Genomic DNA, 144,179 nt, shown 5'->3' with positions numbered 1-144,179 from the left:
AACATATGTTTTTTTCTTTAATTTTTGTTTACGATTTGTTAAATGCTCTTTTCCTTTCATATAATTGTAGATTTTGCACCTTGGTCAAATTGCCCAATTCCTGGAAAAGGCAATGCAGCCTCCATCAAAGGAAGCAGTTTTTCTGGCTGTGAACCACCTTAAAGAGTTGGTAAGTAATTAAATGGACAGGATGACTTTGAATGGCACCCGGCAGCCCCTCCCATGTCTAACTGCACAAGTATAGATCTGTCACAAATAATTTTTACCCCCTTTTTGAAGTTTCTTGCTACAGCACAGAAGTAGTGCAGTAGGACCATAGTGGCGCAGCGGTAGAGTTGCTGCTTTACAGTGTCAGAGACCCAGATTCGATCTTATTATGGGTGTTGTCTATACAGAGTTTGCACGTTTTCCCCGTGACCATGGGTTCTCACTGGGTGTTCCAGTTTCCTCCCACATTCCAAAGACATGCAGGTTTGTAGGTTAATTGGTTTCTGTACATTGTTCCTCGTGTATATGGTAGAACTAGTGTACGGGTGATGGCTGGCCGGCAAGGAATCCATGGACCGAAAGGCCTGTTTCCATGCTGTATCTCTAAAACTGAAACTAAGCAGTGTAATGGGGGCACAAGGAACTGCAGATGTTATGTTTGTGAGTAAAACACAAAGTGCTGGAGTAACTCAGCGGGACAGGTAGCATCTCTGGAGGACATGGAGCAGGGTCGATAGTCACACCCTTGCCTTTCAGTAGTAGTCATCCACCTGGAACTTTAACATGGAAGAGTATAGGACAAGAACAGGCCCATCGATCCACAATGTCTTTGCCCAACATGAAGCCAAGACCAACTCTTATCTGGCTGCACACATGATCCACATCCCTCTATTCCCTGCATATCTATATGCCCATCCTAAGGTCTATTATACGCCACTATCGTATCTGCATTCCAGGCCCTCTGTGTTAAGAAAATCTTACCTTGCACATCATCTTTCAACTTTGTCCCCCTCACCTTATAGCTATGCCCTCTCTCATGTGCCGATTTGCAGGTGATTATAACCCCAATGGGCAAGTCTACAGATATGTAGAGCAAAGAAGATTGCTTCTATTAACGTTCTCCCTCCCCCTCCCCCTTTTGTACAGGATCATGTGGGGCTTATTGAAAGTTATAAAATGTTAATTTTATTTTCCTTTCTTTTTCAGAACGCCTTGGACAGGGACGAAGAGCTGACGGCACTCGGTGTCCATTTAGCCCGTCTGCCAGTTGAGCCGCACATTGGGAAAATGATCCTGTTTGGGGCGTTGTTGTGCTGCTTGGATCCTGTCCTCACCATCGCCACCAGTCTCAGCTTCAAGGATCCATTTGTCATCCCATTGGTAAAGTATCATAGTTATTTCTGGAATGATAGTCAGACTGAAACAGGGCATGGACTGGCTTGCTCTCAGGTGTAGAAGACCAAGGAGTGATCACACTGTGTGGTTAAAGCTTAATTAAATGATTAGATAGAAAGATAGAAAGAAAAGTAGTTTTAGAGGGGAAGGAGGAGAAGTCCAGAACAAAGGTTGTCCTATCAAGAACGAAAGAACTGCTTGAATTCATTCTCAGATTAAAAGGACGTACCTTTAGAAGGGAGATGAGGGATTTCTTTAACCTGGGGGTGGTGAATCTGTGGAATTTATTGCCACTGACATCCGTGGAGACCCCATCTTTGGGTATTTTTAAAGCGGAGATTGACGTGTTCTTGATTAAGAAGGGGTCAAAGATTATGGGGAGAAGGCAGGAGAATGGGGCTGAGAGGGAAAGATAGATCAGCCATGATTGAACGGCGGAGTAGATTTAATGGGTTCAATGGCCTAATTCTGCTCCTATGACTGATGAACATGTGTGTAAAAACAAATATATATATATAGACGCGCATGTGCGCACACACACACATTTGACAGGCAACTCTACCGCTGCGCCACTGTGACTGCGATGACCATATTGAATGGTGGGGCAGGCTTGAGGGGCTGAATGGCCAACTCCTGCTCTTATTTCCTAATCGTCTTGTCTTTCGAGATATAACCTTGGTAAATGGGCTCTTTATGGGTGAAATGGTCCTTCACACAAAAGATAATAGAAGTGGGCGTCGAATTGTCTCAAAAAACATTCGATTATAGGGCTTCTTTGAAAATTCCAAAGCTGCTTAAATTTCATACTTAGCCAAATCATTTAGAGTAAATAAGCCAGATATAGGCACATTGAATATTGGTGCTGCCAACCATGTCGTAGATGAGTTATACAACAGGCTCAAGGAGGCGAATGGCTTTCTGTTCTTGGATGGACGTTGAATTTCTATGAAGCTACTTGAAGCAGACTTGGGGCTACCATGTAGAAACAAGGAACTGCAGATGCTGGTTTACAGAGGAATGACGAAAAGTGCTGGAGGAATTCAGTGGGTCAGGCAGCATTCCTGGAGAACGTTGATAGGTGATGTTTTGGGTGGGATCCCTGCTTCAGTCTGATTGCTGGGATGGGGGAAAGAAAGCTAGGAAGGCTCACATGTTACTGAAACACGTAACCATAGTAAGGCATTCGTACCTCTGAATATACCTACTCTCAGGAAATTGAACAGAAAGAACTGTTGTCCAAATATCTTTTCACTTGAGACACTAAGTTACTTCTGCAGTGTGGTGTAGTTCATGTAATTGGACTGGAGAGGGGAATGTCATGTAAGCTATTTTCATAGGATCTTGTAGTTTGCGTTTTATTGAGGATGATCCTTCTTTCCTAAAATGATAGTTGGGACAGGAGGCTTGAAGTTGTTTGTGTGGCAAGACAGCATTCCACTGGTGATTTAGTTTGTGTTTTTAAAGTTTGTGTTAATGCTCTCTGGTTTGTTTTATGTGGGGGGTCGGGGGGAACTTTTTTCCAATCACTTACCTTGCCAGTGATGCGATTGTTTTCCGGATCGTATCTCCGGTCGCTCTGCGGCCTAACATCATGGAACTGGTGGCCTTGCTCGGGACTGACTTTGAGCCCCACCGCGGGCCGTAGACTTGCCATCGGAGCCTGCGATCCCTTGCCTGGGATCGAGGATCCAACCACGACCTGCAGACTTCACCATCGAGGAGCTCGCCGTCTGGGGTTGAGACAGATGTCGGGAAGCTCCAAAGACGCAGAAGGTTCGACTAGCCCCGACCCCGGGTCAGATAGCTCGGCGCGGTGGAGCTGAGATTCCTCCCCCGATGCAGGAGCTTGATCGGCCTGACACGGAGGGCCCGAATGCCAGCTACGGGAGCCAAGATTGTCCCGTCAACAGAAGGCCCGACCGAGGCTCCCGATCACGGGAGAACAATGAAGGGAAGAAGATTGAACCTTTTTTCGTCTTCCATCACAGTGAGGAATGTGGAGGAGTCGCTGTGATGGATGTTCAAGTTAAAAAAAAAATTGTGTGCTCTGTTGCTTTTTATTGGCATGTATGGCAAATGAAATTCCTCATGGTGCAAAACATACTTGGCTAATAAAGTATGATTATAAAGATGATTATGATTAAATGGCTTTTGTCTAACCTTCCTGTTTCGGTGTCGGTGGCAGGGTAAAGAGAAAGTGGCGGATGCAAAACGTCGAGAGTTGTCCAAGCAAACCCGCAGCGACCATCTTACTGTTGTCAACGCGTTTAAGGTATGTATGACTGCAGGGAAGCTGTAACAGGAATACTAAGTGCTCTAGGAGTAGCAGGTCATTCAGCATCTTTAGACTTAAGAGACAGTACGGAAACAGGCCCTTTGGTCCACCGAGTCCGCGCCAACCGGCGATCGTGAATCTTCAGTTCCCATCCATGACACGCCAGTGTCACGTCTCCATAATCCTAACTATATCATGAGGAGTTTACATCTATTTGTACGCTTAATTTGTTCACTTTTTATTGTGAATGTTTAGTTTAGAGATATAGCGTGGAAATGAGCCCTTCAGCCTACCGAGCCCATCACTGACCAGTGATCCCCCCGCACACTAACACTATCCGACACACACTAGGGACAATTTACATTTATACCAAGCCGATGAACCTACAAACTTGCACGTCCTTGGAGTGTGTAAGGAAACCGAAGGTCTCGGAGAAAACCCTTGCGAGTCACAGGGAGAAGATGCAAACTCCATGAAGACAAGCTTTAAGACGCACAGCATTTAGGACTGGAGACACAAGAAGCTGGAAACCTTGAAAAAAACTGCTGGAGGAACTCAGCAGGCCAGGCAGCATCTGTGGAGGGAATCTGAAGAAGGTCCTTCCCCCTCCCTGTCCATTCCCTCCACAAATGTTGCTTGAGCAGTTTTAGGATTTTTACAATTCTTAATCCCCTTAGCATTATTTTGCCGTGGGTATTTTTTCTTTTTTTTCTATTTCTATGTATGTGGCTCCCCTTGTTTCCTAGTTTTCTCTTCCTCTATCCCCCTGCATAGGGTTGATTCCCTGTTTTAGTTTAACTTTTTGAATGTTTATTTAAATTTGGTGAGCCGAGTTTCTCTTGAAGCATTCCTCCTCTTGAAGGAGTTTTCCGAAGGTGATCCAGTCGATATTTAGTTTATTACAGCAATCAGCGTGTGCTGCCTTGTTTGATGTGTGCCTTTATTTCCAGGGCTGGGAAGAAGCTAAAAGGCGAGGATTCAGATCAGAGCGGGATTACTGCTGGGAGTATTTCCTTTCTCCAAACAATCTTCAGGTAAATGGATTCCTGAAGTAATGTAGAAATAAGGAACTGCAGATGCTGGTTAATGGAGTTGAGGTACAAATAAATTGAATACCTAGATTAAATGCAGGACAATACAAGTGCTGGAGTAACTCAGCAGGTCAAGCAGCATGTCTGGATAACATGGGTAGCTGACGTGGGTCAACACCCTTCTTCAATACAAGTGCTGGAGTAACTCAGCAAGTCAAGCAGCATGTCTGGATAACATGGGTAGCTGACGTGGGTCAACACCCTTCTTCAATACAAGTGCTGGAGTAACTCAGCAGGTCAAGCAGCATGTCTGGATAACATGGGTAGCTGACGTGGGTCAACACCCTTCTTCAGACTGATTGAGGTGGGGGGGGGGGGGGGAGAGAGAGAAACATATTATACTACCGCTACTCAGGGGCTGAAAGGTAGCTACTCTGCCACCGCGCCACTCTAGTTTTTGACTCATCTCCCCTGGGAAAAAGACTGATCATCTACTTTGCACAGAGCACCTCATGATTTGATGAACCTCTTTAAGGTCACCCTTCAGCCCCGTTTGATCCAAAGAAAATAGCCCCAGCCTGCTCAGTCACTCCGTATAATGCAACCCATCAGTTCTAGCAACATCCTTGTTAATCTTTTCTGCAGCCTCATCAATGACAATTGCAGTAAAGATGTCCAACTTTGCCATCTTTACACACAGCACCCGCAGTCAGGATGGGACCCCGGTCTCTGGTGCTGTAAGGCAGCAGCTCTACTGCTGCACCACAATGTCTCCCCAGAGACAAAATGAAGATTATAGGGTGTCAGTATTGTGGGCGAGTTCGCCACCAGAAAATGGTGATTAAAAAGTATTCTGAAATGAATTGAAGTGGTGGATGACCCCAACCTGTGGTTTATTACATCCCCACAGATGCTTCACAACATGAAAGGGCAGTTTGCTGAACACCTGCTGGTAGCTGGCTTTGTCAGCAGCAAGAATCCCAGAGATCCCAAGGCCAACATAAACTCAGGTAATGAATGGCAGGAGCCTCGGTTAAAATGTCAGCGGGGATCAAAGGATGTTGAAACAGGTCGGTGCGGGCAAGTTGGACCGATGGGCCTGTTTCCACATTGTATGACTGTGACAAGGAAATGACAAGGATGCAAGGAACCGCAGATGCTGGCTTACATAAAAAGACACCATGTGCTAGAGTAACTCAGCGAGTCAGGCAGCATCTCCGGAGGACATGAATAGGTGGAGTTTCGGGTCAGGACCCTTCTTCAGACTGATTTTACAGGGGGTTTGGGGGAGAAAGCTGGAAGAGAAGAGAGGCAGGACAAAGCCAGGCGAGTGATAGGTTAAGTGTGTAGGAAGGAACTGCAGATGCTGGTTTACACCAAAGATAGACACAAAATGCTGAAGTAACTCTGGGTCAGGCAGCATCTCTGGAGAAAATGCCACCTATTCCTTTTTGTCAGAGATGCTACCTGACCTGGAGTGACTCCAGCATTTTGTCTGCCTTGAGTGATAGGTGAACACTGGCGATGGGGAGGGTGGTTGATAGGCAGATGGGTGGACAGAGGCCAGAGATGAAAAGACAAGTTGTGAGACAAAAGGATTGAGGAGTTGTGAGACCAGTTGAGGAAATGTAGGTGGAGGGGAGACACGGGTGTGAGTCCAGGTGGTGCACAGGGGAGGGGTGGTGCGAAAGGGCGAGGGGGGTTGTTGCCTATTGCCTGTGAATCTCCTCCCCTGTCTCTCTGCCCTTTCCTCCTGTCATATAAATATCTGTTCTTTTTTGACAGACAACGAGAAGCTGATTAAAGCTGTGGTCTGTGCGGGCTTGTATCCCAAGGTGGCAAAAATCCGGCCGAGTTTCAGCAAGAAACGGAAAATGTGAGAGAATTTTATTTTATTTGGCTTAGTTCAGTTTTAGAGATACAGTGTAGAAACAGGCCCTTTGGTCCACTGTGTCAGCGCCGATCAGTGATCCCCGTATGCTACATCTATCCTACACACGACGGACAATTTACCTACTAGGCCATTTAACCTACAAACCCGTACGCACGTCTTTGGGATGTGGGAGGAAACCGGAGCACCCGGGAAAAGCCCATTATCACAGGGCGAACGTACCAACTCCGTACAGACAGCACCTGTAGTCAGGATCGAACCCGGTCTCCGGCGTTGTAAGGCAACAACTCTACCGCTGCGCCACCGTGCTGCCCACTGTGGCCTTTCTGATTTGTGCATGTTTGTCTACTGTCCTTGAGATTATTTTCATGGGCTTGTGTGCATTCTTGTGAACACACTTATTTCCACTAAACAAACAGACAAATGCATGTACACGCTCTGACTTCTCTCCCAGGCCAGGTTATTAGTAAGCAAAAAAACAAACCGTTGGAGGAACTCAGTGGGACAAACAACATCCATGGAGGCAAATTACAGGATTAGTGTGAGCGGTAAATTAATGGTCAAATTGATCATCATGTATCTCTAAATTAAATTGCAGGAAAGGAAAAATACAAAGAGATTTGGTGCTGATTTTCAATGGATAGCCTCTTCTTCTCTATGTCACCTCGGGCTGGGGTTTAAATAGAGTAATTGCAATGAGAACAACGGTTCACTATATTTCAGTGGACATTTCCTCAATGGCAGAGGTCGATGTGTCTTTGGAGGGACTTGCTGTCTCCATGGCTGCATTCTCATGGTCTTGTGGTTCGCTTACAGGGCAAAGGTCTTCACCAAGTCTGATGGCCGGGTGAACATTCATCCAAAGTCAGTGAATGCAGAGGAAGGGGATTTCCAGCACAGCTGGCTCATCTACCACCTGAAGATGCGTACAAGCAGTGTGAGTATTGGTGTGAGGCATTGTTGTGTAAGGTGCATACAAGCCGTGTGAGAATCATTGGTGTATACGATGCGTACAAGCAGTGTGTGTATGGGTGTGAGAGTCACTGGTGTGTAAGATGCGTATAAGTATCGTTACCTGCCCAGCCTGCTACCTGTAGCCTTCGATGTTTCTGCTCCCCTTGGTCACATTGAACAGTACAGCACAGGACCAGGTCAAGGAGATTAGTTTATCTTGGCATCATGTTCAGCACGGACTTTCTTGTGCTGTACTATTCCATGTTCTAGAGCACTGCATTTCATGACCAGGCCCTTCAGCCCACAATGTCTTTGCCAACCATGATGCCAAATTAAACTAACCTCTCTCTGCCTGTATGTGATCCGTATCGCTCCATTCCCAGAACATCCAGGACCTATCTAAAATTGCTCTTGAACGCCACTTTCGTATCTGCCTCCACCACCGCACATGGCCGTACATTCCAGGCACCCATAACTTTCTGTGTGTAACAAAAACACACAGATACCCTGCACATCTATATACTAAAACTCTCGTTTGTTTATTTCTTTGTTCCTGAACTACAGCCAAAACGGTACACGATAGTGACAATTTTAGGCGTCCCTTTGGTGCTAATGGAAGACGTTTCATTGAAATCGGTGTTATATTTTTTAAGTTATTCACATTTTAAAATTTAAATCTATCTCCTAGGGAGGGAGGGAGGGGGGGGAGGGAGGGAGGATAAGGGGGGTTAAGGGGGATGGAGTGGGGGGAGGGGAGGGGAGGGGGGGGAGGAGAGCGTGCTGCACCAATGCAGGAGAGGTTTGGGCCCAATGGGTCCACTTGGTCTATTTCCTTTAAACTTTGCCCCTCTCTTTTGTTGTACTATGCCAATATTTAAACGTCATTTGGACAGGTGCATGGATAGGAAAAGTTAAGAGGGATATGGGTCAAACGCGGCAAATGTGACGAGCTTAGATGAGGCAGCATGGGCAGATTGAGCCGATGAGCCTGCTCCCAGGCTTTACAACGTTTGAGAGTCCAGTATTGATGGAGTTCCACGAGTTATTGCTGACTTGCTTGGTGTTTTGATTGCCTTACAGATCTACCTGTATGATTGCACTGAGGTGTCCCCGTACTCTCTCCTCTTCTTTGGAGGCGATATCTCGATACAGAAAGAGAAGGACCAAGAAACCATCGCTGTCGATGAGTGGATTGTATTCCAGTCACCATCCCGAATAGCCCATTTAGTAAAGGTAAACAAAAATGTATTGCCAAAGGATTGAAGTTCAAACCAAGGTAGATTGTTCATTAATGTTGTAGGTCTTGAAGTGTAAAGTATTGTGCTAATGTGGCGGGGGTGGGGTGGGGTCAACAACGTGGAAGCGTATGCGTGCAGCTAACGGCAAAGAGAGTGTAGGAAAGGTCATGTTTAAACTAACAGGGCAGGGGGATGGGAACCAATGCAAGGAGACAGAGGGCCGTAAAAGGAGGACAGAAGCAAAAGGTAGAAGGGAGAAAAGAAAAACAAACCTGAAAGCTTTGTGCCTTAATGAGAGGAGCATTCGTAATAAGGTGGATGGATTGAATGCGCAGCTAGTAGATGACGAATATGATATAATTGGGATTACAGAGACATGGCTCCAGGGTGACCAAGTCTGGGAGCTCAATATGCAGGGGTACTCAATATTCAGGAAGGATAGGCAGAAGGGAAGATGAGGTGGCAGAAGGGAAGATGGCATTGAAGGTTAAAGAGTAAATTAATGCAATAGGAAAGAGCGACATCCGCTTGGATGCTGTAGAATCTGTATGGGTAGAACTGTGCAATAGCCAAGGGCAGAAAACGCTTGTTGGAGTTGTATACAGACCACCAAACAGTAGTAGGGAGGTTAGGAATAGCATTAAACGGGAAATTAGGGATGCGTGTACCAAAGGTACAGCAGTTATCATGGGTGACTTTAATCTACATATAGATTGGGCCAACCAATTTGGCCCAATCTATATTGAATTTATAATGGGTAACAAAGAAATGGCAGACCAGTTAAATGAGTACTTTAGTTCTGTCTTCACTAAGGAAGACACAAACAATCTCCCAGAAATACTAGGGGACTGAGGATCTAGTGGGAGGGAGGAACCGAAGGGAATCCACATTAGTCAGGAAATGGTGTTAGGTAAACTGTTGGGACTGAAGGCAGATAAATCCCCAGGCCCTGATGGTCCGCATCCCAGAGTACTCAAGGAGGTGGCCCTAGAAATCGTGGATGCATTAGTGATCATTTTCCAATGTTCTATGTGCTATCTGTACGTAGTTTGTACAGTGACTCCTTGTGACCTCTTGGGTTTACTCCGGGTGCTCCGGTTTCCTCCCACATCTCAAAGACGTGCAGGTTTGTAGGTTAATTAGCTTCTGTAAATTGACCCTTGTTTGTAGGATAGAACTAGTGTACGGGTGCTCAATGGTGGGCGTAGGGTGAAGGGCCGGTGTCCACACTGTATCTTTAAAATAAAACTAAATTAATTGAAGGATTAACCAAGATGTTCATTTGTTATAGTGTACAAAGGTACAGCGAAAAGCTTTTTTTGTTGCGTGCTATCCAGTCAGCAGAAAGACCACACATGATTACAATCAAGCCGTCTACAGTGTACAGATACACGATGAAGGGAATAACGTTTAGTGCAAGACAATGTCCAGTAAAGTCCAATTAAAGATAGTCCGAGGGTTTCCAATGAGGTAGATTGTAGGGTCAGGACTGTACTCTAGATGGTGAAAGGATGGTGATAACAGCTGGGAATAAATTGTCCCTGAATCTGAAGGTTTGCATTTTCACACTTCTGTACCTCTTGCTTGATGGGTGAGGGGGGGGGGGGGGGGGAAGAGGGGGTGACTGGTCCTTGATTAAGTGACTGGGGTGTTGTAGCCTTGGGTTGTAAGATCGGCGCTCAGTATTCGCACTGAAGTCTGTCTCTCGTTATAGGACTTGAAAAGGGAACTTGATGCCCTTCTACAAGAGAAGATAAAGAAGCCCCGTCCTGTGGATTGGAACAACCGCTCGAAAGACTGTGCTGTCCTGTCAGCAATCATAGACTTGATAACCACGCAAGATAACACAAGCGCAAAGAACTACACACCTCGATTCCAGAGCTGCTGAAGCTGTGATCCCTGCGAATGGATTCTGAAGAGGCTGATCCTGAAACAGTGTTTCATATCTCACAAGTGCTGAGTTGTTTTGTGTCGTTAATCCCTTTTTTTTGGCTATCTTGAAAAGATGTTTGGAAAGATATCCCCTGGAGGTCTCATTGGAAAGACCGCGACGGCCATAATGCATAGAATAAAATGCCTGGTGTGTTAAGAAGCGTAATTGCCTTCTAGTAGAGATTAGGGGATTTAGAGCTGCGGGAGGTTAGGTGAGAAGGTAGAGCGGTAGATCTCTTCACTAATTGTGTCTGGATATGTAGAGATGGTGCAGAGCTTTTCCATTCCAATCAGAGTCTGAAAGCATTCCCTATCCCATCGAAGAAAACCTGAGGTTAGTTTTCACCTTTAGAATAAAACTAGCAGCTCGAACAACACCGAAACCAAGGCAAGGCTTAGTAATGTGTGAAAATGCTCATGTAGGGGCCCCAACCAAAAATCATAAAACCCAGGACATTAACCCATTTGTGCAGATGAGGGCAGGTTAGTTAATGTTGGACCATCTGTATCTCCATTGTTGTTTCATTTCCACATGCATTTTTGTGATATTAGATCATTCAGAAATGGTTCAGCAGACTTGATTCCTCTGGTTTATTTATCGCAGCAAGTTATTGCATGAAAAACGTGGAGGCCGGTACTTTTTTCCTCCCCACCCTTAATAGATACGGTAATCCATTGGGCATGATACTTCCAGTGCAGTTTCTCACATACAAGGAATGCCTCCATTGTCTCCAGCAACCACTCGTGCACTATTGGAAAAAGTCCTCTATGGGATCTCTCTCTTCTATAATATCTGTACTCCACCATTATAGAAGAGAGTGGTGATGGGGTATTTTTTAACCTATTTTGCTGGTTAACCTGAAGGGAGTGGATAGATGGTTTTACACTCCCTCATGTTTGACTTTAGTGGATGATTGGTGTGCGGCAAGGGTTAATTTAGGCCAACATTTGTTCGGTCTCATCAGCTTCCTGGTGAACAAAACAGGTTAAAGTTGCCGCCTAAATCTGGGGGGAGTTGATGGAGATGTGGTGCAAGTAAATAAAGAAATACGGGATCGGTGTCGGATATCTATTAACAAGTACATATTTGATGGTCATCGAAGGCCCAAAAGACCTTCCTCCATGCTTTATCTCACTGACCTACCTAGTATGATTGGGCTCCATTTCAGACTGTGACCCTCAATTGTAGGAATTAGACGTAGCCTTTTTAACCCCTCAAATTTGTTTTACCATTCACTGTATAATGGCTGATCTGTGATCCACATCTACCCACCCTTGTCCCTCACACTTTAGGTTATTCATAATCCACTAGATGCCAATTCTAGGATCAATGTAAGTCTGTAGAGAAGGGTTCCAAACACTGCATGCTTCCCTCTTGAAAGACCAGCCTCTGATTCTGAGACTGCCATTGCCCCACATTCTCTTCTGATATAAAACACAGTGCTGGAGGAATTCAGTGGGTCAGGCAGCATCTGTAGAGGGAATGGAAAGACGCCGTTTCACGTCAGGACCCATCTTCAAATTGGAACACTGAGTTCCTCCAACGCTGTTTTTGTTTATGATTCTAGCATCTGCAGTTCCTTGTGTTTCCCCGCTCCTCAATGATAGTTTACATCTCTCGTCCCTGTCTGTTTCCTTGATATCGTAGAGTATGATTAAATTCTAATCGTAGTGGGCATGACACAGTCTTGTGTAATTTTGCAATGCAGTTTAACTCTTGAATTTTAAGAGTCAATTTTTTGTTGTTGCTTGGATTGGGATGTGGCGAGGTTAGATTTGTGTCTTAAAATTGCCTTCTGTTGCCATTGACTGCAGACATACTGTCCAGTCAAGATTGTGACTATGCCTAATGTTCAATTTGCCAATGTTGCAGGATTATGCCTCTACTACCCATTAGGACTTTGTCTTGTGGCATTTGAGAGCAGACCAGTAGCTGCGGACGATCTACCCTATTGGAGCCCAACGCACAGACATTGTCACGATAGTGAGGCTTGCAGTCTTCCTTCTGTGCAATGTGAGGGTTAGGGATTGGGGATGCCAGTAGATGTGGCCGAGAAGACATGTTCCCTCGCTTGCGGCCATTTTGGAAACTAAAGGAGAGCAGAGTCCTGGTGCTCTGGCACAACAACAGCCCCAGCAGCAGTGAACCAAGAACCTAAGTCATTTTACAAAGTGCTGGAGTATGTCAGCGGGTCAGGCAGCACCTCTGGAGAACGTGGATTAGCAATGATTTGGGTCGCACACTGCTTCAGACCTGAAGCATCGCCTATCCATGTCCTCCAGAGATGCTACCCAACCTGCCAAGTTACTGCAGCACTTTATTTTGTGTAAACCAGCATCTGCAGTTCCTTGCATCCACAAAATTTCCGATCAACTCAGTGCCTTTGGCAGAACTTCTATGTACAAATTGGCTGTTGAACAATCCCAAGTGCTGATAACTTTTGCAAGATAAAGCGATTCAAGCATTTGGGATTGTTTCTGGAAAAGGAGGTGCTTCCTATAAATGAACTGTCATTTAAGAACTTCCTCTACGTGGATATGTTGAGCTTGATCGATTGGTTGCTCTGTAGTGGTTTTTCAAGCCTGATTAAGGGCTAATTAGAATCCTGATTAGGATGCAATTGCATCTCTGTATTACCTGTTTTCACCCACCATCACCAAACCATGTAGGCAGTCTACGAAGTGTGGCACGTCTGGGCATAACTTGGGCAGGGCATTGGTAGACCTGCTCCCTCACAGTGACCTGGGCTCGATACCGACTGCGGGTGCTGTCTGTACGGAGTTTGCACATTTTCCCCGTGACCGTGTGGGTTTTCTCCGGGTGCTCCGGTTTGCTCCCACATTTCAAAGACGTACAGGTTTGTAAGTTAATTGGCTTTGGTAAAATTGTAAATGATCTGTAATGTGTGGGATAGTGCTAGTGTTTGGGGTGATCACTGGTTGACTCGGTGGCCCGATTCCCCACTGTACCTCTAAACTAAATGAAAATAACAAGTGTTTACACAAATGTGTAGCTCAAAAGCCGGCTGCTGTAAATGAAAAATGACCAAAACGGTCACACTATCAATCTCTGAGCAAATGGTTAGTCAAAGTATAAGGAATGTCAGTTAACTTTCTACTCCAAGCCGGGGCTCGAGTCCATACGCCGAGCTTTGGAATCATCTCCTCGTCCCAATCATTTGGTGTTGTAGGAAGCCCATTTTCAAAGCACTGAGATCTGGATTGATAACCAAAGGTTTTCCTTTGGGATGTTATCCAGATATTTGGATCACTTCCGTCACCAGCTTGCCATGGCCCATCGATGAATGGTGGAACACCGTGGTTGTTCTGCCAGAGAGCCGGTGGTTGAACTTGAAGAGAAATGCTGGACATTGAGCAGAAAGGTTCAAGACCACCCTTGTCACCTTGTATCAGGACGGGCAAGGAAAGGAAGCAGCATTGGTGAAGCACAGGGTGACTAAGTGGGAGATTTAAGCTTACTGCTTGTAATGGTTAATCAGGCTGTCTACCTGAGATATCAGGATAAATGAAATGGAAACGACTGCTAGTGCTGTCAAAATGTCCAATGCCTTCTCTCATACTGTCACCATTACCATTCCTGGTAAGTGGATAAATATTTTTTTGTAATTTCGTAGAAGTTCTAGCTTGAATGTTCCTCCGTTTTCCAAATAGTATTTATTTCTGTGACAGTTTATAAGATACAAGAGCTGGGGTTTTTTTAACGTAATGCGAGCATATGTGCTTTTCCCATTCATTAAAATCCTTGCTGTACTCAAATTTCCTTTTGATTTTTGCCTGCCAACAATTTACTGTTGTATCTCAAATGATTAAGATTGTTGGGTCTTGAGGAGTGGAATGGCAGTCCTGACTTATGTTTTCATGCATTCATATAACCAAATACCCAAAGAATTCTTTAGACCGTAAGACATAAGAGCAGAGTTAGGCCATTTGGCCCATCGATCTATTCCACCATACGATCATGACTGATCTATTTTTCCCTCAATCTCATTCTCCTGCCTCCTCCTCGTAACAGTTGACATCCCTTACCAATCGAGAAATTATTACCCCTTTTTCTTCTTCCTTAGCTGGTAAACAGACAGCCAGACGTGTAAGGGAAGCATTTTGTTGCCTGATTCTGATTGTGGTACAACAAAAGCAAAAGTTCACCAGTTAGAGCACCAAAGATAAATCTGCAGCCAGTTGCAAATCAACATCAGTAATCGATAGATGCAGCACGGAAACAGGACCTTTGGACTACCAGGCCGGTTTTGTGTAACCCATTTTATAACACTCCCCACATTCTCATCAATTCGGTGGCACAGCAGTAGAGTGGCTGTCTTGCAGTGCCAGAGACCTGGGTTCGATCCTGACTAAAGGGGCTGGCTGTACGGCCAGTTTGTACGTTCTCCCCGTGACCATGTGGGTGCTTTGGTTTTCTCCCACCTCCAAAGGTGTGCAGGTTTGTTGGCTAATTGGCTTGGTAAATTGTCCCTAGTTTGTGTAGGGTAGTGTTAGTGAGCAGGGATCGCTGGTCGGCGTGGATTCAGTGGGCTGAAGGGCCGGTTTTCGCGCTGTATCTCTAAACTGAAAACTGAACTCAACTCCCACGAAATTCTACCCCACTCCCACATGCTGGGGGAAATTTGTGTTGTTAACCCACCGACCCACGTGTGTTTGGAATGTGGGAGGGACACTCTCAGTCACAGGGTGAACGTGCAAACTCCTCACAGACACCACCCATTGTCAGGGTGGGACCCGGGTCTCTGGTGCTGTGAAGCAGAGGCTCCACTAGCTGCATTGACATACCACCCATCAGGTTGCATGTATGGAGCAGAAAATCAAATCAGCTTGTGTTTCAAACTCTGGAACCTTAGTCAGAAGCCAAACAATCTGAGACATCGACTGACTTCTGTTCTCCAAAAGTGGCTCCGCTCCCTGACCTGCTGCTTGCTCAGTCGATAAGTGTGTAACTTATCCATGCTAACATTTACTTACCATGTAGACACAAAAAACTGCAGATGTTGGTTTATAAAAAGACACAAAGTGCTTGAGTAAGTTAGCGGGTCAGGCAGCATGTCTGGATAGGTGATGTTTTGTGTCATGAGCCTTCTTTAGACCGATTGTGGTGGGGGAAGAGGGGAAGAAAGCTGGAAGAGAGGTGGTGCCAGGCCAATGCCTGGTGAGTGATCGGAAGATACAGGTGAGGGAAGGGTTTTGCTGGGCAGATGGGTGGACAAAGGCCAGAGATGAAAAGACAAAATGTGTGAGATAAGGATAGAAGAGGAGCGATTTGTGAAGCCAGAGGAAGAGAGGAGGTAGAGAGGAGAGGGAAGTGGAGAACTGGTACGAGTCCAGGTGGGGCACAGGAATGAAAGGTGAGGGGGGGGGGGGGGGGAGAGAGGAAGGGGTGTTTGTAGGTTAATTACCTAAAATTGGAGAATTTAATGTTGATGCCATTGGGTTGTAAGCTACCCAAGCAGAATATGAGGTGCTGTTCCTCCAGTTCATATGTGACCGAGCGCAAGTGTTTGGTGAAACTCGCCAAATCTACTTTTGGCCTTGCCAATGCATCCTTGTTTGGCAATAGCCTATCCACCTCAAACAAACTCTTGAGTGATTCAGGCAGAGATTATGGCCCACCATTTGGTTTTTTTTTAAGCAGTGTAAAGACAGGATGAAGAAATGGGATTCCACGTCACTGGATTTGGCCACAATCCCACAGCAGAATTAGGCCATTTGGCCCATTGAGTCTGCTCCGCCAATCGATCCTGGGTGATCTATTTTTTCCTCTCAACCCCATTCTCCTGCCTTTTACCCATAATAATAGACAATAGTTTCAGGAGTAGGCCATTCGGCCCTTCGAGCCAGTCAATGTGATCATGGCTGATCATTCACAATCAGTACCCCATTCCTTCCTTCTCCCCATACCCCCTGCCTCCTCCACTATCATTAAGAGCTCTATCAAGCTCTCTCTTGAAAGCATCCTTTGGTGCCCTTATTAATCAAGGACCTATCAATCTCCACTTTAAAAATACCCAATAACATAGCCTCTATGGCAAAGCATTCCCACAGATTCACCACCATCTGGTTAAAGAAATTCCTCCTCATCTCCATTCTAAAATTACTTCATTTAATTCTGAGGCTGTGCCCTCTGGTTCTAGACTCTCCCACGACTGGAAACATCCTCTCCGCCTTTGCTGAGACTGTTTTGCTGTCCCAAAGAGAACCAGAATTTTTAATCTCAGATGGAATTTGAACTTGAACATTTTCTGAAATATTGGAAAAAGAGCAGAGGAATTTGGTGTACATTCATCCCTCAACTAAGGCCACATAAGTCAACTTTCTAGGCCATTAATTCATTGGTATGTGTAGCAGCTTGTTCTATGTCAATTGGTTCTCATGTTTAAATAAAACTTTACAACACTGACAACACTTCTAGCTGTAAATCACTTCAGGGCATTTTGTGGTTGTGAATGCTGTTCTAGAAATGCATGCCTTCATTTTACTGCTTCACAGTTCAGGTCAAATAAGCAAAGGAATTGGCCTGTGTTCATTTAAAATACTCCATGTTAATGAAAGCCAATTATACATCTTTTCCTTGGAAAGATGTTCAAGGAATCTTGAAATGTAACAAACTTGCATTAACTTTATTAAAGGTCTTAGCCACACATTATTGTATTGTTTCTTATTCCTGATATACTGGACACCAGGATTTCCTTGCTTAAAGCATCAAGGTGGTTGGTGGAACAATAGAGATAATTGTTTTTTTTATCAGGTAAGCGTGGAACAGGCCATTTGGCCCACAATGACTGTGCCGACCATGCCAGATTAAACTAATATCCTCTGCCTGCACGTGATCCATATCCCTCCATTCCCTGCACATCATGTGCGTTGGGGTTATGCTTAAGGTCTGAAGAAGGGTCTCGACCCGAAACGTCACCTATCCATGTTCACCAGCGATGCTGCTGATCCGCTGAGTTACTCCAGCACTTTGTGTCCTTTTTTAAATCCATGTGCTAAAAGCATCTTGTATGTATTTAATTATAAAATTAAAGCACAATAGTGGAGAATAAATAATCAGCCATAATCTGATTCATGTCGCCAGCTCTCAGAATTGTTGGGACGGGGAAAGTCAAACCTTTCAAAACTGTTTTATCGTTCAAATAGATTAGGGCTACCCTGCATCTTAAATCCAACTTTAGTGTAGAGAGACGGCGCAGAAACAGGCCCTTCAGCCCACTGAGTCCGTGCTAACCAGCGATCACCCCGTTCAACCAGCGATCACTAGTTCTATCCACACTAGGGACAATTTACAATTTTTACTGAAGCCAATTAACCTACAATCCTACATGTCTTTGGAATGTGGGAGGGAACCGGAGCACCTGGAAAAAAACCATGTTGTCACAGGGAGAACGTACAGACTCCATATAGACAGCACCTGTAGTCAGGATCGAATCTGGGTCTCTGGCGCAGTAACGGAGCATCTCTATTGCTGCGCCACCTCGTGGTCTCACTCTGGCAAATTATTAAGTCTCTATCTGAATATAGAATAAATTGGAACAGAATAAGACCAACTTGTTTCCTGAACCATAACTTTAGAAAACCTTTTTATGAAATAGTGAAGATGGTAAATTTATTAAGAATAAAACTTGCCACTAGGTGGCAGGAGCACAGCACCTATGAGGACAATCTCCCTGTTCACTCAAGTGGCCCATTTTATATAATCAAGATAGCCATACAAAAACAAATATTATTCATGTACTGTGTAATCTGAGGATAACACCCTGGTTTAAAAAGTAGAAATAACTGACGGTATTTGATATCAAATATATTTGAGACACAAGGATGTGGCCTGGGCTGGTGGGCTGGTGGGCTTGAGTTCATGAGTAACTGGATACACTGGGACTGTTTACCCTGGAGCAAAAAAAGATGAGGCGTGATCTTGTAAAGGTGTATAAAATCATGAGAGGAATAGATCGGGTAGATGCACAGTCTCTTGCCCCGAGTTGGGGAATCGAGAACCAGACGACAGAAGTTTAAGGTGAAGGGGGAAAGATTGAATAGGAATCTGAGGAGTAACCTTTTCACATAAAGGGTGGTGAGGTAGTTGCTGGACGAGGTAGTTGAGGCAGGGACTATTGCAATGTGTAAGAAACAATTACATGGGTACATGGATAGGCCAAGTATAGGGGGGCATAGGCCAAATGCAACCAGGTGGGACGTGTAGATGGGACATGTTGGTCGGTGTGGGCAAGTTGTGCAGGAGGATCTGTTTCTACACTGTATGACTCTGACTATATAAAGTGGATGAGGGCAGAAGTTTAAGGTGAGTGGAGAAAATTTAAAGGGGACCTGAAAGGCAAGTTTTTCATGCAAGGAATGTGGGTGTATGAATGAGCTGCCAGAGGGAGTGACTGAGACAGATACAATTACAATGTTTAAAAGACATTTATTCAGGTACGTAGATAGGGAATGTTTAAAGGAATGTGGGCCACATTCTGGCTAATGGGACTAGCTCAGGTGGGTACCTTTGTTTGGGCTGAAGGGCCTGTTTCCGTGCTGCGTAGCTCTATAGCTCTATTACGAAGTCACTCCATAGACTGCGGGGGGAACTAACAACTAGTCTAATGGGAGAATCTTGGACCAGAGACCACAGCCTCAGAATAAAGGGATGTACCTTCAGAAAAGAGGTAGGGAGGAATTTCATTAGTCAGACTGTGATGTATCTGTGGAATTCATTGCCACTATAACTTATGAACATGAAATAACAAATTGGAAGGCAAAATTCCTAAATTAATATGGGGTGTAAAATATTTTGCAGGCACATCATCTGGGAGATTGAGATAGGGATAGGACATTAAGGAGAGTTTAGAGTAATCTATGGGTAACAATAGAAAAACACCATTATTTGGCTTTAGTAGAAGCAGGTGGACATGACATTGGATAATGTGTACTGAAATATGTGTATTTAAAGTAGGAAACGGATAAATGGTCTTAAGGTTTGATGGATTAAGTCCATATTTAAAAGGAATTTGTGGAAGAGATAGCAGATGTGTGACTGTACATTCAATACTTTGTTAAAGATGTAGCGTGTGTCATAGTCGTAGAGCTATTCAGCTTGAAGCAGGCCTTGTCCATGCTGACCAAGTTGGCATACTGGGCTGGTCCCATTTACCTGCCTTTGGCCCATGTTCCTAGCCATATATCTTTCCAAAAGTATTTTAACCGTTGTAATATTGCATCCGTTTTGTAGCTTCCTCTGGCAGCTCATTCCAGATACAGACTACTCTGAGTGAAAAAATTGCCTTTAAAAACCATTTTAAATCTCTCCCCTCGCCTCTAGTCTTAGAATCCTCTACCCTGGCAAACATACTGTGTGCTCAACTTTAGGTTAAGATTTATTATTGCCACATTTACTGAGGTACAGTGAAAAGCTTTGTTCTGCATACTATCTATCCTAATGGATCAGATATGCCAGAACGGCAGAGTAGAGTTGTTGCCTTACAGCGCCAGAGACCTGGGTTCGATCCTGACCTTGGGTGCTGTATGTATGGAGTTTGTACATTCTCCCTGTGACCGTGTAGGTTTTCTCCGGGTGCTCTGGATTCCTCCCACACTCCAAATAGGTACAGGAATGTAGGTTCATTGGCTTTGGTAAAAAAAATTAAATAGTCCCTAGTGTGTAGGATCGTGCTGGTGTACGGGGTGATTGCTGGTCGGCACAGACTCAGTGGGCTGAAGGGCCGGTTTCTGTGCTGTATTCGACAGTCTACAATAGACTTTTTCACACTTCTGTACCTCTAGAATATGGATAGGTATCGCTTCAGGTCAGGACCCTTCTGACCAGGGCGTCTTCTGTCCATGTCCTCCAGAGATGCTGCCTGACCCGCTGAGTTACTCCAGCACTTTGTGCTTTTTTCTTTTAAGCCACCGTTAATTAATTGCCTGTCCAGTTAATGACTAACACAGCGCTAGTTGGTGATTTTGGAAAACAGTAATACAGGAGATGAAAGAATCTTTCCTGAAGGACACAAAATAGACTCAACAATCCAACTAAATCAAACACTCTTACAATAATCTTTAGGGTGGCATGGCTGGTGGAGCTACTGCCTCACAACGCCAGAGACATAGGTTCGATCCTGACCTCAAGTGCTGTCTGTGCGGAGTTTTCACGTTCTTCCCGTGACCGCGTGGGTTTCCACCGGGAGCCACGGTTACATCCCAAAGATGCTTGGGTTTGTAGGCTAATTGGCCTCTGTAAATTACCCTCTAGTGTGTAGGGAGTGGATACAAAAGTGGGGTGACATAGAACGAATATAAATGGGTGATCAATGGTCAGCATGGACTCGGTGGGCTGATGGGTTCATAGAGTCATACAGCACAGAAACAGGCCCTTCAGACCAACCCATCTATGCCGACCAAGATGCAGTTCCATTTATTCACAAAATGCTGGAGTAACTCAGCAGGTCAGGCAGCATCTCGGGAGAGAAGGAATGGGTGACGTTTCGGGTCGAGACCCTTCTTCAGACTGCAGTTCCATTTGCCTATTTCCGTGATGTATCTCTGAATTATAGTAAACTTTACTATCCCTGTACAATAATATTATCGATCTTATTAATTAGAGCCAGTATCTATATCCTTTCCTCTGGCTTCACATTTCACTTCTCCTGTTATCTCAACCTTTTGTCTGCTTCCCATCTCTACCCATCTACTAATCAACTCCCCTCACCCATCTCGCCTATCACTTGCCTATGCTTTGTCCCACCCCACCTCTCTTCCAGCAATTTCCCCCTCTCCCCCCACAATTAGTCTGAAGAAGGGTCCCAACCCGAAATGTCACCTATCCATGTTCCCCAGCGATGCCACCTGATCAGCTGAGTTACTCCAGCACTTCTTAGCTGCTGCATGAATTATGAGTTTGGAGCAGCTTAGAATGTTAGTAATTCAGTACTAAGTGCAAGGAATCTGTGAGGACAAAATAATTCAGGGGCATGTGGCTGGAAATGCCAGAACTCTCGTGAGAAAACCAGAATATTATCCTTGTTTGTGTCAGTTGAATGAATATTCTATTCTCAGTGAACTCCCTGGTGTCTTTCCACTTTGAAGAATATCCTTCCAAATGAATATTTAACTAAATTCACTTTAACCAATGCGTTTGTCCATCAACAAGTACAATCCTCAACTCCATCCAGGTGCGGTGCTGAAAAAATCTAGCGAATCAACCAATATAACATTGCTAACGGGTTTTTCTTTGTAATTTACTGGTTGGCTATTCTTTAGAGAAGCCATAAATCTTTACTTGCATATGAGATCACTGGCTCAGATTAATCCTTGACGGTAAAATAAACTACTATTACAAGAGCAAAATGCCTTTAGCTATTTCTGCAAAAGGTGTGAGGTATAGTCTTGGACTCCACTTCTGAGGAGCAGAATTCACTTGAGATAGAGCAAACATTGTGGGCCGAAGGGCCCGTTCTATGCTGTACTGTTCGATGGAGTACCTGACTCATCTACCCCTCTCTGGTAGCTCGTTCTGTATACCCACCACCCTATGATTGGAAATGTTGCCCCCCAGGTTCGTATTAAATCTTGCCCCTTTCACCTTAAACATGTTTTTGATTCCTCTACTTTGGGCAAAATACACTCACTGTGCCTTCATCCTATCGATTTCTCTCATGATTTTATACATCTCTAAAAGATCACCCCATATCCTCCAAGGAATAAAGTCCTAGCCTGCAGCAACATCCTTGTAAATCTTCTCTGCATTAAGAACCCTAATTATTTACTCAACAACTAGACAAATAATTTTGCTTGAAATTGTTGAAAGTCATTGTGCAGGGAACTACATTGGCTGAGAATGGGTACAGGAGTCTGAAGACTAATGTCCAGGTTCAGGAGCAACTTCTTCCCAACAACCATCAGGCCATTAAACACTACAAACCTCAACTAAACTCCTTGGGTGCTGTCTATATGGAGTTTGTTCATTCTCCCTGTGGCTGTGTGGGTTTCCTCCCACATTCCAAAGACGTGCAAGTTTGTAGCTAAATTGTCCCTATTGTATACAGGTGATTAACGGTCGGTATGGACTTGGTGGGCCGAAGGGCCTGTTTCCACCCTGTATCTCTAAACTAAACTAAACACTACTGATGCACACCTGTGGAAGGTGAAATGGTTATACGACATAGAACAGTTGTGATAAAAATTAACTACATTTGCTGGTTTATGCCAAAGATAAACACACAGTACTGGAGTAACTCAGTGGGTCCGGCAGTATCTCTGGAGAAGATGGAGAGCCTGTAGAAGGGTCCAGACCTGCAACATTACCTATCCCTTTTCTCCAGAGATGCTGTCTGGCCCGCTGAGTTACTCCAGCATTTTGTGTCTATCTTTAGAAAAGTACAACACAGGAACAGGTCCATCGGGCCATAATGTCCATGCCCAATATGATGCTAAGACCAGTTATCTGCCTGCACATAATCCATGTCCCTCCATGTCCAAGTGCCAATCCAAAAGCCACTCTTGTATCTGCCTCCACCACCACCCCTGGCACCAGTCACCACCCTGTTAAAAAAAACTTTCCTCGCACATCTTTAAACTTGGATGAGAATGTAGAAGACATGATTAGTGAATTTGCAGATGATACCAAAGTGGGTGGTATAAATATGGCGTGGAAACAGGTCCTTCGACCCAACATGTTGACCAAAATGCCCCATTGAAGCTAATCCAATTTGCCTGCGTTTTCCAACCTTTTCCTATCCATGTACCTGTCCGTGTCTTTTAAATGCTGTGAGAGTACTTGCCTCAACTACCTCTGAATAAAAATGTTGCCTCTTAAATCTTGTCCTTCTCACCATAACCCTATGTCCTCTGGTTCTTGATTGCCTGTGGTGAAAGACTGTGCCTTCAGACTGTGCCTTCAGACCCTATCCATTCCCCTCATGATTTTATGCGCCTCGATAAATTGGTGTGCAGAGGAAATCATAGTATTTTTGTGACACCCCTTTGCCATCTGTGGTACTTTTCTATAATAAACTGGGTCTTGATTCAGTGCAATACCATCTCATTAACAGTCCCACAGAGCGACTCATAGAGGTCACCCCTCTCAGTGGTTCCAAGAATCTATATGTTTAATAAAGGATCCAGCAGAAGAACCTTAACTTAAAGGACACGCGTTATTTGCATGAAGCAAGTTCCAAAATGTGTCCAATTATCTGTTGTTGCACTTAAATAAAAGTTGCTCAGTTCTGGATTTGCAACTTCACCTACTGTCTGAGGGGTTTGCCAAGCTTTTAACAGTGTTCTCCATCATGGAACAAAGTCGTTCCCCAACCCCCCCCCCCCCCTGCTCCTTGTGGACACAGAAACAGTAGATGCCGGTTTACAAAAAAAAGACACACAAGGTGCTGGAGTAACTCAGCGGGTCAGGCAGCATCTCTGGAGAACATGTATCGGTGAGGTTTCAGGTCAGGACCCTTGATAGATGGGGATGTGTCCACCACTCCCTGCAGTCTCTTTCCACTACCTCTCTTCCTTCACTTTTCTTTAGTCTATAGTTTAGAGATACAGCATGGAAACAGGCCTTTTGGCCCATCGAGTCCATGCCGACCATCGATCACCCATGCACAGTAATTCTACGTTCTCCCACTTTCGCATTCACTCCCCACACACTAAGGCAAGGGTTCCCAACCTGGGGTAAACTTACCCCGCAGGGGGCAAATTTTTTTGATCTGGATTTGTACATATTGACTGACTGTGTTTGGTTCTGGTACACATTAGTTCTGTTCATCATTAGTTGGTCATAAATAAGTCAAATAACATTGTTATGTGCTATTATTATTGTTATTTGAACTTAAAATAATAATGTCAAAAACAGTATTTTTTTAATTTCCCCTTTGTCGGTTGCTTTATTATGTTGTACACTTTTATTGAGTGTAAACTCAAATTACTGAACAAAACAGGATGGGGGTAAATTTACTTTCGAAAAGTTGCAAAGGGGTAAACGGGATGAAAAAGTTTGGGAACCCCTGCACTAAGGGCAATTTACAGAGACTCAAGCCGGGCTTTTGAGCGGGGCTCTGGTAGTGAGTCATCACCTCCCAGTGATGACCCTTTCTCCACCATTCCTCCTCCTCATGGACACCCACCCACCCCCGGCCGTCCTTCTACCCACTCTGGACCATTTTATTTCCAACTGGCAGCGTGACATTAACCAACTTGACCTCTCTGCTCCCCTCACCCTCTACAACCTCACCCCCTCTGATCGCACAGCCGACCATCGCCAATCCCACTTAGTGTCTGACGAAGGGTGCTGACCTGAAATGTCACCGCTCTCTATGTTCTCCAGAGATGCTGCCTGACCCACTGAACTACTCCAGCACTTTGCGTCCCAACTCCTTGCGGTTCCTCACAAGGAAGTAACGGAGATGTTTCACAAGGGTCTCGAGGGCAACATTGGGCGGGGAACGCAAGCGGGGGCTTCCTCCGCCGTGGTTTATGTACACTGTCCCTGGCCCGGTCTCGTCCCTTTCGTGTTGTGTCCTCTGAGGGTTCCTTCAGGTGAGCTAGTCCCCAATGCACGACTGAACGATCCGCGAGACCAAGGGCGCGTCGCTCCTCGCTGACACCCTCTCCTCATCCAGGCCCGTTCTGTCCGGCTCTCTCCCGCCCGCTCTAGACGTGCGTCTCCAGTCCCAGTAGCCGGCCCATCCGTTGCATGTTCTGGCTGATCGTAGCTGGACAGGTGATGACCTTGGCGCACTCCATCGGAAACCATCCTATCTCACTGTCTCGCAGCCGCTCGCCTTCGTACCAACCTGCAAGGGGAAGACGTGCTTTAGTGCCCATTATACGTTGCACAGACAGTCAGAAGCTTTCTCCCAGGGTGGAAATGTCAAAGACTTGAAGGCAGAGTTGTAAGGTTCATAGCTCCTTGAAAGCTTAGTTTAGTTTGGAGTTTCAGCGTGGAAACAGGCTTTTCAGCCCAGAGTCTGCGCCAACCAATGATCCCCCTACACTAACACTATCCTACAGAGCAGGGACAATTTACTATTTTTATTGAAGCCAAAGTAACCTACAAACCTGCACGTCTTTGGAGTGTGGAAGGAAACCGGAACACCCGGAGAAAACCCACGTGGTTACAGGGAGAATGTACAAACTCTGTACAGACAGCACCCGTAGTCAGGATGGATGCCTGGGTCTGGCGCTGTCAGACAGCAACTCTACCACTGCGACACCGGGCCGCCCAACACAAAGCGAAACCGCAAGTAGATAGTTCAGCTGCAGATATGTAGCACTTAATGCCGAAGATAGACACAAAGTGCTGGAGTAACTCAGTCGGTCAGGCAGCATCTCTGGACAAAAAGGATGGGTGACGTTTCTGGTTAGGAGCCTGATGGAATGGCAACGGTGGCACAGCGGTAGAGCTGATGCCCCACAGCGCCAGAGACCCCGATTCGATCCTGACGACTACGTGTGCCGTCTATATGGAGTTTGTACGTTCTCCCTGGGAACGTGTTGGTTTTCTACAGGTTTACAGGTTAATTGGCAAATAAAAGTGTACGTTGTCGCTAGTATGTCGGAAAGTGCTAGCGTAGGGCGTGATTGCTGGCCGGCACGGACGCAGTGTACCGAAAGGCCTGTTTCTGCATTGTATCTTTAATGTCTAAAGATATGGGCAGAGAAATAGCAGAGGGAGTTTAGTCTGAGGAAGTGTGAAGTGTTGTATTTTGTGGCGTTGAATGGAAGGGAGAGTAAGGGAGAGTTAATGGCAAAACTCTGAACAGCATTGATGTTCCAAGTCGGTAACTCCCCGTAAGTGGCAACACATGCAGATAACTTGTGGTAACCATGGTGATCAGCCATGATCATGGTAAATGGCGGTGCTGGCTCGAAGGGGCGAATGGCCTACTCCTGCACCCTATTGTCTATTGTCACACTGGGAACAATTAATTGTCACACAGAGGGACGATTAATTTACAAAAGCGCACGTCTCTGGGATATGGGATGAAACCGGAACACCCGGAGGAAACACACGTGGTTACAGGGTGAACATGCAAACTCCACACGTGCAGCACCCGAGGTCAGGATCGAACCCGGGTCTCTGGCGCTGTGAGGTAGCGGCTCTACCAGCGGCACCACTATTAGTAGGAGTAACGTCCAATTGTCCAGATAATCTGCAGTACAGAACCATCAAGCAGCTGAGAGCACTGGATTATCATAGTGTTTTTTAAAAAAAACTGCATTTGCAGGAACAGACAACTGCAGAAAATTAATTGATGGCTGTTGGTAACGAAACAAACTTTGAGCGGAGGTAGTTGAAGCAGGGTACAATAACAACATTTAAAAGACACTGGAACAGGTACATGGATAGGAAAGGTGTGGATGGATATGGGCTAAACACGGGCAGGTGGGACCAGTGTGGATGGGGCATCGTGGTCGGCATGGACGAGTTGGGCCGAAGGACCAGTGCTGTATGACTCGGGTTCATATTAAATCTTTCCCTTCTCACCTCAACCCTATGCCCCCTGGCTCTTGATTCCCCTACTGTGGGTAAAAGTCTGTGCATTTATCCTATCTAATCCCCTCGTGATCTTATACACCTCCATAAGATCGTCCCCCATCCATGGGGGAGTAACATTCTCACACAGAGGGAAGTGGCTTTATGGAACAAACTGCTTGAGGAAGTAGTTGAGGTAGGTACTATAACGTCATTTAAAAGGCATTTGGACAGGTAAATGGATAGGAAAGGTTGAGAGGGATATCGGCCAAATGCAGGTCGGTGGGACTAGCGTAGATGGAGCGTCTTGGTTGACATGGGCAAGTTGGGCCGAAGGGTCTATTTCTACACTGTATGACTGAGTCTGCAACAGTATTTAAAAGACATTTAGACAGGTACATGGATAGGAAAGGTTTAGAAGGATATGGGCCAAATGCAGGCCGAGGGGATTAGCATAGATGGAGCACCTTGGTTGGCATAGACGGTTGGGCCGAAGGGCCTGTTTCCGTGCTGTATGACACTCTGAGTCTAAAGTAACCACTCACCATCCTCCACACTCTGATAAAGGAGAACCACATCGGCCATCTGGAGGGAGAGCTCGTCTGGCTGCTTGGCTGGGTACGTTCTGGTGATCTCCACCTGGGTCAGGGCTGCCAGGAACAGGGGGTGGGGGGAGAGAGAGAGAGAGAGAGAGAGAGAGAGAGAGAGAGAGAGAGAGAGAGAGAGAGAGAGAGAGTTGACTCCTTAGCACACTGAACCACAAAGCCCACGCGCCCAGCCTCAATAAATGCCAGTCGGGACCAGTGCCAGCACTCGACCTATCCTGACCATTGAATAAGCACCGCCTGGGGAATGGCGCACGGTCTTGGTTTAATTACTGAAGCTCCGAAGAAACTCATAACGCGGTGTATCAGAACGATCAGCGTCAGTCACCCGAGCCTCTGTCAGCTCTAGTGTATATGTATGTGCACATGTGTGTATGTGCACATGTGTGTATGTGTGTACATGTATATGTGCACATGTGTGTACGTGTGCATGCATATGTGTATGTATATGTGCACATGTGTGTATGTGTGTGTGCATGTGTATGTGCATGTGTGTGCATGCCGGTTTGTATGTCTATGGATTTATTAGTTTGTATGTCTATGCATTTATATGTGTGTGCATGTGTGAGTGTGCGTGTGTGTATGTCTATGTATTTGTGTGGCGTGTGTATATGTCTATGTAATTGTGTGTGTGTGTGTGTATGTATGTATTTATATGTGTGCATGTCTATGTATTTACATGTGCATGTGTGTGTGTCTATGTATTTATATATGTGTGTGTCGATGTATTTATGTGTATGTGTGCGCGTGTGTACAAATCTCTGGAACCCACTTGGTGGCAGTGTGTGAGCATCAATGGACTCCCCCTCCCTCCCCTCCCTCCCTCCCCTCCCCTCCCCTCCCCTCCCCTTCCCTCCCCCCCTCCCTCCCCTCCCTCCCCCCCTCCCTCCCCTCCCTCCCCTCCCTCCCCTCCCACCCCTCCCTCCCTCCCTCCCCCCCTCCCCCCCTCCCCCCTCCCCCAGCCCCAGCCGGTCGGTCACTCACTCGTCCTGTCTGGGTGTTGTCTCTCAGCACCGTTCTGCCCCAGGGCCGTCAACCAGCGTGCTCGGTCACTCCTACAGAGAAGCAGCCAAAGGGAATTAAGTTGCATTCCTTTCCCAGTGACTCTCGTTAGCCGCTGCCCACACTCTGTTCCCGGGAGCTCGCACGCAGTTCCCAGAGTTAAATGAATCTACGTTGGCTTGCGAGAGTGGTGAAGAATCAAGAATCTTAAACACAAAAGTGTTTAATTGTCATTTGTACCAGGCACGAACTGGAACAATGACATTCTCACTAACTGCAGCTTTACTGGGACATTAAACACGACAGCAACTATGAATGTAAATTACTATTAAAACACAGAGTACGTGCTATAACACCAGCATAAGCGCTCAACCAAGAAAACCAAGCCCAAAGCCAGAGTAGTATCTAAACTGCTTATACTCACTTCTGCAATAACTAACTCCATATTCAATAATAAGCTACCAACATGTTAATAAGCACATAAAAACTAGACGAGTCGATGCCAGTGTATCACTGGAGTTATCAAATGGGCACCTGCCTGCACTGGTGTTTCGTTGAGTTAGGCCCACGACACCGCAGGAAGGCTCAACAGTTAGTTATTATTTATTTGTAGTTATCAGCCTTAGTTATTAGTTAGTTCTTATCATTTAATCTAGCAAACTAGACCATGATGGTGCAAAAGCCAAAATGCATGGAGCATCCCCAACCTATGCCTATTCTACTTCTCCTGTTATATGAAAGATGTTAAGCAGGAAAGGGTAAATATTTACAAGGATATAGCCAGGGGTTGAGGGCCTGAGCTGACGGGTGAGTGCTGGAGGACATGGGGTGATTTTATGAAGTTGCATACGATCCTGAGGGGAAGAAACAGGGTAAATGCACAGAGTCTTTTACGCAGAGTAGGGGAATCAAGAACCAGAGGACAGAGGCTTAAGTTGAGGGGGAATGATTTAATAATAACCTGAGGGGCAACATTTTTACACAAAGGTGTTAGGCATATGGAGCAAGCTGCCCAAGGAGATAGTTGAAGCTGGTATTATCATAACGTTTAAAAAATATTTAGACAGGTACATGGTTAGGATAGATTTGCAGGAATATTAGCCAAACGCAGGTAGGTGGGACCAGTATAGATGGGGCATGTTGGTCGGTGTGGGCAAGTTGGGCCACAGGGCCTGTTTCCATGTTGTATGACTCTATAATTCGATACCTCAGCGGGTCAGGCAGCATCTCTGGGGAACATGGACAGGTGACGTTTCAGGTGGGGAGCCGTCAGCACACTGATTGTGGTGGGGGTTGGTAGGGGGAGGTGAGAGAGCTGTCAGGAATTAAGGAGGGGGAGCAGTGGGAGGAGGACTGTCACAGAACTCTGCTGGAGAGAGGAGGAGAACTTCAATATTGGCAAACCTTGAGGGGATTTCACAGTGTGGCAGAAAAATGGTGACAAGGAACTGCAGATGCTGGTTTACAACAACAAAAAAAGACCCAAGGTGCTGGAGTAACTCAGCAGGTGATACAAAGTTCTGGATATTCGGTGATACCGATTTTCCGGCATCCGGTTCCAGAGCCTTGTCATATTATCTGTTTTGCCAGACCAGCAGAGGTCATGGTCTTGGGGGGACTGAGATATCGGCTCGCAAAGTGGCTGCAGCAGTCGGCTATGGGAACGGATCTGCTGGCTCCGGCCTGGTCAGAGTTCCAGAGCCCCGGCTGCAGGGCACGAATTCGACCGGCGGGTCAGCTACGGAAGATCCAATGAGGTCGAGATCGGCCGCCTCACCCGGCTTAGCAGCCACATTTTGGGGGGGGACTTCCCGTGGGGAGGGGGGGGGGGGGTGTCAGGGGGGTGTCAAGAGCACTCTCGTAATTTTGTCTAGATTAAAGTTGCCGGAAAATCAGCCGTGGACCGATAAACCAAATCGCCTCGAACTTCTAAAAAGAATACCAGGCACAGCGGTAGAGTTGCTGCCCTACAGTGCCAGGGACCAAGGCGTGATCCTGACCATGGGTGCTGTCTATACAGAGTTTGTACGTTCTCCCTGTGACCTGCATGGGTTTTCTCCTTGTGCTCCGGTTTCCACTCGCACTCCAAAGATGTACAGGTTTGTAGGTTAATTGGCTTGGTAAAATTGTAAATTGTCGCTAGTGTGTGTAGGATAGTGTTAGTGTGCGGGGATCGCTGGTCGGCGCGGACTCAGTGGGCCGAAGGGCCTGTTTCCACGCTGTATCTCTAAATTAAACACTGTTGCACTGTTAACTTTGCCAGTGCTGAAGTATGTAACACTCTTAGTGCAAATAGCGAGCGACTTTTTTCCCTGTAAATCCTTGCTGTCCCCTCCCTGCTCCATGCTGGGCCAGTCCCTTGAACAGGTCTCATTACCCTGGATGGGCTGTTATTTATGGTCCAACATCGACAATGGGTGCATGGCGGCAAACAGCATGAGGTGTCAGGAAATGCAGTGCAGGGCCTAAGTGGCAATTACAAGGAAACTGGACAAATGCTTGGGTAAACAGTAAAACATATTTGCTGGGCTGTTGGGGAAGAGCAGAGAGTGGGCGTCCATCTCTCCAGAGATGCTGCATGACCCACTGAGATACTCCAGCGTTTTGTATCTACCTTCATTGTAAACTAGCATCTGCTACTGCTTCCTATACATTTTGTCTGCTCGACTGCAAATTCTCCTCAAGGTATGCCGACTGTGAAGTTCTCCTCCTCTCTCTGATGGGAGTTCTGCACCACCTCTCTAGCAGCTCCCCGTTTTCATATCTCTAGTTTTCCTCTCCCCTGCCTCGGTCTGGAGAAGGGTCTCGATTCGCAACGTCACCTACTCCTCTTCTCCATAGATGCTGCCTGACCAGCTGAGTTACTCCTGCATTTTGTATCTATCTCCGGCTAACTATAGTTTGCTGAGTGTGTATCTGCTACTGTGTTGACACAAGGAACTGCAGACGCTATTTTACAGAAGAAGACTCAAAGTGCTGGAGGAACTCAACAGGTCAGGCAGCATCCTGGGAGAACATAGGCAGGCGACGTGTCGTGTCTGGTCGGGTCTGCGTAACAAACCTCCAGCACACATCTTTAAATGTTGCCCCTCTCGCCTTAAACCCATGTCCTCTGGTGATGGGCATTTTCATCAATGGGAAAATGATTCTGACTGTCTATCCTATTTATGCTTTCCAGGATTTTACTAACCTGCACCTTCCCCAAAGCCTCCACAGCCTCCCTGTAATGGGGTGACCAGAACCGCACGCATTACTCCAAAAATCGAACCAACTTACGTTTTATAAAGCTGCAACATGACCTCCTGACTCTTTATATTCAATGACCTGACCAATGTGGGCAGCACAGAAGTAGAGTTGCTGCCTTACAGCGCCAGAGACCTGGGTTCAATCCTGACTACAGGTGTTGTCTGTACGGCCTTTGTACGTTATCCCCGTGACCGCGTGGGCTTTCTCTGGGTGCTCCGGTTTCATCCCACACTCCAAAGACGTGCAGGTTTGTAGGTTAATTGGCTCCCGAGTGTGTGGGATAGTGACCGCTGGTTGGCGCGGACTTGGTGGGCCGAAGGGCCAGTTCGTGCGCTGTATCTCTAAAGTCTAATGAAAGCAAGTCCACCATCCACCTGAGCCGATCATTGCTTATGAACTGCTGTGTAACATCATGGGTCACAAAAGTGGCTTAAAGCACACAAGGCTGACTCTTGTGGCCTTATTAAAGAGTTGTGCAGATTCATCATAATGTCTACACGCTAGGGGAAAAGGCCTGGATACTTCACCTCAGTGTCCTGTCTCTCTGCACCACATACAAACACAGTGATCAAAATTCCACTGTCAGCAGGAATGGAATGTCAAACCTCGACAGTCTACAGTCAGTTGATGGGAGACTGGGTCTACGGTAAACAGGCAGGGCAGAGCAGTTCATTCACTGGCCGACACAACACGCACATGCACACACGCAAAGTATTCAGCTACAAATCACCCACACACACGGATGGATGTGGCTGAACACCACAAGTGCCCAGACGTTTTTATATAGGCACACCCTTTGAGACTGGATCCTATATCTCTCTCTTGCCTGTGCACACTCATACACACGCACGGGCACACACATGCATGTGCGCACGCAAACAAACGCGTGCACTCACACACACAGCAGCACAATGGCGCAGTGGTAGAGTTGCTGCCTAACGGAGCCAGAGACCAATGTTCAATCCTCACTATGGGTGCCGTCCGAGCGGAGATTGTACGTTCTCCTTGTCACCATGTGGGCTTTCTCCAGGTTTTCTATAACACTCCAAAACCATACAGGTTTGCAGGTTAATTGGTTTCTGTAAAAATTGTCCCTGGGATAGTGCTAGTGTACAGGGTGATGGATCGCTGGTCAGCACGGACTCAGTGGGCCAAAGAGCCCGTTTCCACATTGTATCTCTAAACGAAACGAAACTAAACTAAACCTGTTTATATAGATGTATCCACTAAGACACATTGAAACATATCACACGCCATATTTATATAGACACATCCATTGAAACGCTATCACTCGCTTCATTTATGTAGACAAATCCATCTAGGGGTCCATCAGACTCCACACCGATATAGACATAACATTAAACTGGAATGCGTGCAGAGAAGATTTACATGGATGTTGCCAGGACTCGAAGGCCTGAGCTATAGGGAGAGGTTGGAGAGGCTGGGATTCTATTCCTTTTGAGCGCAGGGGTGATCTTATAGAGGTGTGTAAAATCATGAGAGCAATTGATAACGTGAATGCACAGTCTTTTACCGAGAGTTCAAGAATCACGAACCAGTGGACAGAGGTTTAAGGTGAGACGGGAAAGATTTGAAAGGAACTAAGGGGGAACCTTTTCACTCAGAGGGTGGTGGGAATATGGAACAAGCTGCCAAACAGCATTTAAAAGTCACTAGGCCAGGCACATGGATGGGAAAGGTTTAAAGGTCTACAAGCCAAACGTGGGCAAATGGGACTAACTTAGAAGGGGCGTCTGTCGGAATGGACGTTGGGCTGAAGGGCCTGTTCCCGCACTGTATCTCTAAACTGAACTTGACTCCTTAGAGTGAATCACACAGCACACCAACAGGCCCTTCGGCCCACTGAGTCTGCGCTGACCAATGATCACCCCTGTACACTGGCACAATCTTACAAACGAGGGACAATTTACAATGTTCCCAAAGCCAGTCAATCTTCCAACCTGCACGTCTTTCGAGTGTGGGCGGAAACCGGAGCACCCGGAGAAAACCCACGCAGGTCACGGGGCGAACGTACAAACTCGGTGCAGACAACACCCGTAGTCAGGATCAAACCCAGGTGTCTGGCGCTGTAAGGCAGCAACTCTACCACTTCCCCACTGTTCTGAGGCAGCTGATGCCTCGCGTGACCTCATTTAGAAGCAGCGGTCATTCCCGTGCGAGTCACATCTGTGTCTGTGCAGTGGAAGCAGTTTTAACTGCCTGCTGGGAATATTCACCCTTAACCATTGAAGCCAAGCCAGACCACAAGAGCACATGAAATTGCTGAACGGTAAGGTAGCAGGGAGAGAGGAGAGAGGGGTATAGCTCGTACAATCGAACGAGCGAGTGTTTGTGGGATCAGAGCAGGGTTTTGCTGGCTGCTATGGGGCTACAGGTATCTTCTGCCAGGGGGGGAATTCAGTTTAGTTAAGTTTATTATTGTCATGTTTACCGAGGTACAGTGAAAAGCTTTTAATTATGTGCTATCCAGTCAAATAAAAGACTCTACATCACAGTGTGGTTTGGGAACAACTCCATCCAAGACCAAAAGTAATTGCGGAGAATTGTGGACGCAGCCCCAGATCGTCACACAACCCATCCTCCCCTTCCATTGACTCCATCTACACTTCACGCTGCCTCAGCAAGGCCACCAGCATAATCAAGGATGAGTCTCACCCTGGTCACTCCCTCTTCCCCCCCTCCCCATCAGGCAAGAGGTACAGAAGTGTGAAAACGCACACAGATTCAGGGACAATTTCTTCCCAGCTGTTATCAGGCAACTGAACCATCCTATCACCAACTAGAGAGCGGTCCTGACCTCCCATCTAACTCATTGGACTATCTTTAATTGGACTTTATTGGACCAAAGGTTTTGTTTAGTTCCTTGTCACGTGTACTGTAGTACAGTGAAAAGCTTGTGTTGTGTGCTAACCACAACGGAAAAACATTCCATGGTTACAATTGAGCCATCCAGTTAGAGATGCAAGATAAAGGAAATAACCTGAATAGCGTTCAGTGCAAGATAAAGGCCACTAAGTCCGATCAAAAATGATTCCCTTTATCCTGCATCTGTACATTGTGGATCGTAATCATGTATTGTCTTTCCGCTGACTGGAAAGCCCGCGACAAAAAGCTTTCCACTGCACCTTGGTGCAGGTGACAATAAACGGAACAATAAACTGGTATAATGGAGGGATTCACAAAGGTGAAGTACTCACGGAGATTCGGCCCCAAAGACCATGTCCACCTTGTCGCCGGCGTGGTTGCTGACCATGGTGAGGCGGAAGAAGTAGCTGACGGAGCACTGGCGGGAGTACAACATGCCTGACGCCGTCTTCATGGGCGACAGGTTCAGCTCCTCAGCCTCGCAGGGCTCCACCTGGAGGTGGGCTCTCATGGCGTAGTCCGTCACGCTGTAACTCTCCTCGCTGTGGGGACAGACATAACAACATCAGTCCGAGTACTGAAGCTGGGAAGTCAGGTCACAGTTGTACCAGACGTTGGGTGTGGCCACATTTACAGGATGATGTTCAGCCACGGTCACCGTGTTCATAGGAAGGATGTCGTCAAGGTGGAAAGGGTTCAGAGAAGATTTGCGAGGATGTTGCCAGGACTCGAGGGCCTGAGGTGCCTGCAGGGAGAGTTTGGGCAGGCTGGAACTCTTATTCAAGGGAGAGCATTCAAGAGAGAGCTAGATAGAGCTCTTAAGGATAGTGGAGTCAGGGGGTATGGGGAGAAGGCAGGAACGGGGTACTGATTGAGAATGATCAGCCATGATCACATTGAATGGTGGTGCTGGCTCGAATGGGCCGAATGGCCTACTCCTGCACCTATTGCCTATTCCTTGGAGCTCAGGAAGATGAGGGGTGATCTTGTAGAGGTGTACAAAAACATGAGGGGAGTAGATCGGGTAAATGCTTAATTGGCACCTGAAAATTGTATAGGACACAATGTGTGTACGGGTGATTACTAGTCCGCATGGACTCAGTGGGCCAAAGGGCTTGTTTCAATGCTGTATCTTGAGAACTTTCTTGACAATCATTACATCTGCTCTCCACCCCTGGTGCCCTGAGTCACTGCAGCAACATCCCTGAGAAACGCAGAACATGTCAGTGCCCAAGTTCCTCTCCCACCCCCTCACCATCGCAAGCTGCTTTCAATCAAAGCCCATATGTTTATGCTTCCGAACTCTTAAATCAGTCTTAATGGGCTGAAGAGCCATCTAGGCAGTTGGCAAGAGATCAGGCCTAAAGCCAGAGGCCATTCACACTGAAATCACATTTTGTTTTTGTTTAGAGATACAGCACGAAACTGGCCTTTCAGCTGACCGAGTACGTGCCGACCATCGATCCCTCGTTCACACTGGTTCCATGTTATCCCACTTTCTCACCCACTCTCTACACACTATGGGGGCAATTTACAAGGTCCAATTAATCAACAAACCCGCAAGTCTTTGTTGGGACATGGGAGGAAACCGGAGCACCCAGAGAAAACCCACATGGTCACAAGGTGAACATGTAAACTCCACGCAGACAGCACCCGAAGTCAGGATCAAACCTGAGTTTTTGGCGCTGTGAGCACTGGTGATAGAGACCCAGAGACCCGGGTTCAACCCTGACCTCAGGTGCTGTCTAATCGGACTAATCGGTGTGTAGGATAGAACCAGTGTACGGGCGATCACAGGTCAGTATGAACCCGGTGAGCTGAAGGGTCTGTTTCCACTGCAGATGGACATTGCCTCTGCAACTACCCATCAGTGCATCTAATAATTTCACAGATGGACATGGGGAGGGGTAATACAATCTGGAGAAACAAGCAACTGCAGATGCTTGTTTACACAAAAGGACACAAAGTGCTGGAGTAACTCAGCGGGTCAGCGATTATCCTGCATCTGTACACTGAGGACAGCTCAATTGTAATCATGTGTAGGCTTTTCACTGACTGGATATCACGCACCAAAATAGCTCTTCACTGTACCTCAGCGACATTAACAAAACTAAACTAAACATCTTGGTTAATCCGTAGGAAAAAATAACTGCAGATGCTGGTTTAAATCGAAGGTAGACACAAAATGCTGGAGTAACTCAGCAGATCAGGCAGCATCTCGGGAGAGAAGGAATGGGTGACGTTTCGGGTCGAGACCCTTCTTCTGAAGAAATGGGGGCAATTTACAAAGTACAATTAATCTACAAACCCGCACGCCTTCGGGACGTGGGAGGAAACCGGAGCACCCGGAGAAAACCCACAAGGTCACAGAGTGAACATGCAAACTCCACACAGACAGCACCCGAAGTCAGGATCGAACCAATCCAGCATTTTGTGTCTATCTTGGTTAATCTTTCAATTAATTTCGTTTTAGTTTTGGAGATACAATAATAAAATTTGTCAAAAAAAAATACAGAGACACAAGAGACTGCAAAAGCTGGAAAACTGAGCAAAAACAGTTCTTCAGTCTGAAACATTGTCTGTCCATTGCCTCCACAGATGCTGCCTGGCCCACTGATTTCCCCCAGTGCTTTGTTTATTGCTCAAGTAAAGAAACATGCTGCTTTCCCCATTGATAAACAGTATTGCCCTTTGTAGTAATTCCTCACATAACTGCAAACCCAACTAACTTGTTTCTAAGGAACCCTTTCAGTTGGATCGAGACCTGCAGTTGGTGAAGAGGCTGCCTCCGAGGAACAGGAGTGTAATCCCACCTTGTGAGGTCTGGAATATTGTTCCCTTTGATCTCTCGTTTTCACACCTCACCCTTCGATATCTCTATGTCTCCCTCTTCCCTGACTCAGTCTGAAGAACAATCTCGACCCGAAATGTCACCCATTCCTTCTACCCAGAGATGTTGAGTCACTCCAGCAGTTTGTTTTCATTCCGCCATCTTGTGTAGCTGATCTAGACTCGCTACCACAGCCACGTGTGCTTCCACATGTGCTTCCACGTCACTTGCCTCTGATACTCTGCACAAATGTTGCTTCTATGTAGCTGTGCACCTCAATATTTAACAAGACAAAACTAGAGCTAATGAGTTACCCAAAAGACTATCCTTGCGGTAGTCCCATGCTTTGGCACTGGGAAAGTTAGCTTTTCTTTAGTAGGAGTATGGACAAAGATACTGTTGTTACAGAAGTCTAACATTCAACATACTCCACAAGCAACAGATTGGGAAACTCTTGCAATAGAACATACCTTGTTTGAGAAAAGCTGCTATCTTTATGTTTAATCATTATGGCCCTGCGGCATCTTGTCTAAGGTCACCGGATACAAACGGACATCAGCTTATTGTTTCATTAAATCTTCAACAGAGTCTCTTTGAGATCTTGGAAAGCTCACGAGGAAGATGGGGAATCTGGACAAATCCTTTACTTTACTTTACTTTTACATTAGTTTAGCGATACAGCGTGGAATCAGGTTCTTCGGCCCACTGAGTCCGCGCCGACCAGCAATCACCACGTACACTAGCGCTATCCTATACACTAGGGACAATTTACGATTTTACCAAAGCCAATTAACCTACCAACCTGTACGTCTTTTGGAGTGTGCGCGGAGACCGGTGCACCCGGAGAAAACCCACGCGCTCACGGGGAGAACGTACAAACTCCGCACAGACAGCACCCGTGGTCAAGATGGAACCCGGGCCTCTGGCGCTGTAAGGCAGCAACTCCACCGCTGCGCCACCGTGTGGCCACTAATCCCACTACATTCTCTCCACACCCCTGCCTGAGTTGCTGCACTCACACTGTTCCACACCCCATAACAAACTATCGAGAAGTTTCAACTCAAAGTGCTGGAGTGCTGCAGCACAGTGCGCCAAGGGTAGAGCCGCTGCCTCACAGCACAAGAGACCCTGGTTCAATCCTGACCTTGGGTGCTGACTATGTCCAGAGAGCTGGATAGAGCTCTTAAGGATAGCGGAGTGAGGGGGTATGGGGAGAAGGCAGGAACGGGGTACTGATTGAGAGTGATCAGCCATGATCGCATTGAATGGCGGTGCTGGCTGGAAGGGCTGAATGGCCTCCTCCTGCACCTATTGTCTATTGTCTATGTGGAGTTTGCACGTTCTCCCTGTGACCGTGAGGGTTTCTTCCGGCGGCTCCAGTTTCCACCCACATCCCAAAGATGCGCAGGTTTGTAGGTTAATTGGCCCTCTGTAAATTATCCCTGGTGTGCAGGGAGTGGATGAGAAAGTGGGATAACATAGAACTAGTGTGAATGGGTGATTGGGGGCCTGCTTGGTGGGCCCATTTCCATGCTGTATTCCTAAACCAAAAGCAAGCTCAGCGGGTCAGGCAGCATCACTGGTGAACGTGGATAGGTGACATTTCAAGTTGGGACCCTTCTTCTGATCAGCATCTGCAATTCTTTGGTCCTCTATGGAGGAGTTTATGCTGCCTGGCTTTTAAAGTGTAGCTGGAAACTATTAAATGCCGCAGTGTTGTTTTAATAAGCAACCAAAAAACAAATCCACGCAATCTTTCATCACCCTTACTCTGGAGTTGTTTAGTGTGGTTTGCCAGTTTAACAAAACACAGCCTTGTTTTCTACTTGCTTCAGTGCTATCCCTGGTGTCTTTTCCCTGCTGTTAAATTCTTCTGATTGTCTTGGTGACCTCTTCATTCCATTGCCATTGCACCACCAGCGTGCATTGTTTGTTGCTCTGCTCTGCATGAGAGGATATGGCATCTCTCTACATCCAGAGTAATTGCTGCCAATGTAGTTTAGTTTGATTAAGTGTCACGCGCACTAAGGTGCAGTGAAACGCTTTTTGTAGCGTGCCATCCAGTCAGTGGAAAGACAATAGCTGATTATAGTCAAGCCGTCCACAATGTACAGATCCATGATAAGGGGAATAACGTTTAGTGCAAGATAAAGTCCGGTAAAGACCGATTAAAGATAGTCCGAGGGTCTCCAATGAGGTGGATAGTTGCTCAGGAGCGCTCTCTAGATGTTGATAGGATGGTTCATTTGCCTGATAACAGCTGGGAAGAAACTGTCCCTGAATCGGGAGGCATGTACTTCTGTACCTCACGCCTAATGGGAGAGGGGAGAAGAGGGAATGACGGGGGTGAGACTGGTCCTTGATTATGTTGGTGGACTTGCCGAGGCAGCGTGAAGTGTAGATGGAGTCAATGGAAGGGAGATTGGTTCGTCTCATGGTCTGGGTTGCATCCACAATTCTCTGCATTATAATTCCGACCGCACTTTAAAAGTATCATGTTCACTGTAAAGAGCTTGGAATGTCCTAAATGGAGCTACTATAAAGCCTCAGAATACATAGAGCATAAAAAAATACAATGCCGGAGTAACTCAGCTGGTCAGGCTGCATATCTGGAGAACACGGATAGATGACCATAGGATGGCACAGTAGTGCAGAGGGAACTGGATCAACCGTAGAAAACCCACGCGGTCACAGGGAGAATGTACAAACTCCGCACAGAGAGCACCTACAGTCGGGATACAACCCGGGTTTCTGGTGCTGTAAGGCAGCAACTCTACTGGTGAGCCACCATGCCACCCTTATCAATTCCATGGACAATTCCAATGTCCGTAATGAGGTAGGTAGGAGGATGGGGGCTGGGCGCTAACTCGTGGAAGAACCGTTCAGAAGTCTGATAACAGTGGGGAAGAAGCTGTTCCCAAGTCTGGTGGTGCGCGCTTTCACGATTCGGTATCCTCTGCCAGATGGGAGCAGGAAGAAGGAGGAATGGCCGGGGTGGCAACATGACATCTTTTGTGAAGTGTAGGCGGCTCAGTGGTTGGGAGTCTGGTCTGTGCCTTGGACTGGGTTACATCCACAGCTCTCTGCAATTTATTTTGGTATTAGAGCTGTTCCCAACCAACCGTACGCTTTCTATGGTGCATCTGTGTGTATGTATAAAAATCTATTTTAGTAACAAACTAACAACCACCTATCATCCTCTTTGTTCTCCCCCTCTCTTCCCTGGATGTGCACCCATATTTCCCACTATCCCGGTCCCCCTTTCCCCTTCCCCCCATCCCCTTCCCCCCATCCCCTTCCAACTACAACCTTCCACTGGCCTCACATTTCATCTCTTCTCCCTTTATCTCACACCCTCTTGTCTCCTTTCCATCTCTTGCCTTTGTCTACCCATCTGCCAATCAATCCCCCTCAACAGTACCCACCTATCACTTGCCTGGCTTTGTCCTGTCCCCACCTCTCCTCCAGCTTTCCCCCCCCCCCTGCTATAATCAGTCTGATGGAGGGTCCTGACATGAAACGTCACCTCTCCATGTTTTTCAGAGATGCTCCCTGACCCATTGAGTTCATGCATGTGTATATGTTAGTAACAGAAAAGGACACAAAGTTCTGGAGTAACTCAGCGTGTCAGGCAGCATCTCTGAAGAAGGGTCCCGACCCGATACATCACCTATTGTTCCCCGCCAAAGATGCTGCCTGAGCATATTGACTGGTAACATCGTGGCCTGGTTTGGCAACTCGGAACGGGGCAGGAAACGGGGTACTGAATGTGGATGATCAGCCATGATCACAGTGAATGGCGGTGCTGGCTCGAAGGCCGAATGGCCTACTCCTGCACCTATTGTCTATTGTCTATTGTCTATTGGAACAAAGAAGATTGCAAAATGTGGTGGACACTGCACTGACCTCCCCACCATCTACAGGAGTCGCTGCCTCAAAATGGCAGCCAGCATCATAAGAGACCCACACCACCCTGGCCACACTCTCGTTTCACTCCTGCCATTTGGAAGAGGGTACAGGAGCCTGAAAACTGTAACGTCCAGGTTCAGGAGCAGCTTCTTCCCTACAATCGTCAGGCTATTAAACACTACAACCTCCAAAAAAGCTCCGAACTACATAGACTTGGGGACATTATCTTTGACTTTGCACTACTATTGTCTATTTATTTGTCTGTTTTTTTTTTTAATATACTGAACTTTTTTTGTATTTATTATGGTCTTTACAGCATATTATGTTGACATATCTGTTGTGCTGGTGCAAGTAGGAATTTCATTATTCCATTTCAGGACATATGACAATAAAACACACTTGACTCTTGACCCACTGAGTTATTCCAGCACTTTGTGTCTTTTTGTGTAAACCAGCATCTGCTGTTCCTTGTTTCTACTTCTCTACTTTAGTAATGTTGATCAGCGAGGCAATAGAACTCACTGCTCTTTACACCCTCCACACAAGGGTCAGGATTTCAGTTTAATTTATAACATTAAAAAAGCAGTACTTCGAACCGTAAAGTATTCCCTCAGCACTGAATAATTCCAAGCTCTGGACAGGGTCTTGAACTCATAACTGTCTGGCTCAGAGCTAAGAGCGTGAGTCAACAGAGTCCTAGCCAAGGACTGGCTGGGGCTATTGTTGACTTGACTTGCTGGGAGTATTCTCGTCCCCAATCAGAGTATTTTGCATTTTCATTTTGGACATTGCTATACAGCAGTATATAGTGGACCTTCCACTGAAATGTGTTGGGAGTGTGGATTTATCGGAGGTACAGTTGCTGCCTCACTGGCCCAGAGCCCCGGGTTCGATCATGAACAAGGGTGCTGTTCGTATGGAGTTTGCACATTCTCCCAGTGATCGCGTAGGTTTTCTCCGGGTGCTCAGATTTCCTCTCCAATCCCCAAAAACGTGCGGGTTAATTGGCTTCTGTAAAGTGTCCCTAGTGTGTAGGATAGAACTAGTGTACGGGTGATCGCAGGTCGGCGTGGACTCTGTGGGCTGAAGGAACTGTTTCCACGCTGTATCTCTAAACTAAACTAAACTACGGGTGCTGTCTGTACGGAGTTTGTATGTTCTCCCTGTGATCATGTGGGTTTTCTCCGGGTGCTCCGGTTTCCTCTGCATCCCAAAGGTGTACAGGTTTGTCGGTTAATTGGCCTTCTGTGAATTGTCCACAGTGTGTGGGATAGAACCAGTGTACGGGTGGGTGATCATTACGTCAACGGAGTGCTCACCAAGGACTCGGTGGGCTTGAAGGGCTCACCCAAGATGGTGCCCAATCCAGGCGCCTCTCTGCCTGCTGGTCCCAGAAGTGGATCTGCAATCGCTTCACTCTTTTAAACCTCTCATCCAAGAGCAGCATTTCCTACTGTGGATGGCAGGACCTGAGGTCAGGATCAAACCCGGCTCTCTGGTGCCGTGAGGCAGCGGCTCCACCCGCTGTGCCACCCCGCCACTTACTGACACATTAGGGGTAAATCGCAGCGGCTAATTAACATACCACACCGCACGTCTTCAGGACGTGGGAGGAAATCATATGCTTCACCCTTCACTTCCATGCTCTTTGACAATTCATCTACCTCTGCCTTTAAAACATTCCCACTGCTCTGTGTGGAAGAGTACGTCTCCCACGTACTGTGCGAGAGTATTTGTTGCAGTTTTAGGCACCACTAGTCTGTAATTAAGAGCAACAAACAAGAGCACAAACATCAGGCTGCTGTCAGAGTCCTGGAAACCATCTGGTTCTGATCAACGCTGGTCATTTAATGCAGCCGCAACCTCTGTAAACAGTCCAGGCAACAGAACAGAATTCCCCTCAGCCAGCTTGGCTACTCGGGGCTGAACAAGTCAGACACACTTACAGACTCCCTGCATTTTCTTCCCACCACTTTAGACTTTAGTCTTTAGGGATACAGCATGGAAACAAGTCCGTGCCGACTAGCGATCACCCCTAACATTAGCATTACCCTACACACTTGGAACAATTTACAATGTTTACCAAAGCCAATTAGCCTACAAACCTGTAAGTCTTTGAAGCGTGGGAGGAAACCAGAGCACCCGGAGAAAACCCACGCAGGTCATGGGGAGAACGTACAAACTCCATACAGAGAGCACCGTAGTCAGGATCGAACCCGGGTCTCTGGTGCTGTAAGGCAGCAACTCTACCGCTGCGCCACCGTGTCACTCCTCTTCACATGATTTGAGTTGTAAAGACGGCCTGTGGTGCGCTTGCCTTCATCGGTCGGGGCTTGGAGTACAGGACCCAGGAAGTCACCTATAGTGATCCAGCTCTATAGGACTTTGGTCAGGCTGCTTTGGAATATTGTGTTCAGTTATAGTCGCCCCATTACAGGAAGGACATACAGGCTTGGGGGGAGGTGCAGAAAATGTTTACCAGATGATCTAACAAGGAACTGCAGATGCTGGTTTACAGAAAAGGACACAAGATGCTGGAGTAACACGGCGGATCAGGCAACATCTTTGGAGTCATAGAGTCGTACGGTATGGAAACAGTCCCTTTGGCCCAACTTGCCCATGCCGACTCACATGCCCAATCGACACCAGTCCCACTTACCTGTGTTTGGCCCACTAAGCCTATCCTATCCATGTACCCATCTAAATGCTTCTTAAACGTTGCAATAGTACCTGCCTCAACTACCTCCTCCACCAGCTCGTTCCATACACTTCCCACCCTGATTGTGAAAACATTACCCCTCAGGTTCCTATTAAATGTTTTCTCCCTTCCTCACCTTAAACCTATGTCCTTCGGTCCTCGATTCCGCTACTCCGGGCAAGATACTCTGTGCGTCCCCCTGATCTATTCCTCTCATGAACGTGTGAGAAAGGGAGAGGAGAGGTGGGACTCACCTTTTCTTCTTTGTCACAATGAGGACGTCATTGAACAGGAAGAAGTAGACTTGCTGCCGGGATGTCCGTTTGGAAAAAATCCCCGTGTCCTCGACAAAGCCGATCAGCTCACCCCTCTTGGACAGCCAGCGCGAAGAGGAGACCAGGGGAAAGGGCTGGGGAGAGAAAAGGTCAGGCATCAGGAGGCAGAGCAAAGGAAACGTATGATCTTATCGAAGTACACAAAATCGTGAGAGGAATGGAGGAGTTGGCTGCGCCTAACGGCTGCGGCTCTCTGGCAGTCTGTTGTCTTTTTTCTTTTTTTTTTGTTTGTGTCGGTGTTGGGATGGTTTTTGTTTCTGTTTTTGGCTGTGTATGTGTGGTGGGGGTGTGTGGTGGGGGTGTGGGGTGGGGCGGGGGGAAACCTTTATTTTATTAGGTCTCTTCCCCGGGGCGCGGCTCGGCTGCGGGCCTTAACATTGCCGGCGCAGCTCGGCTGCGGGACGTTTCAGTGCCCGGTGCGGCTCGGCTGCGGGCCTTAACATTGCCGGCGCAGCTCGGCTGCGGGACGTTTCAGTGCCCGGTGCGGCTCGGCTGCGGGCCTTAACATTGCCGGCGCAGCTCGGCTGCGGGACGTTTCAGTGCCCGGTGCGGCTCGGCTGCGGGCCTTAACATTGCCGGCGCAGCTCGGCTGCGGGACGTTTCAGTGCCCGGTGCGGCTCGGCTGCGGGCCTTAACATTGCCGGCGCAGCTCGGCTGCGGGACGTTTCAGTGCCCGGTGCGGCTCGGCTGCGGGCCTTAACATTGCCGGCGCAGCTCGGCCGCGGGACGTTTCAGTGCCCGGTGCGGCTCGGCCGCTGGACTTAACATCGCCCGGTGCGGCCGCGGGACGTTTCAGTGCCCGGTGCGGCTCGGCCGCGGGACGTTTCAGTGCCCGGTGCGGCTTGGCCGCTGGACTTAACATCGCCCGGTGTGGCCGCGGGACGTTTCAGTGCCCGGTGTGGCCGCGGGACGTTTCAGTGCCCGGTGCGACTCGGCCGCGGGACGTTTCAATGCCCGGTGCGGCTTGGCCGCTGGACTTAACATCGCCCGGTGTGGCCGCGGGACGTTTCAGTGCCCGGTGCGGCTTGGCCGCTGGACTTAACATCGTCAGCGCTGTTCGGCCGCGGGACGTTTCAGTACCCGGTGCGGCTCGGCCGTTGGACTTAACATCGCCCGGTGTGGCCGCGGGACGTTTCGGTGCCCGGGGCGGCTCGGCCGGGGGGCCTTCCATCCCCTTGCGGGGGCTGTGCGTGTCGTTTGCCTCGGTAGGGGTCGAGCTGCCTGTCCGTGGGTGCGGGGGGAAGAGAGGGGAAGTTTTGTTGCCTCCATCACAGTGAGGGGGTGTTTGGAGTCACTGTGATGGATGTTTGTGTTGGGGTCGGGTGTCCTGTGTTCTTTTCTTTTTTGCTGTATTTTGTGTGACTGCTGAAATTTCGCTCGGTGTTGTGCCGAGTGACAATAAAGTGTTGTTATGTTATGTTATGTTATGTAGTAAACGCACACTCTTGCCCAGAGCAGGAGAATCGAGAACCAGAGGACGCAGGTTTAAAGTGAGTGGGGAAAGATTTAATAGGAACCTGAGGGGTAACTTCTTCAGACAGAGGGTGGTGGGTGGGTGTATGGAAGGAGCTGCCGGAGGAGGTAGTCGATGCAGGTTCTATCGCAACGTTTAAGGGACATTTTGCTCGGTGTGGACAGGTTAGGCCATATGGCCTGCTTCCCCGCTGTATAACTTTATGACCCAAAACATCGTCTGTCCATTTCCCTTTACAGAGAGGGATGGAACTGATGGGAACGCTGGAGTTGACACCATGGACCACATGGTTTCTTTCTATGTCGTTAGAACATAAGTTAAAATATAAATAGGAGAGCACGCATATATAGTTCCACCACTAATTCTTCATCAACTGGTGGTTGAGCACTGCCTATAATCCAGACAAAATTGCGAGAGTGCACTTGAAATCCCCTCCGGAACAATGTCCCCCTGAAAATGTGGCATCTAAAGCCCCTGACCCACTTAGGCGATCTTTTAGGCGACTAGGCTGTCGCCACGCGGTCGCCGGGGTGTCGCCTGTATGGTCCTGAGTAGTCTCCAAAGAGTCGTAGCGTCTTTCTGGTCGCTGCTCCTGTGTTTTCAGAATGTTGAACAAATTTTGGCGACGGAGGGTTTGATGCCAATGAGCGTAGCTTGACGTCTCCTGACGAAGGTGCTGTCGTAGGTTGTCGCCGGGTGACGTAGGTTGTCGCCCGTGCTGTCTTCGGTGAATTCCATTGGCGACTACCTACGTCAACCGGCGACAGGTACCGGCGTCAAAACCGGAGGCCAAAATGAGGTGAATTGTCTTCAGTTGTCGCCGACATGGTCGTAGCTTGTCACGGGTGGACGTAGGTTGACTTTGGTTGTCGTCTGTGCGGTCGTAGGTTGTCGTAGGTGTGGTCATAGGAGGACGTCCTATTCGCGACGATTGGGTCGCCGGTTGTCGGTAGCTTGCTGTAGCTTGACATCGATTAGTTGATAGGTTGTTCTAGCTTGTCGTGGACATTGTCGTAGGGGGGTCCAGTCGCTGTTTTTTTTGCGACCTGCTATGACTATGACAGTCGCCGGCAGTCGTTTAAAAAATCGCCTAAGTGGGACAGGGCCTTAAGCCGGGTGAGGCGGCCGATCTCTACCTCATAGGGCCTCCCATGCCGATCGGCGGGTTGAATTTGCACCATGGCCGGGACTATGAAACTGCGGCCCAGCCGGAGCCGGCGGATCCATTCCCATAGCCGACCTCCGAGGCCGATTTTGCAGGCCTGTATCTCGGCCTTCACCTCTGTTGATCCGGCAACATGGCAAAGCTCTGGAACCAAAGGTGCCAGAAAATTGGTGGTGGACATGTATATGGAGTCATAGAGAAATACAGCAGAGAAACAGGCCCTTTGGCCCATCAACTCCATGCTCATCATCAAGCACCCATTACGTCCAAGCGAGAAGACTACAGAAGGATATTGGCTAAACGTGGGCAAATGGGGCTAGTTTAGATGGGGCACCTTGGTCATCCTTGATGGGTTGGGCCGCAGGCTCTGTTTCCATACTGTATGACTCCATGACGGGTTCAGAGGGTCAGGAGCATCTGAGGAGGGAAGTTGACAGATGATATTTAGTTTGGGCCTTTCCTCAGACATGGGCCTTGTCCCGACCCAAAACGTCACTCACTGATGGCTATCGGAGGCCATTTCCCTCCACAGATACCCACTGAGTTCCTCCAGCACTTTGTGTTTTTGCTCAAGATTAGGGCAGCACAGCAACAGCCATAGTTGTGGCAGGTTAATAGGCTAATTGGCTTCAGTAAAATTCTAAATGTCCCTAGTGTTTGTGGGATAGTGCTAGTATACGGGGTGATCGCTGATCGGCACAGACTCATTGTGCCGAAGGGCCTGTTTCGGCGTTGTGTTTCTAAACTAAACTAAATTTCAGCATCTGTAGTCACTTGTGTTGTCATCATTTTCTACAAAGGACTTAAAGCTGCAGAGAAATGACAATTCCAGGATAGATTTTCCTTCTGCAAAACCTTTGGCTCCACCTTTGAAGCCAGAGCTCATCGCATGAAGTAATAGTGGATGACATGGCACTCTTTGAATGGGAGTCTTCAATCATTCTTTGATAGCAAGAACGCGGCCATTTCAATGGGAGCTGTTTACACCAGCATGCAGCTTGAACTCGGCGCTCTCTCCCTTTTCTGGACTGCCAGAGAGAGCAACACTGTGGATGTACAGCGAGCTTCTGACCCGGTGACATCTCGAGGTCCAGAGAAGGGCTCCATTGTAGCACCATGAAGATCAATGGCAGTCTGTACTCTGTCAACGTGGCCAAGAAGGATCCGAGCTCATTGACCTCGTTTATTTTCCTTCCTCTTTAACTCGTTAATGGTTTACATATTAAAAAAGATTGGCTGAAAGGCAGCACACAGTGGCTTAGCGGTGGAAATGCTGCCTCACAGCGCCAGAGACTGTTCAATCCTGACCTCGGGTGGTATCTGTGCAGGGTTTGTACGTTCTCCCTGTGATCACGTGGGTTTTCTTCGGGTGCTCTGGTTTCCTCCCACATTCTAAAGACGTGAAGGTTTGTCGGTCAATTGGCCTCTGTAAATTGCTCCTTGGTGTGTAGGATGGAAAGTGTGATGTCATAGAACCAGTGTCCCAGTCTGTGTGGCCTTGGTGGGCTGAAGAGCCTGTTTCCACACTGTATCTCTAAACTTAACAGTACAGCATAGGACCAGGTCCTTCGGCCCACAATTGCCAGGCCGAACATAATGCCAAGTTAAACTAATCTGTTCTGCCTGCATTTGGTACAGATCCCTCCATTCCCTGCATATCCACCTGTCTACCTAAAAGCATCTTAATCATCATTATCGTATCTGCCTCAACCCCCAACCCTGGCAGTGTATTCCAGGCACTCACCACCTTCTGTGTATAAAGAACCTGCCCCGCACATCTCCTTTAAACTTTGCCCCTCTCACGTTAAAGCTATGCCCATTAGTCTTTGACATTTTACCCTAGGGAAAAGGTTCTGGCTGTCTACACTGTCTATCTCATTATTGCATGTACTTCCATCAGCTCTCTCTGCAACCTCTGGCGCTCAAGAGAAAGCAATCCGTCCGTCCTCTCCCTGCGGATGATATATCCTAATCCCAGGCAGCATTCTGGTAAACCTCCTCTGCACCCTCTCCAAATAATGAATCACATTTTCTCACACGAGCCAGTTTGTGAGTGCTGGCATCAGTAATAGCAATCTGGCATTCATTGGTGGAGCTTGCGACATTCACAAAACTTCGGCAAGCTGTTGCAAAGTGGGAGGCTGCTGAGAGAGCCAGGATTACAAGGACGACGCAGCAGTGGGGATGAAGAAGAGGATCAATCATCAATTCAGAAACTGCGAGCTGTTTGAGTCAGTGCAGCACAGATGTGGGCACACTTGCCTGTGCGATAGAAGGCCGTGTGAACTTCCTTGAGACAAATGAGGGGGGGGGGGAGAATCTCATTGAAACTTAGTGAAAGGCCTGGATAGGGTGGATGTTTCCACTAGGGGGAGCGCCTTGGACCAGAGGGCACAACCTCAGATTAAAAGGACGTGCCTTTAGAAAGGAGATGAGGTGGAATTTCTTTGGTCAGGGGGTGGTGAATCTATGGAATTCATAGTCAAAGATGGCAGTGGAGGTCGTCAGTGGATATTTTTAAAGTGGAGATTGACAGGTTCTTGATTAGGAAGGGCGTCAAAGGGTACAGGTGAATAGGGTTGAGAGGGAAAGATAGATCAGCCATGATTGAATGGCGGAATAGACTCGATGGGCCGAATGGCCTAATTCCACTCCCATGTCTAGGAGTAGATGAGTAACGAAGTTTTGGTCGGAACCCTTCTTCAGACCTTTCTTCCTTTGCTCCAGACCCGCTGAGTTACTCCAGCGTTTTGTATCTATCTTAGGTGACAATTCATCTTTGGCCTTTGTCCACCAATCTGCCAATCAGCCCCCCCCCCCCCCTCATCTGTATCCACCTAACACTCACCAGACTTTGTTGTGCTCTCTCCTCTCTTCCAGCTTTCTCCACCCCCACCCCCCCACTGTAATCAGTCTGATAAAAGGTCCCGACCCAAAACGTCACCCATCCATGTTCTCCAGAGAAGCTGCCTGACTCGCTGAGTTACACCAGCACTTTGTGTCTTCTTTTGTAAACCAGCATCTGCAGTTCCTCATGACTCCATGATGGAATGAACCATTGCTGCTCCATCAACTTGACTCAGGGACATTGTAAGGCAGGTACCTTTATTCTGAACTCCAGCTGAGTGTTGATGGTGTACATCATCTCTGTCCGTTCCATCCGCCGAGCCCCTTCATTGCACTGACGTACCAGCTGACAGAGAGCAGAGGGCACAAGGTTACTTTTGTGCTGGTACAACATTAATGCTGAAGTTTATGTTCAGAAGAATAGGAGCAGAAGTAGGCCATTTGGCCCATTCAATCATGGCTGATCTATCTTTCCCTCTCAATCCCAGTCTCCTGCTTTCTTCCAGTAATCTTTGACTTTCTCTCTCCCTTACTCTCTCTCCCTTTCTCTGTCCCTCGCACTCTCTCCCTCTACCTTTCTCTCTCCCTCTACCTTTCTCTCTCCCTCTCCCTCTCTCTCCTTTTCTCTCTCTCTCTCCTTTTCTTTCTTTCTCTCTCTCTCTCTCTCTCTCTCTCTCTCTCTCTCTCTCTCTCTCTCTCTCTCTCTCTCTCTCTCTCTCTCTCTCTCTCTCTCTCTCTCTCTCTCTCTCTCTCTCTCTCTCTCTCTCTCTCTCTCTCTCTCTCTCTCTCTCTCTCTCTCTCTCTCTCTCTCTCTCTCTCTCTCTCTCTATTTCTCTCTCTTTCTCTCTATCCTTCTCTCTCCACATTTCTCTCTCTCTCTCTACCTTTCTCGCTCTCTGTACAAATGCTGCCCGACCTGCTGAGTATTTCCAGCATTTGTTGTTTTTCATGCAGGTTGATTAACCTTCCGTTTCCCGCCCAGAAACAGTGGCACACCCCAATGAATGTTGCTGCACCTGTCCCGTCACATTGCAGGCTAATTTAGGAATCGGTGTGTGAAAAATGACACCAAACTTCCTTTCCATAAGAAAGTATTTAAGAGCAATGATCTCCAAGCAATGACATCATCACAATGCTATGAAAAGCATGCACTCTATGTTCTATTTACACAGCCCGATACTCTTGAAGCCGCTCCATACAGTACAAACTCCACGCAGATAACACCCGTGATTAGGATTGAACCCGGATCTCTGGTGCTGTGAGGGAGACGTGCTACTAGCTGTACTAAGTAAGAGGAAAGTATATTTTATTTTAGTTCAGAGATACAGCATAGAAACAGGCCCTTCCACCACTCTGTCCTGGTGATGTAGTTTAATTTAGTTTAGTTTAGAGATACAGCATGGAAACAGGCTCTTTGGTCCACCAAGTCCACGCCGACCATCGATTATCCATTTAAACCAGTTCTATATAGTCAACAGAGATTGCAGCAACAGAATTTTAGTTTTAGTTGTAAATATACAGCATGGAAACATGCCCTTCAGCCCACAGAATCCACGCTAAATTATGCCATTCAGCCCATCGCATCTATTCCACCATTCAATTATGGCAGATCTATCTTTCCCTCCCAACCCCATTCTCCTGCCTTGCCCCCCATAATCTTTGACAGCCTCACTAATCAAATATCTGTCAATCTCAGACTGAAAATTACCCAATGACTTGGCCTCCACAGCCGACTGTAGTAATGAATTCCACTGAGTCATCGCCCTCACCTCACTAGTTTCTCACCTTATTAGTTTCTCACCTTACTAACTGACTGCAATGCTTTCTTTACACAATCATACTCGGGCGAGTCCTTCGGCGTTTTCTGGCAAATAGTCTGTGAAGAAAAGATCAAGGTATGAAACCATCTTCGCAATGATAAATCACTGCAAATCAAAAATCATTTTGTTTTAATACAGGAGTCCAACGGAGACCAACAATTATAGGCACAGAGATACTGCTCTAGTAATCTGAAGATCTGAGTTCAAATCCCAGAACCGTAATTCTGGAATTTAAATATTTTAGACTTTTTAGAGACACACTGTGGAAACGGGTCCTCGGCCACCGAGTCCGCACCAACCAGCCATCACCCCGTATACTAGCACCATCCTACAAACTAGGAACAATTTACAATTTATAGAAACCAATTAAACCTACAAACCCGCACATCTTTGGAGTGTGGGAGGAAACTGGAGCACCCGGAGAAAACTTATGCAGTCACAGGGAGAACGTGCAAACTCCGTACAGACAGCACCCGTATTCAGGAGTGATCCCAGGGGCGGCAAGGTGGTGCAGCGGTAGAGTTGCTGCCTTACAGCAAATGCAGCGCCGGAGACTCAGGTTCGATCCTGACTACGGGCGCCGTCTGTATGGAGTTTGTACGTTCTCCCCGTGACCTGCGTGGGTTTTCTCCGAGATCTTCGGTTTCCTCCCACACTCGGTTAATTGGCTGGGCAAATGTAAAAATTGTCCCTCCTGGGTGTAGGATAGTGTTAGTGTGCGGGGATCGCTGGGCGGCGCGGACCCGGTGGGCCTGTTTCTGCTTTGTATCTCTAAATCTAAATCTAAAAGACTCTGGTGCTATGAGGCAGCAACTCTACCGTTGCGCCACTGTGCCACCCTGTTACCCACTCTACTCTGATTCTACAACAATCCAGGTGATTGACTGGCACCAGATTTTAAAATGGGAATTGCGTTTTTTTCGCATGGACTCTCGTTGAGGGGAAAATACTTCAGCTACTCCTTACATCCATCAGTAGAGGCAAGCGAGTGACTCTCTGCATGGGCAGAATGAGGAACGAGATCATGGGCAGGTTCCTGCAGTCAGGGTGGGCTTCAATCTTCATCAGGATCTCCTTGAAGCTCGGATTTGTATTTCTGTCGGTGAAAAGTAAGAAAACAGTTACAACTGAGAGGAGAACACAAGACCCATCACGGCAACAGCAAGAGAACAGATCCCATCTTGGAACTCCAGCACGAATTGCAACACGGTTAGATAAGAGTGTTAAAGAAGGCGTATGAGTAATAGTCATACAACATGGAACCAGGCCCTTTGGCCCAACTCGCCCATGCTGACCAAGAAGCCCCATCTACATGAGTCCCACCTGTTCATTTTTGGCCCATATCCCTCTAAACCTTGCCTATCTATGTACCTGTGTAAATGTATTTTAAATGTTGTCACAGTGATCCAGGTATTGTACGCTTGCCATCATTGGTCAGGGTATTGAGTATCAGAGTCAGGAAGCCATGAAGACAGTCACAAAGTGCTGGAGTAACTCAGCGGGTCAGGCAGCATCTCTGGAGAAAAAGAATAGGCGATGTTTCGGGTCGGAACCCTTCTTCAGTCTGATAGTAGAGGTGGGGGTGTGCAGAAATAAACTGGAGGTGAGAAAAGGCGAGAAGGGTGGAGGCCTTCCTGAGGAAGTCATGAGGCAGCTTTATAGGACTTTGGTTAGGCCACATTTTTGTAGTATTGCCTGCGGTTCTGGGCGCCCCATTACTTAAAGGATGTGAATGCTTTGGAGATGGTGCAGAAGAGATTTACCAGAATGATACCTGGATTAGAGTGTACTACACCAAGTGGATCCATTGGGCCCAAACCTCTCCTGTATTGGTGTAGCACCCTCCCCTCTCCCCTCCCCCTCCTCCTCTTCCCCTCCCCCTCTTCCCCTCCCCCTCTTCCCCTCCCTCTCTTCCCCCACCCTCCCCCTCCTCCCTCCCCTCCCCCCCTCCCCTCCACTCCATCCCCCTCAATCTCCCCATATCCTCCCTCCTCCGCCCTCCCTCCCTAGGAGATAGATTTAAACTTTAAAATGTGAATAACTTTAAAAATATAACACCGATTTCAATGAAACTTCTTCCATTAGCACCAAAGGGACGGCGGGAAGTAAGGTGGGCCTAAAATTGTCACGCTATCGTGTACCATTTTGGCTGTAGTTCAGGAACAAACAAACAAACAAACGAACGAGAGTTTTAGTATATAGGTTAGCGTTAAGGAGAGGTTGGACAGATTTGGATTGTTTTCTCTGGAATGCTGGGAATTGAGGGGACACCTAATAGAAGTATATAAAATTATGTTAGAGTAGACATTGATCGTGTAGACAGTCAAAACCTTTTTTTTCCCAGGACTGACATATCAAATACTAGGGTTGATAACTACAAGGAGAGAGGGACAAAGTTTAAAGGAAACACGCGGGGGCAAATGTTTTACACAGAGGGCGGTGGGTGCATGGAACACGCTGCCAGAGGCAGGTACAATATTGGCATTTAGGAGGATTTAAGATAGGTGGATGGATGTGTAGGGAATGGAGGGATGTGGATCATGTGCAGGCAGAGGAGGTCAGTTTAGCCTGGCATCATGTTTGGCACAGATATTGTGCGTTTGTTTTGAAATGCTGTCTGTCTCAGCTCCTTGGCATCAGATACCAGACACCATCTACTGAGTGTTACATATTAGGTTGATCTATTCCTCTCATGATTTTGTACACCTCTATAAGATCACCTCTCATCCTTCTGCCCTCCAAGGAATTTCATCCTCGTAAATCTTCTCCGCACCCTTTCCAGCTTGACAACATATTTCCTATAACCTGGTGCCGAAAACGGAACACAATAGTCTAAATGCGGCCTCCCCAACGTCTTATGCAACTGCACCATGACTTCCCAATTTCTATACTCAATACCATGACTGAAGGTCAATGTGCCGAAAGCCTTTTTGACGCAATGAACTCAACGAAACTAAACTCTGAGGGGAATTCAGAGATTGTGGGTGTTTCTGTATAGATATGCACTCCTCCCGTTCTCCACCTCAATACCATTAAGACCTCACTGAACAATTGCTCATTGTTTCCTCTTTAACAAATATCAACAGTGCGATACAAAGGCTGGAGTAACTCAACGGGTCAGGCAGCATCTCTGGAGAACATGGACAGGTGATGTTTCGGGTGGAGCCCTTCTTCGCACTGAAACATCTGACCCGAACTAAAATCATGTATAAAATCTTGAGTGGATTAGGTCGGGTAGATGCACATAGTCTCTTGCCCAGAGTAGGGAGAATCAAGAACCATAGGATTTGCGTTTAGGATGAGAGGGGAAAGATTTAATAAGAACATCAGGGAGAACTTTCTCTCACAAAGGGTGGTGGGTTTATGGAACGAGCTGCCATAGGAGGTGGTTGAGGCCGGTACTATCACAACATTTAAGAAACATTTTGACAGGTACATGAATAGCATAGGTTTAGAGGGATATAGGCCAAAGTGGGCAGGTGGAACTAGTGTAGATGGGAAATGTTGGCCAGTGTGGGCAAGTTGGGCCAAAGGGTCCGTTTCCTTGTTGTGAGACTCTATGACTATAGAACCCGAATCGTCACCTATTCCTTTTTCTCAAGAGGTGCTGCCTGACCTGCTGAGTTACTCCAGCATTTTGTGTCCACCTTCGGTGTAAACCAGCATCTGCAGTTCACTTCCTTAACAACAAGAAGGGAGGGATCATAATGGCCTGGGAGACACACTCACAGGAGCTTCTGGAGAGTGCGTTGCTGGTAGACCTCGTTGGAGCAGTACGTCACGTAGGGTTCGAAGGTGGAGGCGGCGTGTTTCTCCACGATGTCGCTGATGTCCTCAATCACTGCATCCTGCTGATGCCTGGCTTCAAGCTCCTTGAAGAACCTGTCAAAGGAGCAGCACAGTAAGGCTCAGAATCAGTGACAATGAGGTGCCGGAGGAGGTGGTTGATGCATGTACTGTAACAACATTTAGACTTTAGAGATACAGATCTACAGCCCACCGCGCCGACCAATGATCACCCTGTACAATAGTGCTTTCGTACACACTAGGGACAATTTTACAACTCACTGAAGCCAATTGGGATGTGGGAGGAAACCGGAGCACCCGGAGAAAACTCACGCGGTCACAAGGAGAATGTACAAACTCTGTACCGATAGCACCTCCAGTCAGGATCGAAACCAGGTCTCGAACCCCTGCCTTGGAAGAGCCCCCACTTCATGAAAAATGCCCCACCCCAGTCATTCCTTCATCTCCCTACTCCCGTCGGGCAGAAGATACAGAAGCTTGAAAGTGTGCACCACCAGACTCAGGAACAGCTTCTTCTCCTATATTACCGGGCTTTTGAATGGTCCTTCCATAACCTCGTATACTGTCCGATTCACCTCTACCCCATTGTGGACATTGGACTTTGTCTCTGGAACGGATGCGCGACAATGCTGAGAACTATATTCTGCACTCTGTACCTCCCCCTTTGCTCTACCTATTGAGTTTTACGATTACATTTATGTACAGTATGTAGGAGCTGTTTGGACAGCATGCAAACCAATACTTTTCACTGCACTTCAGTACACATGACAATAATAAACCTAAATCTAAAATATGTTAGAAAGGAACTGCAGATGCTGGTTTACACCAAAGACTGCAAAATGCTGGAATAACTCAGCAGGACAGTCAGCATCTCTGGATAGAAGGAATGGGTGACGTTACGGGTCGAGACCCTTCTTCAGACCTAACCTTGCACCCTTGCAGAGATGCTGCCTGACCCGCTGAGTTACTCCAGCATTTGTGTCTATCTAAACCTAAAATATCTCTTCAATAGACAATAGATAATAGACAATAGGTGCAGGAGTAGGCCATTTGGCCCTTCGAACCAGCACCACCATTCAATGTGATCATGGCTGATCATTCTCAATCAGTACCCTGTTCCTGCCTTCTCCTCCAGTTCATAACGTTGCTTGCCACTCATCCCAGCGAGCCTGGGTGCTGCTTGCTCCATGGACCAGCAATAGGGGAGAAGGTTGAAGGATATGGCGATGGCCGCTGGATAACGGGCCGGTAAGAAGAACCGAGGGGTGGCGGGCTTACCTTCCGCATCCTTGAGGTTGGATGGGAGAGGCGCACCCCCGGGGAGAAAGGGCTGAAGAGCGGCGTGCAAGGAGAGGGACGACGGTTCGCAGGACGACCATGACGGAGGCGACGGCTGCATCTGGGACTGTAAAATGGTGCCAAAAGGGCATCTCTTGCATGTGGACACAGTGTCAAGTCAAGTCAAGTCAATTTTATTTGTATAGCACATTTAAAAACAACCCGCGTTGACCAAAGTGCTGTACATCAGTTCAGGTACTAAGAACGAACATACAATGGCACACAAACATAACAGCACATACATAAACAGTTCACAGCGCCCCCTCAGAGGGCCTCAAACGCTAGGGAGTAGAAATAGGTTTTGAGCCTGGACTTAAAGGAGTCGATGGAGGGGGCAGTTCTGATGGGGAGAGGGATGCTCTTCCACAGTCTAGGAGCTGCAACCGCAAAAGCGTGGTCACCCCTGAGCTTAAGCCTGGACCGCGGGATAGTGAGTAGCCCCAAGTCGGCCGACCTGAGGGACCTGGAGATAGAGTGGTGGGCATTCTGTACTAACTATGGGATTGTGTTTATTATGTATGGTGATCTGAGCTTGCTGGTTAGCACACAAAAGCTTTTCACTGTACCTCGGTTCACGTGACAATAAACGACCCTGAAACTGTGTGCAAATAAAGTATTTCACTGTACCTTGGTTCACGTGATAATAAAGGAACCATTGATTCGTGATTAACATCCTTTCCCCAATCCCACACCTCCCCCACCCTTATCCAAACAAGGCGCCAGTAGCTTCCAAGGAGGCTTGTTTTTATTGTGATGTTAACAAGGCTAACCTTCCAAAGTTTACTTGTGAAAGCGAAACTGTGAGCAGCCCCTTGCCATTCATAGAAATGTTCACACCTCTGAAACAAAAGGCACAGCTTTGCAAACACACGATTATTTTAGTCTGTCTATTGCACGTAATGAAATCTTACTCCCCCGATATCTCCTTTGTGAGTGTTAAACTCCTATTTTATTTGGTTTTCTTTGGCCAGCTCTTAAAGACTGTGAGAGCAGTAATGTTTAAAGGAGAGGTAGATACAAGGAACTGCAGATGCTGATTTACATTTAAAAAAGATACAAAGTACTGGAGTAACTCACCAGGTCAGGCAGTTTCCTTGGAGAACATGGATAGGTACCGTTCCAGGTCAGGACCATTCTTCGGACTGCCAGCAGATTGCCAAAGTGTAAAGGAGATGTGTAGGGGGATTTTTTTTAACATAGCAGGGTGCCTGGAATGTATTGCCAGAGATGGTGATGGAGGCAAATGTGATAGTGGCTTTTAAGAAACTTTTAGACAGGTATATGGATATGCAGGGAATGGAGGGATATGGATCATGTGCAGGCAGAGGAGATTGGTTTAAGTTGGCACCATTACATAAACCAACCACCTTTCCATTGACTCCATCTACACCACGCTGCCTCGGCAAGGCCACCAGCATAATCACGGACTACCTGGTCACTCCCTCTTCTCTCCTCTCCCATCAGACAAGAGGTACAGAGGTTTGAAAATGCACACCCCCAGATTCAGGGACAGTGTCTTCGCAACTGTAAACAGGCAAATGAATCATGCTATCACCAACTAGAGAGCGGTCCTGACCTATCGACTACCTCATTGGAGACCCTTGGATTATCATTAATTGGATTTTACCTTGCACTAAACTTTATTCCCTTTATCCTGTGCCTGCACACCATGGATGGCTTGATAGTAATCTTGTATTGTCTTTCCAATGTCTGGATAGCACACAGGAAAAAAGCTTTTCATTGTCCCTTGGTACATGTGACAATAAACTAAACTAAACTACCTCTAAAGTACTCTCGGGTAGCTCACAACCCAGCGTTATGAACATTGATTTCTCTAATGTCAAGTAACTCCTGCATTTCCTCTATCCCACCCCACCCCTCCCCACCCTAATCACCCTACCCGCTCCACTGTTCCCATCCCTGTATCCTTCTCGTTATCTTCCCCAGCCAACAATAGGCAACTATGGGCTCCATTCCTTCCTTGGACATCTATTACCAGCACTGATTTATTATGATCTTTTTCAGCCATCCCCCCACCCATTTTAAGTCTGAAGAAGGGTTCTGACCCAAAACGTCACCCATCCTTTTTCATCCGAGATGCTGCCTGACCCACTGAATTACTCCAGCATTTTGTGTCTATCTTCAGTATAAATCAGCATCTGTAATTCTTTCCTACAGCTTCTCACTGTACCTTGGTACACTTGACAAAAAAACTAAACTGAACTGAAGATAGATACAAAATGCTGGAGTGACTCAGTGTGTCAGGCAGCATCTCTGAAGAAAAGGAATGGTTGATGTTTCTGGTCGAGACCTTCATTTAGACCCCTAAACTACCTCTTCAAACTAAAGATAGACACAAAAATACTGGAGTAACTCAGAGGGTCAGGCAGAATCTCAGACTAAACTACCTCTAAACTAAACCTTCCTACTTGGTGCTTTTCAATGAGCCACCTGCAGATTGTTCTCTGTGAGGCCAGGGACGGAGGTAATGAATGGCCCTTGTTGGAACTGCCTGTACCTTGAGTCCTTGGTGGTGGGGAGTGAGATGCAGGCTTGGGTGAGCAGGGGTGACCTCAGCCAGCGGGGATCAAAGCCAAAGTGCAGTGAAGTGGACGCTGGCAAGCTAGTCCCCTCCCGCGCTCTGGCATCTTGGCCTGGTGCCAGCGCATGTTTCATTGCAGGTTGCCACGGCGAGAACAAAAAGGCCCTTGTCTCTCATTCTGAGGGAACGTTCCAAAGGCCATCAGTCTTCAGCGGCCAGGTTGGACAGATGTTTCACGCTAAGGAAATGGCGCTCCTTGCACTTCACTGTAGCCTAGCATAGTGACATTCACCCATTAACCCCTTCCATTCCTTACCCTATGGCCTCGCACAGACATTCACCCATTGGTGAATGGAACTTCCATTCCTTACCCTGTATCCTAGCATTCAGTGACATTCAACCATTAACCCCTTCCATTTCTTACCCGATAGCCTCGCATATAGCGACATTCACCTATCAACCATAGATCTCCATGTAGATCTGGGGTGGCACAGTGGTGCAGCTGGCAGAACTGCTGCCTCACAGCGCCAGAAATCCGGATTCAATCCTGACCTTGGGTGCCGTCTGTGTGGAGTTTGCACGTACTCCCTGTGACCGTCTGGGATTTCCCCGGGTGCCCTGGTGTCCTCCTACATTCCAAAGACGTGTGGGTTTGTCAGGATATTAGCCTTCGTAAATTGCCCCCCTAGTAAGTAGGATGCAAAACTGGAATAACATAGAACTAGTGTATGGGTGATCGCTAGTCGGTGAGGACTCGGTGGGCTGGATAGACTGTATCTATGCTGTATCCCCAAACTAAAACTGAAAGACTGGTGTGAACTGGACTCCCACCTATTTCTCCTCTCCCCCTCTTACATTCCATCCTCTATCCACCTATTACCTGCCAGGCTTTGTCCTGCCTCTCTGCTCTCCCAGCTTTTGCCCACCCCCCCCCCCCCCCCCAAAAATCAGTCTGAAGAAGGCTCCCGATCCAAAACATCACCGATCCATGTTCTCCAGCCTGACATGCCGAGTTACTCCAGCACTTTGTCCTGTTTGTAAACCACCATCTGCGGTTCCTTGCGTCTACCTTTTACTTCCTCAAGGTACGCCTACTTTTGAAGAAGTTCTCCTCCTCTCTCCGACAGTTCTACGAGACCCTCTCTCACTGCTCCCCCTCTGTGATTCCTGCTGCTCTCCTGATCTACAACCGTCTGACCTGGAGTCAGTCTGAAGAAGGGTGTCGACCCAAACCGTTCTCCAGAAATGTTGCCTGACCTGGAGTTACTTCAGCACTTTGTGTCTTTTTCCCGTAAACTAGCATCTGCAGTTCCTGGAATCCAGCAGAAACGTCACCGATCCCTGTTCTCCAGAGATGCTGCCTGACCTGCTGAGTTACTCCAGCACATTGTGTCCTTTTGTGTATTGACCAGCCTCTGCAGTCCTTTGTTACTGCATTCTTTTACTTTCCACTCATTGAGAAGCAAGTACAGAACTAAGTCACAAAGAATGCTTTCGGGTTTGGGCGGGATCTCAAGCCTAGTACAAGGGAAATTTTGAATTGCAAAAGCACAAGCTAATTCATTATGTTTAATGAAAGTATAAGCTAATTCATTATGTTTAATGAAAGTATAAGCTAGCATCATTACGTTTAGCAATGAGTGGCTTTGTTAATATGGAGGCTGGAAATGCTGGGACTATTCTCCTTTGAGCAGAGGCTGCTGGCACAGGTTTAATCACGGCTGTGATTGCCGTGGAGGGGAACCTTATTCTGAAGGAGGGTGGCGATGCCTTGTGATTCAAAGCTGTCAGTGTGAGAAGTCATATATCTTTCTCCATCATGCTTGCCCAGTCTGTTTTCAGCGGAAGATGTGACTTGTCCCTTTCCCACAGAGGGTCCTTTCAGCTCACAGTCGTTTACCATGCAGCGGACCGATTTTCAATGCTAAATGCAGGTTAAGTCTTTGCTGGAATCTACACTGCACACGGCACCTGTTACTTGCTGAGTTATTAGAGTTGAGCACTTAAGATGTAAGCTTGGCAAAGGGCCAAGGCAGCTCACAGGCTTCCTTGGTCACATTGTTAACTCTTTCTGGTTCAGAATCTCCAATGAATGATCTCTCATTTGGCAGCACAGTGGCGCAGTTGCTGCCTCACAGCGCCAAAGACCCGGGTACGATCCTGACTACGCGTGCTGCCTGCACAGAGTTTATACGTTCTCCCTGTGACCGCGTGGGCTATCTCCGGGTGTTCCGGTTTCCTCCCACACTCGAAAGATGTGCAGGTCTGTAAAATTGTCTGTATTGTCCAAGCTCAGGGAAAGAGTAACAGACATTTATAAGAAGCACTGGCTTTAAACCAGACAGTGGCAGCATTAACATTGTCATTTTATTGCATGAATATCACACTGGAATTTAGAAGGATGAGAGGAGATCTTATCGAAACATATAAGATTATTAAGGGGTTGGACACGTTAGAGGCAGGAAACATGTTCCCAATGTTGGGGGAGTCCAGAACAAGGGACCACAGTTTAAGAATAAGGGGTAGGCCATTTAGAACTGAGATGAGGAAAAACGTTTTCAGTCAGAGTTGTGAATCTGTGGAATTCTCTGCCTCAGAAGGCAGTGGAGGCCAATTCTCTGAATGCATTCAAGAGAGAGCTGGATAGAGCTCTTAAGGATAGCGGAGTCAGGGGGTATGGGGAGAAGGCAGGAACGGGGTACTGATTGAGAATGATCAGCCATGATCTCATTGAATGGCAGTGCTGGCTCGAAGGGCCGAATGGCCTCCTCCTGCACATATTATCTATTGTCTATTGTCTATTGGGTCAATCCCTCAGCTGCCTCTTCCATTACAGAGCCAGAGATTTATTTTTTAATTTCAAAAATAAACTTTATTCCTAATTAACCATAGGTTATTTGGCTTCCGTAAATTGTTGCTGGTGTGTAGGATAGTGCTAGTATACAGGGTGATCGCTGGTCAGCATGGACTCGGTGGGCCGAAGGGCCTGTGTCCACGCTGTATCTCTAACGTCTAAAGAGTCTGAGGGGCCATTTCCGTCCGGTGTCTGCCCGTGAGCCGTGCACATGGAGTCAGGCAGAATATAGGACATCCAACACAGAACACCGTAGCACATGGATGTGCAGGGAATGTTTGGTTTAGTTTGGAGATACAGCATGGACACAGGCACTTCTGCCCACCGAGTCCACACCGAACAGCAATTCCCCATACACTAGATCTATACTACACACTGGGGACAATTTACAGAAGCCAATTAACCTACAAACCTGTACGTCTTTGGAATGTGGAAGGAAACCAGAGCACCCGGAAAAACCCACGCGGTCACAGGTGCAAAGTCTACACAGACAGCACACACTAACCCATGTATCTAGCACTGAAATGCAGCAGTTCTACTGCTGCACCACTGTGCTGCCCTTGAATAGAATGGAAGGATATGGAGCACGTGCAGGCAGATAATTTCTCCCAGCTTTCTCCCCTACCCCTTACGATCAGCCTGAAGAGTCCCGACCCGAAACGTTACCTATCCAAGCTCTCCAGAGATGCTTCCTGACCCGCTGAGTTACTCCAGCACTTTGTGTCTCTAGTGTTCCATGTTCTATGTGCTCCAACACAACCTACTGAGTACGACACTATTAAATGTATAAAACCGAAGAATGCGTGAAGAGTTTTGTTTTGAATGGTTTTTGGTTTGTATCTATTGTTAATTAGGAATAACGTTTATTTTTTAAATTAAAAAATAAATCTCCCAGGCTTTGCAATGGGAGAGGCAGCTGAGGGATTAACCCTGTGATATTCAAGCACTGAAATGACAATATTAATGCTGCCACTGTCAGGTTTAAAGCCAGTGCTTCTCATGAATGTCTGACACTCTTTCCCTGAGTTTGGACAATACAGACTGGTCCTCAGTTATCGAGCAACGCGGTGAATGCATTATTCAGATCTCTGGAGTAGGGGGACAAGACACACATTCTACTGTGGTATCAATGCTCCACTGGAATGTGTTTGCCTGCGGACAGTGGGTGCATTGTACGAATCTGCATTAATGGCCTAAGTTCTTTCAGGGAGGCCGCTTCTGAGCTCTGGGGGGACGATTGTCCTCTAGCTAAACAAATGAACTCATCAACGAATCCTTAAACTGCAGATACAGCATGGCCTCTTGGGATACAATAAGACATTACAATTTAGAGATACCGTGCGGAACCAGGCCCTTCGGCCCACCGAGTCCGTGCCAACTAGCGATCACCCTGTACACCAGCACTATCGTACACACGAGTGACAATTTTACAATTTTGCCGAAGCCAATTAACCTACAGATCTGTTAGTCTTTGGAGTGTGGAAGCAAACCGGATCATCCTGAGAAAACCCAGGTGGTCACAGGGAGAATGTTCAAACTCCGTACAGACAGAGGAGTAGTCAGGATTGAACCCGTGTCTCTGGCGCTGTAAGGCAGCAATCTACCGCTGCACCTATTTTCTATGTTGCTATGTTTCTACACTAGTCCCACCTGCCTGCGTTTGGCTCGTATCCTTCTAAACCTTTCCTATCCATGTAACCGTCCAAATGTCTTTTAAACGTGGTGATAGTACCTGCCTTAACTACTTCCTCTGGCAGCTCATTCCATATACCCACCACCCTCTGTGTTAAAAAGTTGCCCTATTAAATCTCCCCTCTCCTAACCTTAAACCTTTGTCCTCTGGTTGTTGATTCCCCTACTGTGGGTAAAAGACTGTGCATTCACCCTACCTAATCCCCTCGTGATCTTACCTCTATAAGATCACCCCTCATTCTCCTGCACTCTGAGGAATAAAGTCCTAGCCTGCTCAACCTCTCCCTATAGCTCCGACCCTCACGTCACAGCAACACCCTCGTAAATGACGGGGGTCTGGAATGACGGAATCGGTGGACGAAGCCTGTAATGCCTCTTTGATCGGTGTTATAGATCTAGGGATTTATGCAACTGCAGTTGGGGAAAATGGTTAAGTTTAGACTTTGGACTTTAGATATACAGAGCGGAAAAGGGCCCTTCGACCCACCGAGTCCGCGCCAACGAGCGATCACCCCGTACACTAACACAATTCTGCGCACTAGGGACAATTTACAATTTTTTACCAAACCCAATAAGCTACAAACCTGTACATTTTTAGGCGTGTGAGAGGAAACTGGAGCACCTGGACAAAAACTCACACGGTCACAGGGAGAACATTAAAAAACTCCGTACGGATGGCACCTGTAGTCAGGTTTGAATCCGGGCGTCTGGCGCTGTAAGGCAGAAACCCTACTGCTGCACCACTATGCCGCCCTTAATGGATGAATCTACTCAAGTCACAGTCCTGTGCTCTCCACAGCTTCCAATCTATGAAAGCAAGAGGTGGGTCCATGCCATGCCAACTTTGTAGATAACAGTTCCACTTGTACTACCATCACAACCTCAGATAAAGAATCCACGCCTTCTCCACAAACAACATACATACCGAACAATTACAATCGCAGACATCACCCAGACCTGAATTCATGGCATAGTATTCACAGCAGTCAATGGAACGAGAGTCATAGAGTCGTACAGAAAGGAAACAGGCCCTTCGGCCCAATCAGTCCATGCCAACCAAGATGGCCCATCCAAGCCAGTTTGCTTGGTTAGCACGCAACAAAAAGCTTTTCACTGTACCTTGGTACACGTGACAATAAACTAAACTAAACTAAACCATGTACCTGTCCAGATGTTTCTGAAATGTTGTCTTGCATATACTTCAATTAGTCCCAACTGCCCACGTTTGGCCCAAACAACCTAAACCTTTCCTATCTATCTGAAGAAGGGTTTCGACCCAAAACCTATCCATGTTCTCCCAAAATTGCTGCCTGACCCACTTGCAGCACTTTGTGCCCTTTTATCTGGTGTGGGTCCTTGATGACGCTGGCTGCAGTTTTGAGACAGCACCTCTTATATAGATCACTTTGATGGCTGGGAGGTCAGTACCTGTGATGGGCCAGGTAGTGTCTAGCACTTTTTGTAAAGTGTCTTTGTTCAAGGGCATTGCAGTTGCATGCTGTATCTGTAAACTGATTAACACCCTCAACAGTCCTATTTTCCTAATGGAGTCAGATGGACAGTGGTGGGATGAGGAAACCTAGATACAGATACGAGACACACATGAAAACAGGCCCTTCAGCCCACCGAGTCCGAGCCAACCAGTCTTCACCCCGTACACTAGCACTATCCTACACACTCGGGACAATTTACAATTTTTACCAAAGCCAATTAACCTACAAACCTGCGAGTCTTTGGAATGTGGGTGGAAACCAGAGCACCTGGAGAAAACTCACGCATATCACGGGGGGAACGTACAAGACAGCACCTGCAGTCAGGATCAAACTCAGGACTCTGGCTCTGTGAGGCAGCCACTCTACCGCTGTGCCATCGTGCCACCCTTATGTGGAACTAATATGGAACAATGGGGTAACATGGCCACATTTGTTGTGTACAACATACCTTGTAGTTATCAACAGTGTGTTCGGGCAGAGCTGTGTGATGGTGGGAGTTGGGGGGGTGGGGGGGAGGAAGGGAGGGGGAAGGGAATGGGAAGACCAGAGAAAGCAGGAATGCACAGCTGGTCACAGCTGTCAAGGCAGCATTACTGATGACAACCTCCAGCTGTTTCCTCCCATGTCCAACCAGTATTGTGACATGCGCTCTCTATCTCGCAACCCCAGAACTTCCTTCTCACTCGTCAATTGTGTTTAGTTTAGTTTAGTTTAGAGAAAAAGCACAGAAAAAAGCCCTTCAACCCACCCAGTCTGCGCTGACCAGCGATCCCTGTAAATTAACACTATCCTGCACACACACACACGCAGGACAACTTACAATTTCTACTGATGCCAATTAACCTACAAACCTGTATGTCTTTGGAGTGTGGGAGGAAACCAGAACACCTGGGGAAAACCCACAAGGTCACAGGGAGAACGCACAAACTCCGTACAGACAACACCCAGAGTCAGGATCGAACCATGGTCTATGGCGCTGTAAGGCAGCAGCTCTACCACTGCGCCACTGTGCCTCCCTGAGAACTGTGCGCTGAGGTATCTCAGCAAACAGAATTAAAGAGCGATCAGGGAAAATCACGTAATTCAGCATTGAGATACACATTGCTTCTCATGTTTATTTCTATTAATGGGGCAGGATTGTCACCAACAAGGAAAGCGTTGTTTAACTCCAACTATTAAATAGACACAAAGTGCTGGGGCTACTCACTGGTCGGTTTGGTGAGTTTTCAAAAAGATTTTGCCAGGTGCATAGTTTATTTTGGGCTGCACGGTGTGGCAGCAGAAGAGCTGCTGCCTTACAGCGCCAGGGGCCCAGGTTCCGACGATGGGTGCTGTCTGTGCGGAGTTTGTACGTTCTCCCCGTGACCTGCATGGGTTTTCTCCGGGTCCGAAACGTCACCTATCTCTGTTCTCCAGAGATGCTGCCTGACTCGCTGAGTTACTCCAGCACGTTGTGTGTGTTTTACGGAAAGAACCGCCAGAGGAAGTAGTTTAGTTTAGTTTGGAGATACAGCATGGAAAAAGGCCCTTCAGCCCACCGAGCCCACACCGACCACCAAGTATCACCAATACAAGAGTTTCATGTTACCCCAATTTTGCATCCTACACTAGGGGGAATTTACCGAAGCCAATTAACCTACAACCTGCACTTGGAACGTGGGAGGAAACCCAAGCAGCTGGAGAAAACCTACGCGATCACAGGGAGAATGTACAAGTCAGGATCGAACACGGGTCTCTGGTGCTGTCAGGCAGCAACTCTACCGCTATGCCACTGTGCCACCCAAGTAGTTGAGGCAGATATAAATAACAACATTTAAAATAGATTTGGACAGGTACTTGGATAAGAAAGGTAAGAGGGATATGGACTAGATGCGGGCAGGTGGGACTAGTGTAGATGGGGCACCTTGGTCGGCATGGAGTTGGGCCGAAGGGCCTGTTTCCATGCTGTATGTCTCTATAAGCAAGCTCTTTAAATAGGATAGAAACATAAAAAGTAGGTGCAGGAGTAGGCCAACACAGCCATTCATACTGATCTTCCAAAAATCAGTACCCGTTCCTACTTTCGCCCTATATCCATTGATTCCGTTAGCGCAAAGATCTATATGTAACTCTCTCTTGAATACATCGAGTGAATTGGCTTCCACTGCCTTCTGTGGCAGAGAATTCCAGATTCATAACTCTCTGGGTGACAAAGTTTTTCCTCATCTCAGTCCTAAATGGCCTACCCCTTATTCTTAAACGGTGACTCCTGGTTCTGGACTCCCCCAACATCAGGTACATTTTTCCTGCATCCGGCCTGTCCAATCCCTTAAGAATTTTATATGTTTCTATAAGATCCCTTCTCACCCTTCGAAATTCCACTGAATATGAGCCCAGTCGATCCATTCTTTCGTCATATGTCAGTCCCGCCATCCCGGGAATTAACCTGGTGAACCTACGCTGCACTCCCTCAATAGCAAGAATCTACACTTCATTCCCTCAATAGCAAGAATCTAAACTGCACTCCCTCAATAGCAAGAATCTACACTGCACCCCTCAATAGCAAGAATCTACACTGCACCCCTCAATAGCAAGAATCAATTGCAAGAATAGAGAAGGACCTCTGCCCTGCCCTGGTGAGAACAATCATCAGCAATGTTACTATAAGAAAATAACTGCAAGGTATTTATTCACAAAATGCTGGAGTAACTCAGCAGGTCAGGCAGCATCTCAGGAGAGAAGGAATGGGCGACGTTTCAGGTCGAGACCCGAAACGTCGCCCATTCCTTCTCTCCTGAGATGCTGCCTGACCTGCTGAGTTTCTCCAGCATTTTGTGAATAAATACCTTCGATCAGCAATGTTACCATTGTTAGAGTCACACTGCTCTACAGTAACCCCACTGTTTTGATAATTGGGTCAGGCTGCCCTGATTATAGAACAAACTGTTAAATCAAACACAACAACAATTTGTGTTGTACCTTTAACATAGTAAACTAACAAGCCACATTTGGGCAGTTGTTCTAAAGCTTGTTGACGGCACTATGTCTTGGAGAGGACAGTTAACGATGGTACAGGCACAACATTTAACAGACATTCGGACAGGGACACGACCAGAAAATGTTCAGAGGGATATGGGCCAAATGTGGGCAAATAGGACTAGTTTAGATGGGGCACCTTAGTCAGCATGGACAAAAGGTTGGGCTGAAAAGCCTGGTTCCCTGTTGTTCGACTCTATGAAAATAATTTAGGAGGGCAGAGAGATGGAGAGGCAGATAGATATGGGATGAAATTCCAGAGTCTTTAAACTAATCGACGGACCACTGTCAGTTGTCTCTCGTGTTCAGCTGAGTGGTAGAATCTTGCGGGAGTTGATGAGAACGCAAAAAAATGGGACTAATGTACCCTCAGTCAGAAGAAACTTCCCCTCATCTCTATCCGGATGTACGGTCTTGACTTGAAACCTCGACTATTCCTTACTCACCAGTCTTTTACCCAGAGGAAATTGAGAACAAAAGGACAAAGGTTTAAGGTGAGGGGGGAGCACGAGGGGCAACTTATTTTACACACGGGGGGTGGGTATATGGAACGGACTGCCGGAGGAGGTTGTTCTGGCAGGTACTATCGCAAAGTTTAAGAGACATTTAGGCAGGAACATGGATAGGATAGGTTTAGAGGAATATGGGCCAAATGCAGGCAGGTGAGACTAGTGTAGATGGGGCATATCGGTCAGCATGGGCAAGTTGGGCTGAAGAGCCTGTTTCCACGCTACAGTATATGACACTATAACTAAGATACTGCCTGACCCACAAAGTTCATCCGGCAAAAGATATGGGCCAAACGAGACAGGTGGGACTAAAGTAGATGGGGCATTTTGGTCAGTAGAGGCAAGTTGGGCTGAAGGGCCTTTTTTCCCAGGCTGTATGATTCTAAAACTATAAGGATTCAGGTTGCCAAGATAAGTGGGAAAAAGGTACAGAGTGAAGGCTGCATCTTGTTAATGATTAGAGAAGGTGGTTGGCGACTCTGCCATAAAGGAACACAATTGTCAATGAATTTAAATCACACGATTGAGAATAATAGAATGCTTTGAAATGGGAATGTCTACAAATTACTGCAGGAGGTGATAAAGTTCATTCAGAGCCAGATTACCATGGAAGGTAATAAAGTAGTTATTGAGAATGTGTTGCTTCTGTTGAGGGAGTGGGTAGAGGAACAAAACTGGAATTGGCCAGTTCAACAGTGAAGTCAGAAACTATCATTTAACAAAAGAAAAAGGGTAAATCTCCTGGCAAAAAAAAGGTGTTGAGGGCTTGAAGTTTGAAGGGTCCCAACCGGAAACGTCATCTCTTCACATTCTCCAGAGTTGCTGCCTGACCCACTGAGTTACTCCAGCATTTTATGTCTTTTTTTCTGAACTGCAGGTTCCTGAACTGCAATCTGCAGTTCATTGTATCTTCTCTTGAGGGTTTTGTGTAGTTTAGAAGTACAACATGGAAACAAGCCCTTCGGCCCACTAAATCCATGCCAACCATCGATCACCCGTTCATACTAGTTCTATGTTATCCCACTTTCACATCCATTCCCAACGCACAATGGGCAATTTTTACAGAGGCCCTTAAACCTGCACACCTATACATCTTTGCGATTGTGAATGGTGATCAATGGTCAGCGTGGACTCCGTTGGCTGAAGGATCTGTTTCCATGCTGTGTTTTTAAATTAATCAATCAATCAAAAAATAGACAAAGAAACCAACAGGCAGCATTCAGGAAATATCAAATATCAATATTAAAACTATTCCAGTGACCTGCTCCACCTCTACAACCCTTTGAGATTTCAAGAAGGGTTTCGACCCGAAAGAGTCTGAAGAAGGGTCTCGACCCGAAACACCACCCTATTCCTTCTCTCCAGAAATGCTGCCTGTCCTGCTGAGTTACTCCAGCTTTTTGTGTCGATCTTTGGTTTAAACCAGCATCTGCAGTTCCTTCCTACACACTTCTTTAATTGGTAATGATTTTAGAGGTACAGCATGGAAATAGGCAATGATTCCCACAGATTCACCACCCTCTGGCTAAAGAAACTCCTCATCCCTTTTCTAAAGGTACGTCCTTTTATTCTGAGGCTATGGCCTCTGGTCCTGACCGGAAAGGTCATCTCTTCACATTCTCCAGAGTTGCTGCCTGACCCACTGAGTAACTCCAGCATTTTGTGTACAAACTTAAAGCACACGGTATTGAGGGTTCAGTGTTGAGGTGGATAGAAAATTGGTTGGCGGACAGGAAGCAAAGAGTAGGAATAAACGGGTCCTTTTCGGAATGGCAGGCAGTGACTAGTGGGGTACCGCAAGGCTCAGTGCTGGGACCCTAGTTATTTACAGTGTAGATTAATGATTTGGACGAGGGAATTGAATGCAACATCTCAAAGTTTGTGGATGACACGAAGCTGGGTGGCAGTGTTAGCTGTGAGGAGGATGCTAGGAGGCTGCAGAGTGACTTGGATAGATTAGGCGAGTGGGCAAATGCATGGCAGATGCAATATAATGTGGATAAATGTGAGGTTATCCACTTTGGCGGCAAGAACAGGAAAGCAGAGTATTACCTGAATGGTGACTGATTAGGAGAGGGGGAGATGCAACGTGACCTGGGTGTCATGGTGCACCAGTCATTGAAGGCAAGCGTGCAGGTGCAGCAGGCAGTGAAGAAGGCGAATGGTATGTTGGCATTCATAGCAAGAGGATTTGAGTTTAGGAGCAGGGAGGTTCTACTGCAGTTGTACAGGGCATTGGTGAGACCGCACCTGGAGTATTGTGTGCAGTTTTGGTCTCCTAATCTGAGGAAAGACGTTCTTGCCTTAGAGGGAGTACAGAGAAGGTTCACCAGATTGATCCCTGGGATGGCGGGACTTTCATATGAAGAAAGACTGGATAGACTAGGCTTGTACTCGCTGGAATTTAGAAGACTGAGGGGGGATCTTATAGAAACATATAAAATTCTTAAGGGGTTGGAGAGGCTAGATGCGGGAAGATTGTTCCCGATGTTGGGGGAGTCCAGAACCAGGGGTCACAGCTTAAGGATAAGGGGGAAGTCTTTTAGGACCGAGATGAGAAAACATTTCTTCACACAGAGAGTGGTGAGTCTGTGGAATTCTCTGCCACAGAAGGTAGTTGAGGCCAGTTCATTGGCTATATTTAAGAGGGAGTTAGATGTGGCCCTTGTGGCTAAAGGGATCAGGGGGTATGGAGAGAAAGCAGGTACAGGTTACTGAGCTGGATGATCAGCCATGATCATATTGAATGGCAGTGCAGGCTCGAATGGCCGAATGGCCTACTCCTGCACCTATTTTCTATGTTTCTATGTTTCTATGTCCTAGACTCTCCCACGTGCCTTGCAATCATCTTTTAAACTTTGCCCCTCTCACCTTAAACCTATGCCTCGTCGTATTTGGTTTTTCCATCCTAGGAGAAAGGTTTTGCTGGCTCCCCTCTCCATGCCTTTCATCATTGGAATATGTGTCATTTAGTGTAACAGAAATGTCATATAAATGTAAATGCAACCAATCATTGTCATAAGCAGACAGCTCCACACAGCAACAGTAATGACCACCACACAAGACAGTATTAAGGAATGTTCAGAGTACTCAATTACTCCTGATGTTACAAATTCATAAGTACATAAGTCATAGGAGCGGAATTAGGCTGCTCAGCCCATCAAGTCTACTCCGCCATTCAATCATGGCTGATCTATCTTTCCTTCTCAACCCCATTCACCTGTCTTTTCCCCATAACCCCTGACGTCTTTACTAATCAAGAGCCTGTCAATCTCCTCTTTAAAAATACCCAATGACTTGGCCTCCACAGCCGTCTGTGGCAATTAATTCCACAGATTCACCACCCTCTTGCTAAAGAAATTTCCCTTCATATCCATTTTAAAGGTACGTCCTTTTATTCTGAGCCTGTGTCCTCTATTCCTAGACTCTTTCACTGGTGGAAACTTTCTCTCCACATCCACTATATTCGTGCCTTTCACTCTTCTGTAAGATTCAATGAGGTCGTCCCTCATTCTTCTAAACTTCCAGCGAGTGCAGGCCCAGTGCTGTCAAACACTCATCATATGTTAACTCAATCATTCCTGGGATCATTCTCGTAAACCTCCTCTGGAGCCTCTCCCACATCAGCACATCCTTCCTCAGATAGAGGGCCTGTCACTACTCACAATATCCTAAATGCGTTCTGACCAGTGCCTTATAAAACCTTAGCATTACATCCCGGTACTTCTGATGGAAAAATAAAATGAGGCTCAACCGCTGTTAGCTCCCGTCGTTTTTTAACCTCCTGTCCTTTTTTAGCTCAATTTGTTTTTGTGCGTATTCCATACTGACCCAGTCACGGTTTTCCTATAAACAATACCATTGCATTTCACCAACGATTCCAACACCATGGAAGATCAACAGAGACTCGTTACACAAGGGGCAGGTAGGAACCAAAGAAAAGACAATGAGCAAATGGGGGACCTTGGATAGTGTGACTCACTTGTTGCTGGATCTGTGCACGTCAATGATGTTGGAAAACAGATGGTGCCTCTCGGTTTTGGTCATGGTCAAGTTCAATGCTTCGGAGTCCTTAAACATTCGAATGAGGATCTCCAGGCTCAGCATGTAAGAGTGTTCAGACGATATCACCTCAAAAATGGCCTGTGGATACAGAACATGTTGACTTCTCAGAGAGAGGAAGGTAGGAACAGGATTGGTTCAGGTTTATTATTGCCGCATGTACCAAGGTGTAGTTTGAAGCTCTGTTTTGCATGCAATCCAATCAGATCACATAATGTTATACATAAATACAATCAATCCAAACTCCAGTACAATAGGTAGAGCAAAGGGGAAGATACAGAGTGCAGAATATAGTTATCAGCATCGTAGTGCAGCAGTTCCATGGACAAAGTTTAATGTCCGCAATGGGGTACAGGTGAACCAGACATTACCCTAGGTCATGGAAGGACCATTCAAACCTGATAACAGAGGGGAAGAAACTGTTCCTGAGAGTGGTGGCGCACGCTTTCAAGCTTGTGTATCTTCTGCCTGACGGGAGTGGAGGAGAGTCTCAAGTAAGGACTTATTTAGTTTAGTTTAGTTTAGTTTGGAGAAACAGCATGGCAACAGGCCCTTCGGCCCACCGAGTCCGCGCCGACCAGCGATCACCGCACACTAGCACTATCTTTACACACCAGGAACAATCTACAATTTTTTTTAGCGAAGCCAATTCATCTACAAACCTGCATGTCTGGAGTGTGGGAGAGAACCAGAGGCACAGAGAAAACCCACGCAATCACGGGGAGAATGTACAAACTCTGTACGAACAACACCCGTAATCAGGATCAATCCTGGTCTCTGACACTATAAGGCATCAACTCTACCGCTGCACCACTGTTCTGCCCATTAATGAATAATGAATAATAAATTCATTCATTTTTTTTAAAGGGCGGCACAGTGGCACAGCAGTAGAGTTGTTGCCTTACGGCGCTTGCAGCGCCAGAGACCCGGGTGCCATCCCGACTATGGGTGCTGTCCGTACAGAGTTTGTACATTCTCCCCTTGACCGCATGGGTTTTCTCCGAGATCTTCGGTTTCCTCCCACACTCCAAAGATGTAGAGGTATGTAGGTAAATTGGCTTGGTGTATGTGTAAAATGTCCCTAGTATGTGTAGGATAGTGTTAATGTGCGGGGATCGCTGGTCGGTGCAGACTCAGTGGGCCGAAGGATCTGTTTCTGGACTGTATCTCTAAGCTAAACTAAAAAAAAAGAATAATTTCTTGACTTGTTCACCAGGGTGGAGGGAAAAGAGAGGACATGGAGACAGTGAATCTTCAATTGAAAGATTGTTCCCTTTATAACTGTAGCCTAAATAAGGTGATTAATGCTGGCTCAGACCATAAACCATTACAGCCACAGAAAACTGTAGCCAGCAGGGAGAGGATTCTGGTTTAATAAATGGTCGTATCATAAGAATGATATTAAACTCCAATATGAGTTACAGGATCTTTATTATCCATAGATGGCAATAGCCGGAAACGCAGATATTTGTTCTACATTCTTATCTGGTTTCTTCCCACACTCCCAAGACGCACAGGTTTGTAGGTTAATTGGCTTTGGTAAAAATTGTAAATTGTCTCTAGTGTGTAGGATAGTGCTAGTGTACAGGGATCACTGGTCGGCACAGACTCGGTGGGCCGAAGGGCCTGTTTCCGCGCTGTATCTCCAAACTTAAATAAAATGCTAGAATAACTCAGCAGGTCAGGCAACATCTCTGGAGAAAAGGAATAGGTGACCTTTCAGATCAGAACCCCTTCTTTGGGCTCATTCTGACCTGAAACGTCACCTATTCCTTTTCTCCAGAGATGCTGCCTGACCTACTGAGTTACTCCAGCACTTTGAGTCTATCTTTGGTCAAAACCGGTATATGGAGTTTCTTCCTATCCTAATTTCTTGTATACCTCCTTGGAGCTTCACAACCATTACATTGAGTCGGGGCTGCCTGACCTGTTGAATTACTCCAGCACTTTGTGTCTTTCCCTGGTAATCAAGCATCTGCAGTTCCTTGTTTCTACCATTTAAAATTGCTGCTTTGAGTTGTTATTATTGTCCATTTTATTTTCCCATTTTAATCGCTAGTCCTTAAAATCTGAGTTTTTTTCATGACCCCTTAGTTTAGTTGGTTTCGAGATACAGCGTGGCAACAGGCCTTTGGCCTACTGAGTCACCTGTTCACACTAGTTCTATGTTATCTCACTTTCGCATCCTGCACACCAGGGGCAAATTACAGAAGCCAATTAACCTACAAACCTGTATGTCTTTGGAGTGTGTGAGGAAACTGGAGCACCCGGAGAAAACCTATGCAATCACAGGGAGAAGGTACAAACTCCACACAGGTCAGGATCGAACCCGGGTCTCTAACACTGTGAGGCAGCAACTCTACCACTGCACCACTGCACCACCTCCACCATTATCTCCTTGAAGCAGCGTTTCTCAACCGGGGTTCCCAGGAACCCTAGGGTTCCGCGAGAGGTCGCCAGGGGTTCCAAGGGAAATAGTGATAAATAGGCTAATCATATGTGAATGCATTTTTGAGTTATTTTTGTGTTTAATTTCATATTCGTAATTTTATTACACACGTACGGCATATTCTTGGAAAATTCTTGGGTATTATAATAAAACCTGTTATATCATTCAAAAGTATAATCATGGGGAATATATTTAGCGACGTCTATACGGCGGCGCCAGTGTGAAACGGCCTTTAGTGGTCAGTGGACAGGAGCTGTACGTGACGGATTTGTGTATCATCAATTGACTCACTCGAGTACAGACGCACGCACGGTCTCCAGCTGTCCTGTCTGTGCTTCCTGGCGTGCAGGTACAGTCCCTCATTCACCCACGTTATTTAGTGATTTTTGCCCATCCTTTAGGGATGTTATATGAATTTAACATGAGTTTATGTTTATTTTTGTTAGTTTATGAAAAGTTTGTGTTCATGCATGTTTTTGTTAGTTTATGAAAAGTTTATGTGTGTTGTTTGCCTTATGAACTTTAAGTTTATCAAAGAGAAAGAAAGAGATGAATAAAGATATATCATAATTTTTATGTAGGGGTTCTCTGAGACATGAAAATTATTTCAAAGGTTCCGCAAGGGTTAAAAAAGTTGAGAAACGCTGCCTTACTATTGTGCTCACTATTGACACAATGCCCCATCTGGAAATCAACTATTGAACAAAGAATGAATCGTACCTCCTGTTTCTTCCTCTCCTCTTGGCTGATTGACTGTAAAATCCCACTCTTCCTCACCTGAAAGGAAAACGACACATAGATTATTTCCAAACATTACATCCTCGCAAACAAAATTTAATTCAATGATACTTTATTGTCCAATGTACCTAGTTGCAGTGAAATGCTTTGTTTTCCACACAACTCAGTAAAATCATACAGCAAACCGTACCTAGGCAGTACATGAGAGATGCCATATTTTGGCGCCAACAAAGTTACAAAAGTAGCTACATACGTTAATCAATAAGATGGATCCTAGTTGGTACACTGTGCAGATGAGGTTTAGTTTAGTTTAGTATTGTCACGTGTACCGTGAAAAGCTTTTTTGTTGCATGCAATCCAGTGAGTGGAAAGACTAAACGTGATTACAATCAAAGAGTCCACAGAGTACAGATACAGGATAAAGGAAATAATGTTTAGTGCAAGATAAAGTCCAGTAAAGTTTGATTAAAGATAGTCTAAGGGTCTCAAATGAGGTAGATGGTAGGTCAGGACTGCTCTCTAGTTGGTGATAGGATGGTTCAGTTGCCTGATAACAGGTGGGAAGAAACTGTCCCTGAATCTGGAGGTATGAGTTTTCACACTTCTGTACCTCTTTTGGACTATCTTTAATCGGACTTTACCTTACACTAAACGTTACACCCTTTATCTGTATCAGTACCCTGTGGACGGCTTGATTGTAATCATGTCTAGTCTTTCCGTGACTGGATAGCACGCAACAAATAACAACTTTTCACAGTATCTTGGTACACATGACAATAAATTAAACTAAAGGACAGCATACTGACTCAGTAGTAGAGCTACTGCCTTATAGCACCAGAGACCAGGGTACGATCCTGACTATGGGTGCTGTCTGTACCGATTTTGTACGTTCTCCCTGTGACCGTGTGGGTTTTCTCCGTGTGCTGCTGTTTCCTCCCACACTCCAAAAGCGTACAGGATGTAGGTTAATTGGCTTCTGTAAAATTATAAATTGTCCCTAGCGTGTCGGATAGTGCGAGTGTACGGGATGATCGCTGGTCGGCACGGACTCCGTGGGCCGAAGCGCCTCTTTCGGTACTGTATCTCTAAAGTCTAAACTAAAGGAAGGTCTAGCATAGATGAGACATCTTGGCTGGCATGGGAAAGTAGGGCCGAAGGGCCTGTTTCTGTGCTGTATGACTCAATGTCTATATCTGGAGCTTCGTCTTTTTTACTGTGACACTGTCGGAGATTGGTTTGACACCTGCCAAGGCTCATTCCTAATAGATACTCAGTGAACAGAGAGGTGTATGTGGTCCATTCTTAATATTCGGTTCCTCAGGTTACAGGTCAGGGGTCAAAATTCCCCGATTGATTCAGTTGCTATGCCCAGAATCCCAGTCTGAAGAAGGGCCCTGACCCGAGACATCACCCATCCTTTTTCTCCAGAGATGCTGCCTGACCCGTTGAGTTATTCCTGCACTTTGTGTCTATCTTTGGTATAAACCAACATCTGTAGTTGGGTGCAACCCTGCAATGCTAGGAATGGGAAAAATCCTGGAACTCTGCTCCTGTTGTTTCACAATGTTCTGGAATTTGCAGGGATTAGACAGTACAGCAACATTAAAGTGAGGGCAGTGCTGAGATGACCAAATTAAGCAACAATTTATATTTAAATCTTCATCTCCACAGGTTTTAGTGCCATCAATGTATGAGGTATCATCAGACTTGGAGAAGATAAATCTGCTCAAGCCTTTTTTGGATTTGCAGAGATTGGTCGAATGGAGGATATAATCCACGTTCCATCTAATCTGTTTTCAGCAAAGATCCCAATGCAGGGCGGCACAGTGACGTAGCCGGTAGAGCCACTGCCTCGCAGCGCCAGAGACCTTTCCTGGAATCATCCGCGGCTCATCTCCCGATCAACCCCGAAGACAGGGGACCGATGAGGAGGGAGTCGGCGATGGCAGCGGATGCTGGACAAAGGGCTGTTTTCACGATGGCGGTAGACAGGGAAGGGGATCGGTGCTGCCAGGACAACGGGCATTTAAGGCCAATATAGGAGGAGTCTGTTCTCTTAAGAATTTGTGGGCGCCAGAAATGAGGTGACTCTTTGTGTTCTGCCTCGGTGACGTTTACTTTTACACTACACTCATTGCACTTTTATACTTATCTATGATTGTGTTTATCTATCGTATGATTTTACCCGATTGTACGCAAAACAAAGAATTTCACTGTACCGAGAGGTACATATGACAATAAGATATCATTTATATATTATTTTAGAATTTAGAGATACAGTGCAGAAACAGGCCTTTTGGGCCATTGAGTCCACGCTGACCAGCTATCCCCGTACATTAGCACTACCCTACACACTGGGGACAAATTACAATCTTTACCGAAGCCAATTAACCTACGAACCTGTACGTTTTAGGAGCGAGGGAGGAATCCGGAGCACCCGGAGAAAAATAACAGTCACAAGGAGAATGTTCAAACTCCGTACGGACAGCCCCCTTAGCCAGGATCAAACCCGGGTCTCTGGCACTGAGAGGCAGCAACTCTACCGCTATGCCCCCATGATAATTGAATCATTGAATATACTATCATTGGTGAAGTACAGAAACGTTTGGGAGTGCACAGACTGACTGACTGCTGCTCTGCTGTTTGCCGCTGCAGTGCGCGACAGATTATCAGCATTCCAGGCATTCTTCCCAATCAAACCCACGGCACTGTCCTTGATTCTCTGGGGCAGATGCAACTCCTGGACCAAGCGTCTCGGTACTGGCAGAAAATGGTTTAGTCGCACAGCACAGAAACAGGCCCTTCGGCCCAACTTGCCATGCCGATCAAGATGCCCCTTCAATGCTAGCCCCACCTGCCCATGATTGGTCCAGTTCCCTCTAAACCTTAAGGATGCAAAGTGTTGGAGCAACTCAGCAGGTCAGGCAGCATCCGTAAAGAACATGGATAGGTGACATTTCGGGTCGAGACCCTTCTTCTGACTCTAAAGGAGGGTCTCGACGGGAAACAAAACAACACAAAGTGCTGCAGTAACTCAGGATCTCTGGAGAACATGGATAGGTGACGTTTCAGGTTGGGGACCCTTCTTCAGACCGATTGTGGTGGGGGTGGGGTGGAGGAAGCTGGAAGAGAGGTGGGGTGGGACAAAGCCTGGCAAGTGATAGGCGGATACAGATGAGAGGGTTGAAGAAAGGCCAGAGATGAAAAGGCAAAGGGCAACGAATAGAGATCAGGAGAGAAAAGATGTGGAACGTGAAGACGGAGGAAGGGATAGGGGTGGAAGGGATAGAGGTGCAAGGAGATGGGTGATGGTGGGGAGGGGGGGGGGTGGGTGGAGGGGAAAGGAGGAGTGGGATTGTGGGAGAAATGGGGTGTGCATATAGAGGGGGCACAAGGAATCTTGGGCACATGATCCATACCCCTCCATTCCCAGCATATCCATGTGCCTTTCTAAAAGCCTCTTAATTTAGTTTAACGATACAGCACGAAAACAGGTCCTTCGGCCCACCGAGTCTGTGCCGACCAGCGATCGCTGTACCACACACTACATGTAGCACACACAACATGCTAGGGAATTACCAAAGCCAATTAACCTACAAATTTCTACATCGTTAGAGTGTGGGAGGAAATCAGAGCACCCGGAGAAAACCCACGTGGTCACGGGGACAACGTACAAACATAGTACAGACTGCACCCGTAGTCAACACTTACACGTTATTTTCGTATCTGTCTGAGGCGTGAAATGTGAAGCCAGGGGAAGGGATGTAGGTTGAAAAGGATGGGAGGAGGGGAAGGGGAGAAATGGGCGCGTATTCTGATGAGGCACTGGGAAGTGGGGGAGAAAAGCGGGGTGGGGGGGGGGAGTCAACGATGAACTCAACTAAAGATAACTAACCATTATTCACGTTACTCTCTTCATCGTGTATTTGTACACTGTGGATGGCTCAAGTGCAATCACGTATTGTCTTTCCGTTTACAGGTTAGCATAGGGAAGGGGAAAGAGAGAGATGGGTGTGCAACCAGGTGGGGCACAAGGAAGAGAGGGGGAAAGGCGGGGCCTGAAGAAGGTTCCTGACCTGAAACATCATCCATCCCTCTCCTCCAGAGATGCTGCATCCACTGTGTTGCACCAGCATTCGGTGTCATTTTTCTTTTTGCAAAGAAGGCGTCGGTCAGGTTTAACCTGCCTGAATCTCTTTGTGCCGTCTCCCCTTCAGAGTCCCACACAGCCCATCGCGGCAGTTAGTGAAGGTGATTAATGAGGTGACTTTGATTTCTACTGAATCGCGGAAGGACTGACTGAACCTTTCCCACCCTGCCCCTAACATTAATTCACTTGCCTACTAATACCATCCGTGTACTCATAAGGTCATAAGTTAAAGGAGCAGAAATAGGCCATTCGGCCCATCGAGTCAAATCCGCCATTCAATCATGGCTGATCTATCTTTCCTTCTCAACCCCATTCTCCTGCCTTCTCCGCATAACCCCTGACACCGTTACTAATCAAGAATCTGTCTGAAAAATATCCATTGACATCATGCACAGCCTTCTGTGGCAATGAATTCCACAGATTCACCACCCTCTGCCTAAAGAAATTCCTCCTAATCTCCTTTCTGAAGGTACGTCCTTTTATTCTGATGCTATGGCTTCTGGTACTAGACTCTCCCGCCAGTGCAAACATCCTCTCCACATCTACTCTACCCAGGCTTTCACTAATCGGCAAATTTCAATGAGGTCCCCCCTCATCCTTCTAAACTCCAGTGAGTACAGGCCCAGTGCCCGCACCTCCAGACTCAGGAACAGCTTCGTCCCCAGGGCCATAGCTGCTATGAACCGGTCCTGCTGAGCCGGATGGTCACATCGCACATTGAACCGGCACAGACCTACTTGAACTTTATACTGTTTTAAATCTGTTTCTAATTTTGTTTCACTGGGTTGTATAAATTTATACTGATTAGCTAATTAATTTATTGCATCGTATGGAAGGCCCATTCCCAATCTCGTTGTACCCCTGTACAATGACAATAAAGATATATTGTATTGCATTGTATTGTAAACACTCATCTCATTTCTGGGATCATTCTTGTTAAACCTCCTCTGGACCCTCTCCAATGCCAACACATCCTCCCTCAGATATGGTGCCCAAAACTGCTCACAATACTCTAAATGCAGACTGACCAGTGCCTTAGAAAGCCTCAGCATTACATCCCTGTTTTTATATTCTATTCCTCTCCGAAAAAAAAAGCATTGTATTTGCCTTCCTTACTGCCGATTCGACTTGCAAGCAGAAATGTGACTCCCAGCAGAAATGTCAAGATGATCTTTAAAAAGCCCTTACCTTCCTTGCGGCCCTCATTCTGAACTGCGGTGAAACTGACAGGCGGCTTGTCTAACAGGGGCAAGTCACACTCAGAAGACGCATAGGGACAGAGGGGCAGTGTTCCTGCCTCCGTCGCTGCCTCTCCCCCGGCAAACTCTGGTCCACACACAAACGGGCGGGAGACCCGACCACACCACTGCTTTATCCGCCTTCCTGTCTCCCGTTGGCAGAGACGGGTGAAAAGAGGCCTAACCTCTGACCTTTACGCGGCCCCTTCAGAAAATCCTGGATTAAATAAAATATAAACGATTGCCCCGGAATTTTCCACTGCCTACCGACCCGTACCCTTGCCAAGAATTCTCTGCTCTCTTCCAAGGGTATTTAACACGGAGAGAGCGGCTGCCTATTACTTTATTCCATTAGCATTTCACTGCTGATTTGTATGCTGCATGAATATATCTATACAATCACGCAGGCTACGCGTTGAACTAGCTAGGAAATGTCTCGAAGGACCTCAGGCCCCTTTGTTTCAGTTCAGTCCTTGCTCGATCTCTGTCGGGTACCCTATGTGACGGATCGCTCTGCGATTCCTCACAGCTCACCTCCTCCCCGTTTCCACAGCGACCACAAAGCCCTCTAACATATGGCCGCCAATTCCCAGCCAAGAACCGGGGGGACACAGAAACAGTTTTGTCTTTTAAATCAAGTCCCTTCACTTGATATGCGTCCTGGCGCAATGGGTTACACCAGCGTAGTGGTTTAGTTAACAGCTAGAGATCTGGATCAATGACGTAGTGACACAAGTTCAAATTGCAGCTGGGAACATTTAAATTCAAGTAATTAAACTTCTTTAACAAGCCAGAGTCAGTAACAGTGATGACAACTGGATTATTGTTACAGTCCAGACACAAGGAACCGCAGATGCCAGTTTACAACAAAACAAAAAGACACAAATTGTTGGAGTAACTCAGTAGGTCAGGCAGCGTCTCTGGAGAACATGTTATCCGGATAAAGAAAATGACCCAAAGTGCTGGAGTAACTCAGAGGGTCAGGAAACATCCACTTGGATTTCCTCTGGGTCCTCTGGTTTCCCCCCACATCCTCAAGATGTGCATATTGGTAGATTAATTGGCCGCTGTAAATTGCTTCTGGAATGTAGGCGAGGAGTAGAAACCAACAGTTGATGAGGATGTGGGGAGAATTAAAATTGAATTTGTGGTGGAGCATAGAACAGTACAATAAGAAGATAACTGCAGATGCTGGTACAAATCGAAGGTTTTTATACACAAAATGCTGGAGTAACTCAGCAGGTCAGGCAGCATCTCGGGAGAGAAAGAATGGGTGACGTTTCGGGTCGAGACCCTTCTTCAGACTGAACAGGCACGAAGGACCACAGTGTCTGTGCTGAACATGATGCCAGGTTAAACTAATCTCCTCTGCTTGCATGCATGTGACCCACATCCCTCCATTCCCTGTGTATCCTTGCACCTATTTAAAAGCCATAAATCCACTGTCATACCCACCTTCACCACCAACCTTGGCAGTGCTTTCCAGTCATCCACTACTTTCCGTGTAAAGATATTGCCCCACACAACCTTCAAATTTGCCCCTCTCACCTTAAAATTATGCCCTCTAGTCTCTGACAGTTCAACTCGGAGAAAGCTTTGTACTCTCAAAGCCATCTGCATCTCACACCATTTTATACGTCTCCTCTCAATTTCCTGATGTTCCAGAGAAAACAATCAAAAGTTTGTCCAAACCTCATAATAATACCCCCTAATCCAGGCAGCATTCTAGCAAACGTCCTCTGCAACCTCTCCAAAGCCTCCAAATCTTTCGAGAACTGCACACAAAACTCCAAATGCAGCATAACCAACGTTTTATAGAACTGCGTAATGACCTCCTGACTCTTACATGCAATGCCCCAATCGATGAAAGGGAGCATTCCATTTGCCTTCATTCCCAGGGTATCCATGTAGACACAAGGAAGTGCAGATGTTGTTTTACAATAGTTGCAAAAGTAGACATAAAGTGCTGGAGTAACTCAACAGGTCAGGCAGCATCTCTGGAGAACGTGGACAGGCGACGTTTCAGGTGGGGACTCTTCTTCAGATATCCTTGTATTGGATTAGTGCAAGCAGAAACTCAGTGAGCCGAAGGGCCTGTTTCCGTGCTGTCTCTCTCGATAGGCACAGTGGCACAACGGTAGAGCTGCTGCCTCACAGAGCCAGAGACCCTGGTTCCTGACCGCGGGTCTGTTTGAAGTTTGTACATTCTCCGTTTGACCGCGTGGGTTTTCTCTGGGTGCTCCGGCTTCCTGCTAAACTTCAAAGATGTGCAGGTTTGGAGGCTAATTGACTTCCATGAAATTGTAAATTGTTCCTCGTACGTAGGATAGTGCTAGTGTCAGGGGTGATCACTGGTCAGCATGGACTCGGTAGGCCGAAGGGCCTGTTTCCGTACAGTATTACTCAATGACTCTATTCCAAGCACATCGACACAAATACCCAGACATGCGTAACTGTCGAGCTGGGTTATCATCATATCATATCATATATATACAGCCGGAAACAGGCCTTTTCGGCCCACCAAGTCCGTGCCGCCCAGCGATCCCCGTACATTAACACTATCCTACACCCACTAGGGACAATTTTTACATTTACCCAGCCAATTAACCTACATACCTGTACGTCTTTGGAGTGTGGGAGGAAACCGAAGATCTCGGAGAAAACCCACGCAGGTCACGGGGAGAACGTACAAACTCCTTACAGTGCAGCACCCGTAGTCAGGATCGAACCTGAGTCTCCGGCGCTGCATTCGCTGTAAAGCAGCAACTCTACCGCTGCGCTACCGTATCTGTTTACCTACCACAGATAGTTGGCTCCAGGAGCAGCGAATAGGTCTGAACTGCACCACAATCTTCTCCTCCGACTTCTGCTCCTCCGACTGTCCACTTTGATCCGAGTCTTCATCCGAATCCCCATTATTCAGAGTCAGCGCCTTCTCCTTATAGTTTTGATAAAGAACCGCATTTCCTGCAATCAAATCAACAGCATTTTGAAAACAAAGGCATGCATTTAACAAGCGCAGGAATTCATGGACGTACGTTGCAGGGCAGACAATAGCCCAATAGGGCGATACAGGGTCGCAGCAGTAGAGTAGCTGCCTTACAGCGCCAGAGTCCCGGGTTTGATTCCCACCACGGGTGCTGTCAGTACAGAGTTGTACATTCTCCCAGTGACAGAGTGGGGTTTTCTTCCCGATGCTCTGGATTGCTCCCACACTCCAAAGACGTACAGGTTTGTAGGTTCATTGGCTTCTGTGAATTGTCCCCAGTGTGTAGGAGAGGGTTAGTGCACGGGGTGATCGCTGGACAGCATGGACTCGGTGTGCCAAAGGAACTGTTTCCCTGCAGTAGCTTTATCTTTCAATAAATCGAATAAACTCTGGAAGTAACAATTCAGTGCTGATAATGCTACCTCTCCCATTATTGGTTCCAGTCTTCCTCACTCTCTGAGAAGCTCCGACAACAGGATTTGATGAGAACAAGAGGGTGGTGGGTATACGGAACGAGCTGCTAGTGGAGGTAGTTAAGGCAGGTACTATAACAGTATTTAAAAGACACTTGGATAGGACATGGAAAGGTAAGATTTAGAGGGATATGAGCCAAATGCAGGCATTTTGAGCCAAACTACATTTACCAGAATGCTGCTTGGTTTAGAAGGTTTCAGTTACAGGAAAAGGTTTTATAAAGATGGATTATTTTCTCTGGAATGTCAGAGGTTGAGAGGAGACTTGATAGAGTATATAAAATGATGAGAGACATAGATAGACTGTCAGAACCTTTCTCACAGGTTAGAAAAGTCCAACACTAGATGGCATAGCTATAAGGCGAGAGGGGGAAGATTTAGTGGAGATGTATGGGGCAGGTTTTTTCACACAGAGAGGTGGGTGCCTGGAATGCATTGCCGACAGATGATCATCATAGGTTAACCTACTCATTGCTGGGATCATTTTTGTAATCCTCCTCTGGACCCTCTCCAGAACCAGCACATCCTTCCTGAGATATGGGGCCCAAAATTCCTCACAATATTCAAAATGCAGCCTTACCAGTGCCTTATAGAGCCTCAACATTACATCCCTGTTTTTGTATACAAGCCCTCTTGAAATAAACGCTAGCATTGAGTTTGCTTTCTTTACTACCGATTCGACTTGCAGATTAACTTTTTGGGAATCCTGCACCAACACTCCCAAGTCCCTTTGCACCTCCGATTTCTGGATTCTCACCCCATTTAGAAAATAGTCTGCGCCTTTATTCCTACTCTGAAAATGCATGACTCCACACTTTGCTGCACTATATTCCACCTGCCACTTCTCTGCCCACTCTCCCAACCTCCCCAAGTTCTTCTGCAGAGTCCCTGCTTTTTCCACACTACCTGCTCCAGGCCCCCAGCACCGAGCCTTGCGGAACTCCACTAGTCACTGGCAGCCAACCAGAAAAAGCTCCCTCTACTGCCACTCTTTGTCTTCTGCCATCCATCCAACCTGCTATCCATGCGAGTATCTGCCCTTTGATGCCATGGGCTCTCATCTTCCTAAGCAGCCTCATGTTTGGCACCTTATCAAAGGCTTTCTGAAAATCTTTGCAGAAATCAACTTCTACTGACTGTCCTTTGTCTGTCCTGCCATTTACTTCTTCAAAGAATTCCAGCAAATTTGTCAAGCAAGACCTCCCCTTCACAAAGCCATGCTGACTTTGGCCTACTCCTCCTCATCTCCTTTATTCTGAGGCTATGGCCTCTGGTGCTAGACTCTCCCACTAGTGGAAATACCCTCTCCACATCCACTCTATCAAGGCCTTTCACTATTCGGTGAGTTTCAATGAGGTGCCGCCTCATCCTTCTAAACGCCAGCGAGTACAGACCCAGTGCCATCAAATGCTCATCATATGTTAATCCAATCATTCCTGGGATCATTCTCGTAAACCTCCTCTGGATCCGCTCCAACCGCCAGCACATCCTTCCTCACATCTGGGGCCCAAAACGGCTCACAAGACTCCAAATGCAGTCTGACCGATGCCTTATAAAGCCTCAGCATTACATCCCTGTTTAGCACCATGGCAACACTTCAGAAATTTCTCTGGTCAAAGCTGCCAGCTTTGAATGAATATATTCATCACGTGAGCTCTTCATACAATCTCCCACACTCTTCCCTTACTTGGTTAATGCCAATCTTTCCATTTCTATTTAGCGATGGGAAAAGTCTTCATCAACCAAATTTTCGCTGTTGTAGCAGATTTTCTTTCTCCCACATCGCTACCCCTCCCTATTTCCAATCCATTTGCAGCTAATTAGCAGTTCCCAGGAAATTCTGCAAGACATCATTTATTTGACGCTCCAGAGATTCTTTTCTTGGTTCAGTTGCTATGCGCAGGACCAGACAGTGCCTGAGGAAGGGGCCCGACCCAAATCGTCACCCATCCTTTTTCTTCAGAGATTCTGCCTGACCCGCTGAGTTATTCCAGCACATATACCAAGCGGCAGCGAAAAGCTTTGTTTTGCATGCTATCCAAACAGGTCAGATAATACTGTACAGGTAGTTTAAGAAAATAACTGCAGATGCTGGTACAAATCGAAGGTATTTATTCACAAAATGCTGGAGTAACTCAGCAGGTCAGGCAGCATCTCAGGAGAGAAGGAATGGGTGACGTTTCGGGTCGAGACCCTTCTTCAGACTGATGTCAGGGGGGCGGGACAAAGGAAGGATATAGGTGGAGACAGGAAGATAGAGGGAGATCTGGGAAGGAGGAGGGGAAGAGAGGGACAGAAGAACTATCTAAAGTTGGAGAAGTCGATGTTCATACCACTGGGCTGCAAGCTGCCCAGGCGAAATATGAGGTGCTGTTCCTCCAATTTCTGGTGGGCCTCTCTATGGCACTGGAGGAGGCCCATGACAGAAAGGTCAGACTGGGAATGGGAGGGGGAGTTGAAGTGCTCGGCCACCGGGAGACCAGTTTGGCCAATGCGGACTGAGCCCAGGTGTTGAGCGAAGCGATCGCCGAGCCTGCGCTTGGTTTCGCCGATGTAAATAAGTTGACATCTGGACCAGCGGATGCAATAGCTGAGGTTGGAGGAGGTGCAGGTGAACCTCTGTCTCACCTGGAAAGACTGTTTGGGTCCCTTTACCTCCCCCTTCAACTCCATTGCAACAAGGACAGAATCCCCCTCGTTCTCACCTTCCACCCCACCAGCCAGCGGATCCAACATATCATCCGCCAACATTTCCGTCACCTACAACGGGACTCCACCACTGGCCATATCTTCCCATCCCCCTCCCCTCTCTGCGTTCCGCAAAGACCGTTCCCTCCGTACCTCCCTGGTGCACTCGTCCCTTCCTACCCAAACCACCCCAACCCCGGGCACTTTCCCCTGCAACCGCACGAGATGCAACACCTGTCCCTTTACCTCCCCCCTCAACTCCATCCAAACATCTCCTGCATTGGTGCAGCACCCTCTGCTCCCCCACTCCTCTTCCCCTCTCCCCCCTACTCCCCCCCCCTCCCCCCCACCCTCCCTCCCCCTTTCCCCTCCACCCCCACTCCATCCCCTTTAACCCCCCCTTATCCTCCCTCCTCCCCCTTCCCTCCCCTTCCCTCCACCCTAAAGCCCTAAATGGACATTCCACCCCCTACATCAAAAATCTTCTAACCCACCTCTCTAACTCCAGGTCCCTCAGGTCGGCCGACATGGGGCTACTCACTATCCCGCGGTCTAGGCTTAAGCTCAGGGGTGACCGCGCTTTTGCGGTTGCAGCTCCTAGACTGTGGAACAGCATCCCTCTCCCCATCAGAACTGCCCCCTCCATCGACTCCTTTAAGTCCAGGCTCAAAACCTATTTCTACTCCCTAGCGTTTGAGGCTCATTGAGGAGGCGCTGTGAACTGTTTGCGTGCTACTGTATGTTTCATTTTTTTCCTTAGTACCTAATCAGATGTACAGCACTTTGGTCAACATGGGTTGTTTTTAAATGTGCTATACAAATAAAATTGACTTGACCCCCTCCTCCCTCCCTCCCTCCCTCCCTCCCCACGAGATAGATTTAAACTTTAAAATGTGAATAACTTTAAAAATATAACACTGATTTCAATGAAACTTGTTGCATTAGCACCAAAGGGACAACGGAGAGTAAGGCGGGCCTAAAATTGTCGCGCTATCGTGTACTGTTTTGGCTGTAGTTCAGGAACAAACAAACAAACAAACGAGAGTTTTAGTATACAGATGAGTGGGAAACGTCATCTGGTAACAAAGGATGTCACTGTGAGAGGAAGTTATAAAACTAGCTCTGATAAACCGATAACAAATGAATTGAAGTTTGCTGCCAATACTGGAGGCGTGCCCAGTGTGCACATATCACCTAACTGTCACTGGTTAACCATTCTCTTGTGTATTCTACAGAAGGGAACATAGTGTACCTGATAGACACAAAGTGCTGGAGTAACCCAACGGCTCAGGCAGCATCTCTGGAGAACATGGATAGGTGACGCTTCAGGTTGGGATCCTTCTTCAGACAATGTAGGGGGTGTGGGTGAAGAGCTGGAGGCAAGGAAAGACCAAGACCAAATCAGGGCTGGCAACAAATGTCCTTGGCCAGGGTGGAGCCCTGGCAGGCACCATTGTTGGCTAGGGAAGGTGTGGATGCCACGTGGAGAACTGCGGAACTGGTTAAACAACTAGGGTGGAGGAAGGGGGCAAGGCGGGGGAGGGGAGTGTAAGAGAAGCTATTTAAAATGAGAGAATTCAACATTCGTCGCAAGATGGCGGGGCAGGCAAGCGCCAAGAAACCACACGTGGTTGTGTTTTTCAAAGGCCTGAGCTATAGGGAGTGATTGAACCGGCTAGGACTGCGCACGAGGTTGAGGGGTGATCTAAGAGAAGTGTACAAAATCATGAGATGAATAGATAGGGTAAATGCACAGAGTCTCTTGCCCGGGCAGTACAGTGGCACAGCGGTAGAGTTGCTGTCTTACAGCGCCAGAGACCTGGGTTAGATCCTGACTACTGGCGCTTGTCTGTACGGAGTTTTACGTTCTCCCCGTGACCTGTGAGTGTTTTCTCCGAGATCTTCGGTTTCCTCCAACACTCCAAAGACGTACAGGTTTGTAGGTTAATTGGCTTGGAATAAAATGTAAAATAATTGTCCCTCGTGTGTGTAGGGTTGTGTAAATGTGCGGGGATCGCTGGTCGGGGCGGACTTGTGGGCCCATTGAAGGGCCCGTTTCTGCCCTGTATCTCTAAACTAAATAAACTAAAGTAGGGGAATTGTGAACCAGAGTACGTAGGTTTAAGGTGAGGGGAGAAAGAATTAACAGAAATCCGAAGGGGGTAACTTTGTTCTTTTACACAAAAAGTGGTGAGTGTATGGAACGAGCTGCCAGAGGAGGTAGTTGAGGCGGTACTATCGCAACGTTTAAGAAACATTTGGACAGGTACATGAACAGGTCAGGTTTAGAGGAATGTGGTCCAAACGCAGGCAGGTGGGACAAATGTAGATAGAAGATGCTGGTGGGTTTTGGCAATCTGAAGTGGCGGCGGCTCGGCCGCGGGACTTTACATCGCTGGTGCGGCTCGGCCGCGGGACTTTACATCACTGGTGCGGCTCGGCCGCGGGGCCTTCCATCGCCCGGCGCGGCTCGGCCGCGGGACTTAGCTGCGCACGGTACGGCCGCGGGGCCTTCCATCGCCCGGCTCGGCCGCGGGATGTTTCAGCGCCCGGTGCGGCTCGGCCGCGGGGACTTGGGCATGGGGAAGAGAGCGGAAGTTTTGTTGCCTCCATCACAGTGAGGGGGTGTTTGGAGTCACTGTGATGGATGTTTGTGTTGGGGTTATGTGTCTTGTGTTTCTTTTTTTTGTGTGACTGCTGGTAACGTAATTTTGTTCGGTACCTCGGTACCGAATGACAAATAAAGCTCCGTATTCTGTATATCTGGGCCGAAGGGCTTGTTTCCACACTGTATGATTCTGACTCTATTGGTTGTGGTTAAAGTCCGGGTTAAAACATGGTCGTGGGGCAGTAGGAATCGCAGACGGGGAGCAGTGAGAGAGTCTTGCAGAACTCCTGGCGATGAGAGGAAGAGAACTTCTTCAAAGTAGGCGTACCTCAAGGAGATTTTGCCACATCGTGTACCTGATTCTTGGATGCGACACAGGTAGTCACTGGCTACAGTGACATGGTTATCAAATGTAACAGGGAGACTAAAGATGTCTCCTTTAAAGAGGTCGCTTCTGCCAAAATAAACAAGAGCCTGGTTTTCCACTTTGCTTACAATAGATGATAATGCCATTACATTTTGAAACTGTGCCTCTTTTAGCTGCGTTTTGTCCAAATAAAATTCCTTTGTCATCCTTTGGAAGCCAGCGTTGATCCCATGGAAACACCCTTGCTGCACGCACAAAGGTGCTCAGGTAACACAGAACTCATGCCTTTCATGCTGTTCAGTGCCTTTAGTCGATTTACACCTCCTTTGTACCTTGACACTATAAACATTAATCCTGTTGCCTAACAACATTTTCCGCCAGACTTAAATTTGAAAAGTTTTCTATTTATTTTTTCACCATTTGGGCATCAAGGGCAAGGCCAGAATTGTTAAACTCAATCCTATTGCCATCGAGAATGCCCTTGGCTGGCACAATGATGCAGCAGTGGAGTTGTTGCCTCTGGACAATTTGCAATTTTACCGAAGCCAATTGACCTACAAAACCTGTACGTCTTTGGAGTGTGGAAACCGGAGCGCCCGGAGAAAGCCCATGTGGTCACGGGGAGAACGTAAAACTCTGCACAAACAGCACCTGCAGTCAGGATCGCACCCGGGTTCTCTGTCGCTGTAAGGCAACTGTACCGCTGCGCCACTGTGCTGACAGTGCAGCCCTCCCCCAGTTGTGCGTCAGCCTCGGTATGTTGCCAGTGTGAGCAGTCAGCATTCACTCTGTTCCCAGCCATAAACCAAGCTTGCCTCCATCGTTACTGTAATGCAACACGACCCGATAGTCAGACACACAAAGAGAGAGATTACCTTCTCCATTAAACGGTCCCTGCACCTGCTTCCACTCCTGTTCCTATCCACAGGTAAAAAAAGAGAAATAGATAAAGGACAGTTAGTTTTCGGGATCGCAGATGTGCCGATGTGAGCCTCTCCCGCAGTACGCAGAGGAACCCCAGGAGCTATGGGAAATGAATAAAGAGGATATGGTGCAGCGGCAGAGTGGCTGCCTGACAGTGCCAGAGTCTGCTACCTTTCCCTCTCAACCCCATTCTCCTGCCTTCTCCCCATAACTTCTGACACCCTTACTGATCACGCATCTATCAATCTCCGCCTTAAAGATATCATTTGACATGGCCCCCACAGCTGTCTGTGGCAATGAATTCCACAGATTCACCACCCTCTGACTGAAGAAATTCCTCCTCTTCTCCTTTCTACAGGTACGTCCTTTTATTCTGTGCCTGTGCCCTCTGGTCCCAGACTCTCCCACGAGTGGAAACATCCTCTCTACATCCACTCTATCCAGGTCTTTCACTGTTTGGTAAGTTCCAATGGCGTCCCCTCTCATCCTTCTAAACTCCAGCGAGTACAGGCCCACTGCCGTCAAGCACTCATACGTTTTACGATCCAGGCTCCTTCCAGGGCCACTCGGAGAACATGCGCTTTGTTTTAAAGAGACAAAATACCATAGTTTAGGGTGCGCCCTAAACACGCCCCTCACTGTTCCACTTGCCAGATTTACACCACATCTGCATGACAGATCTGTGCCCCCAGTATTAAACACCAGTGATTTACAGTGACAGACCTGACTCCATCAGTACAAAACGGCAGTGTTATACAATGCACCACTGCGATTTCTTTGATAACTTTGGTTTTTGCACTATTGAGGTATAGTTTACTGAATAACTGATAATTTGTTTTATATTTATTGATGTCAAAACAAGGAACTGCAGATGCTGGTTTACACAGACCGACTGTTCTGAAGAAAGGTCCCGACCCAAAACGTCACCTATCCATGTTCCCCTGAGATGCTGCCTGACCCGCTGAGTTACTCTGGCACTATGTGTCCTTTTATATCTATTGTTGTTGCTGTTGCATTTAATTGGTCTTTATGGGACTTTACCTTGCACGATATGTTATTCCCTTTATCCTGTATCTGCACACTGTGGACGGCTCCATTGTAATCATGTATAGTCTTCCCGCTGGCTGCATGGCACGCAACAAAAAGCTTTTCACTGTACCTCGGTATACATGACTAAACTAAACCAAAACTAGACTTTAGATTTTAGAGACACAGTGCGGAAACAGGCCCTTCGGCCCACCGAGTCCGCGACAACCAGCAATCACCCCGTACACTAGCACTATGTTACACACCAGGAACGATTCACAATTTTTACCGAAGCCAATTAACCTACAAACCTGCACGTCTTTGGAGTGTGGGAGGAAACTGGAACACCCGGGGAAAACCCACGTGGTCACAGGGAGAACGTACAAAGTCCATTCAGGCAGCACCCGTAGTCAGGATCGAATCCAGGTCTCTGGCGTTGTAAGGCAGCAACCCTAGCGCCACTGTGCTGCCCTATAAAAAATAAAGACTAAACATATAAACTAAAGACTAAACTAAACTCGACTAAAGTAAACGCCACTAACCTAAACACCACTAACCTGAACTCCACTAACCTAAACGCCACTAACCTAAGCTCCACTAACCTAAGCTCAACTAACCTAAGCTCCACTAACCTAAGCTCCACTAACCTAAACACCACTAACCTAAACGCCACTGACCTAAACTCCACTAACCTAAACGCCACTAACCTAAGCTCCACTAACCTAAACTCCACTAACCTAAAAGCCACTGGCCTAAACTCCACTAACCTAAACGCCACTAACCTAAACGCCACTGACCTAAACGCCACTAACCTAAACGCCACTGACCTAAACGCCACTGACCTAAGCTCCACTAACCTAAACGCCACTAACCTAAAAGCCACTGGCCTAAACTCCACTAACCTAAACGCCACTGACCTAAACTCCACTAACCTAAGCCCCACTAACCTAAACTCCACTAACCTAAGCTCCACTAACCTAAACTCCAATAAACTAAACACTTGTCGGGAATCAAGAAGGATCAGTTCTCTTCCCTTTGACTGCAATAGGTTGCCCCAAGCGATATGCCACGGCAAGGGACCGCACCGAAAACACGTCAAAAATTGAGGGTTTCCCACGCCAAAAGCAAGTGATAGCCTTGGCAGCGAGAGGGGAGTCAGGGAGGATTGTGTAAAGCTGCGTTGTCTTAAAGAGTGCCTTCTTTCAACCCAGCAGGGTTTAAAGTCACAGCTGGGCAAAGTGCCAGAGAAGTTGGGTTGTGGGTGATGGGGAACTGTGCCAGTTTACTGGGAGCCTTAAACTTGTATATTTAAAAAAAAACAGCAGGCGTCCCATTTAACTGGTACCCAGGAGCACTTGTTAAAGAAACAAGATACTTGCAAAATAAAAGACATTCTGAAAGAAATCGGCTTCTTTTAAGATGCGTTGAGTAATAGGGTTAGGGAGGAAACACATTTTTATTTCAATTCTCAATGCACAATGACAAGCTCCCAGGTCAGGTGGAGTGTGATGTATTCTTCGTTGCTTGGGTAGTCAAGGGATATAAAGCCAAGGCAGAAAATGCAGTCATTATGTAGAGTACGACAGAGACACAAAATACCCTGTGCTTGCAGGATAAGTTACAGAGCTTTACAGCAACAAAATCAGTTTTAAAGTGAACACATTGCGAACAAGGTTCTAAAATATGGAAGTCATGCACAGTAAATGAAAATTTAAAAAAAGAACATGCAGGTGTTGAGAATCTGAAATAAAACCAGAAAATGCTATGGTGGTACAGTTAGTACACAGTTGGTACAGCTGCTGAGCCAGTGACTCAGGTTCAACCCTGGCCTCAGCTGCTGTCTGTGTGTGGAGTTTGCACGTTCTCACAATGATCGTGTGTGCTTTCTCCGGGTGCTCCAGTTTCCTCCCACATCTCAAAGTCGTGCGAGTTTGTAGGTTAATTGTCCCTCTGTAAATTGCCCCAGGTGTGTAAGGAGTGGATGAGAAAGTGGGATGACATAGTACCAGTGTGAACGGGTGATCGATGGTGGGTATGGAGTAGGTGGGGTGAGGGACCTGTTTCCATGTTCTTGAGAATGGGGTTGGGAGGGAAAGATAGATCAGCAACGATTGAATGGCAAAGTTGACCTGATGGATTGAAAAATGGAATTCTGCTCCCACAACATGAATTCATGATCTCTTCTCTAAAACTGAAAACTCTCAGCAGGTCAGGCAGTGTCCGTGGGAAGAGAAATAGCACCTTCAGGTTTGGGATGCTCAGTCAGACCAGTAGATCAAACAAAGTGTTCCAGTCCTGAAATGGTAACTGCTTTTATTTCCGCAGATGCTGCCCGACCTGCTGAGTGTTTACCGCATTTTCTGTTTTTTCTTGTACACACAGCGAGTTCCCACAAAAGGAATTCCTGTCTAAACATTTTTTTAATATTAAATCTCATGAGTTGTCTGACCTCCCAGTTCCAGAATATCCATTTGCTGAAAGGGTTTGAATGGAAACAGTAACAGTTTCTTCCCGGCTGTCACCAGCCAACCGAACCATCCCATCGACAACTAGAGAACGATCTTGACCTAACTTCTACCTTATTGGAGATTCTCGGACCCAAAGGAAACATTATTTCCTTTATCCTGTATCTGTACACTGTAAATGGCTTGATTGTAATCATATATTGTCTTTCCGCTGACTGGACTCAGTCTGTGACAATAATATAAACTAAACTCACTTATTTTTTGATCTCAATATGTCCCAGCATCTTAGTTTACCCCCTATCTATGTCTCTCCCCCATGTCCTTCTCCTCAGTGAATACAGATGCACCTCGCTGCATCCAATAATTTCAAGAACATACACTATTCTTGATTCATTGATACAGCATGGAAACATTGATTGAAAGATACAGCATGGAAACAGGCCCTTTAGCCCACCAAGTCCACACCGACCATCGATCATCTATTCACACTAGTTCGATGTTATCCCACTTTCACATCAACTCCTTACACATTAGGGGCAATTTACAGAGACCCAATTAACTGAAAAATCAACACGTCTTTGGGATGTGGGTGGAAACCGGAGCACCCGGAGGAAATCCATGCGGTCGCAGGGAGAACATGCAAAACCAACACAGACAGCAGCCGAGATCAGAAATGAACCCAGTTCTCTGGCGCCGTGAGGCAGTGGCTCTACATCAGCCAGCAGGTTAGTACCAATGAATCTCATTAGTAACAGACCTGGCACCAATCTCAGTCACCGATTGAGCAGGGACCTGAGTGGAGAGGTCAGAGGGACAGGAATAAGCCCTGAATCTCCACATGCCCATACCGCCTGTCACAATGACAACTACACCATAAATTGTCTATGTCTAGGATTTTGGGGGATGCTGGCTTCACAAAGGATTTTTGACGTGAGACTTTAGAGACACAGCGTGGAAACCGTCCGACCGGGTCTGCACCATCACCCCGTACACTCGCACTATCCCACACACTAGGCACAACGTTTACAATTTTACCAAAGCCAATTAACCTACAAACCTGCACGTCTTTGGAGTGTGGGAGGAAACTGGAGCACCCGGAGAAAACCCACACAGTCACAGGGAGAACATGCAAACTCCGAACAGACAGCATCCGTAGTCAGGATCAAACCCAGGTCTCTGGCGATGTGAGGCAGCAACTCTACCGCTGCGCCACCGTGCCATCCTGGTGGAAGTAATACAAGACTTCTTCTGTTGCGGAGATGGGCACGACGATAGAGGGTTTCTTTGTCGATGTTCAAGTGGAGACTTTGGATAGATACGTGGATATGCAGGGAATGGAGGGATCACGTGCAGGTAGGGGGAGACTAGTTTAACAGCATCATCCTCAGCGTAGGCATTGCGGGCCAAATGGCCTGCTCCTTTGCTATTCTTTTCCATGATCTGCAGCACAGAAACAGGCCTTTCAGCCCATCGTGTCCATGCCAACCATCAAGTACCCATCTATATAACCCCAATTTGCCAGCAATTTAGTTTAATTTAGAGGCACAGGATGGAAACATGCTCTTCAGCCCACTGAGCCCACACTGGCCAACGATCTGGGGACACAAGGGGCAATTTACAGAAGCCAAATAAACTAAAAACCTGCACGTCTTGGGATGTGAGAGGAAACCGGAGAAAACCCACACAGTCACAGGGAGAACGTACAAACTCCATACAGACAGCACCCATAGACAAGATCGAACCAGGGTCACTGGCGCTGTAAGGCAGGAACTCTACCACTGCGTCACTGTGCCAGCCGACTGGTCTGTATCCTGCTACCTGTTTTATGTTCTTGATCACAGCTTCACGCAGCTTGTTTCTACATTTTTTCAGTAGCAAAAAGATTTATTGTCTGCAGATCTAAATTTTCAAAAGACCAGCTCCTGACATTCAATGGTTATTCTGGAAGGAAATGAATTTGCTGATTTTTGCAGCATATCATTTGCATTGCAGACTATATTGATTCAAGGGAGCTTGCAACAGTCCCACAACAGGGATAAAGTCACACAGCACCATACAGACTTTACAGGATAAAGCCATAAAGTCATACAGCCCTTCACCCTAACTTGTCCATGCCGACCAAGATGCTCCATCTACACTAGTTCCACCTGCCTGCATTTGGTACATATCCCTCTAAACCTTTCCTATCCATGTACATCTAAATATCTTCAAAACGTTCTTACTACCATATTTGGCAGCTCGTTCCATATACCCAACAAACTCTGAGTGAAAGAATTCCCCGCCCAGGTTTTGTCTTAAATCTTTCCCCTCTCACCTGAAACCTTTGTCTTCTGGTTCATGATTCCCCTTCTCTGGGTAAAAGACTCTGTGCATTCACCCTATCTATTCCCCTCATGATTTTATACGCCTCTATAAGATCACCCCCCAGCCTCCTGTGCTCCAAGGAATAGAGTCCTAGCCTGCCCAACCTCTCCCTATAGCTCAGGGTCGCAAGTCATAGCTACATTCCTATAAGTCTCTGCCCTCTTTCCAGCTTAACACCATTCTCTCCTGCAGCAGGGAGACCCAAACTGTCCACAATAGGCCAACTTAGGCCTCACCAACATCGTGCATAATTTCAAACACATCGCCCCACCTTTTAGACTCAATATTACACTCCACCTACATTCCTTCCACCAGCTATACAATTCGCAACTTTTCTATCCCTGAGCTTCACAATTCGCTTCTCTTTATCCTTTGGGGCCAGTAGCGAGCAAATTTTAATGCCACGTCATTGGCCTCTGCAAGATCCTTTACAGTGCATGTGTAATGCAGCATGTCACAGCTTAGGAGATGTTCCATAGTCCGCACTCACAGTCTGCCGCATCTTCAGTATATCCCCACTTTAAAGCAGATCACTATCTAGGTGGAGTTCACCTATCACTGGGCATGCTCTGTCCTGTTCCTCCCCTCTTCCAGATTTCTTTCCAGCCCCACCACAAATAGTCTGAAGGGTTTCGACCCGAAAAAGTTACCTATCCATGTTCTTCAGACCCAGTGAGTTACTCCAGCATTTTAGACAATAGACAATAGGTGCAGGAGTAGGCCATTCAGCCCTTCGAGCCAGCACCGCCATTCAATGCAATCATGGCTGATCACTCTCAATCAGTACCCCGTTCCTGCCTTCTCCCCATACCCCCTCACTCCGCTATCCTTAAGAGCTCTATCCAGCTCTCTCTTGAAAGCATCCAACGAACTGGCCTCCACTGTCTTCTGAGGCAGAGAATTCCACACCTTCACCACTCTCTGACTGAAAAGGTTCTTCCTCATCTCCGTTCTAAATGGCCTACCCCATATTCTTAAACGGCCTACCCCTTATTCTTAAACTGTGGCCCCTTGTTCTGGACTCCCCCAACATTGGGAACATGTTTCCTGCCTCTAATGTGTCCAATCCCCTAATTATCTTATATGTTTCAATAAGATCCCCCCTCATCCTTCTAAATTCCAGTGTATACAAGCCTAATTGCTCCAGCCTTTCAACATACGACAGTCCCGCCATTCCGGGAATTAACCTAGTGAACCTACGCTGCACGCCCTCAATAGCAAGAATATCCTTCCTCAAATTTGGAGACCAAAACTGCACACAGTACTCCAGGTGCGGTCTCACCAGGGCCCGGTACAACTGTAGAAGGACCTCTTTGCTCCTATACTCAACTCCTCTTGTTATGAAGGCCAACATTCCATTGGCTTTCTTCACTGCCTGCTGTACCTGCATGCTTCCTTTCAGTGACTGATGCACTAGGACACCCAGATCTCGTTGAACATCCCCTCTTCCTAACTTGACACCATTCAGATAATAATCTGCCTTTCTATTCTTACTTCCAAAGTGAATAACCTCACACTTATCTACATTAAACTGCATCTGACATGTATCCGCCCACTCACACAACCTGTCCAAGTCACCCTGCAGCCTTATTGCATCTTCCTCACAATTCACACTACCCCCCAGCTTAGTATCATCTGCAAATTTGCTAATGGTACTTTTAATCCCTTCATCTAAGTCATTAATGTATATCGTAAATAGCTGGGGTCCCAGCACCGAACCTTGCAGTACCCCACTGGTCACTGCCTGCCATTCCGAAAGGGACCCATTTATCCCCACTCTTTGCTTTCTGTCTGTCAACCAATTTTCTATCCATGTCAGTACCCTATCCCCAATACCATGTGCTCTAATTTTGCCCACTAATCTCCTATGTGGGACCTTGTCGAAGGCTTTCTGAAAGTCGAGGTACACCACATCCACTGACTCTCCCCTGTCAATTTTCCTAGTTACATCCTCAAAAAATTCCAGTAGATTTGTCAAGCATGATTTCCCCTTCGTAAATCCATGCTGACTCGGAATGATCCTGTTACTGCTATCCAAATGCTCAGCAATTTCGTCTTTATAATTGACTCCAGCATCTTCCCCACCACTGATGTCAGACTAACTGGTCTATAATTACCCGTTTTCTCTCTCCCTCCTTTCTTAAAAAGTGGGATAACATTTGCTATCCTCCAATCCACAGGAACTGATCCTGAATCTATAGAACATTGAAAAATGATCTCCAATGCTTCCACTATTTCTAGAGCCACCTCCTTAAGTACCCTGGGATGCAGACCATCAGGACACCCAGGGCTCGCTGCACCTCCCCCTTACCTAACCTAATTCCATTGAGATAATAACCTGCCTCCTTGTTTTTGCTGCCAAAGTGGATAACCTCACATTTATCTATATTATACTGCATCTGCCACATATCTGCCCACTCACTCAACCTGTCCAGGTCACCCTGCAACCTCCTAACATCCTCTTCACAGTTTACACTGCCGCCCAGCTTCGTGTCATCCACAAACTTGCTAGTGTTGCTTCTAGTTCCCTCTTCCAAATCATTTATATATATGGTAAACAATTGTGAACAATTGTGGCCCCAACACCGAGCCTTGCGGCACTCCACTCGCCACAGCCTGCCATTCTGAAAATGACCCGTTTACTCCTACTCTTTGCTTCCTGTCTGCCAACCAATATTCTATCCATGTCCACACCCTACCCCCATACCAATTTTACTCACCAATCTCCCGTGCAGGACCTTATCAAAGGCTTTCTGAAAGTCTAGATACACTTCATCCACTGGCTCCCCTTCATCTATTTTACTTGTCGCATCCTCAAAAAATTCCAGAAGATTAGTCAAGCATGATTTCCTTTTCATAAATCCATGCTGACTTGGACTTATCCTTTTACTGCTATCCAAATGCACCGTTAGTACCTCTTTAATAATTGACTCCAGCATTTTTCCCACCACCGAAGTCAGGCTAACTGGTCTGTAATTCCCCGTTTTCTCTCTCCCTCCTTTCTTAAAAAGTGGGATAACATTTGCTATCCTCCAATCCACAGGAACTGATCCTGAATCTATAGAACATTGAAAAATGATCTCCAATGCTTCCACTATTTCTAGAGCCACCTCCTTAAGTACCCTGGGATGCAGACCATCGGGCCCTGGGGATTTATCAGCCTTCAGTCCCATCAGTCTACCCAAAACCATTTCCTGCCTAATGTGGATTTCCTTCAGTTCCTCCATCACCCTAGGTTCTCCGGCCCCTAGAACATTTGGGAGATTGTGTGTATCTTCCTCAGTGAAGACAGATCCAAAGTAACGGTTTAACTCGTCTGCCATTTCTTTGTTCCCCATAATAAATTCCCCTGCTTCTGTCTTCAAGGGACCCACATTTGCCTTGACTATTTTTTTCCTCTTCACGTACCTAAAAAAACTTTTGCTATCCTCCTTTATATTATTGGCTAGTTTACCCTCGTACCTCATCTTTTCTCCCCGTATTGCCTTTTTAGTTAACTTTTGTTGCTCTTTAAAAGAGTCCCAATCCTCTGTCTTCCCACTCTTCTTTGTTATGTTATACTTCCTCTCCTTAATTTTTATGCTGTCCTTGACTTCCCTTGTCAGCCACAGGTGTCTCTTACTCCCCTTAGAGTCTTTCCGCCTCTTTGCGATAAATTGATCCTGCAACCTCTGTATTATTCCCAGGAATACCTGCCATTGCTGTTCTACCGTCTTCCCTGCTAGGGCCTCCTTCCAGTCAATTTTGGCCAGCTCCTGCCTCATGCCTCTGTAATCCCCTTTGCTATACTGTAATACTGACACATCCAATTTTCCCTTCTGCCTTTCCATTTGCAGAGTAAAACTTATCATGTTGTGATCACTGCCTCCTAATGGCTCTTTTACCTCTAGTCCCCTTATCAGATCAGGATCATTACACAACACTAAATCCAGAATTGCCTTCTCCCTGGTAGGCTCCAGTACAAGCTGTTCTAAGAATCCATCTCGAAGGCACTCTACAAACTCTCTTTCCTGGGGTCCATTTCCAACCTGATTTTCCCAGTCTACCTGCATGTTGAAATCTCCCATAACCACCATAGCATTACATTTGTGACACGCCAATTTTATCTCCTGATTCAACTTGCACCCTATGTCGAGGCTACTGTTTGGGGGCCTATAGATAACTCCCATTAGGGTCTTTTTACCCTTACAATTCCTCATTTCTATCCATACTGATTCAACATCTCCTGATTCTATGTCACCCCTTGCAAGGGAATGAATATAATTCCTTACCAGCAGAGCAACCCCACCCCCTCTGCCCACCTGTCTGTCTTTTCTATACGTTGTGTACCCCTGAATATTCAGTTCCCAGCCCTGGTCCTCTTGTAGCCATGTCTCAGTGATCCCTACAACATCATACTTGCCCATGACTAACTGAGCCTCAAGCTCATCCACTTTATTTTTTATACTACGCGCATTTAAGTACAACACTTTAACTTCTGTATTTACCTCCCCTCTCACATCGGTCACAAATGGCCCTGCCCTTAATCTCTTTTCCCCTCTAGAACTTCTGTTCCCATTCTTCCGAGAGTCTTCTGCAATATCTCCTGTATTCCCTTTAACCTCATCTTCATATTCACAATTTGTTAACCCCTCCCCCCCACTACTTAGTTTAAAGCCACAGGTGTCGCACTAGCAAACCTGCCTGCCAGAATGTTTGTCCCCCTGCTGTTAAGATGTAACCCGTCCCTTTTGTACAAGTCACCCCTAGCCCAGGAGAGATCCCAGTGGTCCAGAAATCTAAATCCCTGCTCTCTGCACCAGCCCCTCAGCCATAAATTCATACCCTCTATCTCTCTGTTCCTGGCCTCACCAGCACGAGGTACCGGTAGCAGTCCAGAGATAACCACCTTCGACGTCCTACTTCTCAGTCTTTTTCCTAACTCTCTAAACTCCCGCTGTAGCACCTCCTTCCTGTTCCACCCGACGTCATTCGTGCCCACGTGCACAACGACTTCAGGTTAATCGCCTTCCCTCACTAGGATTTTCTGAAGCCGGTCCGTGATGTGCTGAACCCTGGCACCAGGGAGGCAACAGACCATCCTCAAGTCCCTCCTGCTGCCACAGAATCTTCTGTCCGTCCCTCGGACGATGGAGTCACCCACCACTACGGCTCTTCCTGACTTCGGTCTCCCCTGTCGAGTATCCTTGCCAACAGGTCCGCCAATCGGACTGGAAACGTCTTCTGCCCCGACAGTTCCCAAGAGGGTATACCTATTTGCAATAGGCACAGCCACTGGGTCTCCTGTAGTCCACGTCCACTCCCCCCTGAAACAGTCTCCCACCTTCGCTCGACCTGGACCCTTGGCGTGACAGCCTCACAATAGGTCCTGTCGAGGAAACTCTCGCATTCCCAGATGGCCCTGAGGTCATCCAACTGCCTCTCCAACTCCACCACACGTCCATTCAGGAGCTGCACCTGGACACAGTTCTTGCAGGTGTAGCTCCCAGAAGCTCCAGCGACGTCCCTATCTTCCCCATCCTGCAGGAAACACACTGCACCAACTTTTCCGCCATTACTTTGTGTCTATAAACAGTTCAGGCTTAAAAATATTGTAACCTCCTCACCTCAGCCTCCTCGCCGAAGACTCGCAGCCAAAGACTCGCACTTTTCTCACTGGGCTGCACCCGAACAGGGCTGCACCCTTTTGCAAGTCTTGCTTATATTTTGTGTCTTCCTTTGGTATAAACCAGCATCTGCAGTTCCCAGTTATTATATTTCACTATCTAGGAGTGTTTGACAGTTCTGGGCTTGTACTCGCTGGAGTTTAGAAGGATGAGGGCGGATCTCATTGAAACCGAATAGTGAAAAGCCTCGATAGAGCGGATGTGGAGAGGATGTTTCCACTAGTGGGAGAGTCTAGGTCAAGAGGGCACAGCCTCAGAATAAAAGGACGTACCTTCAAAATGGAGACGAAGAGGAATTTCTTTAGCCAGAGGGTGGTGAATCTATGGAATTCATTGCCACAGACAGCGGTGGAGGCCAAGTCATTGGGTATTTTTAAAGCGGAGATCGACAGGTTCTTGATTAGTAATGGTGTCAAAGGTTATGGGAAGAAGGCAGGAGAATGGGGTTGAGAGAGAAAGACAGATTATTCATGATCGAATAGCGGAGTAGATGAATTAAAATGACTGATCAATTAAAGATTACCTTTACTCTGGCCAAGGTGGAGAATTTCTCCTTGTCTTCAACCACAGTTTTGAGGTTGGGTTGGGACCTCCGGCTACTTGGCTTCACGTTGGATGCGTTGTCGGATAGAAAGCCGCTGACCACCGCCCTTCGGTACGAAGTGGACCTCAGCCCTCGTCGGAGCTGTCCGGGGCTGTCCGGCTCAGGGTCCGTATCCCCGTCCACATGTACTCTGGGTACGAGAGGGGCACTGGCCGTCTCCAGCATACTCTGCACTCTCCGGTTTCTGCCACCAAAAGGCCGCAGCTGGCTGTTCTGGTGAAGGTTCTTGACCCTGATTCCCGACGCCAAGTCTTTGGGAATGATCTGCTGGGAGCCATTCTTCAGCGACACGGCACTGTTGGTGCTGAGGACATGATGTGGCCTGTCGGGGGCAGGAAGAGACTGGGTGGAGGGCTGTCTCTGCAACAGGACCCGACACTTGGGAGAAGGCACCTCAATCCCGTTACTGGGGTTGGCAGCAGTCATGCCACCTTCCACAGGGAAGTCCGTCACTAGGACTCCATCAATCAGGGAGGAAGCCGGCCTTACCCTGGTCCGTTGAGTAAAGGGGCCGGTGCTGGGCGATTTGGGGGTCGGCCGTTTCTTCCTCCACAGTGGAGTTATGGCAAGATTGGACAAGTCAACCTCACTCTCCTGATCCATCATGGCCATTGAGGTTACACATCGGTTTGACAGAGGTGGCAGCCTGGTTCACAAAGCTCCGTCAACCATAACTCATTGCCGGCGTCATGGAGGGGTCCGGTGTTTGGTGTGGACTGAGAGGGGATGTCCTGTCCAACAACAGAAGAAAGAGTCATAGAGTCATACAGTGTGGAAGCAGGGCCCTTGGGCCAACTTGCCCATACCAACCAAGGTCCCCCATCTACATGACTCCCACCTGCCTGTGTTTGGCTCATATCCCTCGAAATCTGTCCTATCCATGCACCTGCCCAAATGTCTCTTAAATGTTATGGTATTACCTGCCTCATCTACCTCCTCCGGCTGCTCATTCCATGCACCCACAATGCTTTGTGTAAAAAAAGATGTCCCTCGGGTTTCTATTAAATACTTACGCCCCCACCCACCCACCCCCCACCGTAAACCTATGACCTCTGGTTCGTGATTCCCCTACTCTTGATAAAAGACTGCATTTACCAGATCTATTCCTCTCATGATTTTGTACACCTCTATAAGATCACCCCTCATCCTAAACTGCACTCCAAGGAATAAAGTCCTAGCCTGCTCAACCTCTCCCTCTCACTCAGGCTTCGAGTCCTGTCAACATCCTCGTAAATCTTCTCTGCAATCTCTCCAGCCTAACAACAGATTCTTTAAATGAATGCTAATTACTCCCAACTAGAATCTATTCTTGCACCCAGTAGGTTATTCAGCAGAACGAACAAAATGGAGGATAGGCACAAAAAGCTGGAGTAACTCAGTGGGTCAGGCACCTCTGGAGAAAAGGAATAGGCGACATTTCGGGTTGAAACCCTTCTTCGGACTGAGAGTCAGGGGAAAGGGAACTGAGAGGTATAGACGGTACACAAAACAAATTAATGAAAGATATGCAAAAAGCAACGATGTTCAAGGAAAGGTGGAGCCCACAGTCCATTGTTGGCTGTGGAGGAGGTGATAACGAGTTATACAGACAGTGAAACTCAGCAGGATGACAGTGAAACTATTACGACAGCAATTCTCCATCTCACTCTGACAATGGAGGAGGCCCAGGACAGAAAGGTCAGCGTGGGAATGGGAGGGGGAGTTAGTGTTGGCATATTAAATGAGTTGACGAGTTCCTTTCAAAGTAAATCTGCACAGAGTACTTGAGATTTTAGAGATACTGCATGGAAACTGGCCCTTCGAGTCCGCGCCGACCGGCGATGACCCCATACACTAGCACTATCCTATGTCCTAGGGACAATTTACAAGCTCTACTGAAGCCAATTAATCTCCAAACCCTCACGTCTTTGGAATGTGGGTGGAAATTGGAACACAGAGAAAACCCACGCAGTCACAGGGAGAATGTACAAATTCCGTACAGACAGCACCTGTAGCCAGGATTGAACATGGGTCTCTGGTGCTGTGAGGTAGCAACTCTACTGCTGTGCTCACTGTGCCTCCCGGTTTAAACCAGTATGCCTGATTTAAACCCACAACTAAAGAATGGCAATGTCTCAGTGCCACAGATGGTAGAGCCGTTGCCTCACGACGACAGAGACCCGGGTTCGATCCTGACCTCGGGTGCTGTCTTTGTGGAGTTTGCACGTTCTTTTCGTGATCATGTGGCTTTTCTCCAGGTGCTCCGGTTTCCTCCCACATCCCAAATACGTGCAGGTTTATTGGTGAAATTGGTAAAATCACCCCACTGCAAAGATGCCATGAGCTGGAAAGGGTACAGAGAAGATTTACAAGGATGTTGCCAAGACTTCAGAGCCTGAGCTGGAGGGAGATATTTGGCTGGCTGGGACTTTATTTCTTGGAGCGTAGAAGGCTGAGCAGTGATCTTAGAGAGGTGAATAAAATCATGAGGGGGATTTATTGGGTGAATGCCCAGTCTTTTACACAGAGCAGGGGAATCAAGAACTAGAGGGCATAGATTTATGGCAAGTGGGAAAAGATTAAAAAGGAACCTTTATTTTTGTTTATTTAGAGATACAGCGTTGGCCCATGTCTTCCCGCTAACACAATTTACAATTTTTACCGAAGCCAATCAACCTACAAAACCCACACATATTTGGGATGTGGGAGGAAGCTAGAGCACCTGGAGGAAACCCACGTGGCAATGGGAAGAACATCCAATCTCTGTATTGCACCGGTAGTCAGGATCGAACCTGGGTCTCTGGCACTGTAAGGCACCAACTCTACCGCTGTGCCACCGTGCGTAGCTCCTCTCAGGGGCAACCGGTGGAGGTAGTCGAGGCAGGTACTATCGCAATGTTTAAGAAACATTTAGACAGGTAGATGGATGGGACAGGTTTGGAGGGATATGGGCCAAACGCAGGCAAGTGTGACTAGTAATGATGGGACAGGTTTGGAGGGATATGGGCCAAACGCAGGCAGGTGTGACTAGTATTGATGGGACAGGTTTGGAGGGATATGGGCCAAATGCAGGTAGGTGTGACTAGTGTTGATGGGACAGGTTTGGAGGGATATGGGCCAAACACAGGCAGGTGTGACTAGTATTGATGGGACAGGTTTGGAGGGATATGGGCCAAACGCAGGCAGGTGTGACTAGTGTTGATGGGACAGGTTTGGAGGGATATGGGCCAAACGCAGGCAGGTGTGACTAGTATTGATGGGACAGGTTTGGAGGGATGTGGGCCAAACGCAGGCAGGTGTGACTAGTGTCGATGGGACAGATTTGGAGGGATATGGGCCAAACACAGGCAGGTGTGACTAGTATTGATGGGACAGGTTTGGAGGGATGTGGGCCAAACGCAGGCAGGTGAGACTAGTGTTGATGGGACAGGTTTGGAGGGATATGGGCCAAACACAGGCAGGTGTGACTAGTAATGATGGGACAGGTTTGGAGGGATGTGGGCCAAACGCAGGCAGGTGTGACTAGTAATGATGGGACAGGTTTGGAGGGATATGGGCCAAACGCAGGCAGGTGTGACTAGTGTTGATGGGACCTGTTGGCCGACGTGGGCAAGTTGGGGCGAAAGGGCCTGTTTTCCACGCTGTGCGACCATGTCTTTATAAATGGGACGTGCTCAGATAGATGGGTGCTTGCTTCTTGGCAAGACGAGGGAGGTTAAGTTCACTTCCACTATCAGGTCAACTTTCTCCAACTTCCACGAGAGAGGACATTCTGTTTCCCGTTGTTTACTGTATCCTTGAACTTTCCGATAACTGGGAGCTTGGAAGCCGTGCATAGTTTCGTCTACTCGCGGTCTAATCTCCCTCACAATGTGAGAGGAGGAGGGGGGGAGGAGGAGGAAGGGGGGGGGGGGAGGAGGAGGAAGGGGGGGGGGGGGAGGAGGAGGAAGGGGGGGGGGGAGGAGGAGGAAGGGGGGGGGGGAGGAGGAGGAAGGGGGGGGGGAGGAGGAGGAAGGGGGGGGGAGGAGGAGGAAGGAGGGGGGGAGGAGGAGGAAGGGGGGGGGGGAGGAGGAGGAAGGGGGGGGGGGGAGGAGGAGGAAGGGGGGGGGAGGAGGAGGAAGGGGGGGGGGGAGGAGGAGGAAGGGGGGGGGGAGGAGGAGGAAGGGGGGGGGGGAGGAGGAGGAAGGGGGGGGGAGGAGGAAGGGGGGGGGAGGAGGAAGGGGGGGGGAGGAGGAAGGGGGGGGGAGGAGGAAGGGGGGGGGGAGGAGGAAGGGGGGGGAGGAGGAAGGGGGGGGAGGAGGAAGGGGGGGGGGGAGGAGGAAGGGGGGGGGGAGGAGGAAGGGGGGGGGGGAGGAGGAAGGGGGGGGGGGGAGGAGGAAGGGGGGGGGGGGGGAGGGAGCTTGTGGCAGGCGCCGACGGGTTAAGTTGTCCCTTCGCTCCACTCCATTGGAAGCGCTACAAATGTTTCAGATAACATCTGTCAGACAAACGAGTGGATGTCTGACCATGCGAACAAACAACCCAACGAGCACACTGGCACATTCTGTATAGCCAGTGTCAAAACGCAGAATTTGAAGGAGAGGGGGGTGGGGGGTGAAAAAAAAGGGGACAAATTATAGTTTTAAATTAACAGCGGCACGAAAAGGAGGCAGCAAAAGTTGTTGCTACCAAAGAAACTTTGTTGCTACCAATAGAAACTTTGTTGGTACCAATAGAAACTTTCTCCCACTAATTTCACATCTGAGCATTTAATGGGATTTTGGAACGAGGGGAATCAGTAATCGGGGTTTTGATACAGAAAGAAAGAAAGAAAGAAAGAAAGAAAGAAAGAAAGAAAGAAAGAAAGAAGCTGAATGTGGTTTTGACCTTTGCAGTCAGAGTAAAATAGAAAAATACCTTCAACTGTGGTCTGGAGCGATTCAGGTCAGTTCTGGAGAACACTGGCGCCTCTTCCCATTGTAATAATCCCTTGCTTTCGCGGTGGGTTGTTGCTTGTTTCCCTGACTCCTCCGTCCAAAACACTCACACTCTCTCTCTCTCTCTCTCTCTCTCTTCCTCTTCGTACCGGCTCCAACTGTGTTCCTTGCGCCACAAATGGGGAAAGTCCGGCGGCGTGTCCCTCGCCGGGTGAATGTGCCGGGACTTCAGGGTTCTGGAGGGTGAGAATGAATTGTGAATCCAAGTTCAACGTGATGCTTTTGCACCTTCACCTCCCGGCCACAGGCAAGAAACGTCCGCCTCCCTCTCCTTCTCTCTCTCTCTCTCTCTCCTTCTCCTTCTCCTTCTCCTTCTCTCTCTCTCTCTCTCCCTCTCCTTCTCTCTCTCTCTCTCTCTCTCTCTCTCCCTCTCCTTCTCTCTGTCTCTCTCTCTCTCTCCAACGCGCACTACCTCAACTGTCCGCCCGACTTTTCTTGTCAGTTTGTGAACTTTGGAAGTCTCTCTTTACTAAAGGCAAAGTCCAAACAAAACAAAACAAAAATTCGCTGAGGCGTTGCGCCCCGCAGTGGACTTGTCTTGAAATTGGTTTCCTGGTCTGGGATTTACTAAAAAGACACCGGTTCAGGCGCCCTGACTTGCTTGGGAGTGCTGGTGCAGGATTTCCAAAAGGTCAATTTGCAAGTTGAATCGGTGAGTAAGTTATGCAAATGCATTGCTAGCATTTCTTTCAAGGGGACTAGAGTGTAAAGGCAAGGGTGTAATGCTGAGGCTTTGCAAGGCATTTGGAGTATTGTGAGCAGTTTGGACCCCCATATCTGAGGAAGAGAGAGGAGGGGGAGTTGGAGGCAACCGTGGCTGACAAGGGAAGTTGGGGATGGAATAAAACTAAAAGAGAAGATGCATAACACAGCAAAGAGTAGCCGGAAGCCAGAGGATTGGGAAACTTTCATAGGACAACAGAAGGTGACAAAACGGGCAATACGGGCTGAAAAGATGAAGTACGAGGGGAGGCTGGCCAAATATAAAGAAGGACAGTAAAAGCTTCTTTAGATATATTAAGAGAAAAAGAGTAGCAAATGTGGGTCCCTTGAAGGCAAACATGGGTGAAATTATTATGGGTAACAAGGAAATGGCAGAAGAGTTGAACAGGTACTTCGGATCTGTCTTCACTAAGGAAGACACAAACGATCTCCCAGATATACTGGAAGACAGAGGATCTAGGGGGGTAGACGAACTGAAAGAAATTTTCATTAGGCGAGAAATAGTATTGGGTAGACTAATGGGACCGAAGGATGATAAATCCCCTGGGCCTGATGGTCTGCATCCCAAGGTCCTCAGGGAGGTGGCTCTAGAAATAATGGACGCATGGTGATCATTTTCCAATGTTCAATAGATTCAGGATCAGTTCCTGTGGATTGGAGGATAGCTAATGTTATCCCACTTTTCAAGAAAGGAGCGAGAGAGAAAACGGGGAATTACAGACCAGTTAGCCTGACTTCGGTGGTGGGAAAAATGCTGGAGTCAATTATTAAAGAGATAATAAAGGTGCATTTGGATAGCAGTAAAAGGATAAGTCCAAGTCAGCATGGATTTATGAAAAGGAAATCATGCTTGACTAATCTTCTGGAATTTTTTGAGGATGCGACAAGTAAAATAGATGAAGGGGAGCCAGTGAATGAAGTGTATCTAGACTTTCAGAAAGCCTTTGATAAGGTCCTGCACGGGAGATTGGTGAGTAAAATTGGTATGGGGGTAGGGTGTGGACATGGATAGAAAATTGGTTGGCAGACAGGAAGCAAAGAGTAGGAGTAAACGGGTCATTTTCAGAATGGCAGGCAGTGGCGAGTGGAGTGCCGCAAGGCTCGGTGTTGGGGCCACAATTGTTTACCATATATAAATGATTTGGAAGAGGGAATTAGAAGCAACACTAGCAAGTTTGTGGATGACACGAAGCTGGGTGGCAGTGTAAACTGTGAAGAGGATGTTAGGAGGTTGCAGGGTGACCTGGACAGGTTGAGTGAGTGGGCAGATATGTGGCAGATGCAGTATAATATAGATAAATGTGAGGTTATCCACTTTGGCGGCAAAAACAAGGAGGCAGGTTATTATCTCAATGGAATTAGGTTAGGTAAGGAGGAGGTGCAGCGAGACCTGGGTGTCCTTGTACACCAGTCACTGAAAGTTTGTATGCCGGTACAGCAGGCAGTGAAGAAAGCTAATGGAATGTTGACCTTCATAACAAGAGGATTTCAGTATAGGAATAAAGAGGTGTCTTCTGCAATTGTATAAGGCCACATCTGGAGTATTGTGTACAGTTTTGGTCTCCTAATTTGAGGAAGGACATCCTTGTAATTGAGGCAGTGCAGCGTAGGTTCACGAGATTGATCCCTGGGATGGCGGGACTGTCGTATGAGGAAAGAGTGAAAAGACTAGGCATGTATTTACTGGAGTTTAGAAGGATGAGAGGGGATCTTATAGAAACATAAAATTATAAAAGGACTGGACAAGCTAGATGCAGGAAAAATGTTCCCAATGTTGGGCGAGTCCAGAACCAGGGGCCACAGTCTTAGAATAAAGGGGATGCCATTTAAAACTGAGGTGAGTAAAAACTTTTTCACCCTGAGAGTTGTGAATTTGTGGAATTCTCTGCGACAGAGGGCAGTGGAAGCCAAATCACTGGATGGATTTAAGAGAGAGTTAGATAGAGCTCTAGGGGCTAGTGGAATCGAGGGATATGGGGAGAAGGCAGGCACGGGTTATTGATTGGGGACGATCAGCCATGATCACAATGAATGGCAGTGCTGGCTCGAAGGGCCGAATGTCCTCCTCCTGCACCTATTTTCTATGTTTCTTTGTTTCTATCTAAGGATGTGCAGGCATTGAAGAGGGCGCAGAGGACATTTACAAAAATGATCTCGAGGATGAATGGGTTAATGTATCATGAGCAATTGACGGCACTGGGGCTGTACACACTGTAGTCTAGAAGGATGAGGGGGGACCTTATTGAAACTTCCCGAATAGTGAAAGGCCTGGATAGAGTGGATGTGGAGAGGATGTTTCCAGTCATGGGAGAGTCTAGGACCAGAGTCCATAGCCTCAGAATAAAATGGCACATCATTAGAAAGGGGATGGGGAGGAATTTCTTTAGTCTGAGGGTGGTGAATCTGTGGGATTCATTCCCACAGATGGCACCATTGGGTATTTTTAAGGCAGAGATTGACAGATTCTTGATTAGTACGGTATCAGTAGTTGTGGGGAGAAGGCAGGAGAATGGGGTTAAGAGGGAAAGATAGGTCAGCCATGATTGAATGGCAGAGTAGACTTGATGGGCCAAATGGTCTACTTCTGCCCCTCTGACATGAACATGACCTATGGATGTCCAACAATGAATACTCTGGACACTGACCAGTTTAGTTTAGATACAGCATGGAAACAGGCCCTTTGACCCATCGAGTCCACGCCGAGCATCAATCACCCATTTGCACTAGTTCCATGTTATTCCCATTTCCTACACACGAGGGGCAATTTTACAAAGGGCCAATTAGCCTTCAAACCCTACATGTTCTTTGAGATGTGGGAGGAAACCGGAACACTCTGAGAAACCCCACAGAGGCACACAGAACATGCCAGCTTCACACAGATAGCACCCGTAGTCAGGATTGAACCCGTGTCACTGACGTTGTGAGGCAGTGGCTGTATCAGCTGTGCCATTTTAAAATTTTTATTTATTGATTATTTTTTAAATTTTATAACCAAAAATAATTTATTCAATTATTTACGATAGTAGCACAATACGAAATAATTCAAAACAAAACCCACCACCATAACACAAGTCAAACACATATTCTTCAATACCAAATATACTATTAAACAACTATTTCCCCGTCCTTTTAAGAATGCATTCCACCCCCCCCCCCCCCTCCGGGCGCACTGCGGTTTCTAGAAATCCCCCGGGGCCCCTTGGACAGCGCGTAGTCCCTCTATAACCACCCGGGTGCAGACATAACTCCGAAAAAGGGGCAGGCAGCTGGCTCGGACCGATCCTCTTCTGCCTGGAGCCGTGACTCACGGATGGCCAGCTTGGCCAGGCCTGGAGCAACCCAACTAGGACATCTTCAGCCCTGCCCTCTCTCCTATGCACAGGATTATCCTGGGGGAACTGTAGATTCTTCCACAGATGGTGTTTGATGTACTTAATGGGTGTAGACAGTGGTGTGCTCTCTCTCCTCCGTGGAGTAATCCAGCATGGAAACAGGCCCTTCGGCCCAACTTGCCCATGATGGCTCAGGGGCCTCCTCAGTTGGAACCTTTCCTATCCATGACCCTCTCCGCTCCCTGCTAATTTAGGGTTTCCTTCTGCATCTCTGAGATTCTCCATACCTCCCCCATTACTCCTCCTCCACTTGGGGCGCACTTTGAACCAGAGGTTCGCAGGAGTCAGTGGGGATTTGTTTTTAAAGAGGCTTCCAGCACCTTCTTGAACCTGTAGAAAGGAACTGCAGATGCTGGTTTATACCGAAGATAGACACAAAGTGCTGTAGTAACTCAGCGGGTCAGGCAGCATCTCTGGAGGGAAAGGATGATGTTTCACCTTGTCCTACGCCATGGCCTACGTGCTCTACAGTTGCTAAACGTTTTAACTCCCCTTCCCATTCCCGCACCTTTCTGTCATGGGCCTCCTCCACTGTCAGAGTGAGGCCACACGCAAATTGGAGGAACAGCACATCCTATTTCGTTTGGGCAGCTTACAACCCAACGGTATGAGTCGTGATTTCTCTCATTTTGTAATCTCTGCATTCCGTCTCTCCCCCCACCCCCACCCCCCCACCCAGGTAATCTTATTAGCTCCACTGAACTCATCCCTGTATCCCCTCATTTTCACCTCTTCCCCAGCCAACAATGGGCCATTACGGGCTCCACCCTTCCTTGGTCATCTGTTGCCGGCCCTGCTTTGTTCTGGCCTTTTCCTACCTCTAGTTCCCTCCCCTCTACTTTCAGGCTGAAGAAGGTTCTCAGGAACCTGCTGCCAGGGATGGTGGTGGAGGCTGATGTAATAGTAGTGTTTAACAGGCATTTAGACAACACATCAACATACAGTGGATAGAAGGTATGGACCGTCTGTAAGCAAATGGCAAATGGGATTAGATTACTTTGGCATCATGTTCGGCACTGACGTTATGGGCTAAAGGTCCTGTTCTGTACTGTTTTTATTTAGAGATACAGTATGAAAACAGGGACTAAGACTGCACCCACCAGCGATCACCCCGTGCACTAATTCTATTCCACACACTAGGGACAACTTACAGAAGCCAATTAACCTACAAACCTGCACATCCTTGGAATGTGGGAGGAAACCAGAACACCAGGAGAAAACCCACGTGGTCACAGAGAGAATGTACTAACTCCCTGCAGACTTGATGGAATCCGTGTCTCTGGAGCTGTAAGGTAGCAACTCTACCGCTGTGCTACTGTGCCGCCCCTAAAGACTGGACAGTCTGGGTTTGTTTTGGTTGGAGTGAAGGGGGACAAGGAGGGACCTGATTAAGACATGTAAAATGATGAGGGGCATAGATAGCGGCGCATAGGTTAAGGGAGATATTTAAAACTGGAGGGCATAAGTTAAGTTTAAGGTAATGAGAATGACCTTTGGAGGGGGTTTGAGAAATAGTTTGAAACCTGAGGGATGTTGAAATCAGGAATATTCTGTTTTAACATAGAATATAGAATTGGTACATTACAGGAGCAAACCCTCCAGCCCACAATTACTTTTCCTGTTAATTTTGATTGTAAGGAATGCTCTCCTGGAAAATAGGAGTGTGGGATTGGAATTGGAAATTGCTCTGGGATTCGAGAGTTCTACGTAATTCTTTGGAAGTCGAAGTCAACAACAGCTGGAGTCTGTAACATGCCTCCTGAGAGTTGCCGGCAAAAATCCCCACTCTCATCCCTACGGAATCCCTGGAATTTTACAAAGATTCCTGCATACTGGAAGATTGCAGTTGCTGGTTGGAGATGTGGACGACTTCTGCCAAAACGTACAAACTCCGTCCGCCCTCCAAGTTTGCAACGAGTCGTGAGTAAATAGGCTCTAAGTCCAACAGAGAAGCAACAATCACAGGGACATCTGCAGAGGGAGATACAAGGAAGAGTGAAAAGATCAATGCTGGGTAAACCTTTCACAATCCCAGCATGTTCCAACACTGGCGCAGAGATGGAGTTGCTGCCCTAGAATGTCAGAGACCCGGTTTAGTTTAGTTTTGTTTAGAAATACAGCGTGGAAACAGGCCCTTCAGCCCACCGAGTCAACACCGACCAACGATACCATACATTAGTTCTATCCAACTCACTTGGGGCAATTTATGGTCGCAAAGTAACCTACATGCCTGCACATCTTTGGGATGTGCCAGGAAACTGGAACACTTGGAGGAAACCCACGCAGTCACAGGGAGAACGTACAAAAACCATACAGACAGCACCCATAGTGAGGATCGAACCCGGGTCTCTGACGCTGTAAGGGAGCAACTCTACCACTATGGCATTAGGCATGTTGGTGTCGAGTTCGAGTTTGCAAACAAATAAGATAGTACTCTGCGTTCCTCATCTCCACATTGGTATAACAGATTCAGCTGCAGCCTTATACCTCCCAGGTCCCAAATTCAATCCTGACCTATCATGCTATCTGTGTCGAGGCAACTTCTTATCCAATTGTAGAAGTAAGGAACTAAAGATGCTGGTTTACACAAAAGGACACAAAGTGCAAGAGTAACTCAGAGGGTCAGGATAGTGTTAGTGTACAGGGATTGCTGGTCGGCGTGGACTCGGTGGGCCGAAGGGTTGCTTCTGTGCTGTATCTCTAAACTAAAATAAAGACCTGAAACGTCATCTATCCATGTTATCATATCATATCATATCATATATATACAGCCGGAAACAGGCCTTTTCGGCCCTCCAAGTCCGTGCCGCCCAGTGATCCCCGTACATTAACACTATCCTACGGGACAATTATTTTTTTTTTTAAACATTTACCCAGCCAATTAACCTACATACCTGTACGTCTTTGGAGTGTGGGAGGAAACCGAAGATCTCGGAGAAAACCCACGCAGGTCACGGGGAGAACGTACAAACTCCTTACAGTGCAGCACCCGTAGTCAGGATCGAACCTGAGTCTCCGGCGCTGCATTCGCTGTAAAGCAGCAACTCTACCGCTGCGCTACCGTGCCGCCAGAGATACTGCCTGACTGCTGAGTTACTCCAGCACTTTGTGACCTTTTCCCGGTGATTGGCTGCTCTGGTTTTCTGAGTTATGGGCATGCAAGAGAACAGATAGCAAGGAAGTAGATGGAAGAATGGCATTGCTCTGAGGGGCAACATAGACTTGATGGGCTGAATGGTCTTGTTCCATGTTGCAGGGAGATAATCAGGCGTTAATTGTGTACAGGAGGCAGATTGGCTTATTGACCCTGTGTTAACAGGGAGAACGTGCAAACTCCACAATTAGTGCTCTGTGTGTGGAGTTTGCATGTTGTCTCAGTGGGTTTCCACTGGGTGTTCCGGTCTCCTCCCACATCCCCAAAACGTACGGGTTTGTAGGTTAATTGGCTTCTGTAAATTACCCCTAGTGTGTAGGAGAGTGGATGAGAAAGTGGGATAACATGGAACTAGTGTGAACGGGTGACCACTGGTCGGCACGGACTCGGTGAGCCGAAGGGCCTGTTTCCATGCTGTACCTTTCAATCAATTAATTCAATCACATTGTCATTTTGTAGAAGCTTCCTGCATTCTAATTGGCTGTCACTTCTCCTACTTGACAACGGCAACTACATTTCATTGGCAGGGAGTCATTCTGTGCTCTCCAAAGATGCCAATAGACTGCAGGTATTTCTCTTGCTCCAGTAATCTTCCCAGCATTTACTGAAATGAACCATAGAATCATACAGCACCAACCCATCGGCCCAACGTTGCTCATACCAAGCAAGGTGCTCCATCTACACTAGTCCCACTTGCCTGCATTTGGTCAATCTCTCTCTTAACTTTTCCTATCCATGTTCCTGTCCAAATGTCTTTCAAGTGTTGTACCTGCCTCAACTACACCCTCTCACAGTTCTTCTGGAATACTTTCAGGTTCCATTTAAATCTTTTCCCCTCTCGCCCTAAAATCATGCCCTCTGGTTTAGTTTAGTTTATTGTCACATGTACTGAGCTACAGTAAAAGGTTTTTTGTTGCGTGCTATCCAGACAGCAGAAAGACTGCACATGATCATAATCAAGTGGTCAACAGTGTACAGATTCAGGATTAAAGGAAGTGTAAGAAAATAACTACAGATGCTGGTACAAATCAAAGGTATTTATTTCGCAAAATGCTGAAGTAACTCAGCAGGTCAGGCAGCATCTCAGGAGAGAAGGAATGGGTGACGTTTCGGGTCCAGGATTAAAGGAATATCGTTTAGTGCAAAATAAACTCCAGTAAAGTTTGGTTAAAGATAGTCCGTGGGTCTCCAATGAGGTAGATGGGAGGTCAGGACCGCTCTCCAGTTGGTGATAACAGCTGGGAAGAAACTGTCCCTGAATCTGGAGGTGTGCATTTTCACACTTCTGTACCTTACTTTAAACTTATGTTAAGTGAGGCCAATTCCATTGTATTTGTTTGAAATGTTTGGCATTTGGCAGCAGTTACATGTTTGTTTTTCATCTGGCAAAAAAAAATGCAAACACCAGTTAATTGCTCAATAGGCAGAATCAACCAAGGTGCCATCTTGTGGTCTGGAGATGAATTGCAACCTCCACAGTGAGAGCAAGATTAGATCATTTTGGAGACACGAGCATCCTCTCTCTTCATCTCAACCACTCCCCAAGGGATCGGGTTCAATATTCCTCATAGTTGTGGGAAAAGAGGCTACCTCTGAATTCTTTAGACTTTAGAGATAAAGTGCAGAAACGGGCTCTTTGGCCCACTGCGTCCATGCCAACCAGCGATCACTCTGTGCACAAACACTATCCTACACACCGGGGACAATTTACAATTTTACCGAAGCCAATTAACCTAAAAACCTGCATGTCTTTGGAGTGTGGGAGGAAACCGGAGCACTCGGGAAAAACCCCACGTGATCACAGGGAGAACGTACAGACTCCGTACAGGCAGCACCCATAGTCAGGATCGAACCCGGGTCACTGGCGCTGTGTAGCAGCGATTCTACCGCTGTCCCCACCGTGCTGCCCTAATTCCCCAATGGATTTCTTGGTGACTCTCTTATGTTCAATCGTGACCTCGGGTGCTGTCTGTGTGTAGTTTGCACGTTCTCCCTGTGACCGTGTGGGTTTCCTCTGGGTGCTCCTGCTTCCCCCCCACATCCCAAAGAGGTGCAGGTTTGTAGGTTAATTGGCCCACTGTAAATTGTGTCGGGAGTGGATGAGAAAGTGGGATAACATAGAATTAATGTGAACGGGTGATCGCTGGACAGCATGGACTTTGTGGGCCGACAGGCCTGTGTCCGTGCTGTATCTCTATACTAAATTGCTAAGTGTGGGAGCTCACTGCATATATTGGATATTGGACCTCCCAGAGGGCCTGTTTCATCACTGCATCTTTCTATAAGTCAATCAGAGGGCGGCATGGTGGCACAGCAGTAGAGTTCTTGCCTCATAGCGCCAGAGATCCTGGTTTTAACCTGAATATGGGTGCTGTCTGTAAGGAGTTTGTACGTTCTCCCAGTGACATGTGTGGGTTTTCTCCTGGACCTCAGGTTTCCGCCCACACTCCAAAGGCGTATAGGTTTGTAGGCTAATTGGCTTGGTAAAATTGTAAATTGTCCCTAGTGTGTAGGATAGTGTTAGTGTGCGGGGATTGTGCTGGGGAAGTGTGTCGAAGGGCCTCTTTCTGTGCTATATCTCTAAACTAATCTGCCAGTCAATCTGTCAATCAATGAATGAACCAATCAATTAATCAATAAATCAATCAGTCAGTCAATCCTTTGTTATTGGAGGCAGCCTGAATTTCCACAGTGTCCTGAGGAAGTAGAGGTGGCGGTGGTGTGACTTATTGACTGTTGCTCCAATGCACCTCTTCAGCATAACCTTTCCAATCTTCAATTAAATAGTTAAATGCTTAATGCTACATTGATTTGTTGATAAGTGCTCTTAGCCTAAATGCAGGGCTCTTTCAGAAGCAAGAACCCCAAACTATCTTGGTTGCACTAATGATTTTGGGCTTTCTGCACTAATATCGAGGTATTTCCTGAACTACTATCTACCTCATTGGGGACCCTCGGTCTATCTTTGATCGGACTCTACTGACTTTATCTTAGAGTTAAAGTCTAAGATAAAGACTTTTATCTGGAGTCTAAAGACTCCAGATAAACATTCTGGAGTAACGTTACTCCCTTATCATGCATCTGTACACATGAATGGCTCGATTGTAATCACGTATTGTCTTTCCGCTGACTGTTTAGCACACAGTAAAAGGTTTTCACTGTACCTTGCTCCACGTGACAATAAACTAAACCAAACATAATTTATTGATTTTGGTTTTGTTTATTATGTTGTCTATGAGTACTGTGTTTACAGGCTTGTTGTGTTTCTGCTAATAATGTTATTGTTCCATTGTCAACACATATGAGTTTATTTTATTTTAGTTTATTATCACGTGTACCGAGGTACAGTGAAAAGCTTTAATGTAATTCCATCCAGTCAGCGGAAATACTATACGTGATTACAATAAAGCCTTCCACAGTGTACAAAAACAGGACAAAAGGAAGTTTAATGCAAGTTAAAGTCCGATTAAAGATTGTGTGAGGGTCTCTAATGAGGTAGGTCAGGACTGCTCTCTAGTTGGTGCGAGGATGGTTCAGTTGCACGATAACAGTTGGGAAGAAATTGTCCCTGAATCTGGAGACATGTATTTCACACTTCTGTATCTCTTGCCTGAGGGGAGAAGAGAGGAAGGGTGAGATTCCTCCTTGATTATGCTGGCCTTGCTGAGGTAGCGTGGTGTAGATGGAGTCAACGAAAGTGAGGTTAGGTTGTGTGTTGGTCTGGGCTACATCCACAATTATACAACACATGACAATTAAACTCTAAGTAATTAAAAACATCTGGAATAACTCAGTGGGTCAGGCAGCATCTCCGGAGAAAAGGAATAGGTGACGTTTCAGGTTGAGGCCTTTCTTTTTTAGACTGAAGAAGGGTCTCGACCTGAAACGTCACCTATTCCTTTTCACCAGAGATGCTGCCTGACCTGTTGAGTTGCTCCATATTTTTGTGTCTATCTTTGGTTTAAGCTAGCATCTGCAGTGCCTTCCTACATAATTAAACACTGTTGACTCTTGGAGCCGTTTTTTTAATCACCTCTCCAAATATGGAAGGTTTTGATGCCAATTTTATTACCTTCCCGACACTTCAGGGAAACTTAACTTTGATCCAGGTGGGGGGGTGTCACATTTAAGATTAACACAAAACCATTTGTCAGGAGCTCATTACTTGACAATGCCACAATTCAAAGTGGAAAAGTTGCTTAATCAAGAGCATATGTGAATAGGAGGAGCTTGAAGTTGATTCTGTACCGTACAGGGAGCCAGTGGAGAGAGGCCAGAATCGGCGTGATGTGGTCCCTTTTTCGGGTACCCGTCAGGAGTCTCGCTGCGGCGTTTTGGACCAATAAACTAAATTAAACTAATCTCTTCTGCCTGCATATGTGATCCACATGGTGTTGCTGCTCCCCCCCCCCCTTCCCTTTCTCCCCCACAGTGGGTACAATCAGCTGTTGGTGAAGCATCTTGACCCAAAACTTCACCTATCCATGTTCTCCAGAGATGCTGCACTGAGTTATTCCAGATGTTTTTGATTATGTGTTGTAGGCCATTTAGAACAGAGATGAGGAAAAACTTTTTTAGTCAGAGAGTTGTGAATCTGTGGAATTCTCTGCCTCAGAAGGCAGTGGAGGCCAATTCTCTGAATACATTCAAGAGAGAGCTAGATAGAGCTCTTAAGGATAGCGGAGTCAGGGGGTATGGGGAGAAAGCAGGAACGGGGTACTGATTGAGAATGATCAGCCATGATCACATTGAATGGCGGTGCTGACTCGAAGGGCCGAATGGCCTACTCCTGCACCTATTGTGTATTGTATTGTATTGACCCGCTGAGTTACTCCAGCACTTGGTGTCTCACTGTTGAAGGAGGAATGCAAGGAGTTTGACAACTGCAATCTCAATGTCCACCCTGCCAAGGGTCTTTATTAATCAGTGCAAGTTCCCAACTGCTATATGAGTGCTCCTGGTACAGACATACAGTATGAACAAAATAACGAATATCCATTGATTAGTACCTCAACAGTGAGTACTGTAGTTCCTGACAAGCTACAGGGAGAGGTTGGACAGACGTGGATCGTTTTCTCTGGAATGCCAGAGGTTGCGGAGAGAGCTGATAGAAGTATATAAGAGCTACTCTCTCTTGAATACATCCAGTGATTTGGCCTCCACTGAATTCCCTGCCACAGAAGGCAGTGGAGGCCAATTCGCTGGATGTTTTCAAGAGAGAGTTAGATATAGCTCTTAGGGCTAATGGGATCAAGGGATATGGGGAGAAAGCAGGAACAGGGTACTGATTCTGGATGATCAGCCATGATCATATTGAATGGCTGTGCTGGCTCCTGAATGGCCTTCTCCTATACCTACTTTCTATGTTTCTAAGATCATGAGAGGCATAGATAGAGGAGACGGTCAGAACATTTTCCAGGAGAAATGAATGAATGAATCGGCATTGGGAAAGTGGTGGTAAACCAACCCCTTGAGCGTCTGGTGAAGCCACAGCCACAGTGTTAGCAAAGAACATGGAACAGTATCATATCATATCATATCATATATATACAGCACAGGAACAGGCCCTTCAGCCTACGATGCATATGCCAGACAAAATACTAGTCAAGTCAAGTCAATTTTATTTGTATAGCACATTTAAAAACAACCCACGTTGACCAAAGTGTTGTACATCTGTTTAGATACTAAGGAAAAAAATGAAACATACAGTAGCACACAAACATAACAGCACATACAAAACAGTTCACAGCGCCTCCTCAGTGGGCCTCAAACGCTAGGGAGTAGAAATAGGTTTTGAGCCTGGACTTAGAGTCGATGGAGGGGGCAGTTCTGATGGGGAGAGGGATGCTGTTCCACAGTCTAGGAGCTGCAACCGCAAAAGCGCGGTCACCCCTGAGCTTAAGCCTAGACCGCGGGATAGTGAGTAGCCCCAAGTCGGCCGACCTGAGGGACCTGGCGTTAGAGAGGTGGGTTGGAAGATTTTTGATGTAGGGGGGGGAATGTCCATTTAGGGCTTTATATGTGAATAGGAGGAGCTTGAAGTTGATTCTGTACCGTACAGGGAGCCAGTGGAGAGAGGCCAGAATCGGCGTGATGTGGTCCCTTTTTCGGGTACCCGTCAGGAGTCTCGCTGCGGCGTTTTGGACCAGTTTTGGACCAATAAACTAAATTAAACTAATCTCTTCTGCCTGCATATGTGATCCACATGGTGTTGCTGCTCCCCCCCCCCTTCCCTTTCTCCCCCACACCCCCCTCCCCCCCTCCCCTGTGCTCCACCTGGACTCTCACCTATTTCTCCCCTCCTTCACTCCACCTACATTACTTCCTCTAACTAGCAATTTAAAATTCTTCAATACTTTTGCCTGACGCCTTCGGTCTTTTCATCTCAGGCCTATTAATTTAGTTTCATTTAGTTTATTGTCACGTGTACCGAAGTACAATGAAAAGCTTTTATGCCGAAGGACCTGAGGGCGGCACGGTGGCGCAGCGGTAGAGTTGCTGCCTTACAGCGCGTGCAGCGCCGGAGACCCGGGTTCGATCCCGACCACGGGTGCTGTCTGTGCGGAGTTTGTACGTCCTCCTCGTGATCGCGTGGGTTTTCTCCGAGATCTTCAGTTTCCTCCCACACTCCAAAGACGTACAGGTATGTAGGTAAATTGGCTTGGTAAATGTAAAAAAAAATGCCCCTAGTATGTGTTGATAGTGTTAATGAGCGGGGATCACTGGTCGGCGTGGACTCGGTGGGCTGAAAGGCCTGTTTTTGCACTGTATCTCTAAACTAAACTAATATATACAATCGGTCCATCAGTCTGAAGAAGGGTCTCGACCCGAAACGTCACCCATTCCTTCTCTCCAGAGATGCTGCCTGACCCGCTGAGTTACTCCAGCATTTTGTGTCTACCTTCGATTTAAGCCACCACCTGCAGTTCTTTCCTACACATATACTAAACTAAACCTGTTTCCACGCTGTATATTTCAAACTAAAATATTTGTCCTCCTGGGTTGTTGACGTTGACAGTTTGGGAATTGTTGTTAAGAAAGCTTTGGGAAATACCCCGATGAGCATTTTGTGAATCTAGCTGTTAATCCACCCAGGACTTTAATGGGATGAATGAAAACATTTAAAAAAGATTACCATGAAATGAACTTGTGTTAATCAAAACAAATGTTGGAAGTTGATACCCACTTGAGTAATGAGAATGCAAAAGAAACAAAATCAATTTAGTTTTGTTTACCTTTACTTTAGAGATACAGCATGAAAACAGGCCCTTTGGTGCACCGAGCCCGTGCTGACTAGCAATCACCCCATACACTAACACTCTCCTGCACACTGGGGACAATTTACAATACACTTATTCTACAAACCTATACATCTTTAAGTAGAGGAAGAGGAGCACCTCAAGAAAACTCACAGGGAGACAGTACAAACTACATACAGACAGCAGCCGTAGTCGGGATCAAACACGGGTCTCTGGTGCTGTAAGGCAGCAACTCTACCACTGCGCCACTGTGCTGCCCACTTTAATTGACTGATATTTCAGTATAACAAAATTAGTCCATTGAATTATAATTCAGAAAACCTTGCTTCTCCCCAGAGCTGGAATTTGTAATAATGAACAGAAGAAAATGTGTGTTTTATATTTTTGGAGTGTCGAATGATTTGTGATATTACTTATTTCACAAAATGCTGGAGTAACTTGTGATATTACTTAGGTGCTTTGGATTTGAATTAAAGATGTTTTTAGATAGATACTTGGATATGCAGGGAAAGGAGGGGAATGGATTATGTGGCCTAGTACAGAACACTTTGAGAGGCACACATAGGGTGGAGTCAGAACCTTTTTCCCAGGGTGGAAATGACACACACTAGAGGGCGTAGCTCTGCGAGAGGAGGAAAGTTTAATGGAGATGAGAGGGGCACGTTTTATTATGCAGAGAGTGGTGGGGGACTGGAACGCACTGTGGTGGTGGAGGCAGCTACGATAGTGGTGTTTAAGAGGCTCTTGGATAGGCGCATGGAAGTGCAGGGAATAGAGGGATATGGATCCTGTACAGGCAGATGAGATCATTTAACTTGGCGGCATGTTGGGCACAAACATTGTGGGCCGAAGGGCCCACTCCTGTGCTGTTCTATGTTCTATGTGTAAGCAAATGAGGTTAGTTTATCTTGGCATCATGTTCGACACTAACATTGTGGCCTGTATCTATACTGTTCTATGCAAGAGTAGGCGGTGTGAACCATTCTGATTTAATTTAAAAAAACTGCTATCAAACCTCTTTTGACTGTTCCCCATGATCATGGATTAATAGAGACAAACAGCATGGAAACAAACCCTTTGCCCCAACTTGTTCATGCCACCAAGATGCCCCAACTACGCTTGTCCCGTTTGGCTCATATCCCTTTATCCATGTACCTGTCCAAATGTCTTTTAACTGTTGTTATACTACCTGCCTCAACTACCTCCTCTGGCAGTTCATACATCATAGGAGCAGAAATAGGCCATTCGGCCTATCTGGTCTACTCTGCCATTCAATTGTGGCTGATCTTAACCCTATTCTCCTGCCTTCTCCCCATAACCTTTACTAATCCAGAACCTGTCAATCTCCGCTTTAACAATGACGTGGCCCCCACAACCGTCTGTAGCAATGAATTCCACAGATTCATCACTCTCTGACCAAAGAAATACCTCCTCATCTCCTTTCCAGCAGCTCGTGCCATATCCCCACCACCCTCTGGTCATAGAAAGGTGCAGCACGGAAACAAGCCCTTCATCGGAATCAAGGGATACGGGGGAAAAGCAGGAATGGTGTACTGATTTTGGATGATCAGCCATGATCATTTTGAATGGTGGTATGCAAAAAATGGTGGAGTAACTCAGCGGGTTAGGCAGCATCTCAGGAGAGAACCCATTCCTTCTCTCCTGAGATGCTGCCTGACCCGCTGAGTTACTCCAGCATTTTGTTGATACCTTCGATTTGAACCAGCATCTGCAGTTATTTTCCTACACATATTGAATGGCGGTGCTGGCTCGAAGGGCCGAATGGCCGACTCCTATTGTCTATGTTTCTATCCCTAAGATTCCACACCAAGCAACAAATACTCATTTTCACTATGTTAATCTATTAATTTATTGAATTTTTGTTTATTATATATTTTCTCTGTGTATCTATGTGTGTTTACAGTCCTGTTATGCCGCTGCAAGTAAAAATGTTATCATTCCATTGTCAGTAAATATGACAATTAACGTCTTGACTCTATTGATCCAATTTTTCTCTCCATCACAAAAGGAGACAAAAGGGTTTCCAACTAAAAAATTGTCCCAACCTTAAATGTTGCCGATCTAGGTTCTCCGGAGACAATGTCTTATCCACTGAGTTACTCCAGCACTTTGTGATCTACCACAAGAGGTAAAAAAGGTGTCCGATTCAATCCTCTTATCTTCTTATCTGATGCCTTCTTGTCACCTTTTCATCTCTAGCCTTTGTCACTTACTCCACCCATCTGCCAATGAACCCCCTCCCCCCTCACCTGTAGAAAGAACGAACTGCAGATGCAGATTTATACCGGAGATAGACAAAAAGTGCTGGAGTAACGGCGGGTCAGCATCTCTGGTAGAAAGGATGGGTGACGTTTCGGGTCTGGACCTTTCTTCAGACTCCATCTTCAGTCTGAAGAAGGGTCCTAAACCGAAATATCACCCATTCTTTTTCACCAGAGAGTTACTCCAGCACTTTGTGTCCCCTTTACCTGTATCCAATTATAACGTGCCAGGCTTTGTTCCACCAACCTCTCTTATTTACCTTTATTCTTCCTTATAAGTATACCTTTCAGACTAATTACAGTTAGTCTGAAGAAGGGTCCCGACCTAAAACATCACCTGTCTATTCCCACCACAGGTGCTGCCTGACCCACTGAGTTCCTCCAGCACTTTGTTTTTTTTCTGACGGAACCATACTCTCCAGTAAAACACAGAGTCCTGGAGTAACTCAGCGGGTCAGGCAGCATCTCTGGAGAATGTGGATAGGCGATGTTTTGGGTCGGGACCTTATTTCAGACCCACATCAATAACATAGAAACATAGAAAATAGGTGCAGGAGTAAGCCATTTGGCCCTTCGAGCCAGCACTGCCATTCAATCTGATCACGGCTGATCATCCAAAATCAGCACCTCGTTCCTGCTTTCTCCCCATACCCCTTGATTCCGTAGATTGTCTTTCCACTGTAACGGGGCCAGAAAGATCAAGAAAGGGGAGAGAAAAGTGTCAGTGATAGTCCAAGTGGGAATTTGAGGGCTGGGTGTAAGTTAGTGGCAAAGTTAATAAAGTCAACAATAGAAAATAGGTGTAGGAGTAGGCCATTCGGCCCTTCGAGCCAGCACCGCCATTCAATATGATCAAGGCTGATCATTCACAATCAGTACCCCGTTCCTGCCCTCTCCCCATACCCCCCTGACTCCGCTATCATTAAGAGCTCTATCTAACTCTCTCTTGAAAGCATCCAGAGAATTGGCCTCCACTGCCTTCTGAGGCAGTGAATTCCACAGATTTACAACTCTGAGTGAAAAAGATTTTACTCATCTCCGTTCTAAATGGCCTCCCTCTTATTCTTAAACATTGGCCCCTGGCTCTGGACTCCCCCAACATCGGGAACATGTTTCCTGCCTCTAGCGTGTCCAATCCCTTAATAATCTTATATGTTTCAATAAGATCCCCTCTCATCCTTCTAAATTCCAGTGTATACAAGCCCAGTCGCTCCAGTCTTTCAACATACAACAGTCCCGCCATTCCGGGAATTAACCTAGTGAACCTACGCTGCACTCCCTCAATTCGCAAGAATGTCCTTCCTCAAATTTGGAGACCAAAACTGCACACAGTACACAAGTTCTGCACAGAGGCAGCCCTGATGCAGTCATCGATGTAGCAGAGATATAGCAGTTGATGGTTGAGGGATGGTGCTAGTATATGGTTAGATTCCAAAATGTAGCCTCCTGAGTTGCTGCCTGACCAGCTGAGCTACTCCAGTATTTTGTGTCTTTTTTTGCTAAAGCAGTATCTGCATTTCCTTGTGTCTGGAATTCCTTCAGTGTCCGGCTTGGAGGTGAGCAGTGCTCAGTATCACCTCTAGGTGGCAGAGTTGGCTTTGTCTGCCTTTCTCTCCACATCCCGACACCCTCCATTGTTTCCATATGAGGGCTCTGGGCCAGTACTCACAGGAGTTTAGAAGGATGAGGGGGGGGACCTCAAGAAACCTACCGAATAGTGAAAGGCCTGGTAAGAATGGATGTGCAGGGAATGTTTCCACTAGTGGGAGAGCCTAGGACCAGCCTCAGAATATAAGGCTGTACCTTTTACAAAGGAGACAAGGAGGAATTTCTTTAGCCAGAGGGTGGTGAATCTGTGGAATGTATTGCCTCAGACGGCTGTGGAAGTCAAGTCAATTGATATTTTTAAAGCAGAGATTGACAGTTTCTTGATCAGTAAGATTGTCAGGGTTAATGGGGAGAAGGCAGGAGAATGGGTTTAAGAGGGAAAGATAGATTAACCATGATTGAATGGCAGGGTAGACTTGATGGACCGAATGGCCTAATTCTTCTCCCATTACTTGGTGAATTTAGTTAATTAGTTTAGTTTATTGTCACATGTACCTAGGAACAATGAAAAGCTTTTGTTGCATGCTAACCAGCCAGCGGAAAGACAATACATGATGACAATGAAGCAGTCCACTGTGTACAAATACAGGACGAGGGGAATAACGTGAAGGTTCGTGATTAGTTAGGGTGTCAACGGATACGGGGAGATGGCAGGAATATGCAGTTGAGAGGGAAAGAAAGATCAGCCATGATTGAATGGTGGAATAGACTCAATGGGCTGAATGGCCTAATTCTGCTCCTAGAACATTATGAACTTATTCTGTGTCTACAGTTTGTGGGCTGGAATACACTCGCATCATTCCTATGGAAATGAAAACAGTCAGAACAATATGGAGGAAGTTATTATTATTGAGTTGTCAGATTCCAGCTTCCCTTCCAATTTCAGCCTCTCAAATTCAATGGGGCTGTTGAGAGATGGATATTTTCCATATTTACGCAGCACTATAAATTGAATGTTTATTTATAGTTTTGTTCTCTATTTTGCTCCTTTCCTCCCATTCTCTCCCTCAGTGTTATCTCCCTTAGACAGAAGGGTAGTCATTCTGATATAAGAACATTTCTTGTTAGACACAAGAAAGACACAAAGATCGACACAAAAATCTGGAGTAACCCAGCGGGTCAGGTAGCATCTCTAAAGAAAAGGAATAGGTGTCGTTTCAGGTCAAGACCCTTCTTCAGACTGAGAGGTAAGGGAGAGGAAACCTAGCGATAAGAGGAGGTACAAAAGAAAAAAGAATGAGAGGTATGGAAAGAACAAGTCAAGGTCAACAAGGATGATCAACGAAAGATGGAGCCTACAATGGTCCATTGTTGGCTGTGGAAGAGGTGATAATGAGGAGGTATGAACAGTGAGACTAGTAGGACAACTAGGATGGGGAGGGATGGAGAGAGTGGGAATGCAAGGGTTACTTAAAATTAGAGAAATCAATAATCATACCGCTGAGTTGTAAACCACCCAAGCGAAATATGAGGTGCTGTTCCTCCAATTTGCATGTGGCCTCACTCTGACAGTGGAGGAGGCCCAGGACAGAAAGGTCAGTATGGGAATGAGAAGGGGAGTCCACACCGAGAACAACGGATGCCGTAGATGAGGTGGGAGAAGGTGCAAGTTCCTTCCTACACATTTCTTGTTGACTTCCAGTCCCAGACCACGATTTGTAGGTGGCACAGTGGCGCAGCTGGTATAGTTCCTGCCTTACAGTGCCAAAGACCTGGGTTCAATCCTCCCCTCACTATGCAGTCAGTGCAGATTTTGCACCTTCTCCCTGTGACGGTGTGGATGTCCTTCGGTTTCATCCCACATCCTAAAGGTGTGTGTGTTTGTGGGTTAATTGGCCCTCTATAAATTTCCCCAAGTGTGTGGGGAGTGGATGAGAAAGTGGGATAACGTAGAACTGGTGTGAACGGGTGATCTATTATCAGCATGGACTTGGTGGGCCAAAGGGCCTGTTTCCATGTTGTGTCTCTAAACTAAACTAAACTAAACATAAAGCTTACGCTAATGGGAACCGCACTTCTACCAGAACAGACCTGTTATGAAACCTCCAAGAATTAAAAATAAATCTGTGTGACTAAGATTCCAGGCTGTCAAAGGCGCGAGGCTGATTTTCTCACCCTTCCCCTCTCACCTTCCTCCACTTTGTCGTCAGATCTTCCATGGTAACAACTTCAGGGAAATAAAAGCACTTGGTTTGATTTATAAGGTAGAAGCATTGGATTTTATCAATAAGATAGTCGGCATGTTGGGACGAAGGGCCTGTTTCCATGCTGTATGATTCTATGACACTTAGAGGGAATAATTCCATCATTTCTTGCATAAAAAATATCCAACACATCATTTTGAATCGTAGAATCTTATAATTGTTCAGCACAGAAACAGGTCATTTCAGGCCAACTTATCCATGTCGATTGTAGTGCAGATTCCGTTTGATCAATCGAAGGTATCACAAAATGCTGGAGTAACTCAGCGCATCTCCGGAGAGTTAGAATAGGTGATGTTTCGGGTCAGAACCCTTCTGAAAGACTGAAAGTCTTTAGAGGACGGACTCGATGGGCCGAAGGGCCTATTTCCGTGCTGTATCTCTGAGCTAAACTATACTCTACCAGCTGCGCCACCGTGCACCTTAAGATGGGTCCCGACCCGAAATGTCATCTGTTCATTTCCTTCCACAGATGCTGCCTGGCCCGCTGAGTTCCTCTAGCAGTTTGCCTTTCGCTGTCTGTTCACTCATGCCAGTTTGCCATTGTCCTTCCTGGTAGTAGATTTAGTGGTGTTTGGGAGGTGATGTTGGAGGGGCCTGGGTAAGTATTTTACACCCATTGCATTATAACCACAGAAATTCATTTGTTTGCAAGAATCTTTCACAAATAAAATTGCCAAAAAGCAGATAGTGCTGGAGTAACTCAGGGGGTCAGGCAGCATCTCTGGAGAACAGGAATAGGCGACATTTTGGGTCGGGACTCTTCTTCAGACTGATTGTAGGGTTGGAAAAGAAAGCTGGAAAAGGGGAGAGGCAGGGGTCCCAACCCAAAACATCGCCGGTTCATTCCCTCTACTGATGCTACCTGACCCATCGAGCGTGAGATGAGGAGAGAAGAAGGCATTAAATATGATAGGTGAGGGTGGGATCGATCGATAGATGGGTGGAGTAAGTAACAAAAGCTTGAGATGAAACAGAGACAAAATGGTGTCAGATAAGGAGAGTATAGGACATCCGCCAACCTAAATTGTTGTCAATTATCCTGCCCCACACTGTATCCACCTATCACTTGCAGACTTTGTCCTGTTCCCATGTCTCTTTTCCAACTTTCTCCCCACTACTCCACACACGGACTGAAGAAGGGACCCGATCCGCATCATCGTCTACCCATTCCATCCACCGATGCTGCCTGACCCGCTGCGTTCCTCCAGCACTTTGTATTTTGCTTAGGATTCCAGCATCTGCTGTTCCCTGTGACTCCAACTTAACAAAGAGTGAAGACTACTCCCATTCTGTGAGTTTCTTTCAGATTCCCATTCTGACCTTCTTCAAGAGAGAGTCGTCATGACTGTTTAATTGTCATACGTGGTGAAAGTGGAACAATGGAATTCTTACTTGCAGCAACTTAACAGGTGTGTAAACACAATAATAGCTATCACAATAAACAACATTTCAATTAATCAAAGAAAACAATATTATTGCTAAAATGTCTTTAGAGCAACCAGGACAGTTTGTAGTTCATAGTTTAATTTAATATAAAGCGTTGGAGTGATACAACATGGAAATAGGCTCTTCGGCCCCCTGAGTCCACGCCGACCATCAATCATCCTTTCACACTAGTTCCATGTGATCCCACTTTCTCAACCATTCCCGACACACTGGGAGCAATCTACAGGGGTCAAGTAACCTACAAACCTGCACGTTTATGGAATGTGGGAGGAAACCAGATCACCCAGAGGAAACTGACGCAGTCAACAGGGAAAACGTGAAAACTCCACACAGACAGCACCCGGGGTGAGGATCGAACCCGGGACTCTGGCGCTGTGAGGCAGCGGTTCTACCAGCTGCGTCACTGTGTCAGCGTTTGTAGAGTTCAAAGGACTGATAGTTGTTGGGAAGAAGCTGTTCTTGAATCTGGAGGTCACAGTTTTCAGACTCCTGTACCTTCTTTCCGATGGTAGGACTGAAACGAGAGTGTGGCCAGACTGGTGTGGGGCCTTGATGATGCTGGCTGCCTTTTTGAGTCAGCCCCTCCTGTACAGACTTGCGTAATGGTCACGTTCCGTGGACTCTTGCGTAAGACGGATTTTAAGTGTCGGAATTACTGTCTTTCTCCGTTAGGGCACTTTCTGTGGTGCACAGCCTTCTGGGTAAACACAGCCATTACCGGCTTGCATCCAATGTAAACTTGAGGGATCATAAAATATTGTAGAAATTACAAACCGCTGTGATTGCACTAGGGACCTAGTACAGAAATGTTTATGCAAGTGCGAGTTTACGTAAGTTGCCTATTGCATAAGTCAAGGAGTGTCACATGCTCAAGTCATAGGAGCAGAATTGGGCCATTCAGCCCATCAAGTCTACTCCACCATTCAATCATGGCTAATTTATTTTTTCCTCTCAACCCCATTCTCCTGCTGTCTCCCCGTAATCTTTGACACACTTACTAATCAAGAACCGGTCGATCTCTGCTTTAAAAATACCCAATGACTTGGCCTCCACATCCGTCTGCGGCAATGAATTCCACAGATTCACCACCCTCTGACCAAAGAAATGCCTCTTCATCTTTCTAAAGGTGCGTCCTTTTATTCTGAGGATATGCCCTGTGATTCTAGACTCTCCCACTAGTGGAAACGTCCTCTCCACGTCCACTCTATCCAGGCCTTTCAATGAAGTCCTCCCCTCATCCTTTTAAACTCCAGTCCAGAGCTGTCAAACGCCCATCTTACATTAGCCCAATCATCCCCGGGATTATTCACGTAAACCTCCTCTGGACCCTCTCCAACGCCAGCACACCCCTCCTCTGGTATGGGTCCCAAAATGGCTCGTAATACTCCAAATGCAGTCTGACCAGGGCCTCAGCATTACATTCCTGTTTTTTAAAATATTCTAAACCTCTCAAAATAATTGCTCAGTGTCTCTAGGTCCCTTTGAATCCTTCTTCAACAAAGCCACACCGTGATCGAGAAAAGTGACACTCTTCTCTTAAAGCACATTGGGATGCCGTCTGACGAGGCTCCCTGGGTGTCACTCCGTGGCTGAGGGAATGCCCTGCACGGCACTCTCTGGTAACGTGAGATGTGACAGACTGAATCCAGCCGGCCGTGATCTATGATTTTCTGACCCGAGGGCAAGGTTTCGAGCGGCTTGTAGACTCTCAGTCAGACTGCAGCTGCCGATCTTCCACAGCCGCAGAGTCGGAGAGAGACGCGAAGTAGAAACACCCCCCCCACCGGCACGCTGAGAATACTGCCGCCATCAGCCGCACATGTTCACACCGGTCCCATCCCAACTCACTTGTTTACTCCACATTCCTATCCATTACTAATCTCGCTGGTACCCCATCATCACACTCCCTTAAAACACACCTACCTGCCCACATTCTCCTTTAAAACACACACCTACCTATCCCCACACTCTCCCTTAAAACACACACCTACCTACCCACACTCTCCCTTAAACCACACACCTACCTACCCACACTCCATTAAAACACACACCTACCTACCCACACTCCCTTAAACCACACACCTACCTACCCACACTCTCCATTAAAACACACACCTACCTACCCACACTCCATTAAAACACACACCTACCTACCCACACTCTCCATTAAAACACACACCTACCTACCCACACTCTCCCTTAAACCACACACCTACCTACCCACATTCCATTAAAACACACACCTACCTGCACCCACACTCTTCCTTAAACCACACACTACCTACCCACACTCCATTAAAACAAACCACACCCCTGACCCCACGTCCCCTTTAAGCACCCCAGACACCCTGCTCCAGTTGAGTTTACAAACTGTATAGGAAGGAACTGCAGATGCTGATTTATACCAAAGATAGACACAAAGTACTCAGTACTCAGTACGGTGGCATCTTTGGAGAAAAGGAATAGGTGACTTTTTGTGTCAGAACCCTTCTTCAGACTCAGAGTCTGAAGAAGGGTCTCGACCCAAAACATCACCGATCCCTTTTCTCCAGAGATGCTGCCTGACCCACTGAGTGTGCTATCTAGTCAGTGAAAAGGCTATAAGCGATTATAATCAAGCCGTCCACAGTGTACAAATACAGGATAAAGGCAATAACGTTTAGTGCAAGATTAATGAATACGTTTATTGGCCAAGTATGCATATACAAGGAATGTACCTTGATGCACCGCTCACAAATGACAACACAAACATACAGTTAACAATTAAGAATAAAGCATAAACACATCAAAACAATAAGGATACACCATTACGGTCTAAACATGTGGGTGAAAATAAACCAGAGCAAAAAAGAGACTACAGACTTTGGTTATTGAGTAGAACTAACACTTGTGGAAAAATCGCTGTTTTTATGTCTGGCTGTGGCTGCTTTGACAGTCCGGAGTCGCCTTCCAGAGGGAAGTGCTTCAAAGAGTTTGTGGCCAGGGTGAGAGGGGTCAGAGATGATCTTGCCCGCTCACTTCCTGGCCCTTGCAGTGTACAGTTCGTCAATGGGGGGAAGGTTGCAACAACCTTCTCAGCTGTGCAAATAATCCTTTGCAGCCTCCAGATGTCCTCCAGTACTTTGTGTCTATCTTTGGTATAAAGATAAAGTCCAATTGTAGATAGTTCAAAGGAATCCATTGAAGTGGATGTGAAGTCTGGAGCCCTCTCTAGCTGGGGAAAGAATGGTTCAGTTGCCTGATAGCCACTGGGAAGAAACTGTCCCTGAATCTGGAGATATGCATTTTCAAACTTCTTAGTTCAAACTAAACTAAAATAAAGTATCCGGAGTGAGACTGGTCCTTGATTATGCTGGTGGCCTTGCCGAGGCAGCGTGAAGTGTAGATGGAGTCAATGGAAGGATGGTTTGTTTGCGTGATGGTCAGGGCTGCATCCACAATCTTTTGTGGTCTTGGATGGAGCTGTCCCCAAACCATGCTGTGATGACAACTCCTAGGCTCAGGAATGGCCAACAGAGTTTAATGCAGATAAGTGCGAGGAGTTGGTTTGGGAAGCCAAACCAGGGCAGGACCTTCACAGTGAATGGCAGGATCCTGGAAATAGTTGTAGAGCAGAGGGATCTAGGAGTGCATGTACATCTGTATACTAAACCTCTTGTTTGTACAGCCAAAACGGTAAACAATAGCGCAACAATTTTAAGCCCACCTTACTCACCGGCGTCCCTTTGGTGGTAATGGAAGAGGTTTCATTGAAATCGGTGTTATATTTTTAAAGTTATTCATATTTTAAAGTTTAAATCTATCTTCTAGGGAGGGAGGGGGGAGGAGGGAGGATAATGGGGGTTGAGGGGGATGGAGAGGGGGGGAGGGGCTGGGGAGAGGGAGGGAGGAGGGGAAGAGGGAGGGGGGGGGGGGGGAGGAGAGGGTTCTGCACCAATGCAGGAGAGGTTTGGGCCCAACGGGTCCACTTGGTCTAGTTGTTCCTTAAAAGTGGCTTCACAACTTGATAGGGTGGTCAAGAAGACTTTGGTACATTGGCTTTTATCAGTCAGGGTATTGAATACAGAAGTTGGGGCATTATGTTACAGTTGTACAAGATGTTGATGAGGCTACATGTGGATTACTGCAATCAGTTATGGTCACCCTACTATAGGAAGGATGTCAATAAGCTGGAAAGAAAGAGTGCAGAGAAGGTTTACAGAGGTGTCAGCACCCACAATGTCTGTGCCGAACGAGAAGCCAAGATAAACTAATCTCCTCTGCTGCACATAATCCATATCCCTCCATTCCCTGCATACCTGTGTGCCTATCTAAAAGCCTCTTAAATGGCGGTACCCTATCTGGCTCCTATCTGGAGGTTTGCACTAATCCCTTGCCGATGTTCGAGTTGGATGTCAGGATTAGGATAAGGGCAGCACGGTGGCACAGCGGTAGAGTTGCTGCCTCATAGCGCCAGAGACCCGGGTTTGATCCTGACTACAGGTGCTGTCTGTACGAGGTTGGTACATTCTCCCTGTGACCCCGTTGGTTTTCCGTACTTTGGTTTTCTCCCACACTCCAAAGACGTGCAGGTTTGTAGGTAAATTGGCTTTGGTAAATATTGTAAATGGTCCTTAGTGTGTAGGATAGTGCTAGTGTATGGGGATTGCTGGTTAGCGTGGACTTGGTGAGCCGAAGGTCCTGTTACTGCACTGTATCTCTAAAGACCTAAGGACATATATTTGCAAGGTGAGAGGGGGAAAGTTTAAAGGATGTTTACAAGGCAAGTCTTTTACTCAGAGGATGGTGGGTGCTTGGAATGTGCTGCCAGGAGAAGTGGTGGAAGCAGATACAATGGCAATGTCTTAGTGGCGCTTAGATGTTTTAGTGACGTTTAAATTGCACCTAGTGTGTAGGATAGTGCTAGTGTATGGGGTGATCGCTGGTCAGCACAGTCTCGGTGGGCCGAAGGGCCTGTTTCTGCGCTGTATCTCTAAAGTCTCCAGTGTCTATGGGTATCAGGCGCGAGCTCCAACTGTAGTGAATCCTTGACATTGCTGAATCTCTATTCTATTCTTTACAATGTACAATGCAAACAATGCACAGTGCAGGACTAACAGAGAGAGGCTGGAGCTGGACTAACCCCATGGTCCCTGGTGTAACGTGAGCTTGGCTTGACAATCTGTCAAATCAATTAAGCAGCCCAGACACCCATTAAATATCCCAAACACATGTGGGACCTCCGACCTGATATTAATATTACATTGAGGTTTTGTTGTGCTATGCCCCAGAGCCTCACTGCCTGCACGCTGAATGGAAGAACAATTTGTTTTGTTTGTCCTCCATCGTCATCCCTCCTCCCCTGCTGCCTCCCACTCATCTTTTCTCTCAGTAACTGCAGGATAAACCGTTTCCTAGACTCCCTGGCTGACCGTCCGGTACATTACCGAGGGAGCGCCGCTCTCTCTGAAGCCCATTGGGCTCCTTGCCCGCAATTCCAGATGGCCGTGGGGCCATTTTGAGGAAGAGCAGGGCGTAATGTCCTTGCTAATAGTTATTCTTAAACAGATTATCCGGTCATCACTGCAATGCTGCCGTGACACAGAGGCTGCAAGGAACTGCAGACGCTGGTTTACTAAACAAGACACAAAGTGCTGGAGTGACTCAGCGGGTCAGGTAGCATCTTTAGGCTTTGGACTTTTGAGATAAAGCACAGTGGCGCACAGGTAAAGCACGGTGGTGCAGCAGCAGAGTTGCTGCCTCACAGCGCCAGAGACCCGGGTTCGATCCTGTCTGCGGGTGCTGTCTGTACAGAGTTTGTTCGTTCTTCCTGTGACTAAATGGGTTTTCTCTGGGTGTTCCGGTTTCCTCCCACACTCCATAAACGTACAGGTTTGCAGGATAATTGGCTTCAGTAAAATTGTAAATTGTTATAGTGTGTAGGATAGTGCTAGTGTACGGGGCGATCGCTAGTTGGGGCGGACTCTGTGCCGAAGGGCCTGTTACTGTGCTGTAACTCTAAAGTCTAAAAGTCCAAGGAGTTGGATAGTTTTCTCTGCACTGTACTATATTTGATGTTCTATGTTCCACGACAGCATCCGAGGTTAGGATTGAACCGGGATCTCTGGTGCTTTGAGGCAGTTGTACTACTTGCCTTGCCGCTGTGCCATCCACAGGGAGAAAATTATTAATTTCTCCCGCGTCATTGAACTTTATTGAATGGAGTAAACTCTTCATTTTTTTTCTCTGTCGGATTCCCACATGGCTTTCGTTCTGATGAGATTTTGCTGAGAGCTGGCGCTTTGTAGCACTGCCCTCGACACTAGGGACAATTTACAATTTTACTGAAGCACTGTAGGAATGAAATGTATTAATGTTTTTCATCAGGGCAGCTCATCCTGACAGAGGCAAATTTAAAATTCATTACATGAAAGGTAATCTCCATTAATGAGACATCTGATACAGAACCCTTGAATCACTCCAGTGATCTTGTAAAGGCCAAAGACTCCAGTTCTACAAGGATTGCACTAATTCCTTGCAGATGTTGGAGATGGATGTTAGGATTAAGATAAGGGCAGCACGGTGGCACGGCGGTAGAGTTGCTGCCTTACAGTGGATGCAGCGCCGGAGACTCAGGTTCGATCCTGACTTTGGGCGCCGTCTGTACGGAGTTTGTACGTTCTCCCCGTGACCTGCGTGGGTTTTCTCCGAGATCTTCGGTTTCCTCCCACACTCCAAAGACGTACCGGTATGTAGGTTAATTGGCTGGGCAAATGTAAAAATTGTCCCTAGTGTGTGTAGGATAGTATTAATGTGCGGGGATCGCTGGGCGGCACGGATCCGGTGGGCCGAAGGGCCTGTTTCCGCGCTGTATCTCTAAATCTAAAAAAAAATCTATGTATGGAGTTTGTACGTTCTCCCATGACCTGCGGATGTTTTCCCTGGGTTCTCCGGTTTCCTCCCACACTCCAAAGACGTAAGTTAATTGGCTTAGTAAAATTGAAAATTGTCCCTAGTGTAGGATAGTGCTAGTGTACGGGGATTGCTGGTCAGCGTGGACTCGGTGGGCCGAAGGGCCTGTTTCCCCCTTGTATCTCTAAACTAAACTAAACTAAACACAAATTGTTCCATAGGACCAAAGAAAATGCTGGAGTTTTATACACGATTAAGTTATAATGTCACGTGGGCTTCTTCCTACTAAGTCAAAAGAACATTAAGCATTTACACACACTAATCCAATTTTAATCCCATTTTATAGTCTCCACATTCCCATCAACTCTTCCCAGCTTCTACCCCTCACCTACTCACTTAGGACACTTTACAATGGCCAGTGCATCTTTGGAATGTGCCAGGAAGCCAGAAACCCACGTGGTCACAGAGAGATCATGCAAACTCCACTGAGACAGTCCCCGAGGTCAGGATTATACCCAGGACACTGGCGCTCTGAGGCAGAAGCTCTCCCAGCTCCACACTGAACCCACTGAGCCCAAACTATCAGTAACGAGCATTGCAGGAATTATTCCAGCTATTAGACTGGAAATTAGAATTCCTCCTGGCCTCTTCCATTCTTCCTGATTTATTTTAGAGATACATCCTTCAGCCCATCGAGTTCACGCCGACCATTGATCACCTGCTCACACTGGTTCTATGCTATCCCAATTTTTCATCCACTCCCTACATATTAGGGACACTTTTACCAACAAATCCACACTTCTTTTGGATCCGGAAGGAAACCGTGGCACCCAGAGGAAGCCCATGCAGTCACAGGGAAAACGTGCAAACTCCACACAGACAGCACCCATAGTCAGGATCGAACTAGGGTCTCTTGCGCCACTGTGCCGCCATCATCTCCAGCTGCCTAAATCCACAGCTCAGGATTTCCTTTCCCCAAAATTTCCCTTTTCTTCTCCTTTCCAGATCTACGCCTCCGTCCAAAGACTCGGTCATTAATCCTGACAATTCTTCATGAAGTTTGGTGTAAAGTATTGTTCGATAACAGTCTTGCAAAGTGCCTTGGGACAATTTGTTACATTGAAGGGACTTTATGGAGGCAAGTTGTTGTTGCTGAAGCACAAATTGTCTGTTATTATTGCTGAATTGTATTTTCACACATAGTTAATTGCAGCTATTAATATTACTGCCCATGTGAAACGTATCCAATTAAACCAATAATGAAGTCATTAAAATTAGCTCAATAATGATGTATCTTCAGCATTATGAGCCCTGTTTATGTTTATGTCAAGACACACTTGAAATAAAGTCTTTACAGTAAACCCTCGTTTTAACAGACGTGTATATAACGTCTTTTGGTTATAGCGGACTGATCCACCAATGGCTGCCCACGCCTCCTCCCCGCCTACGCCAGCTACCACCACCACTGCCCCTTACCCGCACTCTGGCCGCCCGCGGGCCGTGGTCATTGACTCCACCGATCCACCTCTGACCGGCTCGCCTCTATCCCTTTACGGACATTTGACTTTGTCTATGAAACACCATAGTGGTGCAGCGGTAGAGCTGCTGTCTCATAGCGCCAGAGGCCCGGGTTCGATCCTGACTACGGGTGCCGTCTGTACGGAGTTTGTACATTTTACCCGTGACCTGCATGGGTTTTCTCCAGGATCTTCGGTTTCCTCCCAAACCTCAAGGACGTACAGGTTTGCAGGTGAATTGGCTTGGTATAAACCTAAAATGTACAATTGTCCCTAGTGTGTGGAAGGCCGTGTTAACGTGGGGGGTCGCTGGTTGGTGCGGAATCGGTGGGCCGAAGGGTCTGTTTCCGCGCTGTATCCCTAAACTAAACTGTTGTGCTACAATGCCGAGAACTATATTCAGCACTCTGTATCTTCCCCTTTGCTTACCTATTGCATTTGAGTTTGGCTTGATTGTATTTATGTATTGTCTGATTTGATGTGTGGGTGTGCAGAGGACTTTTCCACTAGTGGGAGAGTCTAGGACCAGAGGGAAAAGCCTCAGAAAAGAGATGAAGGGGACTTTCTTTAGTCGGAGGGTGATGAATCTAAGGAATTCATTGCCATGGACCGCTGTGGAGGCCAAGTCAATGGATATTTTTAACTTGATTAGTAAGGGTGCTAAAGGTTATGAGAAGACAAGAGAATGGGGTTGAGAGGAAAAGATAGATCAGCCATGATTGAATGGTGGAGTAGACTTGATGGACCAAATGGCCTAATTCTGCTCCTATGACTTATGAACTGATGATCATGATTCGATTTGGATGCAAAATAAAGTTTTTCACTGTGCCTCAGTACATGTGATAATGATAAACCTAAACCTCATATCCAACAATGGCTACCAGTCACCTCCAGCTTGTCGGCAATTTACAGTGAGCAATTATCTTTAATATGGCAATGAGACAGATTGTGCTCTACTTATTTCCTAACAGTTTAAGGTGTTTTGTTTACATTTATTTGTATTTCATTTTTTAAAATATTTTTTATTTGTAATTATTTAAATCTACTTGAACAGTTTGACTTGAACTTTATCTTTTGCTGAACAGTTGAACATCTGTCTGCTGAACAGTGAAGTTACAAGAGTCAAGAATGTTTAACAAGAGTCCGTAAAATAGTTGGAAAACCTTGAAGGATGTGTCCTGGGTTCAGGACCTTGGATGTGATATCTGTAGTTTAGAGATACAGCATGGAAACAAGCCTTTGGCCTAGCGAGTCCATGCTGACCAGTCATCCCCGTACACTAGCACTATCCTACATACTAGGGACAATTTACCATTATTACCAAAGCCAAATTAACCTACAAACCTGTGTGTCTTTGGAGTGTGGGGGGGGGGAGGGGAACTGGAGCACCTGGGGAAAATCCACGCGGTCACGGGGAGAATGTACAAACTTCATACAGCCAGCGCATGTAGTCAGGGTCGAACCCGGGTCTCAGGCACTGTAAAGCAGCAACTCTACCATTGTGCCATTGCGCCATTGTGCCATTAAGTCGTCTGGAGGTGTGGAGTCCCTCTGTCACTCAAGGTTCAGTTCCAGTTCAATTCGGACCATTAATTGGTGACAAATAAAGTCCAATATGCCATTCTAATAGAGACACGAGAAACTGCAGATGCTGGAATCTTGAATAAAATATGTGACCATGGAGGGATATGTATTAGGTGGTAGCCAGATGAGATTAGTTTATTGTGTTGTATTGCATTGGATGGATACATGCAACGACATGGTAAAGCTGCGCCCACACATTGTGAAAATACACAGAGTTAAAATGGCGATCTTGTGTCCAGACGTGTCATGTTCTGGTCTCCAACTTAATGCGTGCTTTTGAGAATGATATTGAGTAGAACTTGGCATCTTGTTCGGCAAGAACATTGTGGGCCAAAGGGCCTTTTCCTGGGCTTTACTGTTCTATGTGGATGGTGAGTATATGGAACGAGCTGCTGGATGAGGTAGTTGTGGCAGGTACAATAACAACATTTAAGAGACAGTTGGGCAGGTACATGGATAAGATAGGGTTAGAGGGATATGGATTAAACGGGGGCGTGGGACAAGTGTAGAGGGGGCATCTTGGTTTGCATGGGCAAGTTGGGCTGAAGGGCCTGCTTCAATGCTGTATCTCTCTGCGACTCTACGACTCTGTAAGGAACGCGAACGGCATCCTTTTCAATCGGAGGGTGGTAGGTTTGTGGAATGAGCTGACAGAGGAGGTAGTTGACAACATTTAAAGGACAGTTGGACAGGTACATTGATAGAAAGGTTTAGAGGGATATGGGCCAAATGCAGGCAAATGGGACGAGCTTAAATCGAGCCTCTTGGTCGGCATGGAAAACTTAGGGGGAAGGGCCTGTTTCGTGTTGTATGACTCTAATATGGGCAGATGGGACTACCTTAAATGGGACACCTTGGTCGGCATGGAAATATTGGGCCGAAGGGCATGCTTTGTGCTGTATGACTCCATGACTATGACTCTAACGTGGGTAAATGGGACTAGCTTAAATGGGGCATCTTGGTTGGCATGGATGGGTTGAGCTGAACGTGCTGAATGACTTTCTGACTATATACCTAGCGTATACTTATGCGTGACCTAATCTACTGTCCATCTTGACAGGCAGTCTCAACACCAACTAGGAGCAAATTTGACTGTCAGCTTTCTCACAGTGCACATCCGGCTTCAAAATGCTGAGCAGTCTTTCAGCAGTACTATTCCTGATGACACTATGACTCTAATGTGGGCAAATGGGACTAGTTTCGAGGGGCATCTTGGCGGGCATGGACGAGTTGGGCCGAAGGGCCTGCCTCCATGCTGCAAAACTCTATGATTCCAATATGGGCTAAATGGGACCAGCTTAGATGTGGCATCTCGGTGGGCACGGAGGAGTTGGGCCAAAGGGCCTGTTTCCATGCCACGTGAATCTAATAGACTGAATGCTGGGGGTTAATTGAAAATGTGACGGTGGAAATGGGTGGCGTTGTGTCTGAGGCAGACAGCAGGGAAAGGTGCGGCAAGTGTTAACAAGGTCTGCCCGGTTCACTGACTGATTTGATCCACAATGTCGGATGTTACAGGTGGAGTCAGTGAGAGGGTTAACGTACAGTGCTCAGCTGGTAGACTGTGTCATTCACTTCCTGCTGTTCACACTAATGAGAGCAAGCAACAGGGGCAACGACAAAACCAAAGGCAACTGATATATTCGCCATATGGTTAAAAAACTAAAAAAAGACTGGATGGAAATGCATTTGTTATTGAAAAGGATGATTTTCCAAATCATTTGCTTGGGTAGTACTGCATTAGCCTTGCAATGCTATCCTTTGTAGGAGATTCCCCATGCAAATAAGGACAGTTTTGAATAATAATAATAATAAGGATCATTTGAGTTTGGTTTGGTTTAGTTTAGAGATACAGCCCTTCGGCCCACTGAATCCGCACCAACCAACAATCACCCCGTCCGTACACACTGGGGATAATTTACAATTGTTACAGAAGCAGATTAGCCAACAAACCTATATGTCTTTGGAGTGTGGGAGGAAACCGGAGCACCCATGGGGAAACCCAAGCGGTCACCGGGAGAACGTACAAACTCTGTACAGACAGCACCCATAGTCAGGATTGAACTCGTGTCTCTGGAGCTGTAAAACAGCGACTCTGCCACTGCAATACACCGCACATACAAGGCAAATATTCTAAAATAATTATGCGTCTCAATATCCGAAAGTCTAAATTCTTGAAACCTGTTTAATTTTAATTTTTAACCAATTGATTTATATTAGCTCTCCTATTTTTAGAATGATGAAAGACGATACATGCGCAACTGTCCCTGAAAACAATCTCATTCGTAATAACTACTTATTATAGCCTATTAAGGTCTCTTAGGAGTTTTGAGAGTTAATATGCCAGTAATAAACAGCAACAATGCTAATTTGTCCCACTGCACTCCCAATCTCAATTTAAAAGCATGAGTAATGGAAGGAGAACATTAATTATAGAGTCATACTGCATGGAAAGAGGCCCTTGATCCCAACCCCTCCATGCCGACCAAGATGTCCCAGCTAAATTAGTCCCAATTGCAGTACAGACAAGCACCCTTAGTCAGGATCGAACCCGGGTCTCTGGAACTGTAAGGCAACCACTGTGCCACTGTGATGCCCCTTAGCCTTTGGCCATGGAATGATATAGGCCAACTGGTAAATTGGATGCGTTCATCGCAGATGGAATTTAATCCTGATAAGTATGAAATGAAGATAGACACAAGGTCAGGCAGCATCTTGATGAGAAAAGGAATGGGTTATGTTTAAGGTCGAGACTTTTCTTCACACTGAGAGTCAGGGGAGAGAGAAACTAGAAGTATGAAAAGGTACAGGAATAATCTACACCTTTGTTCTGTACCTTTTCATACCTCTAGTTTGGAGATACAACATGGAATCAGGGCCTTCGGCTCATCACCTTCTAAAGTCTTTCAGTCTAAAGAAGGGTTCTGACCTGAAATGTCTCCTATTCTTTTTCTCCAGAGATGATGCCTGACCCGCTGAGTTACTCCAGCATTTTGTGCTCATGTTCGGTGTAAATCAGCCTCTGCTGTTCCTTTCTGCACAACTATGAGATGAAATATTTTGAAGGTTTTAGTAAGGGTAGGGCAT

General features: G+C 46.8%; 2 protein-coding genes across 3 annotated transcripts in view; one reads left to right on the top strand and one right to left on the bottom strand.

The window, feature by feature from the left end:
* The window catches only part of dhx36 (DEAH (Asp-Glu-Ala-His) box polypeptide 36), a 73,505-nt gene extending 56,116 nt beyond the window's left edge, over positions 1 to 17,389 (top strand). The window contains exons 17-25 of the mRNA XM_078410511.1: positions 71 to 169; positions 1,195 to 1,368; positions 3,569 to 3,655; positions 4,609 to 4,692; positions 5,600 to 5,699; positions 6,475 to 6,565; positions 7,397 to 7,517; positions 8,615 to 8,767; positions 10,487 to 17,389. Of these exons, the coding sequence (XP_078266637.1) occupies positions 71 to 169; positions 1,195 to 1,368; positions 3,569 to 3,655; positions 4,609 to 4,692; positions 5,600 to 5,699; positions 6,475 to 6,565; positions 7,397 to 7,517; positions 8,615 to 8,767; positions 10,487 to 10,660 (1,083 nt within the window). The 3' untranslated portion in view covers positions 10,661 to 17,389. The remainder of the gene's footprint in view (positions 1 to 70; positions 170 to 1,194; positions 1,369 to 3,568; positions 3,656 to 4,608; positions 4,693 to 5,599; positions 5,700 to 6,474; positions 6,566 to 7,396; positions 7,518 to 8,614; positions 8,768 to 10,486) is intronic.
* Positions 17,390 to 24,034: 6,645 nt separating this feature from the next.
* Positions 24,035 to 109,325, bottom strand: LOC144599522 (rho guanine nucleotide exchange factor 26-like). Of its 2 annotated transcripts, XM_078410512.1 has the most exons (15): positions 108,953 to 109,325; positions 103,997 to 104,808; positions 91,904 to 91,946; positions 84,704 to 84,870; positions 76,498 to 76,554; positions 73,249 to 73,409; positions 55,746 to 55,898; positions 52,983 to 53,112; positions 51,998 to 52,072; positions 50,453 to 50,542; positions 44,630 to 44,784; positions 35,271 to 35,480; positions 28,789 to 28,859; positions 27,745 to 27,849; positions 24,035 to 25,517 (listed from the first exon to the last, which is right to left on the bottom strand). In XM_078410512.1, the coding sequence occupies exons 2-15, from the start codon at positions 104,687 to 104,689 to the stop codon at positions 25,375 to 25,377; spliced, it is 2,253 nt and encodes a 750-aa protein (XP_078266638.1). In that variant the 5' UTR covers positions 104,690 to 104,808; positions 108,953 to 109,325; the 3' UTR covers positions 24,035 to 25,374. The 2 variants fall into 2 exon arrangements, with proteins under 2 accessions (XP_078266638.1, XP_078266639.1); XM_078410513.1 differs by lacking the exons at positions 103,997 to 104,808; positions 108,953 to 109,325 and adding an exon at positions 93,363 to 93,484.
* Between the last annotated feature and the right edge of the window lie 34,854 nt (positions 109,326 to 144,179).

Source organism: Rhinoraja longicauda, chromosome 13, assembly GCF_053455715.1.
Source record: "Rhinoraja longicauda isolate Sanriku21f chromosome 13, sRhiLon1.1, whole genome shotgun sequence".
NCBI classification, from domain to species: Eukaryota; Metazoa; Chordata; class Chondrichthyes; order Rajiformes; family Arhynchobatidae; genus Rhinoraja; species Rhinoraja longicauda.
Note: the sequence above shows the minus strand (reverse complement) of the source record. Positions and strands in the feature narration are given on the sequence as shown.

Excerpts from the sequence above, each read along its gene's own strand:
- LOC144599522 (XM_078410512.1), bottom strand. The coding sequence starts at position 104,689 with ATGGCCATGATGGATCAGGAGAGTGAGGTTGACTTGTCCAATCTTGCC. Across the intron at positions 91,947-103,996 it reads CCACCTTGGCCAGAGTAAAG|GAACAGGAGTGGAAGCAGGT; the intron begins GTAATCTTTAAT and ends ACCTGTGGATAG. Across the intron at positions 55,899-73,248 it reads GTGCACAGATCCAGCAACAA|GTTCTTCAAGGAGCTTGAAG; the intron begins GTGAGTCACACT and ends CTCCTTTGACAG.